The 143175-nt window shown below is 42.4% G+C and overlaps 5 protein-coding genes and 2 non-coding genes across 11 annotated transcripts in view; 4 read left to right on the forward strand and 3 right to left on the reverse strand.

Moving 5' to 3' along the window:
* Nucleotides 1-636: 636 nt before the first annotated feature.
* Nucleotides 637-33711, reverse strand: Pop1 (POP1 homolog, ribonuclease P/MRP subunit). Its single transcript, XM_021660496.2, has 16 exons — nt 33588-33711; nt 30223-30366; nt 27829-27996; nt 26312-26487; nt 24833-25081; nt 22899-22986; nt 22280-22467; nt 21574-21830; nt 21213-21306; nt 18469-18580; nt 17688-17807; nt 13739-13854; nt 11511-11702; nt 5306-5460; nt 2064-2393; nt 637-1404 (listed from the first exon to the last, which is right to left on the reverse strand). Exons 2-16 carry the CDS (start codon nt 30362-30364, stop codon nt 774-776), a joined length of 3018 nt encoding a protein of 1005 aa, XP_021516171.1. The 5' UTR covers nt 30365-30366; nt 33588-33711; the 3' UTR covers nt 637-773.
* Nucleotides 33712-33789: 78 nt separating this feature from the next.
* Rida (reactive intermediate imine deaminase A homolog) lies at nt 33790-47056 on the forward strand. 2 transcript variants are annotated; one of them, XM_021660500.2, is made up of 6 exons: nt 33790-33948; nt 41527-41632; nt 43714-43768; nt 44331-44399; nt 45325-45380; nt 46539-47056. In XM_021660500.2, exons 1-6 carry the CDS (start codon nt 33884-33886, stop codon nt 46593-46595), a joined length of 408 nt encoding a protein of 135 aa, XP_021516175.1. In that variant the 5' UTR covers nt 33790-33883; the 3' UTR covers nt 46596-47056. The 2 variants fall into 2 exon arrangements, with proteins under 2 accessions (XP_021516175.1, XP_021516176.1); XM_021660501.2 differs by lacking the exon at nt 44331-44399.
* Nucleotides 47057-50188: 3132 nt separating this feature from the next.
* On the reverse strand, nt 50189-72784 carry Erich5 (glutamate rich 5). The gene is made up of 3 exons (XM_060392952.1): nt 72372-72784; nt 54735-55799; nt 50189-53484 (listed from the first exon to the last, which is right to left on the reverse strand). Exons 1-3 carry the CDS (start codon nt 72430-72432, stop codon nt 53312-53314), a joined length of 1299 nt encoding a protein of 432 aa, XP_060248935.1. The 5' UTR covers nt 72433-72784; the 3' UTR covers nt 50189-53311.
* Nucleotides 72785-81277: 8493 nt separating this feature from the next.
* Rpl30 (ribosomal protein L30) lies at nt 81278-84408 on the forward strand. Its single transcript, XM_021660495.2, has 5 exons — nt 81278-81391; nt 81489-81541; nt 81784-81929; nt 83455-83585; nt 84349-84408. Exons 2-5 carry the CDS (start codon nt 81521-81523, stop codon nt 84396-84398), a joined length of 348 nt encoding a protein of 115 aa, XP_021516170.1. The 5' UTR covers nt 81278-81391; nt 81489-81520; the 3' UTR covers nt 84399-84408.
* On the forward strand, nt 84022-84154 carry LOC132651445 (small nucleolar RNA SNORA72). Its single transcript, XR_009589102.1, has one exon. It is a non-coding gene; the product is annotated as a small nucleolar RNA SNORA72 (small nucleolar RNA).
* A 1190-nt stretch (nt 84409-85598) lies between the features above and the next one.
* LOC132651492 (small nucleolar RNA SNORA28) lies at nt 85599-85725 on the forward strand. The gene has a single exon (XR_009589129.1). It is a non-coding gene; the product is annotated as a small nucleolar RNA SNORA28 (small nucleolar RNA).
* A 2715-nt stretch (nt 85726-88440) lies between these two features.
* The window catches only part of Matn2 (matrilin 2), a 134805-nt gene continuing 80070 nt past the window's right edge, over nt 88441-143175 (reverse strand). Inside the window, exons 6-19 of one of the 4 annotated variants that reach the window (XM_060392957.1) lie at nt 131389-131511; nt 120290-120412; nt 116444-116566; nt 112586-112708; nt 112257-112379; nt 101827-101949; nt 99795-99917; nt 97839-97961; nt 95310-95723; nt 92837-92989; nt 91916-91987; nt 90718-90795; nt 90288-90386; nt 88441-88907 (exon numbers count right to left, since the gene is read on the reverse strand). In XM_060392957.1, the coding sequence (XP_060248940.1) occupies nt 88852-88907; nt 90288-90386; nt 90718-90795; nt 91916-91987; nt 92837-92989; nt 95310-95723; nt 97839-97961; nt 99795-99917; nt 101827-101949; nt 112257-112379; nt 112586-112708; nt 116444-116566; nt 120290-120412; nt 131389-131511 (1856 nt within the window). In that variant the 3' untranslated portion in view covers nt 88441-88851. Of the gene's footprint in view, nt 88908-90287; nt 90387-90717; nt 90853-91915; nt 91988-92836; nt 92990-95309; nt 95724-97838; nt 97962-99794; nt 99918-101826; nt 101950-112256; nt 112380-112585; nt 112709-116443; nt 116567-120289; nt 120413-131388; nt 131512-143175 lie in introns of all 4 variants that reach the window. The other 3 variants (XM_060392955.1, XM_060392962.1, XM_060392960.1) reach the window with 3 other exon arrangements.

The raw sequence follows: 143175 nt of genomic DNA on the forward strand, positions 1-143175 counted from the left end.
CACCTATGACATCATGAGGGTGGCAGGCATCCACACTACAGCCCACAGACTATCCAGAAAGTTCTGGCTAAAGAATAGTGCCGCATCTGCCAGGCAATGTTGACAATCTCATCAAAACTGGTATTTCCATGAAGTTGCTAAAAAATTAAGTAACAACAAAGCAATACCATAGAGCCTAACACATTTTGTCACATATCCAGGCCACCTGAAAATAGACAGCAACTTGTGATTTCTTTATGGCACAAAATGTTCAGTTCGCAAGGACAGAACTGATGCAGCCCACACAGCCTGGGTCTTGGGTGTAAGAGGCAGGCATCTGCAGCATCCTCTTTAGCTGCCTCTTTAGCTCTCTGATGCTAGGCTCAAATCCAGGGCCTCACACATGCAAGAGCTTGACCACTAAGCTATAGCCCAGTTGTCTAAAGTTTCTTCTTTAATAAACAATGAATAGTTATTATTACATACTATATAACTAAAATTTTTTCAAAGAGACCTTAGAGCTTTTGTTCCTAACAACCAAGGGGAGTGGGAGATATTTTAATACAAAGTGTTCAACCAACACGTTAAACAACCAAGACAGGAAAAGATGGGCAACACTCAGATTATCAGAGTAAAGTTAAGAGAGCTTCAACCGCATAATTATATAATTTTAATTCTTGTTTCCAAGCAGTTTCACACTGTATTTTAAATCAGACAACAGAGACAGCCAGGATCTCTGTGGGATTTGACAAAAACAGTTATAATCTCTGTCCAACCAGGCTGTGAACCCATGTTCACACCTCAATAGCAATTCTTGCAAACCGGTACTGCAGGGAGGTGGGCAGCCGCAGCAGTACCAGCCCCCTTGTGGCTGCTGACTGGCTGGACAACATTTGCAGCAAGCCAGTCACACTGACAAACCCTAGGGCTTCCCCGCAACCAACAGCCATAGAGAAATCTCCCTGTGTGACAAAGCCCAGGAGAACTCTGGAGCAGTGTAAAGTCAGGCCTGGGAGGGGACCTGACCACAGCCCCCGAGTCAGGGTTTCCTGCCCAGCTGATGATGGCCCTGCCACCAGGCCCTTGGCTGCTCGCTTATGCCTCTTCATTTTCTTCCTTTCTTTCTCTTTCAGAATCAGCCTCTTGAACGGGTCACTGTGTCTGGACTCCCTGGGTCCGTGGAAACCTTGATCCTGACTGAGCTGGAGCAGGTCCTCCTCTGATGGGACACAGATCATAGTGCGTGGCTCAGGACTGCCTTTCCTGAGCAAAGTCAGGCTGACCCACACCAGAGCTCTGGGGAAATCACCCAGAATGGACAAGCAGGCCTTTCTGGTCAATTCTTGCTGGCCTCTGCAGGGAGCCCTCCTGGCCTTGGAACTGGGCCCACACCAGGAAGAGAGCTGCTTCAGTAATTTCCTGCTCCTAAGCAAAGTAAGAGGCATAGAAAATTATAATTAAAACTATTAAAAGCATACAATATATTTAGTACTCATAAACTTCTTTTTGTGTGCCTGCCATTCTAAAACTGAAAGAATAAAAATTATAGTATATTAGGGCAGAGAAAAAAATAAGGCATGTAGAAAAATAAGATAGAACTTAGGGTTATAATTAAGCAAAAGGGTGATATAAAAACCCTAAGATAAGCAAGGGGGAAGGGAACACCATTTGAAGGGAGAGCACACTGGAGAGGGTGAGACGCTGAGCCACAGCAGCATGAGGGGCAATGCTCACTGCGGATGGAGGCCACAGCATTACCACCACAGCGCTACAACAATGGCTGCTGGCCCACCCCACAGCCACACGGTTCCCAAGAACCTGAGAGGCTAAGGCAGAACAGAGGCATGTCACCAATCAGGTACACCTGACTTAGGAGAATATTTCCAATCATCTCATCAGTTAGTACTGTGTCTCAAATCAAATATTAAACTGTTTCCCTAGACCTTCTATGACACATCAAAGAAACGGCTCTCCTTTTTAGAGAGTCACCAACTAACATAGAGAAACAATGGTGGCTTTCACATCCTTGGGCATGATCAATACAGAAAACCATCAAACTGTATGAGGCGGCTGCCCAGACTCACCGAACAACACAGAGCCGGCTACCAGTGGCAGCCATGTGATTCTCACTGGCACCCTGCTCCAGAACCACCTCAGTCCGAGCCTGCACTTGACAGCCTGAGACTTGTGGTTTCATGGGTTGGTTTTCAGCTACGCCTGCCTCATCAAATGGCTGCCAGATCTCCTCAGGGACAGCAGGCAGGCCGAGTCCTGGGTCACTGCCCTGAGCATCAGGCACTGAACCCTGGGCCTGAATCCTGGCCTCCCAGTCCTGAGTCAGCTGTTCCCAGGGGCAGCAGAAAGGTGCCAGTGTGCCAAGCTTAACATAGTTGGGCCTCTTGGCAGGAGGGCGTCTAATGAAAAAAGAAATAAATTTTAAACAGTTTAAACAGTGTAATTTTAAAACAGTTTAATTGAAACAGCCATAACCATTATAACACATCTCTAAATAACACACACACACACACACACACCCCTCCCCCGTGCTGGGTTTAAAGGTGACCACCATACCTGGATCTTTGGTTTTTTTAAAAGATAACACAGATGTGCATGGCCTCTGAAAACCAAGTGCAGTACTTCAGTACTGATCCAGAGATCCATGTGCATGGGAGCCCTGGGGCTGAGCAGTGCTGTCCCTCAGGGTTCACAAGGCTCTAATCAAGGTCACAGTGAAGCTTCTCCCTCACTTCTGACCTGACAAAAACAAAATCAGGAGAGAGCAAAAAGAACATCTGTGTGCCTGCAAAATCATGTGTACAGTGTACCTGGAAGGACACACAGGAACAGTGATGTAGTTTACGAGGTGGCCGAGACAGTCCAGGTCAGAGGTGAGACAGAAGCTTCATTATGAACTCAGTACCTTGAGGAGAATCAAACTACTGATGTTCTGCTAAATTCTGTGGTCAAACTGCCTTCTAAATATTTATGCCTATCCTTATAGACCGTGCCTCTGTCAGCCGTGATCCAAGAAGCTTCTTTTTGCAGTGGATGGCAAATAATGTACAGACTTAGAAGTTGCCAAAGTCCCAGGGTGGAGGGAGGCTATGATACACGCTTTTTAAGCCAGGCAGTGGTGGCATACACCTTTAATCCCAGCACTTGGGAGACAGAGGCCAGTCTGATCTGCAAAGTGAGTCCTGGGACAACCAGCACCACAGAAAAACCCTGTGTTGAAAAATGAAACAAGCCAACCAAAACTCCAGCATGGCTATACAGGGGCTCATCAGGCTCTCTGAGTAGTTAGTAGTTGCCCGAGGAGCAGTCATTTTCTTCAGTGGAACAGCCACTGTTAAGTTGTCCAGTAAGTAGCCCATACCCATACTCATACAAGCAACCCACTTTAAATTCACCGAGTCCAAAAAAAGAAAGGAAAACAGAAGGAGGAGGAGTTGGGAAGTAGGAATGAGGAGAGTGTAAGAGAGGACAATGGGGCAGTAAATACAATCACAGTATACTATATAGATGTATGAAATTATCAACAAATAAAGTAAAAAGTAAATTTATTGTTATTTTAAGAAGAAAAGAAAGGAATAGTCTCCATAAAGTCAGGGACAGACTTAGTCTACCCTGTGCTTGTTGGAGCCTTGAAGTAAGTATGCTTTGAATGAATGATTCAGACAAATATATAGAGATGCATATAGAAAGAAGATCCCCAAAGCATAGGATAAGAAAAGAGGTAACCTAAAAGGCCACTGATAAAACAGCACATCCATGCTGCGATCTTACAGAATCACTCAAAGCCCTATGCCAGAGCTGGCCGCTGAGCCAAATGAACCAAATATGACCTGTTATCTGTCTTTATATGACCCATGAGCTAAGAATGATTTTCATATTTCTACTCAATGAAAAAGCCAAATGAGGGCCGGGCAAGGTGGCACATGCCTTTAATCCCAGCACACTGGAAGCAGAGGCAGGCAGATCTCTGTGAGTTCAAGGCCAGCTGGATCAAAGCCAATCCATGGTTGCCAGGGCTCTGTTACACAGAGGAACCCTGTCTTGAAAAGCCAAAAAAAAGAAAAAGAAAAATGATCCTGTTTTATGACACTGAAAGTTCTGTGAATTCCAAATGTGAGTGAGCATAACAAGCTCTGGCTGGACCTCCGCCACACTGGCTTGTTTGTGTCCCCTGCAGCTGCTTCCAGTTAGTGGCAGAGCTAAGACCTCGCTATGGAGACCAAAGGGTCTACAGAGCCAAAACTGCCTATCATTTGGCCCTCTACCAAAAAAAGTTTGCCAACATTTGGTTACAATCATTATTTATTGCTACTGGGAAACCAACACAATATATGATTAAATGAAAAGGTTTCAAAATAGTATAGATAATACCACTATTTTATTTAGGAAAATTTGTACCTATGGAGAATATACATGAAAAAGTCGAAGTAGTGAAAAATAAACATTCTCAGTTATAGGGCTCACTAGCACACATATGAGAAGTACACAGATACACAGCACATGATTGCTTGGACGCTGTCCCCAATCAGGTCACAACTTATCCACTAAGGCACTCACCAGTCCATCACTAAGATGACTAGAAAGCCTGTCAGGCCCACCTGTTAGTGCTTGTGGTAATGAACAGGGTTTCCAACTTAGAGCAAAACCACTGCAACATTCAATAATCCACTCACTCAACTAACAACTGTTAGAGGCCCTAGTATATACCAGCTATGCCTAAACCTACAGACACTATATGCAAGAGACAGTTTCTGTGCTTCTAGGAGCCTAAATTTAATGGTTCACCTGCACTTCTTTATATAACAGAAGTAAAGGCCTTTATCCACTTATTTCCAATAAAGGACAGATAAGAGAAAGTGTTTAGAAAGTAATTGCTAAAATACTAAGAACAGTGCATAATGCTTTGGATGGCAGAATGGCACCAGTTCAAAGTGTTACCTACCTCCATGATTTTGTTAAACTTTAAAAAAAAAAAAAAACACTATTCTACAACCAGTTTTTTTTTTTTTAAGTGCAATTTCTGCAGGAGTGGAGACGCAGGTGGTAATGAGATCTATTAGCAAGTATCTGAAATGCATGTCTGCACTTCAGCTATCCATCACTGAAATCAGAAAATAATTAAGAAAAGGCTTTAGCAGATGGGCCTCTAAAGGGCAAAAAATAACCTCTGTACTAAAAGCCACTTTTTGGTAGCGGAGAACTCAGAAGGAAGTGCGACACTGCACACAGCGTTACTGAAGTGATGCCCAAGCCGTTAGGCAATTCAAGCCGATGCTTCCCGTCCCTGGAGACCAGAAGGAGAGTTCCTTACCTTTTATACTTTTCTAGAAGATCCCTAGCTTGATCCTCAGCAAACAGAACCCCAGCTTGGCAGTCCGGGAAATCGCCTGGGATGGTCGGTGACCGTCTGTACTGAGAATGCACTGTAGCCTCTTTTAACCCCCCAACTCTTGCACCTCGGTAGATCTAAAAGAAATGTCAAGAGGCCCTGTCAATTTACTAACCTGAACCAAAATTGTATAGGGGAAATGAGAAACAACCTAAAAGCCCATAGCAAAAAACAAACAAAAAACTGGTATGTTGGTATAATGTTCTTTTGGAATGTATACAATTTACCCTCGTTCATTCAAATGCTGATTTCTCTCCCCCACTATCTGGTTTCAATCTGGACATTGCATTGTGAAGCTTAAGCATCACCTGTCTCAAGTTTGTGTAAACATGCCACCATTTGTTCTCTGTACTTGTCAATTAAACCACCATTAACTAAAAGATATATCAATAGTAGATATTAATCAACTAACAACAAATGGTGCCCAACTAATCTAAGTATCCACACCCTTTAAATCATACTTTATCATAATTTGGTGAGGGGAATAAGCTTACAGTGATACAACCCAAATTTAAAACCTAAAAACTCCCAGGTCAATTACTGTCTCTTTAAGAGAGACTCTTAAACCAGCCCAGGAGCAAAAGACAAGCTGCAGACTTAACAGAAGGGTATAGGAGCGTGGCTTCTTTATACTATGGCAAGCTAAGCTCAGCTCAGCTCAGCAGCCATCGTGGGAAAGAGGAACTGGAGGCAGACAAACCTCTAGACAGAGTTTGGCCTAAAACTGCATCTAAAATAAAAAATGCCATGGCAGATGGTGTTTTAATCCCTTTTGGCTGTGTTTCGGTTGTCACAGTCATGGATCTGGTTGCAACATGTTTAATGGTGATGTCCCTTCTCCATGCCTTCTCCAAGAAAGTTCAAGGAGAAAATGGGGGAAAAGCCAAGGGTTGGAATACTAAGTTACAGAAAATAGAAAGGGCACTCTTCTTAATAAAAACTGGATTAATAACGGCTAAAATTCAAAGCTCTCTGGCTGCAAGATACTTGTCAGCTCTTTCTGGTAAGGGTCCGCCAATTTCACAGGTAACAACAACTAAATTCCAAAACAATAACCAACTGGGCTTTCCTTGTTACAGTGTAAATTGGCACAACTGACCCCAAACTTAAAATTTTCTTGTCTCTTTGCTTGATTTTCATTTAAAAGCTTTGAGTTATGATATTAATTTGACAAAAAAATATTTGAGCAAGTTGGTGAAGGCATGTGCCTTTATTCCCAACACAAAGTAAAAATAAACAGGCAAATCTCTGAGTTCTGGATCAGCTTTATTTACATGATAAAAGCCAAGATGGCAACTCTTGCTGTTTGGCCACTTGCAGAGATAGTCTAAGATTCAAAAATAACAAAATTTTCCTTAAGGTTACCATGTAAATTCTTTTTTCTTAATAACAGACGTTATGTCCTTACTGATCTAAAGGTTGGATTCACATCAATTTCAGGTTTATGTAAAGAGAGATAACATCATACTGCTCTGGAAGCTGGCTTATCCTTTCGAATGTGAGACATTTTCACGGGAGACAAATTTTGGTCATGCCTGATGCAAAAAAGACACAGGAGGCTTACAGGTGGCAAAGTACATGCCAGCCTAGTTAGGTCCTAAAAACTCAAAAATTATAATTCATGTTTAAAAGGTAGTACTGTCCATCCCATATCATAAAGGGGGCAAGCCAAAGATAGCCAAAACAAATGCCCATAAAAAAGGGGCAAGCCAAAGAATAGCCACAACCAGTGTAAAAATCCAGGTACAAGATGCCAAGGGTATGCTTAAATGCTAAAAGTAAAAGGGAGTTTATATAAAGTTTGGCTATAAAGACATAACTACCCATTCTATATAAAAAAGGGGATGGGACAAACAGCTACAACATATATAAAAACCTAGGCCTAACCCTCTAAACAGGTACAAGATGCCTAGGGTATGCTTAAATTATAAATTAAAAAGTTTATATAAAATTTACTTAAAACACGGCTTTTCTATTGCTCAATTTGTCTCTCTACTTGGGAGGCCTTCTCTCGGGAGATCGACCTAATACAACAGGCGCCCAAGAGCCCAAAAAAGATATTTTGATCTATCCAACCTTGTTTTGATTTCAAAATGATAATGACTGTATGCTCAATAATAATGGTAACTTATATTGCTGAGCACTTTACATGGAAACAACTCTGAAACTGACTGAGACATAAAATATGGCTGCAGCTAGAGAACTTCAACAATACAAATCCTTGGCTACAATATCCTCAAAATTTATTATGCCATTCTTTTAATTGGCATAATTTTAGAACTGTATAATGCTTGTGAGAAATTGTATGTTTGCAGAACAAAAGGACTGGACACCAGAGATGCTGGATCAAACCTGACAGAATTCATCTTTCAGTATGCTGACACATTGACACATCTGTTCCAGCATCTTGCATGTTCCAGCATTCTGCTTGTTCCTGCCTCAACTGCTTCAATTGCTGTTTCTCATCAAAGCCTGCTCCCAAGAGAGCTTTGAAGAAAGCTACTAATCTCAATTGGTCCAATATTTTAGACTGTTCCAAACAGGACTTTTATTAAGCCTGAAATTTCTCAACATTCAAAGACTAGACTACAAATGTTAATGCTTGCTTAATTAACGATTTTTCCCAATTTCCTTTGGGACCCCTATCAGGATTTCTGTGTGTCCAAAATGTCGGCTAGAAGAAATCGAGGAGAACGATGTCCAATTTTCCTTAAGGGGGGTTGGATAGGTTTTTGGTTGTTTTCTGTGGCTACGAATTTTTATTGTCATTGGGAGATGTTTATAAATTATTAATGATCTTAATCAGAGAGAAACGAGGTTAGACTCAGGGATTTCTCTCTTTTCCTTTTTCTTTTCTCTATCTTTCTTTCTTAGGTAAGGAGAAAAGGGGTTGAAAAGAAAGAAAGGGGAATATAAGGATATCTTATAGGAATAATAAGAGAAAAGGTAGATTATTGAATCTACTCAACTTAGGGTTTTATTTGTTCTATAAGTACCGTGCACTAACCGACTGTGCCACTGGAGCATTCGCAGGGTTTTGTTATTCTCAAAGGTTGATTTTCACTCTGGTATGGGATTTTTGCATATTGATGCAAAAATAAGTCTATTTTTGATACATTGGTATAAGCATTAGTTACTTCCAACACTTCCAATACTTTTAAACAGCTATTAAAAACTGGTTAGGGTATTAGGTAATGCAAGTTAATTGCTAGTTAATCAAGTCATTGTCATGTCAGACATTAGTCTAATTTATCACAGGAGTATGCATCCTAGGTTTAACAGACAGATATAATTTTGTAAACAGATCGATTACATAAAAATAGGTAGTCTTCAAAAACATGAAGACCTATAGAATATGGCATTTAAAAATGTCTTTATTATTTTTAAGATTCTTTGACAATGAGACAGGTCATCTCCTGGCAGCACCCCGCCTACCTCAAAGAAGATGATGAGCATCGAAGGAACCTCCATATGGAGATGGCTTCAAATGTGGCAAATGAGCCACTCAGGTAAAGAAAATACCCTCACTTCACAACAGACAAATTCTGCCAAAAATGGGCAAGCTTAAATGCAGTTCAAGTCGACTGCCGAACTCTGCCAAGACAGGGTAAGCAAGTCCTAAATAGTTCCTGCTTCACATTTATGTCTGTCAAATATTCTGAGCCAGAAGGTTGAAGATGATGCTCCAACATTATAGAGAGTTATGGATGACTGTTCAGGCAGCAAACTATCCCTGCCAATTTTTTTTTTTTTTTGGAAGCTGCTAACATGCACTTCCTATTTACTCTAGTAACTAATTTTATTCCTTCTCAAGTCTCTGATGGGGCTGAAGACCAAATGGTTATAGTGCCACAATTAAGCTTAAATTGTTTAGAAGTTAAGAAAATGCTTTCATACAGGTAATACCAATAAGGATAAAGGTTAATTTAGGTATAGAACTTTAAACTTGTCAAGATAGATAGGATGATCAGACACTTTCTCCTAAGTTGCTAAAAACACACTGAGTGGACACTGCACACATAGATTTTACCTAATAGTTTTCACAATTTTATAATTATTATTGTATTGAAAGAAAAGGAGCCTTTTATTGGACTTGATGGGAGAAAAGTTGGTATAATGTTCTTTTGGAATATATACACCTTACCCTTGTCCATTCAAATGCTGATTTCTCTCCCCTACTATCTGGTTTCAATCCGGACATTGCATTAGCATCACCTGTCTCAAGTTTGTATAAACATACCACCATTTGTTCTCTAAATTGTCAATTAAAACAACCAGCCACATTGCTGAGCAATGGAGGGGAGAGGGTGGGACACCCTGGACTGGCATGGGAGGAAGAGGAAGGAAGCGGGGTAAAAGGAGAAGAGGAAAATCCAGAGGAGAGGTCTTGAAACCACATGGAGAGATGGGACTGGACCTAAGCTATGACAAAAGCAAGTATAATGGTTGAATCTGAAATGTCGGAAACTATGCCAGCTTGGAGGTTTAGGATGGAGTAACTATTGCCCAGCATTGTGCTCTAGGCTAATCAAGTAAATCCTGTCTCTGTGTGGTGATTTGGTTATACAGTTGTTTGGGAATAACCGCTGCTTAACTAAAAGATATAAAAATAGTAAATATTTATATAATACAACACTGTTAAATACATGTTAAGAGGATCCTATAACCAAACAACCTGCAGTAGTAAAAATGAATGAATGGAACTTCAAGCAACATGGGATAAAACTCAATACCCAGTAAATACAACAGGTTGAACCAGTAAACAAGAGTAAATACAATAGGTTACAGAAGCACATCTGCAGTAAGGCAGATAGACAAAAGGCACGTACTTTACAGAGATACAGGGCTTGGGAATATGCATGGGGGTAACAAGGTATTACTGGAGGAGAGGTGAGAGGTGTGAGGACACGAAACCTCCAGGGAGTCTGCATGCTTTGTTTCCTAAGTGGATGGCAAGCATGAGTGCTCCGCCCACAGCACGAGGATCTTGTCTTTTCTATGTGAATGAAACAATCTGTAATTGTCTAGGGACATAGCTCGGTGACAGAGTGCTTCATAGTCTACTAAGACCCTCAGTTCAATCCTCAGTACTGAAGAAAAAATAAAACATTTTCTAATAAAAAAAAAATTTTGTGGGACAACGTAAAAAAAAAATCCCTTCTTAAATGACTGACCCTTGCATGAGGTATACTTCCTAAAAACTTAATTTTCTGCATGAACCTAGACGCCTACACTGACATGTCTCTTACCATTGCTATCAAAATCATGCGTAAACTAATCAGAAGATGCTTAACACATTTTAATAAAAAATTTGGCCACAGTTAAAAAAATAGGAGCAGTATATGCTTATAGTTAGCATTTAAAACCACAACAGCCTGCTTTATTTACACTTCTGTAAAAGCTAACACATTTATTCAAGTTGAAAATTCAACATTATTGTTACCAATTTTTAAAAAAATTATTCTACTTCAAATACCGTTTGTTGCTAGGGTGTGGGACGGTGCCTGGGGAGAAAATGGGGGACAAGGGTAGACAGACAGATGATCAACACAGAGGCAGGTACAGAAGTATCACAGGGCAGCTGCGCAGTTACTATGTCAACTGCTGCTGCAGGAAGACAAAAATGTACCCTCTGAGCCAGGCACTGCGTTTTACACCTGTAATCCCAGCCTGGGAGACTGAGCAAAACAACAACAAAGACTGTCTCAGGAAGAACAGGAGCTACACTACTGTCTTTTTTATTATTAAATTTCATTTATTTTGCATATGTGTATGAGCACACATGCCATAGCACATGTGCGAAGGTCAGAGGATAACTTGAGACAGCCAGTTCTTTCCCTCCACCATATGGGTACTAAAAATCAAACTCAGGTTGTCTGGCCTGGTGGCAAGCAGCTTAACCTGCTGAACCATCCTGTTGGCCCTCAACAGGTGTTATGCATATGAACTTGGCTTTGGAAACTACATGTATGAAATATTCTGTATTTCTATACCCACTATTTCACCTCTAAGGACAGAAATACAGCATTCAGTTTTAAAACTGTGCATAACACCCAGAATGTTTAGCATCTACTATCTATTATAATTGTGTTTTAAATAGTGCAACTGAAATCAAAAGGCAACTTACAAATGGAATCCAAAAAGCCATGCCCCAACCCTTGGGAAGGAGGATATCCCAGCCACTTCCCCAGCCCAATCGGTCTTCTCCAGTCACTTTTCCTGGCTGTTGAATCAAAAGTATAGGTATCTTGGATTCACGAGGCCCTAAAACAAGCTGTGACCCAGGCACCAGCAATTCACTTCTCATCCGGTTTAAATCCTAAAGGAGAAGAACACAAGTCAATACAAACAGCCACAGTCTTCTAGGAGATTTTTCTGGGTCTCCCTAGGAGCAAATTTAAAAGGTAAATGTTCGTTTAAAAGGCAATGTTAAAGGCTCTGAATAAACAAATACAAGTCAGTTTAAGTAAAAATGTCCTTTCTATAAAGGTTTTCCTCTACACACAGGCTTTGGTAGGAAAATGCCAAGTTATCTTAATTTTGCTGTCTGGGCTGGGGTATACCAGAAAACTCAAAGTTAACTTACATATGTTCATCTGCTAATCTCAGTAATTCTACACTTTTATACTCTACTCCTTTTAATTTGATTATGCTGTGTTATGATTAAGACAGTACAAAAATTAATGACAACTTCTCAAAGATGAGCCATTAGAGGAAATGCTCCGTTCTTGAGGAAACCTCTCTGCAGGTCTGAATGATTAAAACAGAAGGCAGCACAAACCGAGTGAAGTGGACAGGGATGCTGTATGAAGTGAGCAACGCTCTTTTAGACTTTACTTGGAGCTGTTCAGGGAGGGAAAAGGCATCTGTGCTGAGTTCCGAGATGGCAGCTAGTGCTTTGTTCTGCAGCTGTCTGGTACCAAGACCCTCCTCCATATTTGGTCTAACTGCAACCTGAACAACACTCTTATGTTGGCCTTTTTACTGTTACTAAGTTTCTATGACTACCTGTCCATGCCACAATGTTTTCCCTCTAGCCCCAAGCTTCCCACCTGGCATTTAAGACCTGTCTCTTTAGACACTCTTGAGAAGCACACTGCCTCTCAAATGCTCATCTTTCCCATGATCTTCTTCCAAATCCCCACCTGAACAAATGACACCACAAACCCCAGAGCTCAGTATTCACCCACTCAAGTATTTCCTGAGTTCCTCCTATGTGCTAAGTGTTTTCCTAGAACCTGAGAATACAACAGTGAACAAGTCAACATGACTCTGGCTCCCTTTTAACGAGAATGTCAGGAGCTAATCTACGGATACCTTTTCTCACCTTCCAGAACCACCAAGCCTCATTGATTTTACCCTCTAGAAATGTGTTCCAAACCCTAGCCCCTTTACTCCAGCTACTGCACAATTCAGAGCCTCACCATGACCTGTGTGATGTATTTCTTTACATTCAGCTATCTTATATACATGTGTTTCTTTTACGGCTATCTGACCTGTAGTCCTCTCTCCCCATGCACCTCAGTCTAACATTCCTCCACATACTGCTAGAGTGAAATCCAGTCATGGCATTAACCAGTCTTAACCCCTTCAGTGCCACCCATACTGTTGGTCCTCTACACTCCAGTCTGTGTGTCCCTTCAGCCTCTTCCTTGTCCCACCACTAACTTCCAGCTCCTGCCCAACCTGGGGATTAAGAACAGATTCAGGCCTGGGCTACTGTAAGTGTTGCTCTTACTTTCTGACATCCTCTCCCAACTGCACTGTTGACCTTGCCCCCAAGAAGTCTAGCTCCCATCTGAGAGTAAGTTCAAACACCAGCTCCTTCAAACTGAAAGCCAGCCTTAGTGTTCCCAGGCATTCCTAAGGCCCTCATCATCTATCAGTTTCTCACACAATGCCTGACTCTGGTGGAGGCTCAATCATTGTAAATTTAAAGACAAAATATTTAAGGGGAATAAGATTAAAAACTATATATTTAAACCACGAGATTTTTCACTTCAGAAAAAAGGTCTTTTTCTAGAAATCATTTTTTTTTTAACTCAAAGTAGCAATAGTAAAGAATATTTAAGTAAGCTGGACATGGTGGCTCATTCCTGTGATCCCAGCACTCAGGGAGGCAGAGGCAGGCAGATCTCTGTGAGTTCGCAGCCAGCCTGGTCTATGATGAGGTCTAGGACAGCCAAGGCTACACAGAGAAACCCTGTCTCGAAAAACAAAACAAAGCAACAACAACAAAAGAATATATACATACATAGCACTTGGCAGAACATAAAATCTCTTTATAGGGTTCTCTAATACAATGATTCTGCCTGTCATTAATAAGCTTACCAGTAATCCTGGCACATTAGTTACCTGATCCGAGATTTTATTCTCTGTGACACTCCTACAAATATCCTGGTTCCAGATAAAGCTATGCACACAGTCCACAGGCACGCCCTCCAGAAGCAGCTGCTTAATTTGCTCATTATCTAAGAGGGAAAAGAAACAGCCTTCAAACACACACTCTCATTTCATCAAACTTTAATGCTGGCAGACTGTGATGACAGGAAAGTATTTCATAGGCATTTACTGAGCTAGAAAATGTTTCTTGACAACAAACTAAATTATTTTTATAATTGGTTTCCTAGTCCATGAAATAACAAAGGTTATTGGTTTCCTCTCCATGAAATAACTTTCCTGTGAAATTTACTATTATGCAGATAAGTTGTTCCTTGTATTTAAGATAAACAAAATTCAACAAGACACCTTCTGCTACCCTTTACTTCAGGTCTCGTATATCTAACGTTTACTGAGATATTCACTCCTGTCTGTAATACACGTTTCTCCGTTCTTTAAGGCGAACAGTGTTTGTGAACTGTTCTGTTTCTTGAGCAAAGTGCATTGCACTATAGAATCCAAGAGAGAGGCTGTCAGTGAGGCACATTTACACTGACATAAGACACTTTGTGCAGCTGCTTAACCATGACAGAAAAGTCTTTCAAATCTAATTTTGTTAGACTGCAGAATTAAAAAAAAAAAAAAAAAAAATTTGGGTGGTGGGCATAGGGGGAGCTATTGTCCCAAAATAACAACATAGAAACTCTCTCAAAAGGGTGTGGGTCTGTTGGCTGGGGAAAAAATAACTAGGGTATGGTGTGACTGATTTTAGGGGAGAACAAGGTTGGAGGAAATTTAATTGATTAAACAGACCTGAGAAGAAAGTTACAGAGAAGCAGCACTTTGGTCTATAAACTGCTCTTCCTCATGACACAACAGTGAGGTCTTAGGTGCAGTGCTGAGTGTCAGGGAGGGTCACACTGCCCATGCAGGACCAGCCCCACCTCCCCCAGTCCTCGCTGACCCAGGGTGCTGCCCTGTGAAGCTCCGCACAGATCGGAGGGGCAAAACTGAGGTATTCCGACTGAGCTGCAGACAAGAGAGAATTCTTAGGAAACAAAGGCACAAGAAAGCACCAGCTCATCTTGAAGTGTTTTTTCTAGATGATGGACTAAAAGAAACATGCTACAAAGTCACAAGAAGACAGGACTCGCAGATGCATGTCACTAAAGAAAAGAGCCAGTCTAAAAAGGCTACCCACGGTGTGAGTCCATCCACATGACATCTGGAAACACAGTGAAAACATGAGGGTTAACCAAAAGGAAGCTTCAACACACTGTGTTGGGGACAGGCCAGCTCCTAGTAGAAGCTTCTAGCTTTTTCTTCCCAGAAAAGAAACAGTTGTGTAAAATTACCCTGAACTGAGCTCTTAGAAGTCCTCTGCTGCTGTAAGAGTGCTCATGAACAGCTGGGCATAGTGGTGCATGCCTTAAATTCCAGCACCCAGGAGGTAGAGGCAGCTAGCTGGCTCTCTGTAAGTTCAAGGCCAGTCTGGTCTACAAAGCAAATCCAGGACAGCCAAGGCTACACAGAAAAACTCTGTCTTGAAAAAACAAAAAGAAAAAAAAAAGAGTTCTTATGAGCACTGGAAGTCCAGGGCTGCCCTGTGCTGTCGGAGTGCTCACAAGCACTGGAAGAGGAAAAGATGGCTTTCCATCTGCCATTCTGAAGCAACCAGACACTCCTTCATGGCTCTAGTGGTATGGCAATCACATGCAGCCAGAGTATTTTGAGAGAAAAATTTTAAATGAGCCTATAGAAACAATGTGGCTCAGTACTTTCTTGCTAGAGAGTGATTGCAAGGACGCTGAGTACAGGCTTACACTGCACTCTTACCTTATTCACTGTCACTGAGCTTCCTGCTCTCACAGCCAAGGTCAAAGAAAGCTCTTTTCTAGCAAGGACTGATTCAAATAATCTACCAAGGCAGAGCAGCAGCTGCTAGAGACAGCAAGTAAAGTAGACCAAACAGCACAAATGTTTCTTGCCATTTTCCAGTGCTGAGACTTGAAGCAGGGCCGAGTGGTTAGGCAAGAGTTCTATCACCACACAACACCTCCAGCCTCAGATTGGTATTTTAAAATCTCACCTCAGAGGCTGAAAACTGTTATAAAAACAGATTAATAATTAACTTAGGAGGTGAATGTGTCAAAGCGTGAAAACACAGCACTCAGATTCCTAGGAACCTTTTCCTTTAAAAGCTGCCTAAAATACAATTTATACAAGAAAAAAAAAAGGAGCTTGTAACCCAAAGTAGGCAAAGTCTTCTTTAAGGATGACTACATTTGAACTGATTTTACTATCACTGCCTATCAAAATAGGCAGAGAACGACTTCGGATGCACACAGACTGGACTATGGAAAGAATCAGGTTTAAGTTATCCTGGTGTTGAGATTCTTTTAGGATTGACCTTTCAAATGACCCAGCCCACCAAACCATACCTCTACCCTTCATTTTGACTTATCTTCCTTGGTGAGATATTAAAAGTATTGATCTAATACTAATCCAACTAATTCATGTGGAAAGTATACTCCTTGCCAGGAGTTTTGACTCTTGCCTGCAATGTGAGCACGCAGGATGAGGCAAGAAGACGGACACGGTTCAAGGCCAGCCTGGGTGATTTAACAAGTCATACCTACATAGCAAGTCCTTACTTCAAAACAATTAGGGATTCAACTCAGAACCTCTCACATACCAGGCAAGCATTCCACCACTGAGCTACATCCCCAGACTGAAACTGTACTTCTTTAGGTCGCTCAAATATCAAAGAAAATATATCTTCAAAAAGATTACAGTAGTCTAAACAGGCTTTAGTTACCTCAGCACTTAGAAGCCAGAGGCAGGCTGAGCTCTGTGAGACTTCAAGACCCACCTCTTCTACAGAGTCCCAGGCCAGCCAGGGACACCCAATAACACCGTCTCAAAAAACAAAACAATAACAAAAACACGCTGTGATGAAATACCACAATGATGCCTAACACAATGGTGGATTTTATAGTGGAAACTGAATCATATATTTTACAACAGACCTGAATTTTCCTTGAATCAATTCATATTAGCCTGTTAGAAGAATGTGACAGAACTGGCTATCCAAAAACACATATGAGGTAGTCAGAGAGACAGAGAGCTCAGCCATGGCTTTACCGTATTTACAGCTCTGCATGTAACTCACAGTAGACACTCCAACTTCCATGGTTATGCTAGACCATATACATAAAAGGAGAAAGCAGAAGCAATGAAGACTTGGGCTCCACAACTAACTTACCTGTATGTCTTCAAATCCTCTTAGACACCTATCACATGGAGCTCTCACAGGGCCATTTATTGATCTCTAATAAACTAGCTAACTATAAACAAAATCGTGAACTAGTTATGCCACATGCTTAAATGTTTTCTCTCAACATTCACAGGCTAGTTTAAACTACTCTCCTAACTAATAGAGTTTAAGTCACAGTAAATCCAATGCAACATCATCCCAGATCAGCTTAAAATTCTGGCCAGCACTGTCCCACCTTCCCACCCTCACAGCCAAACAGCTCTTTCACGTCCTGCTCCTCTGTCAAACCACGTGTGTGGTCTCTGATACTTCAGCACCTGGATGGCCTTGCCAGGATTCGAACCTGGATCATCTGTATGGTCAGACAGAGGCTTCCAATGAGCACAAGACCAGCTGCCGGTGCACATCCCTTCCTCACAGTTAGACTTTGAAAGTCCAAGCATTTGGAGAATTAAAAAAGATAGACTTTACTAGATAATGAAAGCAGTGGACTCATGGAAAAATAAACAACAAACGTAAACAGCTAGCTGCTGCGTGATTTACGTTTCCCGTCTAAAAATGCTTCCATACACGACATGACACAAGAGGCAGAGACTGAATTCCTCATGGCACTTCATAGCTCAACAAGGAACGTGGCAAGCATTTTACCTTGGTATCTTTCTGGATCGGGCAAAGCTCTGGACCGCTGTGGGGGCAAATTTATTCTCGGATCCCTAACTGTCAATCCAAGAATAGTACCTGAAGGAATTTCAGCTGGTGATGATATCCCTTCAACAAAACAGAAACAGAACGAATTCATAAAAAGCAAGTTTACAGAAATTCACTCACAGGGCCGGCGACATGGCTCAGTGAGTAAAGACACTTGCTGCTAAGTCTGGCAACCTGAGTTTAATCCCTGGAGTAAAAGGAGAGATCTTTATACACATGCACACATACATAAACAAAGAATAAATAATGAAGGTAATAAAAAGATCACAGTATATATTAACACACTCTTGTTTGTATTTTGAAATCTTTCAGATTTTCTTTTTTCTTGGGATAATTATTGTGAAATACATATCTTTTTCCCATAATGCATTCAAAAAATAAATTAAAACTTTAAAAATCAAGTTTCTTGCAAAATATAACAAGTATTATTTTACAACATCATGTTTCTCTAACAGCTATGAGCATACAAGAGTCAGCAAATACATACAGTCGATCTACTTATTTACTTCAGAATGCTAGTTATTTAGAATATGAACAACTTTGTCAGTTCATAAGCAAACATGAACACAGTGCTTTAATTCTGACTCTGGGTTTCTTTGCTGCTTTTCTTGTTACATCACACAAACAGCAGCAGGATAAAAAGCAAAACCACTTAGTAAAGACCTACCTCTAAACTGCCTTCATGACCCACTTTCCACTCCTCCCCAATACAACCAAATACCTCCTAGCAACTGAAACACTGCTTCTTGTCTTTGATGAAGAAAAACACCATCAGAGCTCTTGCAAGTGTCACTCCACCAGTGATGAGGTGTCTGTTCTGCATCCTCCTCCCCCTGGAAAACAAGAACATCTCAGCAGAAAAATGATGAGCCAGTCCTAGTGATTGCTACAGTTGTGACATGGCTGTAACATGGCCCCATTCCCTATGTTTCTGTGTGAGAACTATTTCACAAGGAGCAGCAATGAAGATGCCAAGATATTTAAGATAGCAGTTACTACCAGACTGAACATTCTAACTAGAGATTTCACATACAGGGAAATAAAGAGCGCTTTTCAAAGATATTACTTAGGTTAGCACTGTCTATTTTTTCTTATGCACAGTTCCCTAGGAGTCACTGCCCTCTCCCACTCTCACCACCTTCATCTCTAATTTAAGCAATAAAATACCCCTTTGTCATCAAACCAATGAAAAATGCCAAGGAAGCCACTGCACTGTTTTCAGAAACACTGGATGAGATGTGTAAACACTCCGCTTACATCTTTCTTAGCAAGACTGGAACTTAGCAAGGTTTCCAAAGCATTTAAAATACTAGAAATGTGACAGACATGACAACCAAGAGCAATTATTCCAGCTGAAAGACTCCTCCAGACCCTCGAGCATTCACTTGTGTGTAGGACAGGTGCCACACACTTCACAGAACATAGGCAGCAGAGGTAAGCAGTTTGGAGGCTCTAGAATCAAACCTTCTCTGTATGCTAAGCACTGGGGACAAAGAGGGCAAGACCAACCCTGCCTGCCATCATGAAATGCAGGTCAGTGAGAAACAGATGTTAACACAGATACTGATTTGCTAATTACTTTTTATCATTAAAGCTTTGATATTGGTAAAAATGGAGTATATAAGCAAGACTTTGGATTATAGAGGAAAAAATTTTACAGGTGGTGAACTATATATTAAATTTGTTGAATATTCCAAACTATTACTATTCATATATGTTTCAGAAAGGAAAATGCTCATTTTTTAAAAAATATTTTATTTTTATTTTTTTAGATTCATTTATTATATATACAATGTTCTGTCTACATGCACACCTGCATACCAGAAGAGGGCACCAGATGTCATTATAGATGTTTGTGAACCACCGTGTGATTGCTGGGAATTGAACTCAGGACCTCTGGAAGAACAACCAGTGCTCTTAACCTCTGAGCTTTCTCTCCAGCCCAGAAATGCTCATTTTTAAAAAAACCTCATTACCAAAAACTACATATTTTTACAATGGAAATTAGGCAACCTGCTGGGTAGAGCCATCACATTATAATCACACTCTAAGGCATTAGAGACGCTTGGCTGTGTCCTAGACCTGCTAATGTGGGATGTGATTATCTGCTGATTACTACTGACGCACTTCATTAAACTTCTTGTAACACAAGAGCAAAACTCTGTTAGGAAACTGAGAAAATCTGCAGATGCTACAGAAACAACAGGAGGGGAAGTTAACTTGAGGGCCCAGGGAAGGTTCCAAAGGGATACGGATTGGATGAGACAGTCTGAAACTTGAAGAATGAGGGTGTTTAGCCCAACCAAGAGCCCCACAATACAATGTTCAACAGGTAGAAAGAGAACAGGTACGAGTCATGAAAAAAATGAGAAGGGACACATTCTAGAGCTAAAAGGCAGCATGGTCAAAGGGCAAAGGGCAAGGAGGGACTGAAGGTCCAAGACGACAGAGGCCACACTAAAGGATCTGAGTTTTACCTTAAATAAAATGAGAAGCTACTTGAGAATTGTTTTTATCTCAACAAGTAGTAAATAGGGCTTGGTATATACTTCAGGGCTAGAGCAACTCCTTGTCCAGCATGTATAAGGCCTGAATTCTATCTACACAAAGCAACACAACAAAAATGAATAAAATGGTAAAAGATCACTGTCCATCCTGAAAAGGGAAAATAGGAAAGAAAAGTCTTAAAGTTACTCGATGAGTCCAGGCAGCAGCAAAACTAACACGAAGGCAAAAGAGACAGAAAGGCTGCTTTCATTGTTTAAAGCATCCTTCTAGAAGCTCAGTCTTGTTCAGCTTGATCACCATGTTTGCCCACATTACATCTGGGAGGATCATGCACTGAATCAACTGACTAGGATAGAAAAGAAACAGGATCTGAACCCAAAAGATGACTCCTAATCGTACCTCATGCTCTTGACCAGCACTATCTATATGAAGGCCACAAGCCACAAACAGCCACCCGAATTTAATCTTTAGTTAGCTAAGATTAAATAAAGGCACAAATCAGTACCTCAGCCATTCAGTCACATTTAAGTGGCCAATAGTGTCACATGACACACAACCTTGAGAGCACAAAGGAGCATCACCCTGCTTCTGACCTGAAGTGCCGACAGGCATGCTTCTCTTAACCTTCCAGAAAACCTGTCATGTAAGCCAAACTAAAAGGAAGTGAGGGAAAACTAGCATGCAATTTCAGAGATTTTAGAGAGATTATATTGCCCATCTACAGAGCAGAGATTATCTCCTACAAGACTCATGAAAGCAAGAGTAGTATATAAATGAAAATTTCAATTGACTTATTACACCTACTGAGATTTGATCTTCTAGAAGTGAAAGATTAAGAAAAAATCTTTGTTAACAAAAACAAGTTAGAAACTGCCATTTAAAAGGTACCCCGCTATGATATCAGATTATATGTTGGGTTTTACAAACCTGCCTAGCTAGCACAGTCACATTACTCACTGTGTGTACAGGAGCAGCCTGCAGTGCTGAAATCAGGATGCAGTGGGAAAGAGGACCAATCAGCCGGAACCTGTTCATCTCCATTGTCAAATCACTGAGAAAAGACCACAAAACACAAACTGCCATCACACAATGTAATGCTCGAAGACAAAGTGGCACATGCCTTTAATCCCAGCAGAGGGAGGCAGATCTGAGTTCAAGGCCAACCTGGTCTATACAGCAAATTTCAAGGACAGCAGAAAAATCCTATCTTGAAAAAAAAAACACACACACACACACAAAACAAAAAAAGGAGGAGGAAGGTGGGTCAGCAGTCTTCACTGAAAACATGCAGAAGTCTCACACTGAACAGAACTCCTACCTGATTACAATCTCTGTAGTAGGAGAGGCCCATGAGCATGGCTGACATGGGTCTCTAGTTCCATCACCAATAGTTTTCTTCATTCGTTTAGCACTTTCTTCATCATTTTTCCTTTTCCTTTTCTTGCCAATTTTGTCATCAGAAAGTTCAGATGGACTTTCTTCCTGGGCTGCTGTCAGGAATGGGTCAGGGACACAGACACTTGATTTGACTGGTTCTGTACACTGGCACGTTGTTTTTATTTCCTCTAGGACGGCCTAAGGAAGTATTTAAACATTTACTTTAAATCTTCAAAATTTAAACAGAGTGCTTGAGAGGTATCTCTCAGTGCTTACAACTACCTCTTCTGGCCCCTGTGGGTACCAGGCATACACATAAAATAAAAATAAGTAAATCCTTAAAAATGTATTTTTTAAGTTAAATGCAGTGCTACAAATTAAACTGATAGAAATGCATGTGTTTGTTGTGCTAATCATTATATGATGTGCATACATTTATCATATCATCGTGATCAAGGTAAGTATCCATTCTTTGTTCAAATTTAGATTCTAAATAAACAAATTAACAATGGCTCAGCAGGTAAATGGGATTGCCACCAAGCTCCCTGGTGCCCATATAGTGGAAGAAAAGAGCAGACTCCTACTCTTGTCCTCTGACCTCCACACACTGTATAATTACATTAACAAAATGCAACAGAAGGATGTACCAGTTTAAGAGTTGGATGAAGCCAGATCCACAACTGCCTATCCTCAGAAGTATCTCCTGGGGTCTTCTTAGACTTCCAAATAAAGGTAACAGGCCCAAGCAGTTCTCTGGGATACTTATTTGCCCGGTAAAGCATGACATTCCCTTGCCGCTTCCCAGACAAGCAGTGAACTGCAGCAAAAGTCAGCCCTGGCACAAACACAAACAAAATACATACTGTGACTGCAAGTGCTCACATGAAGCATTATTTATTTCCTCAGAGCCATAATATGAGCCATTGTCTGTCTCCATGAGGGAAGCTTTGGTTCCGGCCACAGCTTAAAAGAAAACTGGGCACAGAGTAAGTTCTCAATCAATATTTATTAAATGAATGATCTAATGAGTTTTCAGTTGTTTCTTCCTAAGTTTACTCCATAGAGTCGTGGCTCACTTAACACCTAAGAATGTTTAAAGACTTAAATATCAACCCGACCTTTCTTAAGGCAACATGCCCACTGGGAATAAGAATATCTCGCGTATTTCCATGTTGAAACTGCAAAATGTTACTTATAGTAAACATTCATTTACAAATGAAGAGACATACAAAAATTAAAACAGCACCCAGGTTTGGGAGAGATTACCTGCGTCTATACTACACATTTGAGAAAGCGCCTTCAGTATTTCTTCCTCTTTGCCCTTCAACTCCAAACAACAGTAATATGATAAATCCTGAACAAAGGAGAAACATAATTGAATATGCCATGATCTGCTATGGGGTGAAAAATGCTAAGAAGCCAGTGCTCTATCAGAAAACCTATTGAGGAGCACAGGAGAGATGGCTCAGAGCACACATTGCTCTTGCAGAGGACCCAAGCTCAGTTCCCACTCTGGGTCGTTCACACTGGCCTGTAACTCCACCTCCAGAGAGAATCTGCTCTAACACCCATGGCAATCAGAAAACCTCTTCTAAGGCACAAAACAAACTACCCAAAGCCAGCTTTTTAACAACGCAAAATCTAGAGCCTGCCTTTTCCTATTATATATTAGCAGATATTCATAAGTCAATCTGAGTCAAAAACCAAAATGAATCTTCATTTAATTTATAACATACAATGTCCGACATTCTAGCAAGCACATCTGTGTTTTACTCTACTCACACAGGCAAGTTGTAAAGTGGGCTATAAAAACTGCTGCTTCAGGGCCAGGTATGGTGACACAAGTCCCTGAAATTGGGAGGCAGAGGCAGGAGAATCTCTGTGACTTCCAGGTCTGGTCTACAGAATAAGTTCCAGGACAGCCAGGGCTACATACTGAGAAAATCTGTCTCAAAAACCAAACAGCCACAACAACAATAAAAAACATTGCTGCTTCAGCTCACAACTGTCAGTAGCGCTCCCACACAGACATAAAAGCAGGCAGAAAACCAATGCACATAGAATTATAAATCAACTAACAAACTTGCTGCTTCTCAAAAAATGATATTCATTCCTCAGATTTACATAAGGTCAGAAACCATAGTAAAGGAGTAAGACAAAAATAATCCCATAAAATCATGCTAAAACTGCTCACTTTGGCTAGCCAGTGCATACCTCTGAACACAGTGTTAGGTTCAGATAGAAGCAATCTGTCCCATTTCCCTCCCACACTCCACCTTGACTACACAAGTCTGACTAAGCATTGCATAAGAGAGCCAAGAGTAACAGCTTCCTAATGTAGGTAAGATGGAAAGGCTGGCTGAGTACTGAAGAGTTGTGGCAATAGCTAGTCACAGAAGTTAAGTCTTCCTACAACCTCACAGTCAGTCCTACTTTCCTTATGTCCTGGGAGAGGGCATCCAGGCACCAAAACAGTTATCTGTGCAAAATCACACAGCTCAGTGTAAGCAGCACCCAAGCAAGAACCGTGGATACCCAAACCAACCCTCTCCCATAGAACCTTAAAGCAAGTTCAGTCGAAGCAATCAGAACTGAAAGACAAAAATTACAGCTGTGGTTTGAATGAATCCCAATCAACCACTGCCATCACCAACACAGAAATCTTCCTGCCAACAATGGTTCCCTCTTAGTTATCAATGCCAGATGGATCTCACCGAAATGTATACAACTGATTTATAACAAAGAAAAATGGTCTAAAGTCTAATGACCTGAGCTCCAAGCTCAGTAGTTGTACAGGCATAGATATGGAACCCAAATTCTGTAACTTAAGTCTCCACATCTAAAAGACAAAATTGTCCTTCCTCAAACTGTTATAAGGAATGAATGATGAATGAACACATGTACAGCATTGAAAACAATGCTAGATACAGGGGGTTCTAGCCCAGCACTGACTAGTGTAAGAACCTCTCTAATTAAAAAAGAAAGAAAAAAAATGACATTCTGTCCTTACAACCACATATCTGACTAATAATCTGACAGATGTGTATCTCTCCCACTAACGCTACTCATCTCTAGCATCCAGCCATGATGTCTTACAGTCTTCACTTGTAAGATGTGTAACATCACAGAAAAGACTCCATACCATGCACAAGTCTAAAAGTGGGTTTTAGAAAGGTTCTAAATCCAATAGCAAAGTATACCTGCAGGAGGCAGAGATTTGTCATGGCACGATAGCAGGCTCGGTGGCTCTTGGTTGTGGGCCTCTCCCCGAGGCAGTAGCCCCACTTCCTCACCATATGAAACCGTTTGGCATGCCAGATGTGGGTCTCTAGCCATATGTTCCTCTTCTGTCTTCGGTTAAACACCAGTGTCCGCTTTACGTGACATCTTCGGGCTTTATGGCATTTCGTTTTTGACTGTTCTTTTTTCTGATGAGCTGCTTTCTCAGCCTACAGTTTAAAGAAGAAAAGCCAACCCTAGTTTGTACGCATCTCAGAGCACAGTTGAACATTAAGAATTCAAATGACTAACTCTGAATAGATAGGCTGGAGATCTGACAGGCCACTTGGTTTAACTGGGTATTATGGAGTCTTCCCTCACATTGATCAAGGGGAAACAATGGAAAATGTGAAGATTTGAAAGGCAGGATAGCCTAGAAAGGAAGTTCTAACACTTGTTAAAGGGGCAAGCCTCATCCTTTATGAAGATGCAATTCTTGTAAAATGTTCAACACACAGGGCTGGAGAGATGGCTCAGTGGTTTACAGCATATTGTTCTTGGAAAAGCCCTACATTCAATTCCCAGCACCCACATGGTGGCTCAAAATCATCCATAACTTCTGGTGCCCTTTTCTGACTCCTTGTGTACCTACACAGGCAAAATATTCATACACATAAACCAAGTAAACAAATGTAAAAAAAGTTCATCACATAAGCTTCATGTTAGCAGATAACAGATAAATCAAACACCAGCTTCTTGTTTTAACCTTTACTTAAGATCAGAAATACAGAAATGGGAACAGCAATTCATTTGTTTCATTAGGCTATAGATAAACACTCGATTTTGCTAGAAAACAGACCTCACATTCTAGAAAGTACAAAACTTGCCAGGCATGCCAAGTTGTGGAAGGAGAAGGTGGCACATGTCTTTAGTCCCAGCACTTAGGTGTATTTCAGTGAGTTCCAGGACAGCCAGAGCTACAAAGAGAAATCCTATCTTGGAAAAAAATCAAAAAACAAAGAAAGAAAAGAGAGAGAGTATGTGTCAGTCAGTATGATGGTATAACCCCAGCATTAAGGAGGTAAAGACAGGAAGAAAAAGGAGAAAGAGAGGGGAGAAGGGGGGAACAGAGGGGTTCCAAATGTAGCATTTAAATTTTTTTTTGAGGGGGTGGGATAGGGTCTCACCATGTTGTCCTGGCTGGCCTAAAAAAATCACTCTGTAGAACAGGTTTCAAACTCATAGAAATGTCCCTGAAATTAGAGGACAACTATAATATCTAACTACCTGCTAAAGTAGCTAGGAGGATTGACTGGGCTAGATAATGATCAAACTAAAAATACTCAAGGAAAAAAAGAATGCCATGTAGGTATGCTGATTTCCTTCCAGTTCCTCTGGGTGAATACTTGTTAACACTTCTAGAACTACTAACAAACATTTACACAAAGAGAAATGCCTACCTCTTTTTTGGCCATCTCTTGCAACCGTCTAGGAAGGCGTTTGACATTGTGGCTCATGGCTCTTCGTCGCATGTGCCGTGGAAGGGTCTGGAAAACCAGTGAATTAGATGACTTCTGGGTCACAGCTTTTAACATAGCACTGATTTCAGCAGCTCGTGCCTGAGCAAAAGTAGAAGCTGTTGAAAGAAACAGCAAGGTCACTAACAAGTCCTGAATCAGCAGTCTCTCTGCTGGCTCTCAGCAGCAGCCAGATGTGAAAGTATGATCTCATGAGGTAAGTGCCAATGCTGCTCATTTCTGTGTTCTATTCCCTCAAGAAGACTGTTCAATGTTGACATTTTTTCCAAGTTCTCTAAAACAATTCCATTTTCTAATTAGGAAAAATTTCTAGCTTCCTAAATATTCTAGTCAGAAAAAAAGATTAGCCAACTTTCGGATCTACAAGCACTAGATAGTTGTAGAATATAATCCCAACTGCTGTTTGCTATTCTTTTTAACTATACATGCGTGCTGTGTGCATACATGGAAGTATCTAGCTACATGCACCTAGGCTTATACATGCAGAGGCCAGAGGAAGATATCAGTTTCCTTTATCATTCTCTGATTTGTTCCCTTGAGATGTGGTCTCTTCACTAAACAGAAGCTCACTGGTTTGGCTGGACTGGCTAGCCAGCAAGCTCCCAGAGTCAACCTGCCTTTGCCCCACAACATTGGGGTTACAAGCATGTGCAACCATGCCCACCTTTTCATGTAGGGAGTAGAGGTTCATGCTCTCATGTTTGCATAGCAAATGGGTTACAACAGAACCACCACCCCAGCCCCTAATAATAACTGTTCCTAAGTGCAACATTCACAATTGAAAACACAGAGGTGGGGAAAAATATACAAGAGTTTTAACTCCATGGGAATTTTCCTTTACTATTTTCTGCTTTTTCAAAACTTGCAATTATTATTATTGGTTTTCTTCATTAAAAAAAACAGAATCAGTCTCAAGCTTCTCTCTGTGTGTGTATGTCTCTTTCTATAAACAGGGTGCTGGAGGAGAAATAAGCAAACTTACCTAAGAAGGAACAGAGATATTAGAACGCACATCTAAGTTATGTTCAAGGAACAGAGTATAGGTGATAGTGGAGAGAGAGGCGATGCAGCAGTGATGAAGGTGAGGCTGACAAGAACCTGGAAGTCAAGCTTTAAAGCTTGGTGTCTACAAGATTTGCTCTGCATTTGCAGAGTACCATGCAAGAGTGTGTTTAGTGCTGGTTTGTTTGTTTGTTTGTTTTGCTTTTTTGCTTTTTTAACTTTTTTGAAAGTTAGAGGAACAGCTTACAGATAGATATATGAATCAGAGAGCATCTAAAGAGGGGAGAACCACCAGGTTATAATAATGAAAGTCCAGGCTAGAGGTGAGCAGGTGGTTAAAACAGAGGAGAGAAGGGGAAGGCAGCTGGGCTGGGCAGCAAAAGAACAGTGTGTTGGCCCTAGACACAAAGAGCTAACACATCCTTATAAATACCTACCAGTTATATATTTGGGGATCTCCTGAGATGTGCCTTCAGGACCTGCTTTCCAACCTCCCTTTTTCTTAAACATGGTTTTGGAGGAAGATTGCTCATTCATGTCAGGCTTAGGAAGTAAGTGGGGGCTCATCTTGCTTTGCCACTGCTGTGAGGTTCCAGAATGAAACTCTAGTACATTTCAAAAACAAAAATAAATACATCACCCATACCAGAGATAATTACAGCAAGAATTAACTTGTTAACCCTACAACCACCCTGTAATTTATTCCTTGTGAATACATACACATACAAGCATACACACACGAGCACACATGAGCACCCATACATACAGCACAGGTGGTTCTGAGAACTGAGCTCAGGTCTCCAGGCTCATGTAGTGCTTTTACCCTCTAAGCCATCTCACAGGCCCTGCTATCTTTTTTTAAAGAGGGATCTTGGGAGGAAGTTGACTTTTCCAAGGATAAGCTCAAGATCACAAAGTGAGTAGGCAGCAGAACAAGTAATCACATCAGTGTGACACATGAACAGGCACAACAGCAAGCCCGTTAGTGTGACACATGAACACGTACAATAGCCATCCCGTTACTGTGACACATGAACAGATACAACAGTCATCCCATCAGTGTGCCCTATTAACAGGTACAACAGTGTGATATATTAACAGATACAACAGCAATCCCATTAGTGTGACACGTGAACAGGCACAACAGCAATCCCATTAGTGTGACACGTGAACAGGCACAACAGCAATCCCATTAGTGTGACACGTGAACAGGCACAACAGCAATCACATTAGTGTGACACGTGAACAGGAACAACAGCAATCACATTAGTGTGACATATTAACAGGCACAACAGCAATCACATTAGTGTGACATATTAACAGACATAACAGTAATCCCATTAGCATGACTTGTTAACATATACAAGAAAATTTCTCCTTTGTGATTTCCAGTGCAACATGAATTGCTTTTTTTTTTTTTTTTAGAATTTATTTATTTATTATTTATACAGCTTTCTGCCTGTGTCAGCACGTCAGAAGAGGGCACCAGATCTCATTATTACAGGTGGTTGTGAGCCATCATGTGGTTGCTGGGAATTGAACTCAGAACCTCTGGAAGAGCAGAAAGTACTCTTAACCTTTGAGCCATCTTTCCAGCCCTGCAACATGAATTGTTAATCTAAGCCCCCTGCTTTGGTCTGAATGTTTGGAAAGAGAAAGGAGGTCAGCGGAAAATTTTACAGGGTTGTTTATTCCATTGGAATGTAAATTATGAGGCCACTTAAAACACGTTAAAGGGTTTGTCACTATGAGGTTTAAGTGAGATATTGGGGAAAGCTGTACCACATGTTAAAAAGTAGCCCTCTATTTCTAGACCTAAATCTAGAGCACACTGCTCTTCAAACAAATTTTCCTAATCCGCCCTATCATTTTACAAGGGTCTGAGATTACCACAATAGTCAAATAGTGATATGCTGAGTACATTTCTGTTAGGAAACACAGAAGTATAACTTAGATCAAACATATCAGCTCTAAAATGCACATAATCATATTATAGTAGCACGTCTGTCTTACAAAGTCAAGTAAATGCTGAGTGAATAGTAAATCTCTGCTCTGAGAAGTATTTCTCCTCCCTCCTTTTCCTCTCCCTTTGTCTTTTCTTCCCTTCATATGTATTACACACACACACACACACACACACACACACACTGAAATGAATGGAAGAGAGAGTTCACTCTCACACAGACTGTAATGTTATGTATCATTATCACACAGACTCACACATGTGCCCTGGCACACAAGCAAAGGTCAGAGGACAACTCTCAGAAGTCAGTTCTCTCCTTCTTCGGTGGGTTTAGGGAATGGAACTCAAGTGGTCAGGCTTGGGTGGCCTGAGCATCTCCCACCTCCCAGCGGGGACCTCATCCACTGAGCATCTTAGCAGCCTGTGATTTTAAAGTCTAGAAATAACTCATACTGGTGGATTCTATTTCCATTACTTTGCAAAAGAAAGAATGGCTTTTAAAAGTGTTAAACGACTGGTGAGGGGTGAGCCTATGGCTGAGATTCAAACCCCAGGCAGAGCTGGAGCTCCTTGCACCACTGTGTCCTTCTACAGTCTGCACCCCCTGGCAACAGCTGAAGAGACCAGCTGGCAACTGACAATGGGAGAAACTAAAGTTTCTCCTGCTTTCTCCATGCCCAAGGATGAGTGGCACAGCTCCATAAATGTTAATGTGGGGTTATAAGTGTACTTTAACAGGAAGGCAAATCTGCAAGGACAAACTTTGATAAAGAGTTTCCTATATCTCTCTTTTGAGATGATGGTCAGCAAACAAAACTGGCAAAAGCAACTAGTCAGGATGAAGTGGAAAGAACAGTGTGTGTGTTACCTTGTTTCTGAGACTGGGAAGGCTTCCCCCCTCCACAATGGTGCTTTCCACCTCTCTCAGTCACAAAGCCAGAAGACAAAGTCACATTACTGGGCTGGTTTCGCATTTTCTTAGCATGTTTTCTTTCTTTTGCATTAGACATTTCTGGAAAGAAAGCAATACACTTAATAGAGGAAGAGAAAACTCTTACTTCAAAAATAATGAATTACCAGGTATGGTTGCTCACATCAGCATTTGGGAGGCGGAGGCAGGAGGCTCAAGAGTTCAAGGTCACCCTTAGCTACACAACATGAGCCCAGCCTGGGCTCCAAGAGGTCCCATCTCAAAACACATCAACAAAAGAATTTAATTCTGAAATGGGCCAGCAGTATGACTCAGCAGATAAAGGCATGTTGCCACCATACCTGACAGCCTGAATTCAATCCCTGAGACCTACACAGTGCAAGGGGAAAAGTTGTCCTCTGACAACTACATGCCCACTATGGCATGCCCTAACACCCAACACTAATAAATAATAAAGGTAAAAGTAATACATTTAATATTAAATAACTCAAAGTTTGATGATACCAAAATATATATGGCAAAGACTCCAAAAAAATAAATTTTCAGTGAAGACATGAATGGTACCTATACCCAAAGCTCATCTCAACAGAAAAAAGCAAGTTTCTTAGCAAAGTGTGGTACTGCTGCATACTTACACTCAGGAATGGAGGTAGAGGCTGGGCAGAAGGAAATCTTCCAAGTCAAGGCCAACCTGAGCTACAAAGCAAGTGCCAGGCCAACCTGGGCTTCACATAATCTTTTGTCTCAAAAAAACAAATGAAAAGAAGCTTCTTCATAGAACTGTCCCAGCTGGCATATTTTGCCTTGCCAATAATTAAGACTACATACAAATGTAACAATTTATAAAGTGAGGCGAGATTAAGATCACTAAAATCAAATTACTTGTAACATATTATCTTAGTTCTTAGATGAAATAAGAGATAACAGAATAAATTATAATCAAAATATGTGTTTCCAAACTGAAGATAAATTACTGATATTTTCATTTAGACTACAGATAATGATTTTGACTTCATGGAGCAACACTTGACTGATGAAGCAACAGATAATGACTTTGACTTCAAGTGAAACACAAAAAGAATGACAACACAACAGAACCTGATGGATTTACTTAGGAGTTCCCAAATCTAGACCTCAATACCCTTCTTTCTTCACTGAATCAATCTGAAACACTTGTTTTCTTTTTCGAAATAAAATTCATAACATGACTGACCAGAGATTCAACTTTTAACTATATGCCACACTATGTAACATAAAGACCTGAACGGTTATTTTAGTAAAATAGTATGCATGTGTGAAATGGAGATTTTGAACCTAGTGGATATACACATCGACAAAAGGGGCAACATAGGCCCTGACATACTCCCTAAAGCCAGAGACAGACCTTGGAACCCCATGAAACAGCCATTAATTCTTCTGATGGAGAGAAAACTAAAAGATGCCCTACTGGGAAGTTTCCTACTGGGAGGTAGGAAGACTCTGAATCGCAGTTACCAACCATGAACTTCAATTCTTTAATATTGGAAGTTACTTCTACCCACACACCAACTTCATGGAGACAACAGCAAAGACAATTGTGTCATTCTTGTACCTCAAAGAGAAATTAACCAAGCCACTAGTGACATAATTTTCCAAGCTGGTGAACATTCTGAGATTCAATCCAGGCTTGCTAGCTCCATTCACTATTCCTAAACCTCAAAACAACTGGAGACTGAGAGCACATATAAAACATATTACATGAGGAAAGAATGCACCATCCCAAGAAAAGCCAGTTAAGGAAATTTCAAGCTGTAATTTTTTTTCAGGAATCTACAGTGCGAACGTGGGAATCAGAACTTGGGAGGACTAGAAGATGGGCAGAAGAGAATGAAACCAAAGAGGCAGTGGAGTCCAGTCTAATGCAGAACAAAATGACAGGGAATAAACAAGATTTTCTTATACTGATAGAAGGTCACAGATCTGACATTTTCACTGTCACATAGGACTTAACAGACTACAAAGTCGGGGCTCAAAACAAAAGTACTGGATATTCACTTGCACATACAAATGAAGAATGACTATACATGTCAGAAACGTGTAGTCTGGTACTGTTCCTTCCAGCAGAGCATAATCTACCCAGAGTCCAGCTCTGGGGTGGGAAAACTCTACATAGCCTCAGAGCTTTCTCAACCATGCGTTACAACCCCATATGGCGTCATGTAGCTGAATATGGGGTGATGAAAAACCTAGCAATAATTCAAAATCAAATGTGTAATGAATCCAAGGTGTCTCTGTGTTCAACTGTCTTGTTCCATGACATGGCAGCTTCAGTTCAGCACATACTTCTGTGCTGACAGCCCACGCTTCCACACCATGCAACACCAACAAACACTGCTTGAAACATCTCAGCCACGATTCCAAGCAAGTTAAGAATCCAGTGTTTCTACCGGATGTACAGGTTTATGCTCTTAAAAAGCAATGATATAAAACAGGCTTAAATTTTTCCTAAACTCATTCTCAGCATGTGCCCAATTAGTACATCTTTGGGTTGCAATGTGTGATTTCAAAAACTGAGTTGCTTATTTAATTTTTTTTTTTTGTTTTGTTTTTTTAATCATCAATTTTGGTTTGAGATGTGGATAGGCTTTCCCAACTGCCCCCAATCATAGTTCTGCCTATACTACGTATTTAGGCAAAATGTCATCTCAGCGCTATTATAAAATGAAACAATAGATAAGCTCTGGGAAAAAAAGTTTATATGCTTTATGTCCTGTAGGATCAAATACTCAGCCAAGATTTGTCTTTAGGAACAAATAAACAGGCACATCTATCTCAGAGTGCAAATTCGTTTTTATCTTTAATAAATGGTAAAATTACACCAAATAAATAGACTTCTTTACGATATATTGTCAGTAACTGATTTGCACATCTACTTTACATACCCGGGGTCATGGGTGGATAGCTAAAGTCGTGAGCTAAAGATGGCTCTCCCCCTGAAACCAGAGTCACCAGGACTCTGCTCGGGTCGTGAGGCGATCTCGCAGAGAAGGGAAGCCATGGATGAAGAAAGGCAAACAACGCCACACCTCTGCTTGGGTCCCCCGATCTGTTAGGGAACCAGGAAAGGGACACAAGCGCATTCCCAGAGGGGATTTCGCCTGCCAGGGGAACGACAAGCATGAAGCTCGGGCGCAGCAGCCGGAGCCTCTAGACTGGGAGAGGGCCGGCCCGGCAGCACGGACCTCCGCGAGCCCACCCCGCCACCGCGGGCGCGCGACCCCACGGCTGGCTACCCCGCCTGGCACCAGCGCCTCTGCACCAACCTGCAGATGTTCGGAGGGCTCCGCCGGTCGGTGTGACAAGGTTCTGAGAGCCCTAGGAGTTCTCACCTCAGCATGGGAACGCGAGAGCGGAGGGCGCATGAGCAAAACGGCTGCTTCCTCCACGTGTCTGCGAGGCGCGCGGGAACTACAATTCCCATCATGCCTAAGAACTCGCCCGGGGCGTCCACGAGGCTTTAAAACCCGACCACCTAGGGCGGTCTGGTTGGTGTGGAGAAGAGTGAGTAGAGTTCCTGTGTTTTCTTCTTCTGGACGGTCTTCAAGAAGGAAGAATTAACATGTCGTCCATAATCAGAAAGGTGATCAGCACCACAAAAGCCCCGGCGGCCATTGGTGCCTACAGGTAATGCTTCTTACGGTAGCGCTGAGGGAACAGCTGTGTGCGGGGTTGTGAGTTTTGGAGCTGCGGCCGCTGGGTGTCAGAACCAACTCCTTATAACGGGCGGAGAAACTGAGATCAGAAAGGGGACAGTGTTCCCAAATCCCCCAGGGGAGCCCTAGTGTGACCAGAAGCTTGCACTCGTAGGATTTTGTCCGCTCTGGAGCTGCCTGGCCCCGGAGCTAAGCGTGCCACCTGCTTGCTCTGACTAGAAGTGGTATCATCCCGCACCCCAGCGCCCTCGGCTTTCCTCTTGGTGGATTCTGGTTTTGGTTTTCGTACAACTTTGTTGTGACATAATAAGCCATAAATTGTCATTCCTTTAATAGGTACATTTCAGTGGCTTTTACCAAGCTCAAAAGCTGTCTAGCCATCACCAGTTTCTACTCTCAAAACATTTACATCCACCCTGAAATAAGCTTTACGCTGTAAGCCTTCATTCCACATGACCTCTTCCCCCAATCCCTTACGTGTATTTACTTTCCATCACTGTAGGGCTCACCTTTTAGAGACATTTCCTATAAAAAGGATCATACACTGTGCGGTTCCGCTGTGACAGGCTTCTTTTACTGACTTGTAAAAGTTCAATCTAACCCTTTCCTAACTCACAAGAGTAAAGCCCAGCAACAGCTATACTTGTCTCATGTGGACAGCAATACTCAGCATATACTCATATATCTATCCAAGTCCCTGGACTTTACCATATACAGGAATTCACTATGATGTGTTTGATGGTTTGTCCATGCTTCTTTACCACTAATACCAAATGCAAGTAGCTGACAGTGGTGGCACATGCCCTTAATCCCAATATTCAGGAGGCAAAGGCAGGCTGATCTCTGTGAGTTCTAGGCCAGCCTGGTCTACAAAGTGAGTTCCAGAACAGTGAAGACTACACACAGAAACCTTGTCTCAAAAAAAGAAAACAGAGGGAGGGAGGGTGGAGTTGGGAGGGAAAGAGAGAGGGGACTATGGCTGGGATACAAGTGAATGACCTGTGATTTAAATTAAATTTAATTAAAAAAAAACAAAAAAATAAATAAAACAAACAAAAAGCAAGTAACACCAACGCTGATTCTGAGATTGCCCTATATACTAGAGCTAATCATATATGTAATAAACAAAAAAAAAACAAAAACAACTATCTTTTGGCTTTATCTCCACTTAGGAGAAGTGCTTTTAAATAGAAATGGTACTTTCTTTTCACTTCATTTTGTGGGGCTGTGAAGGACAGGGTCTCGCTTTGTAGCTCAGGCTAACCTGGAGCCTGCTGTTCTGTTTTAGCATTCTTAGCACTGAGATTGGACCAGCATACCTAGCTTAAGACCTTATTTCTCAAAATGCCTCAGCTTTGAAATTCACTGCATTGTATCTTATGGGTTCTTATAAACTTTCTTCTCTCTAATTTCTTTCTAAGCCTTCACTTAAAGTATATCTAAAGCTGATTCCTTTTTAAAAAGTAATTTCTGTTGTAGTGTCTCTTTGCTGTCAGTCAGCTGGAGATTTTCAACAGCTGCCAAGTTAGAACTGAGGAAGATGTGTAGAGCACGCCAAGTACTTAGCAGATTCAAACTGTGCAGAAAGTAATCCAGTGTGAAAGGCCTTCATCTATATATGGAAAAGAAAAGGAGTCATTAGTTTACTAAATGTTCTATGACAGGCATCATGACAACTGCCTTTTCTCCTTTAAGTTGTCTCTCCATTTTTTAAAAACACAAGCTCAAGGTCAACCTTTCCAAGGTCATATAGTTTGCAAGTGGCATCTTGATTTGAACTCAAACCCTAGCCCCCAACTCACATGTGGCAGAACAGTGATTATTATAGTAGGGCTAGAAGTGAAATTTAATGGAGTGGGAGACCAAGTGAAAGGTAGGAAAACTGATTCTAATTTGGAGCAGAGAAAGAAAAAAGTTTTGGAAAAGTTCCTTGAAAAAGATAGTCAGGTTAAATGTTAAGGCTTTTTTTTTTTTTTTTTTTTTTCATTTCTGGCAGTGTTATGAAGTTTGACTCTTTAAAGTTAATTTGTTACGGACTGGCACTCCTACCGGAGGAAGTGAGGGCATAGAGGAAAAAGAATACAGAATGGAGAGATTTGAGGGAGAGAGTCTTGCAATTAAACTATTTTTTCCTCCTAAATTGTGTACCTGGTGTTTTATAACTTTGTGCACATTTTGTTTGAAATGGCAAAAGGAGTGTTAGTAAGTTCCAAAATTCTATTTACATATTGTAGTTGGCTCAAAACCTTGGACCTGCTCTTTTTGTTAAAAATGTTTCTGGCTAAGGGGGACAGGAATTGTTTCTGACATGAACTCATGAGCTTCCCCTCCCCCCTGAGGGAGGAGCAGCCTTGCTAGGCCACAGATGAGGACATTGCAACCATCCTGAAGATACCTGATAAGCTAGGGCCAGAAGAAAGGAGAGGAGGACAGCCCCTCTCAGTGGACTGAGAAGGGGGCAGGGAGGAGATGAGGGAGGGAGGGGGGATTGGGAGGGAAAGAGGGAGAGGGCTACAGCTGGGATACAAGTGAATGTATAAAATTATTTAAAAATAAAAAAATATGAAGAAAAAAATGTTTCTGGCTGGGGCTGGAGAGATGGCTCAGCAGTTAAGAGCACTTTCTGCTCTTCCAGAGACCCAGGTTTGGTTCCCAGCACCCACATCAGTCAACTTACTGCCATCAGTAATTCGAGCTCTAGAAGCTCCAACACCCTCTTCTGACTCCGTGGGTATACACACAGGCGTGGGCAAACACACAGCATAGTAATCATGATGTTAGTGTACTTCTGGCTAAGGATGGATGTCGCCCAGCGAAAGAGCATGTGGACATGTGTAAGGCCCTGGGTGTAATCCCACCCTGTCTTTTAAGGGATCACTTTATTAAATTTGTTTTCTGAAAATAATTCTTTCAGTCCTTAATGCAGTAAGAAGAGTCAGAGCCGCAGTGGCTGCTTGGGCTGAAGCTTTCTTAAAGCACTGGATAGTGTTCCCTGAGCACAGTTACTATTACAGACTCCTTTTTGGGGCTGAGAGGTGGGTGTCAAGACAGGGTTTCTCTGTGCAGCCCTGTCTGTCCTGGAACTAGCTCTGTGGACCAGGCTGGCCTGGAGCTCACAGAGATCCACCTGCCTCTGCCTCCTGACTGCTGGGATTACAGGTATGTGCCCCCACTGACAGCACAGCTATAACTCCATTTTTCAGATGTAAGAGCTGACATATGCTAAGTTGAATGATTTGCCAAGGTCACTCCACTAAGTGGCATAATACAATTTGAAAGTTGTGTAATGGACACCAGGGTTCAGTCTGAACAATTTCATTTGTTGTTTCCCAACTTAGAAGAATTTTAAGAAAACTAAAAAGAATTATCTTAGTATGATTCACTGTGTGGCTGACCTTCTGGGAAAACATTCAAAAGTTGGAATTAAGAATTGGACTTTGTCAGGGAGAAGAGGATTGGACTTTGGATATAAATTCTAACTTGGCTTCTTTTTATTGCTGTGACGTTAAAGAATGACTTTGTCTCTCTTAGTTTGCTTCTTTATCATCTAACTGAACATAACAGTAACACTAGTTCCCAAGTGTAAATAAGGAAGCTTTCTCAGCACTGCACTGTGACTAGTCTAAACCAGTCGCTTTAAGAAGAAAGTTCTGAGTGAAAATAGGAGATATTATGGAATTAAAAATTAGTTTCTTCTTCTTCTTCTTCTTCTTCTTCTTCTTCTTCTTCTTCTTCTTCTTCTTCTTCTTCCTCCTCCTCCTCCTCCTCCTCCTCCTCATCCCCCTCCCCCTCCCCCTCCTCCCCCTCCTCCTCCCAATCCTGCTCTTTCACCCATTGGTGATTAGTTACACAAGAATAACTTCTTTCCTTCAGAACAAAGACATCTTTAACAAAGATGTTAGGGAGCTTTGCTTTGTCCTGAAGCCCCCTACCCAAAGTGTAGGCCTCCTTTATCCTGTTTTGACTGCTTTGCATAGGGACCAGAGTCTGATCCCCACCCAGCACCTACATAAACCTGTGTTCAGTGGCCCTCCTGTGAGCACAGTGTATGAGAGGCAGAGACAAATTCCCCAGAGTAAGATGACTAGACAGACTAGTCCAGTCACCGAGTTCTCGATGAGAGAGCCTGACTGAATAGAATATATAAGGTAGAGAGGGATTAAAACACTTGGTGTCCACATCTGGCCTCCATATGCACATATACTTTGGAAACCATTTGGAAAGAAAGTCTTTTCTTTTTCGTGAAGTTTGTGATGAGAATACTTTTTTAAATTCTAGGCCCTCTCTAGAGAGAATTCTAATGTGTTGCAATTTTCAGTCCTCAGCATTGGGATGAATGGAATGTTGTTACTAATTAGCTAGCACAACTGAACACATTTTAGGATACAAAGGACAGAGCGTGGAGGGATTGCAACATCAGTGCTATTGAGTGGCTCCCTGTTTTATTAGCATTGCCATAATGTGGCACAGACATGACTTAAAACTTAATTGAAATGCTTTTTGAAGGTTTACTACCCCTGATTTTGAGCTTGGTTTGGTTTGGCTGAGACTTTTTCTATGTGTGGTTTTTCAAATAATCTCATTCTGTAGTTTCAGCCAGCCTAGAATTCACTATGGCATCCCAGACTGGCATCACACTTATGGCAATCCTAAGTATAAGGATTATAGGTTTGAACCATCATGCCTAATGTATTTCTGGCTAGGAAGTAAAATAAAATGCTTTTCTAGTTCTGGAACTTACACAGGTGGGATGGTTCAAAGGTAAAAGCATCAATGCTGCAAAACCCAGTGACCTGAGTTTGATCCTGGGACTTAAATGATAGGAGAGAACTGACTCCAACAAGTTGTCCTTTGACCTCTACATGTCCACCATGGTGAGCTTGTGTGTGTGTGTGAACACCCACTCCCACCACACATACACACACACACATACATACAAACAAACACACAAAATATTTTTTAAATTAGAACTTGGAGGGATGGCAGCAATTAAGAGTACTTCCTGCCCTTGTCCAGGATCCAAGTGTTGTTCCTGTACTCATATCAAGTATTTCACAACCATCTTGTAACTCCAGTTCTGGGGGATCTGATGTCCTCTTCTGGCCTCTGGGAACCCACACAAAATATGGCATACACTCACACAAACACAGATGCACGTAAATAATTTGTAAAATTTGCTTGGGTGTATGTATGTATCCTGCATATTTGAGGAGGCTGGGGGGAGGGGAGGAAGAGCTTGCCAGATCTCCTAGGACTGGAGTTACAGACAGCCGTAAGCTACCATGTGGATGCCTGGGATTGAACCTAGGTCCTCTGCAAGAGCAGCAAGTGCTCATAACAACTGAGCCAACTTTCCAGCCCTGAAATAATTAAAAAGAAAACATTAATAAAACAATTTCTGGAACCTACAACTATGAATGAGTAGGATTCTTAGGCCCAGAAAATATTCAGTAGTCAACTGTTTTTTCATGACTAAACATCTTTAAGAGTTTAGATTTTAAACTCAAATAGTCTCAGCTCCAATGATTATTCTTGATATTCTGAAAGTAAATGGATGTATTTTTACTATCATAAAGGTTTCTTATTATTGATAGTGCATTTGAGTTTAAACTCTTTCAGATGTTGGGAGAACTGAAGATATTTTGTGATGGGCCTAGTGCAGATGGCCTAATTCTGCAAGTGGCAGTCAGTAGTATTAACTAATGGTTCTGTTCCACCTGAGAAAAACTCACACATTAACAAGCTCAATAGTTATCTGAAAGTTGAGAACCCTCAGCTTTCAGAGTTGTCAGCATAGAGCTCCGGCACTTGAGGTCCTGCAAGGAAGGTGGCTAGTGACAGCCAGTATTGGTGGTACTGAGTGCTTAGAGAGCAGAGCAGCAGCAGCAAACACAGCATGCCTGCTGTGTGTGGAGACTCACCTAGGCCCCTCACAGTTACAGAGATGTGGTATCTCTACCCTCAGAAGTTTATAGTCTAAGATACTCTGGAGGTAGAAAGAATAGGCCTTGCCGAAATATTCCTTAAAACCAGTCATAGTGGCACACACCTTTAATTCTAGCACTCAGGAGGCAGACTGTGAGATCAAGGCCAGCCTGATCTGTGTGGAGAGTTTCAGGATAGCCAGGGCTTATGCCTCAAGAGAACAAACAAAAAGAAAGTTCCTTAAAGTTGCGGGTGGTGGTGTATAATTGTAATGCCAGCATTTGGAAGGTGATGGTAGGAAGATCCAAAGTTCAAAATCAGCTTCATAGTGATGTTATTGAACGGCCTGGACTACATGAGACACTGTTTCCAAAAAAAAAAAAAAAAAAAAAAAAAGGAAGAAGAAGAAAAAAACTGTCTTATTCATTTATATGTGTGGTGGCACATACCTGTAAATCCAGCACTCAGGAGGCAGAAGTAAGGAGCAAGAGGAACACTGTAGGTTCAAAGGTTCAAGCCAGCCTTGACCACACATCATGTTTCAGGATAGCCAGAGCGGCATGATGAAGAAGCCCTGTCACAAAAGCAAAGCAATCCCCCCAAAAGTACTATTTTGAGCCAGGTGCTGGTGGCTCTTGCCTTTTGTTTTGTTTTTTGGTTTGGTTTGGTTTGGTTTGGTTTTTCAAGACAAGGTTTCACTCTGTAGCCCTGGCTATTGTGGAACTCATTCTGTAGATCAGGCTGGCCTCAAACTCAGAGATCCATCTGCCTCTGTCTCCTAAGAGCTGGGATTAAAGGTTTGTGCCACCATCTCCTGGCTTCAAATTTTATAACATTTCCTTCACCCCCAAACAGTCCTCATTTGTGTGGGTGTTCAGTCCCTACCCTGCTTCCAGGCTGCTCTTATTTTGTCCTTGCTGGAACTTGTCAGTGTACAGCCATCCATTGCAGCTAGCAGTGGTTTGTTTTGTTTATTAGAATGTTGTTTCTAAACATTCCTGTAAAGCATTTACACTTTTTAAGTTCTCATTTACATAGTTGCCTAAGGAATGAAATAATACTGAATAACATGTTGAGTATGTGTTGAAATTTAAGAAATGGCCCAGTAGTTTTCTAGAGTGTATTCTATTAACTATGTATGAAGGCTCCAGTCACTACATTTTTCCAGTGTGTTTTATTCTCACTGGTGTGATGTGTTACTGACATTGCTTGATGTCAGCGGCATCTTATAGTTTTGATTTGCATAGCTCTAATGACTAATAATGTTAGAGCAGCTTTCCTGTACTGCTTAGTTGTTTGTATATCTTAATTAAGTATCTACCAGAATCAATTGTCTGTATTTCATTAGGTTGTATATCTTAATATATTTAGTTACAGGTTCTTCATATATTCTGGGTGCAAGTCCTTTGTTAGATATATGTTGGAAACATTCTCTTCCAACCTCTAACTTTTTTTTACATTCTTAAAGATGTCTGTCAATAAACAAAATTTTAATTTATTAAAAGTCAAATTTACCAGGTTTAATTTTACAGCTTTTACTTTTTTGTATCTTATTGAATTGCTATTTTAGCATTGGCTTTTATGTTGTCTATTTTACATATATATTGGCTTTTGTTCATTTCAGCCAAGCTGTGCTAGTGGACAGGACCGTTTACATTTCTGGACAGATAGGCATGGATCCTTCTACTGGACAGCTTGTGCCAGGAGGGGTAGTAGAAGAAGCTAAACAGGTAAGCCATCCTTCACATGGGAGGTTCCCATTTCTACTACTTTATAGTAGTAGTATAACATTGAATAGTATTATATTGATAGTCCATGACCCTGAGTAGTTTGGTAGAAATCAACAGATGAATTTGTTGTCAACTACTCACTATTTTATTTAAGACTTAAAAAACTTTTTTAGATTTATTTATTTTATGTATATAAATATTTTACCTGCATGTATGTGTGTACACCACTTATGTGCCTTTTGGATTTCCTAGAACTGGGATTATAAGTGGTCATAAACCACCATGTGTGTCCTGGGAATCCAACCATGGTTGTAACCATGGGCCATCACTGTAGCCCCTTTAAGATGGTTCAACAACAGAAAAGAGGGAGAGCAACCTCCTTATCACCTCTGTTATCAAAATCAAATACTGATGTGTCCAAATGGATTGCAAAGTTTATTTTCAGAGTCATTGACCTAACCTCCTCTCCCCAAAGTAAGTCACCACTACAGAAGTTAAAAAGGCAAAGGCAACAGTTGTTAGTAAAAGAAAAATATCAGTGATTACATGCAACATCTTAAAAAAAAAAAAAGAGGCCTAGCATAAATGGAAGTCCTGAATCCAATGCCTAGCAACACACACACACACACACACACACACACACAATTCTATTCCAATCCATTAATAGAATTAAATTGCAATTTAATGCATTTACTATGTCATGTGTAAGACCCAAGATAGAACACAACCTAAATGTCTGTCTTTAAGGAATTAGAATACTTATCCTAGATCTATGCAACTAATTTTATGAAAAGTTCTCTAATATAGATTGCTACATAGTAAAATCAAACAAAGATACAGGATGATATGTACCATATGCTACCTACATGTTTGGGTATTTAAGAAAATGTGTGTTTAAGATCCTTTTGTGGTGGTGCACACCTTTAATCCTAGCATTTGGGACATGAAAGCAGGAGGATAGGAAGTTCAAGCTCATCCTCAGCTACATAGTACGTTTGAGGCCAGCCTGAATTCTGTCTAAACAAAACAAACAAACAAATGTGGTTATGCTAGTATAAGCATTTACTGTTTCCAGAAATATATACAAGAAATTTGGGTGGACGTTTTGTCTGTGTGTCTGTCTGTGTACTGTGTGTGTGCCTAGTGCTCACAGAGGCCAAAAGAGAGTCAGAGCCTTTGGAATTGGAATTATAAATAGTTGAAGTTACCATGTGGATTCTGGGAATAGAACATGGTTCCTCTGAGAAAGCAGCCAATGTCCTTAACCATTGAGCCCACTGTGGGAGAGAAGGGACAAAAGAGACCTTTTCACTGTATGTGGGTTGGGGTTTTTTGTTTGTTTTTAGATTTTGAATTGTTTGCTTTATCCATGTATTATGGGGCTGGAGAGATGGCGCAGAGGCTAAGAGCACTGGCTGCTCTTCCGAAGGTCCTGAGTTCAATTCCCAGCAACCACATGGTGGCTCAGCTATACTGCCCAGCTATACATGACCATCTATAATGAGATCTGGTGCCCTCTTCTGGTATGTAGTCAGAACATTGTATACATAATAAATAAATAAATCTTGAAAAAAGAAAAGAAAAAGAATGAATCTTTAAAAAGAAACACAAAAAATAAAATATTGTTACCACCTAAGGTGGGAGGAAGAATTAGTTTAAAAAAGTAAGTTGATGCTAGGATTTTAAAACTAATGTTTTTCCAGAGACCTCCTGTCAAAACATATATTAATTCATTAATAATGTTTTGATTGTTTGAGGTTTTATTTTGGATTTGAGAGGAAGGGCCATTGTTTTAGATTTTGAGACCTTAGGTCTCCTGTAGCCTAGGCTGGCTTTGTACTCAGTATGCATCCATCCATAGGTGACCTTAAACTCCTCATCCTCTTGCCTTAACCTCCCAAGTACAACACCATAACCATCTCCATTCTGGTATTCCTACAATATAATACAGGCTTTCCACTACATTTCAGAACGATTCAGTCCACTAACAGAAAACCAGTACAAAATTGAATTGTGTGGAACATCAAGTAACATAATTACATAACATGTGCATCTTTGACCTTTTTTGGCTTGATTCACAGGCTCTTAAAAACCTGGGTGAGATTTTGAAAGCTGCAGGCTGTGACTTCACTAACGGTGAGCAACTGGATCTTTCTGCACTGTTAACTGATGGGTGTTGTTTTTTATATTGTTTGCAGAGCTCAGGATCCAACTCAGGGCTTCATGCGTGTGAGGCAAGCACTCCACCAGTCAGCCACACCTCCACACTGTTAGTGTGTGTTTGATGTTTTCTTGGTCTTTGTGGAGGACATATAATATCCAATAATATGTCATTCTATGTCTTTGTTGCTAAAGGTTGTGTTCATAGTGGTCTAGGAAACAACACTGTTTCATTTCTTCAATCTTGTTTTCATCAATAGTCATCAAATAAAAAAAAATGGGGGGCAGTTTTGAGACAGTATCTCTGTGTAGCTTTGGCTGTCCTGGACCAGGCTGCTGGCCTTGAACTCAGAGATCCGTCTGTCTCTTCCTCCTGAGTGCTTGGATTAAAGGCGTGCACCACCACTGCCCAGCTGTACATTTTATTTCTAAGTCTTGTTTTGAGTCTGATGAAATTTGGCTAAACCTAATGAAAAAATATATATATGTGTGTGTATATATATATATATATATATATATATATATATATATCTTGTAGTGGTAAAGACAACTGTTCTTCTGGCCGACATAAATGACTTTGGCACTGTCAATGAAATCTACAAAATGTGTAAGTAATTTGTCTTTATTCCTACTTACTTTTAAAGGGAAGTATATCTACTAATATAAATGAGTATCATTGTCAAATGAAAGTGACAGAGATGTTGAAATGAATGGAAACATATCGTAGTATGCCCTCATGAAAAAGATTTACTATATTTCTATCCCAATTCTTAAAACTCTAACATATGTAAACCCTACAAATTCATTTTCCTAAAACTTAATTTTCTAATTTGTTTCTTTGGTGTTTGTAAGCCCTCCCCTAAACTTGCTTAGACATACAGACTGACTGCTATTGCTGTGATATAGTCTAACTACCATCTTTGTTCTGGCTATCTCAGAATCCCTAGGGAGTTACTTAACATTTTTATGCTGCTTTCTTAGTAGTGTGTATAGTAAGGATTGTATTCTGCTACCATAGGAGGTTGTTGAAATGATTACATTATTATCCTAAAAAAACAGAACAGATGCTGTCATGTAAGCTCTGAGCAAATGCTACTGTTGCTGTCATTGTCATGGTGGGGAAAGTGGGTTCCTGTCTTCTGGTGGGATGAAATGAGGGTATAGCCTGGAAAAAAACATCATTATTATTCTCTGCAGAAGAAATGACCAGAGGTTCATGGGAAAGCCCCCGCTGATGATAAGAAGCCATTCCCTGTTTTGATAACTGGTTCACAGGAATCACTGTAAAACCCAAATCTGTTCTCATCATTATAAGACAAAAAGCCAGATTCTGTGTTTCAATGTTTTATAGAATACTTAGAAAGCTCATAAAGTCATGTGGCAGAATATCGTTGTCAGACAATCCAAATGTCAGCTTTTCGGAAGCGTCATTTGTGGGAATAGGCAGCCATGAGGCAGCTCCCAGATTCTTGCTTCTCTTGCTGAGTAAGAGCTCATGTATGGAGACTGTCCTGACACTGTTCTGCATTCAGATTTCCAGGGTAACCTTCCTGCCAGGGCTGCTTACCAAGTCGCCGCTTTACCCAAAGTAAGTACTCAGTAAGATGCCAGTGCACATGGGTACATGAGGCCCATCACTCTGAAAGGAAACTTAAAATTAATTCAGTTCCTGATCTCAGAAATATAGAGTCTAAAAGTAAATACCTTGATAACTGTCATGTACCTGGAAAAAGCTAAGAAATCTTATAAAGCAGCACAATCTGAGGACTTAAATGACAAGAGAAACCTTAAGAGCAGTTGTGTTGTAATGTTACTTAGAGAAGGAAGTTAGTGCTGGGGTGTTAGTTCTGTAGTCAGAGCCTTCACCTGGAGGAGTGGTAAATTGCTGGCCCCTCCTGGGTGTCTTCCTGCAGTCTGATGTCATACCTCTGAAAGGTGGTTTCAGTAAGGCCTTCTGAACATGAAGCACAGTATAGAGTTATGTGGGGGCTTCTAGACACTGCTCTCGCTGAAGGAAGCTCAACATACTAGCAAGGTGGGAGCTTACACCCTTGCAAGTTTCTACTGTATTTTAGAGTATTGGCCAGAGAATTGGGGTATTACTATTTACCTTAATTAAAAAAAAATCACCTGGCTCTCATATAATAAAGAATCTAGTTGGAACGATATTCTCTAAGCCAGTGGCACACAATGCCACCATTCTGGTTTTGGTGTTCCCTCACTGGGGCCTCTTTTCCTAGGCCTCCTGCCCATACTGTACGCCTGCCAGGAAGCAGCAGCTCCTACTCCCTTCTTGTAACTTGCCAGTAAACACACTGTACCACCTAGGAGTGGCATTTGTTGTTGTTTTAGTTAGTTGTCACTGGGAAGGGTCATTGTCAAAGCGAAGGTATTGGGTGTAGTTAAAAGAACTTTAAACTTAGAATCAGAAGACATGGATTTGATCCTCCACTGTTTGTCTTTGTGAAGTGGGAAACTTTCCCAGCCTTTCTGAAGACAGTGCCGTGTTTCCCAATTTCAGTTCCCACTCCTTCGGGAATCCAATGAGCCCATGCATATGAATGTACCTAGCATGGTAGCTTGACATATTGCAGGGTCTTAGTGAATTCTCTCTATTCTTTGTTTTCTATGAGGAGATTAATGGTCAAAATACTATGCTTCCATTAGTAGCGTATGTTCTTAAAAGGTATTATTGAACCTAAATTTGTGTTAAATGATCGAGACTGTGACTCTTTTTTTCCTACAGGGGAGTCGAATTGAAATTGAAGCAATTGCTGTCCAGGGGCCCTTCAGCACAGCATGACTATAAGTAGTTATGCAGATGTTGGCTCTGAAGTTTTTAGAATGTCTTTCACACCTTAATTTTTACAAATGATGCTGGGAAATACAAACATGACCAGAGTGGCTGCAGTCATCATGGAAATGACCATCTCTATGAAGATTTGATATTAACTGGAGATCATTCAGTACAGTGACTGATATTCGGATTACACTTGCAGACACTTGCACTGTTGAGTGTGATCACAGACTCAGCTCAGCCACTCAAATGGGGATTGGGAAGGGAAAGGTGAACAATATAAAGAGCACACCTAATTACGTTAAATTATATTGATTTTCTCATGTGAAATATTTACTTCTCATGTTAGATATCGGAAAGCGAATCAAAATATTGACTTGAATAGTACAAAAGAAGAAAGTGGACCAAAATCTTGTACAGATATTTCTCTAATGAAAATTAAAAAAAAAAATAGATTTGTAACTTTCCCTTGGTGTAATCTGTCCTCTTATTTTTTTAACAGTTTGTACATTATAACTACTACCTAGTAAAGTGAGGATAAGAATTGTGAAGTTAAATCTCTAGCTCTTTCATTGCTTTATTTCTAGCTTTCTACATTTTACAGGTATAATTAGCTCATGTATAATTATCAAATGCTTATGTTTAAAGCCTTATTTTATGTGTATGACTGGTTTGCCTACCTGTTTGTGCATACATGTATGCAATGCCTCCTGAGATCAGAAGAGGTTACCAGATCACCTCTGACCTGAGTTAGAAGGTTGAGCCATTATGTGGGAGATGGGAATTGAACCCAGGTCCTCTGGAAGAGCAGGATGTGCTTTTATCTCCATCTCCACTTTAAAGTCTTTGGTTGGCTTTTGAGATATGCTATTTTGCTCTGTATGTTATCAGGCAGACTTCTTGCCTCAGCCACTAGGATAGCTGGGAGTAATGGTCACCCAGCTGTAGAAGGAATCTCGTGTGTCTGTGTGTGTGTGTGTGTGTGTGTGTGTGTGTGTGTGTAAGCATCACCTATCAATAAAAAGATAATGGCCTATTAGCTAAGGCAGGAAATAGGTGGTGGGAGTTCTGGCAGAGAGATATGAACTCTGGGAAAAAGACAGGGGTGAGTGTGGGGATACCAGGGAGGTGGGGGGGTGATTTGCCTTGGGACTCTGAGAAGGAAGGACACATGAAACTGAGGAAAGGTAATCAGCCATGTGGCACACAGAGAACAGAATAGATGGGTAATTTAAATTAAAAGGAAGTCAGGGAACAAGCAAAAACTTATAGCCTAGGCATTTCTTCATACATGATAAAGTCTCAGTCAGAGTTGTTACTTCTGGGAAACGGAAGGAGCACCTGGCAGTTACACCAGCCCTAAAGCCTTTCCACATTTTTAGACAACTAAGTGAGTAATTTCTCATGGTAGAGTAAATCCTAGCACAGAATAAGATTAAAAATTCCTCCCCCAAAGAGTAACCACTATCAGGTGCTTTCTGTGAAACTGGCAGATAGCCTTTTGCCCATTACATTCTCCTTTATCTGCCTCTTTACATAAATGAACTGTCAGCATATACATTATTCTACAACTTGCTTCCATATACAGGTATAGATTTGTTTTAAAATTTAAAAGTCAATTTTTAAAACTAGATTTTAAAAACTTTCAAAGTTTTAAAACTACCATAGGCTATTCTTTTGTATGGATAGATTTTAGGTGATATAACTACTTGTACAAACCAGTGTTTTCAAAATTAACATTTTACATCATTGCTACAATGGTATTTGTTGGGTGACTTTTTGCAGGAGATGGGGACAAATGTCTCTATACCCCAAAAAGGACACCAACAGCATGCCAATGAAATTATTCCATCCAAGTCTACCTTAGTTACTTCTACAAGCATAAATACCAAAAAGCCTGCCCCATCATGGGCTGTGACCCATAAAAAGCTCCTACACACCTTCAGGCAGCTTAGCTAGTTAGAGACGCTGCCTCAGCAATTGTTACTGCTTATATAACCTTAGGAATATAAACTCAAGAGCTTTTTAAGCATTCTCAAGCATCCAGCAAGGCTCCAAGAACAGATGTGGCTATGGCATTGAGGGAATAAAGAAAGGACATATGGACAGACACACAGAAAGCTGGGATTGAGTAGTTTGGGCTAGGGAAATGTCAGCACTCTGGAAGCTCAGCATGTTTATTATATACGGTTGAGCAGGGAGGTGTCATTATGCAATCAGCTGGAAAAAAAGAAAAAGGAAGGACATGACTGTCCCTATGTACGGTGGAGAACTTTTTAGTTGTAGATATGAGGGAGAGCATAGCCAAAGGGTGAGATCTAGGAGAATGCAGAGTGAACATGACCCTGAGGGGCCATGTGAGGAGAGTGGGAAGAGGAAAGAGAAGACCAGGAGAATAAAGAATAGATGAGAAGGGAGCCCAGTGACCAAAATGGCTGGGTTGTATAGGGAAGGGCAACTGGGGAAAGGGCAGCCCGGCCCTAACCAGTAGAGAATAATGGATGCCAGGAGAACCTGGCAGCCAGGGCCACTTTGATATGTTAAATAGGTATGTCAGCAGTTTGCACTGGGTTTGAGCTCTAACAACTGCTTAAACTTGGTCCTCCTAGGAAGGCTGTGCCATCCCTCTGAGCCTGAGTCTATGGGGCCCTTGACAGGGCAGCCAGGGAGTAAAATGTGGTTTGAATAAGAATGTTCCCTGTAGGGTCGTATGTTTGAATGCTTAGTCATGAGGGAGAAGAGCTACTTGGGAGAGATTGGTAGGTGTGGCTTGTTGAGGAAGTAAGTCACTAGGGATGCTTCAAAAGCTAAGACAGGCCTAGTGACTCTTTTGCTTCTTTTCTCCAGCACCATGTATGCCTGTGTGCCACCATGCTGTTAACAGACCAAACCTCCGAAGCTGTAAGCTCGCCCCAATTAAATGCGTTCCCTTAAAAGAGTTGCCATGGTCATGTGTCTACTCACAGCAATAGATACTGACTAAAACAGTATCTTTAAGGATTTTATAAAGAGTTTTGATGTAATCACGTCTGAGCTGCATTTAGCTTACTTTGTTCCTCAAGGAGATTTATGTCTGCTTTGTTGTGCATGTGGGATTTAGTTAATCATCACCAGAATAACTTTCACCAAATTGTGGTGTGTGTAAATATGCCTAAAATAAATGACTTGGGGTCAGACTCCCTAAGTTTGAACCAACATGGGCTCCTGAGTCATGTTGAGCCGACTGCCTTCTTGCTTCCCATGGCTCATCTCTCTGCCCCCATGAAGGTCACAGAGACACCCTCCCAACTCCCTTCCTACATTGAAGTGATGACTTCCAAACCAAACTCTAGATCAAAGAGCTGGAAGTAAAATGAGATGTGGCAGCCAGGTTAAACTTTGGGACTGGGTTCCTTCCAGACCAATGGAAAAACACTGAATTTTGTTAAATATAAATGAGAATGGCAGTGCTGGCCTTTCAAACACAGTTTTGGTAAACCAGACACATGCCTATACAGGAGGATTAGAAGATCAAGATCATAATTGGCTACATAAGTGAGTTCCAGGACACTGCTGCAGGTTACATGAGACCCTGTCTTAAAACAACACAAACAAACAAACAAAGTTAAACATTTTATTAGTCAAGAGTTCTCTAGACTCACAGAACTTATGGAATGAATATTTATTGGAATGACTTACAGGTTGCAGTCCAACTAACTCAACAATGGTCAGCTGTGAATGGAAAGTCCACCAAGAATTTAGTAATTGCTCAGTGTCATGAGGCCAGGTGTTTCTGCTGCATTTCTGTATAAACTTTAATCCCAAAGAAGTAGGCTCCAATGGATGTGCTGGCAAAGTTAGTGGAAGCATGTGAAGAATGCATGAGCCCTTCCTTCTTCCATTGTCCTTATGTAGGCCTCCAGCAGAAGGCATGGCCTAGATTAAAGGTGTGCCTCAAGATCTAGATTAAAAGCATGCATTGATCTGGATTAAAAGTGTGTGTCTTCCCACCTCAAGGTCTGGTTCAAGAGCTTGTACCTTCCAGCCTCAAGATCCGTATCATAGGTGTGCCCTCCATTTCTGGATTATAGTTTATTCCGGATATGGTCAAGTTGACAACCAAGAATAGCCATCACAAACATCCTACAAGATACCTAAAAACAACTCACCCGTATTTCTTTACTATTGTCATATTCTTTTTACTGTTATTTTTGAAACAGGGTCTTGCTATGGAGCCTTGGCTGGCCTGGAACTCACTTTGTAGACCAGGCTGGCCTCCAACTCACAGAGATCCACCTTCCTCTGCCTCTCTGAGTGTTGGGACTACAGGTGTCTTTACCTCAGAGAATATAGAATCTGTCTTTTTTTTTTTTTCTGAAGGGCAAAATAGATCAAAAGAAATTTCTATCTGTGTATCAACAGTTCAAACAAATACACCAGAGTAGGCTTTCAAATACTTAATTAGTTGTGATAACATATTTGCTTAATCAAAGTTCTAAATGTTGAGTGAATGACACAAAATCTATACAAATTCTGGCCATAAGTTCTCCCACAGCCAGTTACAGTTAGTCATAAGGAAACTGCCATGGTTACACAATGGTAAAGAATATTTGCCATAGATGAGTATTTATAGAATGCCAAATTTGTTTTGGCTCCTGTAGAGAAAAATAAAGATGCGCTGAAAGGGTTAGACTAACTTTGTAACCTGTATGTCTTCTAAAGCCTATAGTTTTGAGTTTTAGGTTCAGGTTAAGCTAAAGCCTCTTAGTACCTTTCCAAAGAATGAAAAAATGTGACCCTATCTACAGGACAGATAGAAAAAAAAAAAGGCAAGCAAGCAATGACCTTCACTCAGCAAAAAGAAAAACTCCTGTCTTTGAGATAGCATTTCTTAGCAATGAACCCAGACTTTTGACCTGCAGCCAAAAGTCCACAGCCCCTAATCTTCAAGGATGAGCTAACTGCCCCCACCTTAAATTGCAGCTGCATCCACACTTGGCAGGACTGGCCAAGCTTGAGCACTTAAGACTAACCAATTATCTTACTTTATAGCTTCCTCATCCAATCCTAAATTGCCAAAACTGCAACTTCAAATTTTTCTTTTAAAACCCTAAAGGCCTTTATCTCCAGGTGCCACTCTTTGCTGACCGGCAGGGGTGACCCCATTGTGCAATGGTTAATAAACCTCTTGCTTTTGCAACAAGTCTTGGTCTGGGGGAGTTTCTGGGAAGAGCTCGATCTTGAACTCCTGAGCTGTGAGACCCCAGGTCTTACAGTGCCAGATCTCAAGAAGACTCACAGTCTCCTATATCGTAATAAATGTTCCATAAGCCTACCTTGATATTCACAAACACAAAGCACTTAACAAAGAACAAAGTCACTACCATACTGTGGTTCACACAATCATCAGCAAAATCCATGGCCGGCGTTGGAAGAATTCTGAAAAAAATTGACTTTCTGTGATCCATAGATTCGTTTAAAATCTTGGTTTCTTAGCTTTTCCACATCTAAATCCTAATGCTAATTTGCAGTCACTTAAAACAGGCTCAGGAAAATTACACATAAACAATAAAGCTAAGCTAGGGTGTTTGGGGGTTTGCTTATTTGTTTGTTGGGGGGTTGGTTTTGGTTTTCACCTTTTTTCCCCATACATGTGTGCTGTGCATGTATGCATGCTCACATATGTATGGAGAAATGTGTGTACACTTGTGTGTAGAAGGACAAGGTTGATATCAGAAACATTCCACAATCACTCCTTCACAGTATTCTTCACAGGCAGAGTCTGTCACTCAAAGCCACAGCTTGCCAGTGAGACTAGTCTCCCTAGCCAGCTTGCTTGGAGGACCCCTATCACTGCCCTCTGGGCTGAATTTATAAGCAGCTTCCATGCCCACCCAGAGCTCTTGCTGAGGATCCAACTCTCATTCTTTGCTTAGAAGCAAACACTTTAACTGCTGAGTTGTCTCCACTGCCCTGAAGCTAAGACTTAATCCTTGCTGGGTATTTGTTACTGCCTCAGAAATGCACTAAAAGTTAGGAATTTAAAATTAGTTTACAGTTAGTAAGTAAAACAGACAAGGAAAAATCAGCAACTGAAAAAACCTCACATAAGTATAAAATCACTAGCCAATTCAAAATGGCACATGGAAAATGTGGACACTTCCATCGTGAGGAACGACAAACCTTGCAATAGCACCCCAGTTTGCATTCCTCTGGAAATGTTTGTTAACGTTTAGAACAGCATAGTACACAGCGATCTGTAGTAGTAGATAGATTTCAGGAGAGAAGGTAATTAGGTTACAGACTCCCTACGGTTCTCATCAGTAATTTCTATTACACGACAAAAATATTAGATGTAGTTCATCCTTCGTTCTGTGGGTATTATTCCATCATTATGATAACTAAATAATTCTCTTATCATGAGTTTCTGAAAATGTGTTAATTCCTCTCTCTAGCCACCTACAAGAAAAGATTTATACTTTCCTTTTAGGGTCTCATCTTATTAATGGTCCCATGGCCACAAGGAAGAAAATCACCTTCATGTCCATGATCTTAAAGTTTTTATTGGCTCTGGTTATTGTCACTTTAAATGCATAATTATCCTAAGTGCCTAAAAAGAAGTGTGTCTAGCTTAGCAGTTTTGTGGCATAACATGATAAAAAATAGTGTCATTCTCTTGGTTCCTACAATCTACAGCTACACTCCTTGCATAAACCACATAGCCAGAGAGATGGTACCCATCCTCACAGCCTCAAATTTTCCTGACCTGCTATAACACTGTGCACACTAGCCCTTTTCTTGCTGTCCCCTGCTGCTCCAAGATCCACAGCTTCTCCTGTTTCCTTTTCTTCGGTTTCAGCTTCTTCACTTTCTTTCTCATTTTTCATCTCTGCTTCCACCTTTTCTCCTGTCTCACCTAGAAAAAGCAATCAAAGGAGATAATAAGAGACACCTGGTTAGCAGTGTATCATAGCTAGTTTATGTCAACTTGACACAAGCTACAATTATTTGAAAGGAGGAAACCTCAATTGAGAAAATTCTTCCATAAGATCCAGCTGCAAGGCATTTTCTTAAGTAGTGATTGATGAGGGAGGACCCAGACTATGGTGGGTGGGGCCATCCCTGAGCTGGTGGTCCTGGTTCTATAGGAAAGAAGGCTGAGCAAACCATGGGGAGCAAGTCAGTAAGCAGCACCCCTCCATGGCCTCTACATCAGCTCCTGCCTCCAGGTTCCTGCCCTGCTTGAGTTCATGCCCTGACTTTTTTCAATAATGGGCTATGGTATGGAAGTGTAAGCCAAATAAACTCTTTTCTCCCCAACTTGCTTTTGGTCATAGTATTTCATCACAGCAATAGTAAGTAACCCTGAATAAGCACACTGAAAATGTATTACCCCACTAGGTCAATTTTTGTCCTCTAGTTCTACACAATAGCTTCCTTCTGTGCTGTCATGCCAGCATTCTCCTCATTCCTTAGAGCCTCTGAAAGGCCGGTGTCATGTCATTTAACATCCCTGAGTCTTGGCCTGCTTGCAAAGTTGGGACGCAAAAATTCCCTAAGAAACAGAAGTTTTTGAAAAGTTGTTTGGAGATGAAGCAATGTCTCAGTGGATTAGAGCAATCACTACACAAAGTGTGAGTACCTTGAGTTTAAATCCCCAGCACCCATGTAAGGAGCCGGATACAACAGAACATGTCTGTGACAAAGCAGAGACAGGCATATCCTAGAGCTCATGAGCTAGACAGAGTCACCATTCAGTTAGTTAGAAGTAACTAAAGTTAGTTATTGAGAGGAATAGTTAGATTGAGAGACTCTATCTCAAACAGAAGGGTGAGGGAGAACAATCTAACATCCACCTTGGACCTGCACGCATGTGCATGCATGTACACACCCACATGGACATCCAGGAAGAGATACTACTAATAAAATAAAGTAAATTTAAAATTCTTTGACACAGCCTATGCTTTAGAAATGATTTGCTCAGAGCTGATGAGCCTTGGGGGAATATGTTTCCCAAGTAAGCGGAAGTCTTTTTTGTTTTGGCCGAGTGAACTTCAGGCACTCAACAGACTTTAACGACTCTGCCAGCCCCGCTGGCCCCATAGCTGGCCTCCATCCCTTTGGAGCCTATCCAAGCGGTCAGACCCTCGGCCAACCTCCTTTTACCCTCAATGTGCTGCTCCTCTTTATCAGTGTGAGTTTCTCTAGCCATTTCCACATTTGCTGCTGTCTCTGCAGTTCCCACCAGCTGCTCCTTGCTTCCACCTGTTGCTCCAGGTTGAGATTTACCGGCATTTCCGATACCGTCAAGAGGTCCACAGGGTGACTTGTTCATTACAGGTGTCTGCACAAGCTGGCTTCTGTCTGGTATTTGTGGCGTTTCATTCTGTTTCAGAACTGTTTCCAGAATTTGGGGCTGCTCAGTTTTGCCTGGTGTTTCCTGAGATTTCTGCTTTCTACTGCTTTCTGCAGTCTGACTCCCTTCCACTATTTCTGCAAAGTTGTTCTCTTTAGGAATTGTTTCTAGAAGCTGGAACTGCTTGTCCTTTCTCAGGGTCTCTTGAAGTTCCTTTTGTTCAGCTTTTTCCACAAACTGATGCCCTTCCGCTGTTTCTGGGGAGTTGTTCTCTTTGGGAATTGCTCCTAGAATCCGGGATTGTGCATCATTTCCCATTGCTTCTTTAGATGGAAGCTCCTTGGCTGTTTCCAGAGGCAGAATGTTCTCAGCTGTTTCTAGCTTTGTCATTCCAGTCTGTGGAATCTCCCTGCCTTCCCCTGCTCCAGAGTCTGTCTCTGCTGATGTCTTCAGAGGCTGTCTCAAGGCTTCTGTTCCTAGAAATTCAGTCTCAGCATTTCCTTTTACAGACTGGGACTCAGTCCTTGCTTCCATATCTTCCTTCATTTCCTCATCTCCTAGGGTAATGTCTTTGCCTTCTGCCTGAAGTAACTCACACTCTTCCCCTTGCACTAGAGGCTCAGTCTTCTTTGTGAGTTCTAACTCATCTATGGCATCCTTTCCAGGGGCCTCGTCATTTGGCAGAGGTTGTTGGTGGTAGGATTTAACACCATTAGCTGTAGGCACCACTGAGGCCTTGGGCCTCTCTGGTGGAGGATGGCTTTCCCTTTGCGCATTGCCATAGAAGGCAGCTTCTCTTCCTGGTGTACATGGTTTGGGTTGGGCCACACAGAACTTGCTTTGCTCTGCAGCGGAAGAATTCTCATTTGAAGGTACTTTTTGGCCATTTGGTTGGAAAAAGAGAGAATAGAATTATTATTTAGCCATTGTGGAAAGGTAGTTGACACATCAAGCAGATGTAATGCTTCAGTCAACCCTGACCCTCACTCCAAATCAAAGCCCTTAATACTGTCAGCCCTCACCAAAAGCCTTGGGTCCTCTGAGCCAGCTTTCTCCTGAGCACCCTTCAAGGGCTCTGTCCCACAAACTAGTTTATCTAGTTTACTTTGTTTCTCCTCTTCTCACCCTTTCTTTTTCTCTTTAGCCTTCCTGTTGTGGTTCTTTGGCTATTAGACTCAAAGTGGCCCTCAGTGAAAAGGAAAGGCTCCACAATAGAGGAGCCCTCAGAGCTAAAGGCTAGGTACCCTGGCGAGGGAAGTACAAGGACAGCTCACCCTGAGTTTCCTATCATGCTAGGGGTCCTGACATGTCACATGGTAGTGAGTCCCTTCCTCCACTTCCGAGTCCTGAGAGGCATCCCAGCATATGAAACAATGGCTGCAAGAGTGCTCAAGACAGTTTAGGACAAACAACTAGGCAACATGTTTGTATTCCTGGGTTCATGACCACATGATCCAGTAGTACTCTTACTATTGGGAAATTATACAAAAACCTTTAGAAGGTGATGCAGGGGGATCATCCAAATGCTCTTCCTAACAGCAGAAGCTGGAAAACAATTTAAAAGTTTAAAAATACATTCCACTGGGTGCAATGCTGCCCCATGAATATGACTGTGAAGACCACGTACTGACCAGTGACAGAAACCTGTGAGTGCAAACAAAGGATCAGCATTCATGTTGGGTTGACCAAACAAGGGGAAGCAAATGGTGTATGTTAGGGTCCGTCTGTGGATCAGACAGCCCACAAAGCCAGATACTGGTGTTACAGGGGACCACAGCTAAGTTAAAAGAAAGGAGAGAGGAAAAACAAATCACAGAGGGAGGGGAGCTGGAGGAAAATAACCCCTGATGTCAAAGTGGGTCTGGAGGTATTATTTTCTTCTCCTTCCCTCTCCTCTTTTGAGAAGGTGTTTCCTCACTTCCTCTTCTCTTTTCCCAGCCAGGTTATACATGCACACAATGTAAAGACTGGTCCTTGAGGGAGGTAAGTAATGCTCAGGCCTCCTCATCTCATTTCCTCATCTCTAGGGGCAAATGTTTTCAATCTTTTTGCTGTTAGGAGAGGATATTCGTTTGTTGGACAGACCGGCCCCCTACACAGGATCTGCTGGCTTCAGCCTCACAGTGCTGGGATTTTGAGTGTGCCCCACCACACCCTGCTGGAAGAATCTTTCTTCTAGGTATCTAAATGAATTGTACTTTAGGATATTTTGGCTTGGGGCATTTCAATCAACTCCTATTACAGAAGAAAAGGATGCTGTAGCTCATTTTTCTAATCTGCTTCCACTGTGACTCCACCCTTTCCCACTACACATTTGTACCTTCTTTCAGTTCAGTAATTATGTTCTGATAACTAGTTAAAACAGTCATGGTGTCATAACTTAGAGAACACAAAATGAGAGCCATGTTTTCAATCTGACCCCAACAGACACTCTAATGAATACAGCTTATAACAAAAAGAAAAGTGCTTTTTCCAATTAAACACATAGATGATATAGAAAGGTAATTTCTGAACAAACAAGAAAAACCAGAGACTCTGCCCTCTGATATTACAGAGTCATGGGAATCACTGTGGTAATCACATGGACCTGGTGGGAAGAGATCTGGCAAGCACTGACAGAAAACAGCTTCTTTGGAGTTCCCAAAGAATACATAAGGAGTTCTAGAGGCTTCAGGGAAGCTGGAGGCCAGGGCTGGCTGGATGAGATCGAAGAGGAGCCTCTAGGTGGAGCTCATGAGCTGAGCTGAAAGTGAATCGTGAAGAAAATGAATTGTGAACAGGGCTTTATGAAAAAGTTGAATATAGAGCCTGGTGAGGTGGCCTATGCCTGTAACCCCAGCACTCTGGGAAGCACAGGCAGGTGGAGCTCTGTGAGTTCGAGGCCAGCTAGGTTTACAAAGTGAGTTCCAGGCCAGCTAGAACTATACACAGAGGAAACCCTATCTTGAAAAACTATTTATTTTTAAAAAGTTGAATATATATGTGTTTATGTATGTATGTATGTATGTATATGTGTGTGTGTGTGTGTGTGTGTGTTTGTGTGTGTGTGTGTGTACATATATATATAAGATGTGGAGCACAACTCAGAAGTACTGCATGGGTTTAGAGTACACAAGATACTGGGTTTAGTTCTCAAGTCAATATACATACAAGCAGTATACACAGCCATTCTGCTCTTATTTGGCCAGGAGAGAAGAGTTGTTTACAGAGAGATGTGTGCGTGCATGTCGAGAAGGCGAACGGAAACACTGAAGTACTGTCATTCAATGGAATGCCATACCAAGCGCGGCAGTACACACCTGGAATCCCAACAATCAGGAGACAGAGGAAAGGTCACAAGTTTGAGGCCAGCCTACTCGACAAAATAAGTTCCAGGACAGCCAGGGCTACATAGTTGGACCTGATTCAGACAAACAAAAATAGCAACTGATAAGTGCAATGGCCTGATAATTCGCCAATTTTCAAAATAATAGTGCTGGGGGAATAAAGAAGATATACTGGAATAAAGAATACACACTGCATGATCACATTTTTTATAAACTAGAAAATTTTACAACTTGCTCAACAATGCTAGAATGGAGACTAATGTGTGAGGCCTGGGACTGAATAGGAGAGTTCCAAGTGGCACGAGGAAATGTTTGGAGAAATGGAAAGTCACTACCTAGATTGCTAACTCCCATGGGGGCATCTGTGGGTATACACAGATGCAAAGCTTGCTGAAACCTTACAACAATGTGCAGGCTATATCATCAGCATATCAACAACAGCCCCCCAATCTGCTAATTCTAACATAATAAAATCATGTGGAGAGAAACTGTGAACGTGGGCCTGGGTAGATCAGATACTAATTTTGAAAAGCCTCCCTCTTAGGCCTAGGGCTTAGTTCAGTGCTCCTGGACAGATATGAGAGATTCAAGCTGGACGGAATGACGGTGAAGGAAAGGTCTCAGGTACCACTGGGTAGTAATGTGGATCCTGGAAACAGAAAATATGGGTAAAGGATTTAGTTTGAGAGAGAGAGACCTGCATGGTTTTGCCTGAGGTGTGTGGTGGCGGCAGATGTAAGTTGTGTATAGAGACGCAAAGTCTGGGAGGCAGCCAGATCTTGACCAGAAATGCATGGTGTCTCTGTCTGGAAAAGGGCAGTTTGGGCATAAAGGCAAAAAGAGGATAAGTAGAGGGGGGAGAGACCAGAGAGAAAGAGAGATCCTATGTCTCTCCACCTTGCTCTACAGACTGAATGTTACTCTTACAAGAAGGTCCAGAGACAGAAAAGCAAAATTCAGTGAACAGTTTTCTGAGCAGCTAGGTACAGGCTCTCAGTGTTAAGGGATCATGACTACACTGAGCAAGGTCTCTCTTCATCTCCCTTCCCTACCTCCTTCATCATAAATGAAACATTCAAAACAACAGCAAGGGGCTAGAGAACTAGCTCAGCGCTTAAGAACACTGGTTGCTCTTCCAAAAGACCAGGGTTCAATTCCCAGCACCCACATGGCAGCTCACAACTGTCTCTAATCCAAGATCTGACATGCTCACACATATAATGCACATAAAATAAAAATAAATAAGTTATTGGAAAAAAAAAACAACAGCATAAGGAAAATGCTTTCTCAGGCCACAGAGAAACCCATGATGAAACAACTCACTTTGCTTCCACACAAGGCTGTCCTGGCAGTTGCCTTCAGGAGTTAATACGGAAGTGCATTACCATATTAATCACAGATGTCTGCCCAGGGACCTTTCCTGATGAAATAGTTACTATAGTGACTAGTACTGTTAGTGAAATGAAGCAAGCCGTATTCACCCAGCCGTGCCAAATGGGTGCCTTCCCAAGGTATCACCCTTCTAAAGCACAAAGCTTTGGAGGGATGGTATTGACACACCCAAAACACAGAAAAAATTTTTTTGTCTTTGAGACAGTTTCTCAGTATTATAGCCCTGGCTGTTCTATACTTGCTGTAAATCAAGCTGGACTCACAAAGTTCTTTGCCTCCAGAGTGCCCGGCACCTTTATACAAATATTTTTCACAGTTAAATGTGTAAGACTAGACAGTTTGCTAAATAGGATTAACAGAAGCATCTGATAATCCATTTTAGAAGATAAGGGTGAAATAATCTAGACACTATCTGAATTAAATCAGCATTCAGCTCTTAAGAACCTAATAAGTGCTGAGAGGTAGTAGCACACGCCTTTGATCCCAGCACTCAGGAGGCAGAGGTCGGTGGGTGGTGGATCTCTGAGTTCAAGGCCAGCCTAGTCTACAAGAATGAGCTCCAGGACAGCCAGGGCTGTTACACGGAGAAACCCTGTCTCAGAAAAACAAAACAAAACAAAAATTTCGTGAGCTTAAAATATGTTATCTTTATTAGTTAAATCCGTTATTTGAAGTTAACAACAGAAAGAATGAAGTGCAGCATGAAAGAGCTCTGGTGCACAGTCCCTTAAACACTATGAGTTGTCAATACTGGCCTACAAAAGTATAGCGTTCTCATGGTGGGCTTGAAAGCAGGATCAGTGATGGACAGTGGTCAGAACAGCAGCAACAATTTTGATCACACTTGACTAACCTCAAAAAGTGCCACTAGTAACTTTTATTTTAAGAAAAGAAAAAGAAAAACAAAACACTTGAGGGCTTCAGAGCTGATTTGACGTTATGAGTGTACCCTCCTTCAGGAGGCCCAGCTTGAGTCCCAGCTCCTACATCAGGTGGTCATATACCACCTGTGACTCCATCTTCAAAGGAACAGACATCTCTGGCCTCTATAGGCACCTGCACTCAGGTGCACATTCACACATTCATATATGTAGTTGAAAATGATAAAAATGATTTTAAAATCATGAATAAGAACTGTTTCATTCCATTTTGGGCTCTGATTTCATTTTCTATCAAGTGTTCATCAATGTCTGTCACAGGCAAGCTTTAGCACCCTAACTTGAAGGCAGTGAGCTGCTTTCATTTTGGTCCCCAAACAGCAGATAGCCTGTGCCTAGTCTATATCATTATGTAATAAGTGCTGAGGACAGATGCATTGGCCCCACACCCAAAACTGTTTAAAGATGTGTCTGTTTTCCAAGTCCTCTGTTTCATCAAATCTTACCCTGCTCTGGGCCTAATCCTTTGATGCTCATTATCTCTGTCTCTGTTATAAACCAGCATGTGCACAAATTTGTTGTGACAGCTGAGCCAACAGAACCCTTGTTGCAAGCTCCATTGTGACAGGCACACAAAGGAACTAAATACCAGGCCACGTTACTGGAAGGATTACAACCAGAGCTAACATACCTGAAATTCACAGTATGGTAGAAGCTTTCCAATCAAGTTCGTTGCCCTGATTGGAAATGAAGTTTCTACCCAGCAAGGACAAATCCTTGAGGTCAATGTTTCCTGTGCTATGCCACACAGGATGTGGAGGGCCTGAGTCGATCTTGATAGTTTTCTGCAGTGCCCCGAGGAAGTTCTCCTGGTGTGCCCTGTGCTGCTACTGTGGAGGCTCTAGGCTCTTAGAACTTGTACTTTAATTCTTCAGCAGTGAAGTCCTCCCTCCAGATCATGGCACCTTTCATCTATCTCATAAGAACAGTCATGAAAATCTACTACTTTTAAGCAACTTTGGAAACTAGACATCACTATTAACCATGAGGCAAAGAAATAGGAGAGACACAAACTGACACAATTAATAAATGGCACTGAGCCAGTATCTAAGCCCAGACAGCCCATCTATAGCTCCACCAGCTTTCTTCTCTTTTCATTTTTGAAAACAGGGACCATTATTCTTCTGTCTAATATTTCTATTATTGAGATTCCAACTATGTGCCCCCACACCTGGCAGACCTACATTCTTGTTTGTATTGTTTTGTTCTAAGACAGGGTCTCTGTATGTAGCCCTGGCTGTCCTGAAACTCACTCTGTATACCACCTAGCCTGGAACACAGAGATCCACCTGCTTCTGCCTCCAGAGTGCTAGGATTAAAATTGGGCACCATTATGCCCACTTCACCCACATTCTTTCTCTATAGATTTTTATTTTCTAAAGATTTATTTTTATTATTTTTGATTATGTATTGTCTGTGTGTATGGGTATGTGCACATGATTGCAATGCCTTTAGAGACCAGAATAAGCCATTGGATCCCTGGAACTGGCTTGCAATTGTGAGCCACTATATGGATACTAGGAATTGAATTTGGGTCCTCTGGAAGAGCAGGTGACGCTGAGGCATCTCTGCAGCTCCTAATTTAAAAATTATATATCTATACTGTGTGTATGAGGGGGTGAGGGTTGTGTACATGAGTGCAGTGCCCGAGGAGCCTAGAAAAGGGTATCAGATGTTACGGGGCTAAAGTTACAGGTGTGAGCCTCCCACAAAGGTTCTGGGACTGGATTCAGACCCTCTGCAAGAGCAGTACATGCTCCTCACCCCTGAGCCTTCTCTCCTGTTTCCTAAACCTACACTCTGAATCATCAATGTATGTTGTCTCTCAGTAATATTTTTTTGCATTTTTATTATTTATTACAATTTATTCACTTTGTATCCCAGCTGTGGCCCCCTCCCTCCCTCTTCTCCCTTTATTTCCCTCCCCCCATCCACTGATAGGGGAGGTCCTCCTCCCCTTCCCTCTGATCCTAGTCTATCAGGTCTAGTCAGGACTGGCTGCATTGTCATCTTCTGTGGCTGGGCAAGGCTGCTCCCCCCTCAGGGGGAGGTGATCGAAGAGCAGGCCACTGAGTTCATCTCAGTAATATTGAAACAAAAACAAGCATGTGTGCTCCCCACACTCACAAAGTACACAGATACCAAAGCTTCCTATAACCACTTAATCTGGGGTAAGAAGAAGAAAAGGAATCAACCAAAAGAAACCATGTCTTTTTATCTGAGTAATGGGAAAATATAAAAGGACAAGAAAATCAGCTGATAGACAAAAAAAAAAAAAAAAGAAAAAAAAACATCATCACTATCAATAACTAGAGAAAGAAATAAGCAAAGAGAAGGAGGAAGCTGCGGCATGGGTCTTTATTGGTTAGGGTGGCTGGCACCAGAGGCTCTTTCAGCCAGAGTATACTGGTAGAAATGGAGGACTGACGGCCTGCACACACCATTGCCACCCTCTTTCACTGGTACACAGAATATGACAAAGGAAGGAAGCTGCTCCCTAAAGACTTGGACTATTGGCACCCTGCCTGGCTGTTTCCTGGGGGCTGAAGAATTACCAGCACACTGTAAGCCATTCATTCCCACAGACTGAGAAACAGATTCACAACATACACAGCACATGGTAAAGCACTCCAGCACTAACTGGCAAGTTTCACTTATCCTTGCAAAGGTTAATTCCTAGGGTCATGTTTAAAACTTTATTATTATTATTTTACAACCTGACTACAGAGTTTCCCCTCTCTCCTGTCCTCCCAGTCACGCCCCACACTTCCTCTCCACCTCCCCTCCCCTACCCCATCCACTCCTGTTGTTTCTCTTCAGAAAATGACAGACCTCCCGTGGATATCAACTAAATATGTCATATCAAGTTGCAGTAAGACTAGCCCTCCTCTTAAATTAAGGCTGGTCCAGGCAATCCAGTGTGAGGGAAAAGGTCCCCAAAGCTGGCAAAAGAGTCTGAGACAGCCCTTGCTCCCACTCTTATAAGTCCCACAAGAAAAGCAAGCTACACAACTGTAACATATATTCAGAGGGCCTAGGTCAGACACATATAGGCTCCCTGTTTGCTGACTCAGTCTCTATGAGCCCCTATGAGCCCAGGTTAGATTCTGCAGGCTTTCTTGTGGTGTCCTTGACCCCTCAGGCTCCTACAGTTCTTTCTCCCCAACCCCCTTCAACTGGGTTCCTAAGGGCATTTTTTTTTCATATGTTCATTCTTAGGAGGGTTGGACATCCTTGGACTTATATGTAAGAATGCAATATTCCTGCAAAATACACTCCAGAACTTTTAAGGAAATTCCCATGGAGACAGTCAAAGAAGGTAATCACCAAAGCTTCTGAAGGTACTTGGGAGACATTTATATTCGTTGGTCAAATACCACACTCTAGTATTTTGCATAATAATCAAGCATGACCCAGTATTACCAGCACACCTCATGCCAGTGGAGTTCAATGCTGTTTAACAGATATTGGCAAGGCTTCAAGTAAACCTCCCTGGGACCGGGCTATCCTTTCAGACTCATTGTGAAACATTAACACAGAAGAGCCCATGAGTTTGGACAAGCCAGCTTTGCAGAAGTTTGGCCTCCTGCTATACAATCATGCTTTGTTTTACTGTTTGCCTTTCCAGCAAGTCTGAGAGATTGTCATCACAGCCTTGTGTGGCCTGTGCTACTTTTTGTTTCTGTTTTTTTTTTGTTTGTTTGTTTGTTTTTTGTTTTTTTAAATAGGTTTCTCTATGTAGCCCTGACTGTCCTGGAACTCAATTTGTAGACCAGGCTGGCCTCGAATTTATTGAGGTCCACCTGCCTCTGTCTTCCTGAGTGCTAGATTAAAGGTGTGTACCACCACTGACTGCCTTGAGCTACTTTTTCTTTTCTGTTGTTTCTTGGATCTTCATTCTTCCTCTGCTTTCCTTCATAAATACCTAGCAGGGCATGGTAGCACACATCTGTAATCCCAGCACTCAGAGGCAGAGGCAGGTGAATCTCTGTGAATTCAAGGCCAGCCTGGTCTACAGATTGAGTCCAGGGCAGTCAAGCCTACACAGAGAAATCCTATCTTGAGAAACAAACAAACAAACAAACAAACAAACAAACATAAATCCCTGTCCATCCACCCATTCACCATTCACTTTCGATAGCTATTGACTCCACTTTTCCTACATATGAGGTTATGATATAGTCAAACACAAGTTTCTGCAGGGCTGGGACTAGACTTCAGGAAACTGGAGGCTTCAAGCTAAGGGGAGCTTTGGGGTCACAGAGAGGCTTAAGCCCCAGCTCCATCATTTCATACCTCCGATGCTCTGGCAAGTTACTCATCTCCACATAGCTTCAGTTTTCCTGCTATATTTGGCACTAATGTTTGCTTTCTAAGTCCTCCAAGGGCACTAAAAGCACAAAATGAAGTTGGAATCAAGCACTTGCCCTCTTTCCTGCACTGTGTATAAATGTCACAAAGATTTCTGTTGTGAAAAGGTTTCGGTGTTGAGGTTGTAAACAAACTACTGTCATAGAGGCATTTAGGCAGTTTTATATCAAAGTTATAAAGTGTACCCCTTTTGACCTAGCAGTGCCACTTCTGAAGAGACTTGTCTGCAGATATGCTGTCCATTCAAAATGATGTATGCACAAAGGAATTTACCACAACCTTGTTTACAACAGAAAAGACTGGAGACAGATCAAATGTCTCACAGTAGGGGACTGGTCAAATAAGTCACATGACAGATTATTTTGCAGATATAGGAGAGATAACAATGCTTCCATATTATTATGCTGGGAAAAGATACAGAACAGTGGGTAGAGTACACTATGCTTTACAAATAAGACTGGGAAAGAATATTTGTAATGCATTAAAAAAAACCTCTCAGCTGAATCCAGGTTGCTGAGGCAACTGGATCGCCAAGCTGGCCTATATAGTGTGATCCCATCTCAAAATATAAAAAGTGGGGCCTGAAGGGCTGAAAGAAGTGGACACGGGCCAGACCTAACCCAGAAGCGGTCTCCAGTTAACAACCACTTACAAATGAAAATCTAGTTTTCTCCAAGGGAGATTCAGGAAAGAAACAGACCACTCCTCAGGGAAGGCTGCATGGCCAGCAGGAGATGGTCAATGGAAAACGAACTCAGTAACATCCTTGGAGGGCTCTTGTCTCATGATGTCCTGTCAGAGCTGTTCCTTTTTAAATTTTATCTTATTTGGTTTTATTTTATTCGTAATTTTCTTGTCTCTTTTTACGCTACAGGTCTTCTGCATAGATACTATGGCTTCCAGTGTTTTTATGGGATTCCTGAGTGTGTGAACAGTAGTTTGCTGCATCTGTATCCGGCTCTTGTGCCTTTTCTTTTCCTTCTGTTTGTCCTATTCTGATATATTAGGTTTTGTTTTATCTTATTTTATTATTATCCCTTACAAGCCTTTTTTTTTTCTATTGAGAGGCAAAAATAGATGGATCTATATTGGAGGGTGGTGGGGAGGAACTGGGAGGAATGGAAAGAGGAAAACCATGATCAGGATATGTTATGTGAGAAAAAAAAATCTATTTTCAATAAAGTGGAAAAATACCAAAAATGAAAAACAGAAACAAAACTCAAGGGAAAATATACAAAAACAAACAATTTAAAAACACTGTGCCTATGTAGGGATGGCATGCCTGTAGTCTCGGCACTCTTGGCTTTCAGACATCCACAGGTCTGAAGGCAGCATGGCCTACATGGTGAATTCAAGGCCAGCCTGAACTACAGAGCAAGAGCTTAAACAAAACAAAACATAGTGCCAACAAAACACCCAAACTAATAAATGGGGATGGTACTGAAGCAGGGAGGGTAATACTTTTCATATAAACTTTTTTCCAAAATCTTCACATTTTGAGACACGCCTCTGCATTCCCTGTATTTTATCTAAAGTAGCCATATGCAACACCTAGATCCATACCAAAAACATTTTGAGCATTCAAAACTCAATCCAGAGACTTCCAGCAAGTGAAAGAAATAACATTCCCATTTATGGAGTACCTTATGGAAGAAGGAACCATATGAATTAATGTTCATTTTAGTGATGCTCTTCAATTACAATGCAACAATAACCCTATTAAGATTGAATTGTCACTGTGTGAAGATATTAGTTGAAGGCTGGACAAAGACCTTTACAACAAAGACCATTCTCTTACCATGTGAAATTCAAACCCTCCTGATTGCCTAGGGAACAGGCTCCAAGCAGCTAGTGGAAGTTCCAGTTAGAACAAGCAGGGGATTATAGCTGCCAGTGGAAATGTACACATTAACCTAGCAATGGATTCATCAATAATTGCCCTGTATTTATTTTGCTCACATAGGTGCTTAAACTGAAACCCTAATGATGAAGAGTTGTAGCAGAAAGGGATGGCTTTAGGAATGAGTGGGGCAGTGTTACTCAGGTATCATCAGGGCCTAGTAGAATGGGGAAGAGGGTGGAAAGACCACTGGAGACATTAAAATAAAGCCTACAATGTGAATACAAGCTTCATGTTTAGATTCCATCAGATCAGAAATGGCTGCAATGCTTAGAATATGCTCAGATAAACAAGAAATTCTAACCTCTACCTATATATCCTTTCTTCCCCAAACAAAAGGCTCTTTCTATACTTTTCAAGGCTCTGGGTAAATACCCAAGTACCACTGTAGAAACTGGGCCCTGTTCTAAGCTTAGAGAAGCCAGAGGCCAGTCTCTTTGTTCCCCAGCACACACTTGATGTACTTTAGAGGTGATGTGAAGACCTAAGGTATGCCAGGAACTCATGTCTGCTGAGTCAGAGCAAATATCCACCCGCCATTATTGGAACACAATATTCCTCTGCAGCCCATTAGCTACACAACCAGTATCAGCTGGATAACTGACATCTGAGCCTAGAAAATAGGAACTTCTGAGTCCAAGAAAATAGCTCAGGTAAGCATGGGAACTGAGTTCAGAACCCACCCAGAAGATGGTGCCTATAATCTCAGCACTGAGGGGCCAGACCCAGAAAGATCTCTGAAGCTCATTGGCCAGCCAGCCTAGCCCAGTGATCTTTAGATTCAGCTACAGAATGACCTCAAGAGAAAAAGATGGGAAGTCAGAGAGACAGCTCAGCAGTGAAGAGCCCAAGTTCAGATTTCTATTCCCAGCACCTCCCTCAGTGGCTCACAACACCTGACCCAATGCCACAGGCACCTATACTCACATGCACATGGAGTTTGTAAAATATCTTCAAAATTAAAAATGTTTAAAAATGTCACCAAATATTCCTATTTCCCTGACTCTTACTTAGGGATTATAATAGATGTTTTATTTGTTGTAACATATTTATATTGTATGCCTGAAAATCACTCTAAATTCCCATTAGGTATGTAGTCACTTGCTATAGAATCCACCAAAGAAATATAATAATAATATATTGTTAACATATAATATTAATATATTATGTAATATACTAGTATACAATATAAATAATATGCCTTTTGTGAAACAGTGTAATACATCTTATTTCTATGTAATATATTACATATTTATAAATAATATATTATATGTTATATAATATTTGTATAACAGGCAGTTATGAAAATAAACGCTTTTTTAGTGTATTTCTTCTAATAGGGGTTCAAAGTGATCCGAAGTGAAAACGTTCAATTATAGTTATCACAAACTAGCTTGAACACCTGTGTCCAAAGCCCCACTCCAATTCTTGGCAGCTCTGACTTGTGGGAAATTATTTACACATCTCTGTAAGTTAGAAATAAGCATAATGTTTAGTCATGGCTTAAGGTTAAATGAAGTGATTCTTTCAACAGCTAATTACCAGCAGCAATTTTAAAGAGTTTTTAAATTATATTCATTTAAGTACACAACATGATGAGGTGTTTTTCTTTCCTTCCTTCCTTTCTTTCTTTTTTTATGTTTTTCGAGACAGGGTTTCTCTGTGTAGCCCTGGCTGTCCTGGAACTCTCTCTGGAGACTGGGCTAGCCTCAGACTCAGAGATCTGCCTGCCTCTGCTGGCATATACCACTGTGCTTGGCTCATGATGGGGGCTTTACTGTGCCATCACACACATACAGAGGTGAAAGGGCAGTTTTGTGGCTCAGCTCTCTCTTCTGCCTTTGCATGGGCTCTGGGGAGGCTTGTGAGGCAGGTGCTTTACACACTGAGCCATCTTACCAGCACCATGATGTTTTAAAATACCTTTCTTGATTCTTCTTTATTATGTGTGAAATCACCTACACCTACTCTCTTGGCAAACGAATATATAAAATTGTTAACTATTGTCCTCATGATGTTTATATCTCTGGGCTTATTCATCTTATACAACTGCAGCCCCTTAACCTACATTTTCTCATTCCTCCCTCTATCCCTGCCACTCATAACTAACATTCTTCTCCTGTGTAAGATAGGAGTTTCTTACTCCTAGGTATTACTCATGGATGAAATGTATCATTTGTGGTGTTCATTGAAAAGTAATAAATCAGAGGTGAGGCCCAATGTGAGTTCACCTGAACTCTTATTGGAGCCTATGAGGAGGCTCTAGGGTCCTTAGAACAGGGCACTGTTTGAAAGTTGAGCACCTAAAAAATCTCAGTCAAATTTGACAGCACTTCCTATATTGTCAAATGTGGCTTCTTTAAAACACCTCCCAGGAAGGCTGGAGACTAGATCAGTGTTTTAGAGCACTGGCTACTCTTATAGAGGACTCATGTTCAGTTCCCATCACCAACATGGTGGCTCATAACTATCTGTAACTCCACTTCTTAGGATCCAATCCTGTCTTCTGACCTTCTTGGGCACTGTGAGTACATGCTACACATACATACATACATGCAGATGAGACACTCAAGCATAACACAGAACAAACCTAAAAAAAAAAAAAAAGTAAACACCTCTCAAATAACCCATTGATAAAACAGTACATTGAATTTTGTTGTTGTTTAACTGCAGTAATGGAAAAATACTACATTAACAGTCTTTTCTTAGCAGTTGTCCTGATTGGTTTTGTTTGTCTTACAACTTGACACAAGCTACAGTCGTTTGGGAAGAAGAAACCTCAACTGAGGAAATGCCCGCAGCTGATTGGCCTGTGAGGAAGCCTACAGGTGACTGCTGCTGTGGGTGGGCTCAGCTCAATGTGAGCAGGGCCGCCCTGGGCCGGTGATACCTAAGAAAGCAGGCTGAGCAAGCCATGGAGAGCAAACCGGTAAGCAGCGTCCCTGGGCTTCGGTTTGAATTCCTGCCTAGAGTTCCACCCTAATTTCACTCATCGATGAAGTGTGATCTGAGAGTTGTAAGCTGAAATAAACCATTTCTTTCCCAAGCTGTTTTTGGTTGTAATGCTTATCACAGCAATAGGAACCTTAAGTAAGTCAGTACTGTCTCACAGTGGAAGTGAAAGGCAGAATATTTATAAGATTTGGAAGGTCTGCAGCTGGGCATAGTGATGACATAGGCAGCTCTCTCTGAATCCCAGGCCAGCCAGGGCTATATAATGAGACCTTGTCTCAAAATAAAAATAAAAATAAAAAGCCACCCTCAAACAGTAAGGTTTTGGGGATCTGATCTATTTGATTGTTTTGTTTTGTTTTTCTCCCCAAGACAAGATTTCTTTGTGTAGCCCTGGCTGTCCTGGAACTCATTCCATAAACCAGGTTGGCCTTGAACTCTGAGAGATCTTGCCTGACTCTGCCTCCCAAGTGCTAGGATTAAAGGCCTTTGGGGATCTGATTTAAGAGTAGTCTCACAATGGAACTTGATTGGGATCTGGCAAAGTTTCTGAAATAACAGTTTAGGAATGGACAGAAAGAGGTGAGAGTTTGGGAGTCTTTCACAGTCTCCTGCCATTTTAGACTAACTGCCATTCTCTTTATAGTCCTACACTTCTGCCAACTGGAACAGTTCCCCAGTCTGAAGCTTCCTCTTCAATTTCACTTTTCAACAAGGGTGTGGTACATATGAACCATGCCCTGACATATTACAGGCATTTAACAATCATGCACTACTATCTTTTTTTCTCAAGACAGGGTTTCTCTGTGTAGCCTTGGTTGTCCTGGACTTGCTTTGTAGACCAGGCTGGCCCCAAATTCACAGCGATCCAACAGCCTCTATCTCCCTGAATGCTGGGATTAAAGGCATGAGCCACCACTCCTGGCTTAATCCTGCACGAGCCTTATCTAAAAGTACAAATACCCAGGCCTGGGTTGTATCAGGATTTAAAGAAACTTTAAGCTGTAGAGAGAGTAGTGAATTATTTATCAGACCTCTACGATCACAAAATGAAAATACCAAACATACAATAGTATTCAATTACCAATGTACTGTCCCATGGAGGCTTGGAGGCAGTACACCTGTTGGTTGATTAAGTATATTTTGAGCAATTTATGCTGCATATCAATCAATTTTCTATACACTCCAATTTGTTGGCAACTGTCTAACATTTCTTTTAGAACAACATTCATGAAAACTTATAACAAAAGAAAGCAAGGGTAAAAAATGAGAGTTCAACTCAAACACCTTCTCAATGAGATTAACTGACGTCCCCATTCTATTGATTGCATACATTTGCCACTTCTAGCGTTACATTTCCTGGTGTGTGTGAGTGCACACACGCATACTGCCCACACGTTCTACCGATGAGCTACACTCTAACAAAGTGCTCTGGCCTTTAAACAGGACCTCACTGAGAGAGGAAGGGAGAAGCTGTGATAATATTACTTCCTGAAAGCTTCACTCCTTCTTGTGTTTTTCATATTGATACCAATAAGGAATTATGGAACAAGTGCAAAAATCCACTTGATTTTATAAAATGAGACATGAAAACAATTCCTGAGTGCACTGGCCTTACTGGAGCTCGTTGAGGTATGAGGGGAAAGCCAGCAGGCACTTTCCATGTCCTAATACTGTCAGTGACAAGAGGTTTGAATCATTTGCACAGATGGCTTTAATTTTTGTCTACTTCCTCACTTTCTGCTTATCCATGGGAAGGGGGAATCTCAGTGGGCACACAGCACAAAAAAAGAACTGCAACATGTTTCTGAGTAGGACTTACTGCCTGAGCTCTGAAGCCTCTTGTGAGATAATCTTGTTTTCTCTGCCACACAACAATCAACATTTTCTGCTACTGCAGGAACATGAGATGCTACCAACGGTGAAAAGGAATTAGGAAGTAAAACCCCTCCAAGTGAGCCTTGGGGAAGGTTATAAACAGCCCGAGGATGCACTTAATCACTCAAGTCCAAAATGCTCGCAATTATAATCTAAGAACGGGCTGACTGTGGAACCCAACCACTCATCTATGTTCTAGTCGTATATGACTTCTATGTTCATCAATGTTCTAATCATATGAGTCCATTCATTTACGCCTATTCTTTCTACGCTATTTATCACTGTCAGAATGATCTTGCGTGTTTATGTTCCACTCTCAGCTTTCGTTCCTTGAGTTATGGAGCAACTCCATCAGAAATTGGACGTTTCTCATCTGCATGGCGAAGATGGCACAGCTAGTTTAGCTAGATGTTAGCGTCACAAACTCCCGGTCCCACAGGCAAGTCAGTTCCCAGCTCTTAGCCCCAGTGTCCTGCAGCGGGCGCACACGGTGGGTACAGCAGGATGGGCACACCCTAGTCCCAAGAGCAGAGCTCCCGACTGTCTGGGACACCTTACGGGGTGCGCTCTCCTCCGCCGGGAAGGAGCTCGCCCCCTGCTGGCGAGGCTGGGCCAAGGCCTTACCCTCCGATCTCAGAGCAGCAGCCCGCACAAAGAATACCCCAGCCGCAGTGTGGGTCCCTTGCTCACCTGCGCTGCCGAACCTGTTGCTCTCGCCCGCCTTGTTGAGGGCGCTGCTGGAGCAGCCCATCGCGCCAACTAGAGTCACCTGTCCCAGCCTCACGCGCGTCTCGGTCGCGGGGCGTGGAAGCGATGCTCACGGCAAAGCTAGCCGCTGAAGTTTTTCCAACTGCGCGATCTTGCCTCCCAAGAGCTCAAGGCGCACGCGCAGCAGAGCTCTAGGGGTGCGCACCTGGAGGGTCGAACAAGAGACGCACAGGTGGATAAAGCTAGGGAAGGCAGAGTGCCAGACAGCTGGAGGACCAGCAGGCAAGAGAGGAGGGACAACTAAAACCAAGGAACCTGATGGACAAGAGGCGGAGGGCGCCGGGAAGGGAAATAAGAGAAAGCTCAGGAGATGAGATGGGAGACAAGGTCGAAGCGCTAGGAGGGATGGTGTGAATAATCGTCGCTAAATAGGCAGGGAGGGGAGGAGGCAGCTGCAGCCAGAGGCAATTGATTGGTAGACTAGATGTGCGATGACAGTCTTATCCTCTTACATAATTCGAATACAGTTACCACAAGGAAGTCAAACACGGATACTAAACTGTTAGGCCTGCCCTTCACAGTCAGCTACAGGCTCCTGATCCATCTGGAACTACACCTATCACTTTGGCGCCCTGCTTCTTTTTGGCTTGCTTCGATGTGAGGCAGTTCCCCAACCTTGCTTAACAGTATTGACTGCTCTTCCAGAGGACCCGGGTAGCTCATAACTGTAATCCAGCTCCCAGTGGTTTACACCCTCACACAGACACAGATGCAGGCAAAACACCAATGCACGTAAAATAAAAATAAAATTTTTAAGCACTATATTTATTTCTTGAGATGGGGTCCATACATAGTCCTGGTTGTCTTGGAAATTTAACCTGAGTTGTTGTCTGGAAGAGCAGCAAGTGTCCTTGCAGGCTGAGCCATCTTTCCAGCCCCTTGCTCGTCTTCAATGGCCTTAATATTAAAAACTGGCTATTTGTCTTACTGCCTTTTTGACTTGGCTTTGTTTAATTTGTTCAAGATTGTTTTCAAGTGATACAGTTTTGGTAGCCGTGCTTCCCATTCATTCCTCAGGAGTCACCCATACCACAGCATCCTGATGTTGGGAAGTTAAAGCAGTGTTTACTGGGTTTCTCCCCTGCAATGTCACTATTTTATTCTTTGCAGAGTCTAAGGGGTCAGACAGGTAGGCTAAGGAATATCCTGTTTCCCATAAAACTATTGTAGCTACTTTTAACCTGTCATCTCTTACTTGGATCAATTGTTACTGTTATCAAATAGAGACCTTATATCATTCCTTCTACATTTGGTAGTTGGCATTCCACTTTAAGGAAGCATTTTCCTTTATCATCTGCTTAGTGATTTACACCAGTATATATTCACAAACTCTTACATTATTCAGTGTGCTTCATTATCTTTTGTATTAATTTGCTGGGGCTGCTATAGCAAAACACCAGACTGAGTACCCTGAACAACAGAAATTTATTTGCTCACAGTTCTAGAGTGTAGATCAGGGTGCTAGCCACAGGCTGGTTTCTTCTAAGGCCCTTTCATTGGCTGATAGAAGGCTCTCCCTTTCACACATCTTCTATATGTCTATGTTGTAATACTCCCTTTCATAAGACTGCAGAACTATAGTTTGGGGACCCATCAGTCTGACTTCATTCAACATTAAATATCTCCTTAAAAACCATGTCTAGTTGGAGAGGTGATGGCTCAGAGGTTAAGAGAACTGGCTGTTCTTCCAAAGGTCCTGAGTTCAACTCCCAGCAACCACATGGTGGCTCACAACCATCTATAGTGAGATCTGGTGCACAGGCACACATGCAAGCAGGATGCTGTATAAATAATAAATAAATAATCTTAAAAAATAAAAGAAAATAAAAAACCATGTCTAGTCACATTGGGAGGTCCATCTTTATCATATCAGTTTGGGTGCAGGGATGCAGTTCATGGCATAGAAGTCTCCATTCTCAAGCTTTTAAAAATAAGCTGACCTCTCTCTAACTCTCATCTTGCTGTAGGAGTGCTGGGACCATATGCACTATGGAATCCAACTTTATGTAGATTCTAGAGGTCTGAATTCAGGTCCTCATGCTTTTAAGGCATGCTTTTACCCATTGAGCCATCTCTGCATCCCTAGGGGAGCAGATAATTTTACTGTAATGGATGCTAAATCAGACTTATCATTCTTTGCCAGTACCATTCATCAGTAATCCTGTCATTAAGATATTAGACATTATTTGCCAGTTGCCAGCAACTGGGGGGGGGGGGGAGATGACAGTGAAGGGTGGGAGTGCTGAGCAAAGAGAATAACTTGGGTCCAGGATGTTGAGATCAGCTTGGGCAGCATAGCGAGATTGCCCATGTCAAAAGGAGAAAATGAAAAACAAGACATCACACTTCTCTGAGACATTCCATTCCAAATAGTATCTCATCCAAGAACTCATTTTGTTATGAGACTAAGACGTTACTAGGCTAATTTCTACATGACTTACTGGTCTTTACACTATCTACCGAGAAGCACACAAACCTATAGAGTGGTAAAGTTGTAAAGGAAGCACCCAGTTATGGCACCACCCAAGACAAGATTGAGGTTTTGTCCTGTGCTCTGCAGTTTGCTTTGAACCAAGACTAAGATATGCTGTTTCTCCAATGACTGGTCTACACAGACCTGGGTCTACACAGACCTCAGTCTTGACCTCTGAACATCTTAGCCATTTGTTGAACTGCAAAATAAACTTTTCTACTAAATTGAGCTTTTTTTTCTGAGCCTAAAACCTACACAATGCATGCCTCTGGCTGGCTGATCTCATCACCTGTCATACACTACCCCTTTAGTCTTATTAGAAGACTAGTTTGATACCATCTGATCAGAAATGCTACTGTAACTTTTCTTACTTTTTTGATTTTTTGAGAGAGGGTTTCTCTGTGTAGCTCTGGCTGTCCAGGAACTCATAGAGTGTTTGTAGACCAGGCAATCCTTAAACTCATCACAAAATTCCATTGTTATTTATTTCTCCGTTGAGTAACATGACATACAGTGTCACAACACTGTGCTGATAGTATTTTGGTTTAAAGGCAACAGCTATTACTATCTTAGTTTTTATAGCCTAAGTTTAAAAATAGAATAGTAGACTTTCAAAATATTAGAAATAATATTTGTCCATACTTTTTGGAAACTTTGAAATACAGGAGTTGGGCTGGAGAGATGGCTAGTGGTTAAGATGGTTAAGATGGCTCAGTTTGCTTTTCCAGAGGTCCTGAGTTCAATTCCCAGCAACTACATGGTGACTCACAACCATCTATAATGAGATCTGGTGCCCTCTTCTGGCATGCAGGTGTACATGCAGATAGAGTACTTGTACATAAAAGTAAATAAATAAACAAACAAAAAAGAAACACAGGAGTCTCAGTTATACAAATATAAAACAAAACAAAAAACCAACAACCAACAAAACAAAAAAACTGACCCTGAGAAATAAAAACTAACCCAAAGACCCAGTTCAAAGACAAAACTTTACTTTTCCAAACTCGTTACCCCTACAGTGAACATGTGAAAAAAAAAATATTCTCACTTGGTCCTTTGTATCAAAGTGTATCTAAAAAACAAAACAAAAAACTTATGCTACCTTGGATACAAAATGGCAAAATAGGATAAAATTAAATGAGAGGAAACATTACTCTGGTTGGCTTTCAATTCGATGAAGGAGTCTCAATATGTTAAAACCAGGAAGCAAAAGAGTGAGGAACACCCCTCAAGTGTGTAAGAAGAGCTTTGGGAGGCCAAAAGGTTGAAGGAGATTGGGTAGCTGTCAGCATTCAGAATGTCTGGATGAGTGCACACTGGTGGGTCGTTCACCAGGTTTTCAGAGACTGCCTGCTTGGGTTCATTGTCCCTCCTCATCCACATATTTATCAGGCTGGTTAATGCACAGGTGTACCGGCAAGAATGTGAAGGCTGAGTCACACAGAACACCAAGGCACGCCTTACAACGAACACTTAGTAACTGCTAATTAATATGATCCTTTTTACTGCTGGACAGCAAGGGCAAATGCACTGGACCAACAACTATCACATAAAATTGTTAGTACTGTTTGTGCTCTAACAAGGAATGCATCCTGTCACTTTTGATTCTCACAGCAAGAAAAAATGGGGGTGAGAGAGGCAGACAGGAAGCACAAATGAATGTAGGTACCTATGTGTGTTTTGTTTCGTTTTGTTGTTGTTGTTTCAGAAGTTTGGAATGGCAAATTTGGTGAAGGAGAACCAATGAAGAGTCCTGTGTTAATTCTTCTCTAGCAATTACCTGTTATTCTTTCAAAAATCACAAGAAATGCTGGATACAAAGATGCATTCAGGAGTAATAACATGTGGATGGCAAAGTCCTCTCAAAGCATATACATTTCATAGCTTTTTAGCTATGAAGATCTTTGTTTTGTTTATGGATATTTTTAGTTTTGTTTTTTTCAAGACAGGATTTTTTTCTGTGTAGCCCTGGCTGTGCTGGAACTCACTCTGTAGACCAGGCTAACCTTGAACTCAAACAGAGATCCACCTGTCTCTGCCTGGGGTTAAAGGCAGGAGCCAGCACTGCCCAGCTAGTATGCAGTTTTACAGTATCAGAATGCTGACTCGAACAATAAACACCCGTCTACACTCCACCTGGATTCAGTAGCTGGTGATACCTTTTTGCATTTGTACCTCTCCATCTGCAATGTTTTACTGAAATTCATCTGAAAATAAAAGGCATGGTAGTAGTAATCTTCCAACACAGGCCAAATCTGGCCAGCTGAGTTCTCTAAAAATACCATACTGTAAGATATCTGAAAAATTTTTTTGTTTTTGTTTTTTGGTGAGGACAAGATATGAGTTATCATATAACAAAAAACACTTTGGGAAAGTTACTTCAAGAACTTTAATATAATGGAGATTGTAGTAATTCTAATTATTTTGAAGGAAAATGAATACATAATACCCAGGGCTGTATGGACAAAAGATATATATATATATATATATATATATATATATATATATGCTTTATTTATATTAGTTTGCTCGTTTGTTTTGCTGTGATAAAACACCATGACCAAAAGTAACTTGGGGAGGAGAGGGTTTGTTTTAACTTACAGTTCCATATCATAGGTCATCACTGATAGAAGTTCAGAATGTGAGGGCAGGAGCTGATACAGAGACCATGGAGGAAAGCTGCTAACTGGTTTGTTTTCCAAGGCTTGCTCAGTCTCATTTCTTTTTCTTTTCCTTTCTTTTTTTAGTTTTTTGAGGCAGGGTTTCTTTGTATAACAAGCCTTGGCTGTCCTGGAACTCTAAATCAGGCTAGCCTCAAACTCACATCATCTGCCTTCCTCTGCCTCCCAACTGCTGGGATTAAAGGGTTCTCACCACCACCACCACCATCACCAGCTTCTTTTTTTTCTAGTTTTATCCTCTATTAAAAAGGTTAATAGTGTCTATATTTTCATGACCATAAATTAAGGTTTGCCAAAAAGTATTGTTAAAGTTTACATATTTGTAAACAGACATTATATTATCTGCCCCCCACTCCTTTTTAAGACAAAGTCTCAGGAGGGCTTTGAACTTGATGACGTAACTGAAGATGACCTAGAACTAGAGCTCCTGATCTAGCTCCCTCCCTCTCCCAAGTGCTGGGGTTACACAGCATGCATCACTATACCTGGGTTTAGGTGGTACTGCAGATTAAATCTAGGATTTTGTTTATGGTAGGCAAGTGCTCCACCTAGATCCATCCCCAGCTATAAAAGGAACTTTTATTCACCTCTTTCAATTGTTGTCTCCAGAGGCTTAGTGCCTCTGGCCTACTCCTGGAAGCTTTTTAGCCTCCGTACAATATAACCTAGCCCTAGAATGTTTTCAGCCTCTGAAACATAATGCTTAATAAGCTCACCCTTTCTTTTTTGCTGAACTCATAGCTGGCTGGTTCAACTCAGCTGTTCTGGCTCAAACTCCTCTGCCAGCTGACTCATTCACTCTGGCTTTTCTCGGCCCAGAGGCCTCAAACAAAGTCAAGCAATCTACTATAATCTCCTGGATCCTTCTGATTCTCTCTCATATTCTATTTCTCTGCATTGCCCCTTAAATTGTTTCCCTTTCCTCTCTCTCCTCATAAGAGCTGGACACATCCTATTTGTCAAATCCTTCTCTGAGTCATTACTTTTTCTGCCACTCAATTAAACATCACTTTCAAACATGGGTGCTTCCTTCTACAAACTAATTTACTTTCATTGTTTAGGATTAAAGGAGTGTATCATCAAGCCTGGACCTAAGCTTTTCTTTCTCTCTTTCTTTCTTTCTTTCTTTCTTTCTTTCTTTCTTTCTTTCTTTCTTTCCTTCTTCCTCCCCCTCCTCTTCCTTTCCTTCTTCTTCTTCTTCTTCTTCTTCTTCTTCTTCTTCTTCTTCCTCTTCCTCTTCCTCTTCTTCTTCTTCTTCTTCTTGAGACAGGATTTCTCTGTGTAGCCTTTGCTGTCCTGGAGTTGCTTTGAAGACCAGGCTGTCCTCTAACTCACAGACATCCACCTGCCTCTGCCTCCCAGAGTGCTGGGATTTCAGGAATGTGCCACCACTCTGGCTCTAAGCTTTTCTTTACCTGAAACTTGCTCTATATCAGGCTGGCCTTGAACTCAGATCTGCTTGCCTCTGTTTCCTGGATTAAAGGTGTGTTTGTATTCCATCTGGATTACACAGACCTAGGTCTTTGGGTGTGATCTCTTTCCAGAGCAGCCATATTCTGGAATTAAAATACCTCTATACCCAGCACTTCTGAAAGCACCTTAAAGGACCAGCAATACACAGGACCTGGTACACGATACCATTTGGAATAAATACATGATGTCCATAACAATTTCTTCACATAGCATTTAGGCTTACACTATGTCTTAGCATGACATTAGTTCCAAGTGTAGTGTGTGGTTCATTGTAATCAAGTATCTACCAAGAATATTTAAGACTGTGAAGAGAAGGCTCTCAACATTCCCAAACTGTACCTGAATAGAACAATAAGGCAAAGTGCACTTAAGCAGACATTCCATTTCATAATTGGATAAAAACCACAAACAAAGCAAGTCAGCAAAGCACAGGATTTTTGTAAAAAAATGGGGTGGGGTGGTATTTTAACCAGCAATGTCACAACTCCAATCTATGCTTATTTAATCAGATGAGCTGTTTGTTACTTTTAAAGTTCATTTAAAGATGTTTACAGGCAGGTGCAGTGGCACACGCCTGTGATCCCAGCACCCAGGAGGCAGAGGCAGGCAGAGCTCTGTGAGTTTCAGTCCAACCTGGTCTACAAGGAGAGTCCAGGACAGCCAAGGCTACACAGAAAAACCCTGTCTCCAAAAAGCTAAAAAACAAACAAAAAAGATCAATGTTTATAGAACTAAAATAATAGAAGGCAAATATCTATATTTGTACCATATTTTTTTGTTTAAGATTTGTTATTTATACAGCATTCTGCCTGTTCACCAGATCGCACTACAGATAGTCAATGTGCCACCATGTGGTTGTTGGGAATTGAACTCAGGACCTTTCTGAGCCATCTCTCCAACCTGGTTTGCACCCTTTTACATAATTTATGCCTAAACATTAAAGCAAATATTATGGTAATCTAACCCTATTGCTTGGTCAAATTCACATCAAAATGGACCAGAACAGTTGAATAAGCTTTAATTGTTTGAAAAGAAAAAAACCCAAAAAGCAAAAAAACAAAACTCTTTTGCTGACCTGGTTCTGTTCCTACTTCTATAACACATTAGCTGTAAAAACTTGAGAATAACAAGGTTACTATCTCACATGAATGTTTTTAAAATTATTTTTTTAAGGGGTTGGGGAGTGTTCACTCTCCCAACCCCCATAACAAAGTAACACAGCATACAGCTTACTTACAAATCTGATTTTCCTTTTTTTTTTTTTTTTTTCTTTTCTATGCTTACACAAGTTTGTTGGTGCAGATGGTTGTGCAGCTGGGCGGAGGTCATGGGCCAATTTCTGGTGTGCTTACTGTCCACCTTTTTTTCACAGGGTTTCTCACTGAGACCTGGAGCTTACACATTAGGCTAGGTTGGCTGGCTAGCTAGCCTCGGGGATCTGAGTATGTTCCAGAAATGCAATTATAATCATGCACAACCACGCCAGACTTCTGGGAAGTGACAAGGGGAGGTTTAGGCATAGAATTCAGGCCCTCACGCTTGCGAGGCGTGGCAACCCTGGGTTTTTTTTGGTGCTTGTAGTAGAGGCTTTCAGTCCTTTTTTCTTAAATATCTCATGTTATAGTTATACGACTGCCCAAGTTTCACAGCAAGAAGATTCTTTAAATATTTGTATTATGCTTATTTTTTACTTTTGTATACGTCTGTGTGCACCGAAGCGCAGGTCAGAGAACAACCTTTCCAACACGAGGGTTTTGAACTCAGTTCCTCCACTTGGCGGCAGGCGAATTTACCCTCGGTCCCTGGGCAAAGTCGGCTAACATGTTCACGGTACAAAACTGCCACAAAAGGTGTCTTGGGGAAGTCTTCTACAGAGCGGTAGCCGGCTAGGTCAAAGGCGGATGGACAGAGGTGCCTACGCTCGCGGAGGGCAGACGCAGGAAACTCGGCGGCCCGCATCCTCCAGTAGCCTGCCCCAGGCAACATTCGCCAGAGACCAGCCCAGCCAGGCCAAAGCCTGGTCGCCGCCGCCTCACGCACCGCGCCCTCAGCCGTAGTCCCAAACTCCCATTCAGCCCCCCGCGGTCAGCCCGCAGAACCCAAGTCGAGAACAGCAAGTCGCGGGGGAGGCCAGGCAGCATCCCTGCCACCAATTTAACCCGGTCCCTATAGCGACCAACGGCCCGGGCCCTTCCGGTATGACCGGCCCCTGCTTCCGCTTCCGGTCTCGGGGTACGGCTGTCCGCCTAGAAGAGCTTTGCATTGTGGGAGCTCTTTCCTTTCTCGTTCCCCGGCCATCTTGGCGGCTGCTCTTGGTGAGTGAGCTCTGCCTGGTGGAGGATTGGGGGGCTCCGCAGGTTTGTGTTTGGCGCTCCGGATCATAATCCTCTCTTCTGTCCTCTGTAATGATAGGTTGGGGATTGTCCCGCACCTAAGGCAGGAAGATGGTGGCCGCAAAGAAGACGGTGAGTGGAGCCGACTGGTCCCGGAAGCCGGTTCACGTGGAGAGCTGGGTCTGGGCCGGGGCGGGTAGATGTGAGCACACTGGGTGGACAGCATGCCGCTGACGTTTCAGGGATTCAAGGGGAATCCGAAGTCTCTCCGAGACTTCGAGGGTGTTAAAGGATTCAGTTCTAGAAATCTGGAACTGGATTTGGTTTTGAGATGGCTACAATTATCGTCCAAGTCTCAAATGTTTGCATTGTAGAAAAAGTCTCTGGAGTCGATCAACTCTAGGCTCCAGCTTGTTATGAAAAGTGGAAAGTATGTTCTGGGATACAAACAGACTCTGAAGATGATCAGACAAGGCAAAGCGAAATTGGTTATTCTCGCCAACAACTGCCCAGCTCTGAGGTAATGGAGGGAACCTGAATGTGTGTAACTGACTGTAAATTTATTGTGGACGAATATCCAGCATTGGGAAGAATAATTAATGACGGTTTTCTGATGCTTGGATCTTGGTTTTGTGTTATTCTGTAAATGTACCTTTGAAGGACAGTGTGACAGGAGAGATAAACTATACTAGACACGCAGGTATAATGTGTAGTTTGTGTTTCCCTATTTTTGAGCATCTTTCTAGGCTTGAAGTATTATACTCCATTGCATGTGCCTGTTTTAGTTTAGAAAAGTTCTGGCTGGATTATGGAAGTGATGGTATAAAATCTATTTAGCAGGGTCTAGTTTTCTGAACATGTTTATCCTTGACTAACTGTTTTTACTTGACCCCAGTGAGTATTGTAACCAAGCTTAAGAAACTTGCAGAATATAATCCCTTGATTTTCTGTGGTACACATCTTCAGACAGTTATGTAGGGTGTCTATACTCAGTGGCAGAATTTGGAGTGTTTTGTCTTATTTTAAACCTTTCAAGTTTGTTTTTAATTTATGGCAACATCTGTTGTTAAAATACAAGCTCAGACTCTCTGGGTCCAGGGTGGGGCATCAGGTTCATTCATAAGCTTGGGGTTCTGTCTGAACAGCCACATACTAAGTGTCAAGGTTCTGTGGAAGTTTCAGCTCTTAATTGTTTCTGTCCATTAACTTGATACTGAAGTGTTTACTGTCTGAGCAGCAGTCTCAGTCACTATGTAGTAGGTGGGTAGGCATCTGAACTTTTAGGTTTCCAGCTCTCCACTTCCTATTCTATGCCTTAGTTTTTCTTTTTTTTTTTTTAATTTCTGAAGTATATAATACCTGTTGACATGAGAAATATATAAAGTTGTAGATGCTAAATTTAACATTGATTTATTTTTAATTGTGTGTGAGTGAATGCATGTGTCCTTGAGAATCCAGAAGAGGGTGTCAGATGAACTCAGCTAGAGTTGTGAGGTGGTTGTGAGATGGTTGATTTGAATCCTGGGAACTGAACTGTAAGAGCAATACAAGATTTCAGTGAGCCTTCTCTCTGGGCCAACATTGACTTTTTAATGCTTATCATACTGTTTACTACCCTAGATAGCATTTTTTTTAGTTTTTAAGTAAACTTATTTAATATTTGAAACATGAGTACAATGTATTTAGAACTGGATGCTACTTAAGTAGATATTCAGTAGATAATTTGCAGGCTACTCTTGTAAAGGATCTGTGATAGTCAGGACAGGCTAGAAAGAATTTCTTATAAGAGTTGTAAGTGATTTGGTTACTATTAAAAAGCCTCACCAACAGCTGGGCACCGTGGCACACACCTGTAATCCCAGTACTCTGGGAGGCAGAGGAAGGTGGATGTCTTGAGTTTGAGGCCAGCTTGGTCTACACAGTGGGTTCGGGACAGCCAAGGCTACACAGAGAAATCCTGTCTCAAAAACAAACAAGCCTCACCAATTTGTGGTCTGTCAATACCTTGGTATGGCATTTTATCTAACTTTTTGTTGTTCCCTAAGGAAATCTGAAATAGAATACTATGCCATGTTGGCTAAAACTGGTGTCCATCACTACAGCGGCAATAATATTGAATTGGGCACAGCGTGTGGAAAGTACTACAGAGTATGCACACTGGCTATCATTGACCCAGGTATGCTTTTTAAATCATAAAACATTTTCATTCTAATTTAAATCAATCCTTCTTAGTAGTTTTGGTTCCTGAGTTCAGACTATTTGAACTTTAATATTGCAAGAGATATGCCATAATTTTATTTTGTAGAGAAATTGATAATGCATGCCAGTACATTGGAATTGGCTGTTCTGTAAGTAAAAATATTTTTAACTTTGAGGTGATATTTAATGAAGTGAGTCACCTGGTCTGCAGAGTAAATTCCAGGACAGCTGGGGCTACACAGTGAAATAGTCTCAAATTCCCTCTCCACAAAAAAGTTTGGTAGGGGTTGGAAATATTAGGCAAAACAAAAAGTAATCTTTGTTGCTTGGGAATAAACAGTTTGTGGTGAATGCCTACAGATACATATTGTCTTGTGTTTTGAGCTGGGAGGTTTTAGTTGCCTTGTAGAACTCTGCGAATATTCTCACTGTTCTGATTCTGTGATAATCAGGACAGGCTAGACATTCGCTATAGTTAAGACCATGCATGTGTCCCCAGACCTAGTTCTTTACCTAGGTCTGGTTTTTTAAATGCTGGTGACAAGCCAGATGTGGTGTATTAGAAGTGTGATCATAGGATGGCTGAGATTATAAGGTATCTTTAATTGGTTTTAAGAGTGACAACTGCAACTGTAATTTGCACATAGTGCTAATCTGCCTTCTTGGCTAAACATGTGGGGGAATTGTGTGATTACCAGGTGCCATTAAATGAATTGTGAAATTTTTATTTTATTTTCTAGGTGATTCTGATATTATTAGAAGCATGCCGGAACAGACTGGTGAAAAGTGAACCAGGAAAGTTTTCCTTTAATAAAAACTTTATCAGAGCTCCTTTTAAAAAAAAAAAACATTGTGTCCATTTGGGTTGTTTTCTTCCTACCTTTTAGTTCTCTTATACTTAAAAGTAGCAATAAGAGTCCTTGAAACCATGGGTCTGGTGGCAAGACCTGGGTGAAAAGTTATACTGCCTAGTTTCCATTTAGCTGGGGTTTTATTTTGTTAAAGATAGCACATTGTATGCAAAATGTTTTGGCACCAGAGGTGTTTCCAACTTTCCAAAGTTGGAATACACATTTCTGTTTATTTAATATGTCTCTAAATCAGAAGGCCATTTGGTATTTTCTTTGGGTGGGTGTATTTAGGCTAGAGGTTGACAGATACTTTCCTTTCTCTCTAGCACTTAAACTAGAGTTTGGCAATTCCAGCTAGTCTAGGTACCCAGCTTCCTTTCGGGAATCGCTCCTGTCTCCTAAGTGCTGGAATTGCAGGCTGGTAAACCTGAACATCCACCATTTATTTTACAGGGTGCTGGAGATTTCAGGTTCAGTCCTCAGACACACAAAAGTGTGTTGCCACTAAGCTATTTGCGGTTTCTAGGGCTTTGTAGGTAGTGGTAATACAGTGTAAGTTTGGTTTTTAATTTATACATGCCTTTTGTGTAGTCGCTGTGTCTGCAAGAAGTGTGTAAATCCAGAGGATTGTTTTTGTTTTTTGAGATAGGGTTTCTCTGTGTAGCTTTGGCTCTCCTGGACTCATTTTGTATACTAAGTTGGCCTTTTTTGTTTGTTTTTTGGTTTTTCAAGATAGGGTTTCTTTATATAACCCTGGCTGTCCTGGCACTCTAGGCCAGGTTGGCCTTAAACTCGGAGATGCCTCTGCCTCCTGAAAGATGTGATTAAAGATTAGAACCACCACTGCCTAGTTGTAGGTTAAAGCTAGGTGATAGGAAACATGCCTTGCTCTTGTGGATTTTTATGGGATAGCTGTGAGGAAGTGCCACGGTGTTGGGGGAAGGTCACAGACCCAAATCAGGGATGGCAAAAGGTGGCATTCTCATAAAAAAGTAAGGTTTTCAGTTGGGTAGCTTCAGTATTCAGGGGATTGTTGGGAATTCTAGCCAGCTGTCTTTTATCTGCATCTCCTTCGCTTCTGCTGGGTATGGAGACAGCTGCCAGACAAGAGGTTTGAATGTTGAAGATCTTAAGATTGCAAGCAACACTCTGTGGCAGATATCCAAAAACTGTCTGACACAATTTAAGCTTGCTATAGCAAAAAAGTCTAACCTATTCCGGTGTTCTCTTCTTCATGAGATAAGCCGTTATAAAGGCTCAAACAATATTTAAGAAAAAAAACTTGTTAGTCATGAATGGAATTGGTTATATAATGTGGAGGTCATTTTTCTTGGAAAGGTTTTCTCTGGTTCATCTTTGGAACTTTGCTTTTGCCCATGGTATCAAAAGGTTTCCTGTCCCAATTCTGGGCTTACCTGTATTTGATCTAGGTGTCACCTAGAGTTCACCTTTTAAAAATTGCATTAGTCCTGTGTGTTTCTCAATAAACCTCAGTCCTAGAGAACTAAGGATTCAGTGTTTTCAACTTTATGGTGCATAAAAATTTTGAGTGAATATTTTCTAGTGCTTACACAGTTCCCAATTAGAATTGTGATACCTAGTCCAGGACTTTTACCTTTTATCTTCTTAATAGTAATTTTTCAGTATTCTGTGCATTTACTATTTAATTTCCTATTCCGTGTCATTCAGAGAGTCAAAGCAAAGAATTCATTTTGTCTTCATCTTCCTCAGTGAGCTCCCTAAGCCCCATCTTGTGAGACTGATGATGAAAAATATATCACAGCTAATATTGAGCACCCTCTTAGAGAATCTGTGGACACTTGTGTACGTAGGATTTGCTTACACACATGCCTAAAACATTTAAGAATTATGTGTATGAGTATTTTGGTTGCAGCTGGTATATCTTGTGTGTCACTTGCAAGCCTCATGCCCATTGAGGGCATTGAATTCCCTGAGAATACTGGAAACGACCTGGAGCGTCTGCAAGAACAACTGCACTTAACTGCTGAGCCCTATCTCCAGCATAAAGATAGATTTGTTCCAGTGTTTTGCCTGTGAGCATTTAAGTGCACCATGTGTCCAAAGAGGCCAGGTGCTGTTGTTCAGTCCCCTGGAACTGCAGTTCCAGATGGCTGACACGTGGATGCTCAGAGCTGAACCTGGGTCCCCTGCAGTAACAGCAAGTGCACTTAGCCCCCAAGCCGTCTTTTGATATTTGGCTATGTATGTACTCAGTCCTGTGACAACTCAACAAGACAGCACTGTGAACTTGATTTTACAGATAACATACAAGCTTAAAGAGGTTAGGATCCCCAATGAAATGCTTAAACTAAGATTTCTGATAACACTTGAGGAAGTTTATTTAGATTTATTTATTGTATGCATTTGTGTTTTGTATGTCTGAGGGTGTCAAGCCTGAAACTGGAGTTGTGGACGGTTGTGAGGTGCCATGTGGATGCTGGGAATTGAACCTAGATCCTCTGGAAGAGCAGTGTGTGCGCTTCACTGCTGAGCCATCCAGCCCCAGGTTAAATTAAAAAAAAAAAAAATTTAAGGACCTAAAACTTAATTTTCCTTATGTGTCGGCAAGTGAGTATGCATGCCAGATGAGGGCATTGGGTCGATTGTAGCCGGAGTTGCTGGTGACTGAGCACAGCTACGTGGTGTGGGAGCCTGGAATGTAGTTCAGCAGCAAACACCCAGCCAGTCCCTAATTTAAATGTGATGGATTAGCTGCAGGTCTTTGTTTCTCATGAAGCTTGTGTACTTTATCATGGCACTAAGGAGAAAGGGGTAGGCAGTTTTGTGCCACTAGAGGGAGCGTGAAGAAAACTGGAAGCCATGTGGCTTGTCCCTTAATCTTTGTCATCCAATCAATACTTTGCAGTGAAAACTTGTATTTTGAGTCACGACACCTAGAAAGATTGTTCAGGTAAGGTTGAAGCCTAGGAAATGTTCTTCCACTCAGCAACTCTTTGGGAGGACATTGTGTTGAAAACACTTGGATATATAAGATTAATACCTTAAAATTCAGGCCTTCCATGGGGAAGATGTTAATTTGTCTTCTATAAAGCTGCAATTTATGAGTAATGCTGTAAGTTCCCCTTACTTATCTCATTTCCTGTGCTTAAAGTGCATAATTAATATATCTTTGAATAGCTAATCTGTGTGTATGCTCATAGAAATTGCTGCAGTGCTAGGCTTTGTCATTGGAGTTTTTGGGAGGTGGGCAGAGTCTCAGTATATAGATCAGGCTGGCTTTGAACTCATGCCTGTTTCAAATTGTCACTGGCTTTTAAAGTTTTTATGAGGTCTGCCATGTGGCTGTTAATGAGTGCCTTCCTCATATACACAAAGTCCTAGGCTCAGTCCTTAGCACTATGTAAACCAGGTGCATAGCTGTAAACCCCCCCTCACTAAGGAGGTGAAGGCAGGAGGCTCAAGAGTTTAAGGTCATCCTTAGTTACATGGTGAGTTTGAGGCCAGCCTGGGATACTGGGTTTTGTGTCTCAACGTGGATATGGGGGTGTGTGTCTATAAATGTGTATCTGTGGGCGGATTATACAGTTCAATGTTTAGGATATTTCTGATTTGTTCCTTATACACTAGTGACTTATACACTAGTTCCTTTTTAGGTCTCCTGTGTGTGATACCAAATGGTATCACATAGTTACGAACTGTGTGTTTCCAGAGCCTGTATGCCACATCAGTAACTATCACTAGTCAGACAGTGTTTGTACTGAGCTGATGAGGTTTGTTTTTTTTTAATGGCATTATCTAAACCTGTTTTTTTTTTTTTCTTGATTATAATGGCTTTTTTCATGTACACATAATTTAAAGTGAGGCTGGACTTGATGCCATATACCGGTGTTCCCAGGCCTATGGAGGTGGGAACAGGAGAACTGAGAGCTCGAGCAGCCCAAGTTAGAACTTACCAAATAGCAAGATTTTTTTCTCATATTTAAACTAGTTACTCAACGCTTTTCTGGAGTGATGGCTTTTAATACTGTATAAAAATTAAACCTATTACAGAACATAGTTCCCCATGACATGTCTTTACATCAAGGTAAATTCCAATACAAAAAAATAGCAATTTGTGGAGTCAGTTTTCTGCCAAATTGAGACTCTTCAATTGGCAGAAGCAAATCATGTGCACAGTATGTTGCAGAACACTGCACAGCTTATTTATTCTTATGGTAAACTCATCTTAGAATTCAAAAGGATTCCTTACCCCCACCTCTAATGAATTTAGACACCTCAGTGTCTCTATTTTCTCTAGCCAGACAATCCAGTGTCTTCTGTACTGGTTGTGTTTTGCTTTCAGGCTCCACTGCCATTGTTGAAATCCTTTTTATGACAGTGTACAAATACACATAGAAGCATTTCTAGCCTTCATCTGTATCGGAGGCGGTTTTCCAAGGCTTCCATTCTTTGTGTCATTTCTTCTAGTAAATCACGTTAAGGAAAAGGAGTCTGGACTATCTTTTAGCTTACAATAAAGCACAACTTGATTTAAGTACTGAAAGTTTAAGGAAAAAAAAACAGCTTTGGGATTAAAACTAAACTGTCCAGTATTTTAAAACCCTTGTACATTTATAGTAGTTCATGTACCATACCTTTAAAACAATATAAAAATAGTTCATGTAAAGTTCATATTAAAAACAAAGCCCGATAGTTCAGGTTGAATTTAACTGTTCCTTAAGTTTTTTGTTTGTTTGTTTGTTTGTTTTTAAGGGCTGAAGAGATGGCCTAGTGGTTAAGAGCACTGGCTGCTCTTCCAGAGGTCCTAAGTTTGATTCCCAGCAACCACGTGGTGGCTCACAACCATCTATACTGAGATCTGGTGCCCTCTTCTGGTGTGTGTGAAGACAAAACACTCATATACATTAAATATATTTAAAGTATTTTTTAAATTTATCCACGCCTTTCTTATAAACTAATTTGTCATGGTATAATAGCTCAGTTTGGGACATGTAAAGTGGGAAGTCAGAATTGTGTAGGAGTGGGGTTTCATCAATGACAGGCCAAAAGAAAGCTATGGAGTAAGTGGCCTCAAGTTTTCTCTTAATGCTCTTTCACATGCAGTAGGTAGAAAGGGACAGGAAGCTCTGTTACCTGTAAGCCCTTTAGTCCTTCCTATTCCCATGGCAGAGTGTTACCTATTGTCAGGAAGGCATTCTAAGTGGGGGGCCAGTTCCTCTTCCACTGACAGACTTGCATTGTGCTGTTCTTAGGTAAGTCTGTTGGCACAGGAGTAGTTGAGAATTAAGCCATTTCCCTATGAACTAGCTGGTGTTGACTGAGGTCTGTATCAGCTAGCTTTAGTAAGCTTACTGTAGTTTGGAGTGACTGGCCGTGTGTTCAATGGCACTGAATGTTATTGCAGTGCATTCCAGTTTGAGTCACTGGATCCTGTTCCCTTGGTGGAATCTTCCTTCTCTTAGAGTGCTGATATAAAGGATCTCTGCTGCCAAAAAGAAAAGGGAAACACCCAGTTCTTCAAATGTATGTGTATCTGCACATATGGCTTTGCGTGGGTTAGGGTTGAGGTTAGACTGAGTTTGAAACTCTTGAATTCTATAATATACTTTGCCTAAGCATGCATCTGAGGCACTTAATGCCTAGTGTATGTGCTTCCCCTCTTACTTTACATACTGCCTGATCGGCCTTAGTGCTCGTCTTCCTATACTAGCGGCTAACAACTAAGTGGTGTCTGTTATAGAAAAAGTCTTTCCTGGTTCAGCGTTGCCTTTGTGGATGAAACGTACTGTTATAAGGTTTTGCCAATATGTGTAATACCTACTGAGCATTCTACCGGAAATGGATATAGCGTTGGGTTAATTTTCTTACTTCTTCGTTTGCAAGGTTCTGGAACATTATAAGGTTTTCACATTTGCATTGTTCCTGGTTTTCTTCCAAAACGCTTCCTGAAAAGCAAATGGAAAGAATTACTACAGTTCCCAGACACATAATAATGGGATTGATCAGTACTCAGGAAACGATAATGAAAAGTGTTCAGACTTTTCCATGCATCCAGATCCAGGGCTGTAAATACTGGGAAAGAGCTGTGTTGGTTTAAAACACTGGAAGAGGCTTTCATTGTACACTGAAGGACAAGATGCCTACTACTGACTGCTGCTTTTAGTTTAGTTTTTAGTTACTGCAGCTAAATTAATTTCCTCCTCTTTCAGCCAAGTCTGTTGGCAGGCTGAAAGATTGCTGCAGCTTATCTTGTAGTGATATTTCACTTGGAATTACCTGAAGATTTTGTTGAGTGGAAAAGTTTTTGTGTAGACCGTGAAAGATTGTCTTCTTCAAACAAATATCTATGTTGCACTGCAAAATTAGAACAGGAAAGTAGGTCTTGGATATTTATGGTGACTGGCTCAGATTCTGTAAAAAGAGAACACTGAATTCAAACCTGCTTCACACTACTGTGGTCTAAAGCAGCCACCAGCTGAGACAAGGCATTTGGTTTGCTATTCCTCACCCTTGGTGTAGAGCTTTGTTTTGAGACATAATGTGACAAAAAGACTCAATAGAGATGGTAACTACCAAACATGGCTTAAGAGACAGTAAATTTTTCCTGTCAGAAGAGAAGGGCCTCTAATGTCATTTTTACTTTTTTACATTACAGTTTATTCATTTTATATCTCAAGTTGTAGCCTCCTACCTCCTTCCCTCCCAATCCCACCCTCCTCTCATTTCCTCCCATGCCCTTCTCCCAAGTCCACTGGTAGGGGAAGTCCTCCTCCCCTTCCATCTGACCCTAGCCTATCAGTTCTCATCCGGACTGGCTGCATTGGATCAAAGACCTCAACATAAAACCAGACACACTAAATTGGTTAGAAGAAAAAGTGGGGAAGAGTCTAGATCTCATTGGCACAGGAGACAACTTCCTGAACAGAACACCGAGAGCACAAGCTCTAAGATAAATGGGACCTCATGAAACTGAAAAGCTTCTGTAAGGACACTGCCATCAGAAAAAAAAATGACAGCCTACCGACTGGGAAAGGATCTTCACCAACCCTATATTTGACAGAGGGTTAATATCCAGACTATATAAAGAACTAAAGAAATTAAAAAATAACAAATCAAGTAATCCAACTAAAAAACCGGGTACAGAGCTAAATAGAATTCTCTTTAGAGGAATATAGAATGGCAGAGAAAACACTAAAAGGGAAATGCAAATCAAAACAACCCTGAGGTTTCATCTTGTACCCATCAGAATGGCCAAGATCAAAAACTCAAGTGACAATACATGTTTGAGAGGATTTGGAGAAAGGAGAACCTTCCTCCGCAGCTGGTGGGAATGTAAACTTGTACAACCACTTTGGAGATTAATCTGGCACTTTCTCAGATGTTTGAGTCTTACTATCACTTTGCAACTTCTATCTGCAGCGAAGCAGAGGCAGAAGCCACCAATGAGACTCACCATACTGCCTTTTAAACTTACCTGTTGGCTGGTGGACCTGCTTTGGCATTTCCCCTGCTGGGGAGTCCTGTCTTCCATCAGAGTCTTCTAGGGCTGAGTAGAAAGAGATGGCCAAGAGGAGTGACAGTTTCACACATGCTTTTTAGGATACTGGTAGAACCTAGGGTCTTTGGTGTTGTTTGTAACACTAAGGATTCAAAAGTGCAGATGGTTATTGTGATGATCTATATAGCATGCTGTTCTCTCCTGAAGGAGCTTCCATTCTAAGGATGCCCCATGTCAAGAAGGTAAGAGTAAAGAAGTTGCTTAAAGCCAGTGCAGCCTCACCCGAGACACTTCAGTAGGAGTGAATGCCACAGGCAAAGCATGTTCCACCCTTGGGAATCTGGATGGCTTTTCCTCTTGAGGACCCCTTCACTAAAGTTCTTTTGTTTGGATCTTAGGGCTGTCTGAACACAAGATGCGAATAAAAGGGGGAAATGGGTATTATTACTATGCATAAGCATGGCTAGATTAATTAGTGAACTGGAGAAAATTATATTAAATCTAAGATCTAAAGGTATTGTCACTATAAATAGAAGCCCCTGCAGGAAAGCATTCTTTAAATGTCCAACAGCCCGCAGGATAGGCATCCCTTTCTACAAATTTCCTGAAGTAGTACTTATCTTCTAGTTACTTTAGTGATGGCTCCTTGCTGAAATTATCAATTCTTTAGGGTTTGGTGAAGATTAAGAATGGCATGCTAAAATATTTAGTATGCTGTTCATCACAGGAAGACATGATAGCTATATTTGTCTTCCATTCTCTTTGGGTGTAGTGTCTCTAGGTATCACTTGGTCAGCAAGGAGGCATTTTTTTTGAACACTGAAGAAATGGTTTGAGGATTTTCTCCTGTGTTCATACTGCCCTATGGTGGGTCTACCTTAGACACGTTTACAATACCTTCACAGATGCCTTGCTTCAGCTTTTCACTTATTTCACCCATTGTACTGAAGTCTTCTGCATAGAAGAGGTGCTTGTCTGTGGGCTCAGAGGCAATCTCCTGTAGTTCTTCCTCAATGGCTTTTCCTACCCCAACAGCATATATAGTGATACCTAAGCAACAGAAATTAGAGTAAGATACAGTTGCATTCCCAGGGTCTAGACATTGTGTTATGTCCAGAGCCAGTTAGATAATAAGTGGTGCCATTTGAAGCATCAGTACCAACACCCCTTCATATTTTCTAGCGTTTTTATTTTGGATGTATAAGCAAAAGAGGATTCTAGAGAGGTATCTACAAGGGGTACACAGCTAAGGCACCAACTTATTGTTTAGCTCTGAAAAAGGTCAAGCAATAAACGTGCAGCTTTCTCCTGAATTGGCCTGCATATTAGGGGAAAGTTGCCTCAGCTTGGTAAATGAGAGTTTTTCTGGGAAAACTTTTCCTGGGTTAACTTAGGACCTTATAGTTAAAACAAACAGGCCATAGTATAAAGCTAAGGTTGGGCTGGACTTAATTCTCTGCCTTGGCCTTTTGAGTGCTTGGATGGTTTATCCTCAAAAGGAAAGTAGAATCTTAACTTTCTCGGGGCCAAGTGAAGCTGCCTTCTGCCCACTTCACTTGGATGGGTAGGTGAGTGGGCACATTGTCTTGAGCAGAAATGGAAAGCTGAAGGGGTGAGTCTCTACACCACTGGAAATCCCAGTCAGGATAAAGAAGAAACTTAAAATATCTACCTTAGATTTCAAAAGGGATATGAGGCTATTATAAAGCCTTTTCTAAATCAAGCTAGTCCTTAGACTCCATTCCCTCATTTGAAAGTAAGCAACTGAGCAGTTTTCAGTACTGGCATCTTCTGGTTAAGCCATTGGACTGGAGGGTAAAGAGCATAACAGAATGGCTTTAAAGCCCCTGGGCAAGGGTGATACCTTGTTCTGAGTCTGTATGAACAGCTGAATTCAGCATACTTGGGAGCCACTGACCTTGCACACATTTTCCTCCAAATAGGAAACTACTAGTTTAAGATCGTATTAGCCATTCCCAGGAAAACTGATTCATTAAGAGAATGTCCCTTTGGGTAAGCCTGGCTGATTCAAGAACTAAATATCTGCTCCTTCTATCTGCATTGGGGTAATCTGCAGTAATCTGAACGCAAAAGTGTACAGTGGGCTAGCTTCAGTGAGTACTAAAAGGCTTATCACTGTTTTGGGAGGCAAAAGATTCTTCTACTCTTTAAGAATGCAGGCTAGCTCGTGTTAGACACGAGCTCCAGGAAGCTAGTTTTGAGTGAACCACCAGGTTTACAAAACACTCAGATGACCCAGGAATGAACACGCTTATGGCTCTCTTTTGGGTAGCTAAGAAAAGTATAAAATGGATTCTTCATAAAGACTGTTCAGGACCCATCAGCCTTTCTGTGAGGGAGGATGGAGTTTGCCACTAGGACCAAGAATATTTTCACTGGTTTTGTTTGTTATTTTAATGGACTGGGAAAGTGCCTGACAATTATCTATGCATCTGGGCCCAGCTAGGCACAAGTTCTGAAGAATCTTGGGTGGGGCTGCGTACATTCTTTTTTTCCTTTTAGGCGACCTGATAGAGCAGTGTTCCTTCAGTACTTGAAGGAGTTTGGCTTGCAAGCGGACTGCTTCATGAACTTGAGCTTGAGCTTTCTCATCTCACCAGAGGACATCCAAACATGAGCTGGTTCTAACATCTGCTCTGGCTTTTGGCCCCCCATGAATTGGGGGCCACACTCCTCTTCCACCTTTCATTTCTATGCTACTCCATGCAATTTACAGAGAGACAGCCAGAACCTCAGAGAAGGGGCTGAGCTCTGTGGAGCAATAAGAACTTAGATGCATCCAACTTTGTTTTTTTCTTTCTTTCTTTCCCCCCCCCCAAAAAAAAATCCAGTTTTCTGCCAACATAGGTCTCTATCCAAAGACTTCATGACTTCAGAGTGTTCCTTAAAGGCTTGACCAAAACTCTATTCACACAGTGGCTCATGAGTGCAGTCCCAGCACTAGAGAGCCTGAGGCTATGATTTTGAAGCCATTTTGTGCTACATAGTGTGTTTCAGGTTAGCCTGAAAGAGAAATAATCCTCCTCCTTTTTAAAGTGTGTTAGGGGGCCTGTAGTGATGGCTCAGTGGTTAGGAACACGGGCTGCTCTTCCAGAGGTCCTGGGTTTAATTCCCAGCACCCATATGGAGATCCAACTTCAGTTTCAGGGGACATGATAAGCATGTGGTATCATGCTTGTGAGGAACATTTTATATAGCATCTCCAGGATGCCATTTATAGCCTATAGGTGGCAGTATTTCCAAGGACTATTTTTAATGGTGGTTGTTCAAACACTGATTCTTAAAGCCAGATGTGAATTTAAGAGACCTGAACTTTGAGCAATATAAACACAACTCCAATCCATTTTACCATTGGCCTTGGCTTTACTGGCCCACTCGGAGACATCATCCTGAGCCCGTCCGTCTGTGAACACAATGGCTACTCGGGGCACCCGTGTGTAGAGGGGCCTGGCCCCTTCTACTTGTGTAAAACTTCTCTCAAACATGTGTTTCAGGGCCAGGCCAGTCATAGAGCCTTTGCCCATGTATTTCATGTGGGCCACGGCTTTCTTCATGTCCTTGACTGAGCTGAAGTCCTTCAGAGTAAATTCTGTGCGGACCTGCGTGGAATACTGCAGCAGGCCTACACGAGCAGCTTTGGGGGAAACTGCCAAGGAATCTATAATCCCAGTTACAAAATGCTTCACAATCTCAAAATTCTCTTCTCCAAGGCTCTTGGACCCATCAATCACAAAGACTAGGTCAACTGGACCTTCAGTGCATCCTGTAGGAAGGAAAGGAAAGGAAAGGTAACATGGTCATAAATCAGAGATCGTGTTTATAGAGTATAAAAAGGCATGCTTCAGCAGGAGGCATAAGTTAATTTGAAGAGCCATCTTTGGTCTTCAGCTAGCACACAGGACAGACAAATGGGGAATATCACAAATAAGGTTTTCCTTTTGTGTTTGAGTTACTTATTATCAACACTAGCAATTTCCCTAAGCGCTACACGCTGATTACTGGCAGCTGGCCTTTACTGTCTATACAGTACTAGGATTAGAGGAGTGGGTCTCAGCCCTCCTAATGCTACAGAGACCCCCAACCATAACATTATTTTTGTTGCTGCTTCATAACTAATTTTGCTACTGTTAGGAATCATGATGTATTATCTGTGTTTTCTGATGGTTTTAACCCTGTGAAGGGCTCAGTCAACCCCCAAAGGGCTTGTGACCCACAGGCTGAGAACCAATGGATCAAACTAGACCAAAGTAGTTCCTTTTGCTTCATTGTAGGAGGCTCATATACACAGAGTTTCTCTGTGTAGCCTTGGCTGTCCTGGACTCACTTTGTAGATCAGGCCTGCCTCTGTGTTGGGATTACAGGTGTGCGCCACCACAAGTGCTAATATTTTGACTCACAGTAGAGGATATGCTTAATTTCTCCTCAGCCATTGTCTCTTCCAAGAAGCTTGTGCGGTAACCTAGCTTGTGTCAGTTACTCCCTGAATACCCCGACATAATCTATTCAACCAAAATCAATTTCCTGAGTACCTGCTCTGTGCAAGGCAGTAGACATAGCAGGATTGGGATACCGACTAACACAGATCTCTACTACCATGTTGCTTAAGTCCAGTGTGCCCTATGCTGTCCCATGTGGGGGGATAATTATTTATCAATGTGTCTTTCTCCCCTAGGCTGAATTCTCCCTCAGCAGATACTATGTGTCGTTTGTTTCTGTGCCCATGATGATTGGCACAAAGTAGGTGTTCAATGCATTATGACTGACAAAATGAAAGAACCCAGTAACATTTATTTGGTAGCATACTTATAAGTACTCTATTGACCTATTAAGACTTTGCAATGTAACTTTCTTCTTCTTGGTTTTAGAGACAGGGTTTCTGTGTAGCCTTGGCTGTTACAGAACTCACTCTGTAGACCAGGCTGGCCTTGAAATGACAAAGATCCACCTGCCTCTGCCTCCTGAGCGCTAGGATTGAAGGCATGCATCACCACTGCCTAGCTAAAAATGTAACTTAAAAAAAGATTTTTGGGGAAATGTAGATGGTTGACAGTAAAAAGAAAAACTATAAAATACATAGGCAATTTAAATGCCAAGAGACTGTGTATATACGGCTGTGTAAGGGAATTATGCCAGTCCCAAATGAGTGAGCTCATTTCAAATAGTCTACAGTATGTTATTATAATAGTCTCTTTTATATACATCAAGTGGCTGTCTAATCTTTCAAAGTGAAGCACAATAATAAAGCAAGTAAAGACATACATGTGCAAAAATACATCTATGCCTGTCCAGCAGAAAATGCTGATGTGGGTGCTGTCACGTGTGTGTGTGGGGGGGAGTTGAGGGTTAGGTTCTCTCTCTTTTAAAAATTTTTATTTTGTTTTATGTGTATGAGTGTTCTGCCTGCATGTATATGTTTCAGATATCCTGGAGCTGGACCCACAGACAGCTGTGAGCTCCCGTATGGATGCTGGGAATTGAATCCAGGTCCTTTGAAAGAACAGCTAGTGCTCTTAACCATTGAGCTACCTCTCCAGTCCCATGGGTTCTTTTTCTTGAGTAAATGTTTGTCCTCCTTACTCAATCTATTGATTCATCATGGAAAGGAAATCAGAGAAGATGCAGGTGCCATGCATGTGGCTCTCCAGCAGGTGTCAGGGTACTGGAATAATGCATCAGCCGCTCCCTCTATACACCAGCCATTGCTGCTTACTATCAATCAACTGGCTGCTGCTGTTGTTGCTGCTGCTGCTGCTGCTGCTGCTGTGTATACATCTATGTTTATGGGAGAAGAAAGGCCAAGGGGTCTACTGCCTGCAAATGCTCCAAAAGGCAATTGCTCCAAAACCAAATGGAAGCAGAGCTGGTTCAGATCACTTACTCTTGCAGCGCCTTCCATCCTCAGCTAGAACAAACCCTTTTGAGCACCTGCACACATAGAAATCTCCATTGTTCACACAGATGTGCTCACAGCCATGGTGGGTTGATTTACAGATATCCTTCCCTGGGGAAAATGTGGGGAGGTAAACAACCCATTATTGTAGAAAAAAGCTAATGTGAACAGGCATGCCAGGAGAGATTAAGGAAGTCATCCATTTTAAAGAACACATCTTTGCTAAAATGGTAATCTTTGCAGTCCATGCTAGAGTAGGCCACGATCAAGGAGCAGTTCCTCTCAGAACTCCCTTGCACCTCCTGACTCAGATGGATTTGCCATTTGATTTTAGAATGGCTAGATAGGCTTTAGTTTCTGATTTTTTTTTAGTAGAGATCCCATATATCCCATGTTGGTTGTCTAATGAGCGTTTCTCATGGGTGAGGTAATTTGAACTTGAAATAGTTAATGACCCTTTAATCCTCACAACACCCTGGGCATAGCTAGAAAATAAATGAAGTAGTGGATGCCATGTGCCTGATTGAGTTGTACATGGCTGTTCAACCAGGCACACTTCCTCCCTAGTCTTCCCTTTCTAGCTGTGTGACAACCTTGCGCTTCTGCATACCCTTTAGAAGGAGAGGCCTTACATGAAATTGGAATCTGTAACTATGGATCCCTCTAGGAGGTGGAAAATTGTGGGATTTAATTCAGAGATTAAACTGCAAAGCAAGAAATAGTGTCTTGTACACAACTGTTGAATGTATCAACCAATAAATATGTTAACTAAATAGAACAAATGGCTCAGGCAGACACGTGGACAGGACTGAAGCATGATCTCCATGAAAGAAGCACTATAGTGTGAAGCTAGAGCCCAGACAGTGCAGAGGCTGGCAGTTTCAGGCCTCAGGCCACAGCAAGCACTCAGTAAAGCAGACTACCCTCTGTAGTGAGTGTGGGCCCCCTCCGGTCAGTTGGCCTTCAGAGGAGGCTGAGATTCCCAGAGGAAGACTCTTTAGCTATGACACCAGCTACTGGGTTTCCAGCCTGCCCTGCTGCCTCCTCACAGGCACCCACTATTCCATGAGCCAATTCCTTGAAGTCAATTTCTCGTTCTTTTTCTCCACACATGTACATATGCCTCCTCCACATAAACACCGTTATCTGTTTTTCTGGAATATCCTGACCTGAGTCTGTCTATGTGCACACATGCGTGTTTGTATATGTTTGTGGAGGTCAGAGGTCAATGTTGAGTGCTTCCTCAGTCACTATCTACTTTATTTTTTGAGACAAGGTCTCTTTCTGAACCTGCAGCTCAACTAAAGTGGCTGGCCAGCCAGTCTCCAGGATCCTCCCCCACTTGCCTGTCGCCCTGGTGGGGTAGGTGTGCTCTAGCACGCTTACTTTTACATGGATACTGGGATTAAACTCAGGCCCTCATGCTCACACAGCAAGTGCTCTACCAACTGAGGTCCCTTCTAACACACTTTCTAATAAAACTGTTCTAAGCAACCTGATCTAAAAAAGCAAATGATCAGTTTTCTTGTTTTGTTTTTGGTTTTCCCCTCTCCAAACCCCACAGAGCCTCCTTCCAGCCTACCCTTCCTTCACCTTACATATATGGTCTGTGAAGAAAAATCACTGAAATGATCTTTTTCAGTCCTGGCAGTCAGTTGCTACCAATGGTTCTTTTTTGCCCACCGACTTGCTAGGCACTACACTAGGCCCTGTGCATTCCCTCAACTGCCATGCCAGAACTAGGGGGAAACAGCCGCAAAGAGCCTGGCAGCTTAGGGCCACCTCTGAGAAATTCCTGAAGAACCCACAGTTAGCTGCCTTGATCCCGTGGAGACACTTTGAGAGCACCCAAGGTTGGAATCTGAGTTTGTGGCATGGTTACAAGTTCTACAGAGGAAGAGTGTGAGGATGAAGTGAAGATCTGTGCCCGCCGAGTCTACTTACTTCTGCAGCGCTTCCCATCTTCAGCCAGCCTGAATCCCTCCCGGCACTTGCAGGTGTACGACTCACCACTGCTTACACAGAGGTGCTCGCAGCCATGGTCCACAGCCTGGCAGACATCTTTCCCTGAGGAGAGTGCCGTGATTACAACCACTGCATGCACATAAAGTCTACATGGACTACCCTCCGGAAGACCCATCCATCTTGGCCTCTGGACTCAAGTGCCACTTGAGTAGGAAGGGAAAGCTGGCGATGAAGTTTGGTGGCTCTAGGTTGACCTACATCTTCAAACATTCTCACTGCCATGGCCATTACCACTCACCAGCACTGGCTTCAGTGCCTCAGGATGCAGTCCAGCCTAATGTCTGAGATGTGGCCTCTGGTACAAAGTGGTTATTGTAAGCTTACCCAGGAGAAAGCTTCAGTTTAAATCAGGTACACTGGAATCTAATCTTGCTTTTGTCCCTGGCATAACCTATGATTTAGGAAAATCATGTGGACTTGTAGCTATCCTGGTTGATAGTAATGGTTCCAGGAACTCATCTTTTCTTCAATGCTCTTTGGGAAGAGCTCTAAGAAGTCTGAGAAGAAGAGGACCCACAGGAGTGAGAACCATCTGCAGATTTTCACACCCCTCCGTGCTTGTTATGAAAGGGTTAGGCTAACTTTGTAACCTATATATCCTCTAAAGCCTATAGTTTTGAGTTTTAGGTCCAGGTTAAGCTAAAGCCTCTTAATACCTTTCCAGAGAGTGAAGGAATGTGACCCTATCTGTGAGGACAGATATAAAAAAAGGGCAAGCAAGCAATGACCTTCACTCAGCAAAAGAACGACCAGACCCTTATCCTTGAGATAGCGTTTCTTAGCAACAAACCTAGACTTCTTCTGAGTAGCTTTTGACCTCCAGCCAAGAGCCCGCAGCCCTAATCTTCAAGGATGAGCTAACCACCCCCACCTTCAATTGCAGCTGCATCCACACTTGGCAGGACTGGAGCACCTAAGCCTAACCAATTATCTTACTTTATAGCTTCCTCATCCAATCCTAAATTGCCAAAACTAAAACTTCAAATCTCCCACAATTTTTCTTTTAAAAACCTAAAGGCCTTTGTCTCCGTGTGCCACTCTTTGCTGACCAGCAAGGGTGACCCCGTTGTACAATGGTTAATAAACCTCTTGCTTTTGCAATGAGTCTTGGTCTGGGGGAGTTTCTGGAAAGGGCGCGATTGAACTCCTGAGCTGTGAGACCCCAGGTCTTACATTTACTGCTGTTACTGGGGCATTAGGGACCGAGCCCAGGGCCTTGGGTGTGCTTGGCAAGAGCTCTACCGCTAAGCTCCAGCCCCAGCCCCAGCCCCAGCCCAATTTTAGTATTTATTTATTTTTAATTTTTATTTATGTGTCTGTATATTGATATGTGCACATGAGTACAGTTGCTTGCAGAGGCCAGGAGAAGGTATCACATCCCCTGGAGCAGGAGTTACAGGAGCTGTAAGCTGCCTGATATAGGTGCTAGGAACTGAATCCATAGCTTCTGGAAGGGCAGCAAGTGGCCTCAATCACTAAGCCAGTCCCCCCGGTTTTATTTTTTTATTTTGAGACAGTGACTCACTAAGTTGTTGGGGATGGCCAACAGCCCAGGAAATCTGTGAATTTGCCATGCTCCTGCCTCAGCTTCTAAGTAGCAAGAAGTATAGGGCCTAGCTTAGTATGGTATTGTGGATGAGAAAGGGTCTCACTATGCAGGGCAGCCTAGAACTTGCCATGTAGACTAGACTAAACTTGAATCCAGAGATCCACCCCCTCTGCTGCCTGAGTAATGGAAGCAAAGCCTGTAACAGCACACCTAGCTTGACAGTTGAAGCTTTTAGTTACACATACTTACTTTGTTGTCACACAGCACCCTTTTCTGTTCCAGGATCCCATACAGGATACCACAGAACATTTGGTTGTGTGATGCTGGCTGTTGTAATTAGCTCACACCGAGGCTGACATGGATCTCAGGCATGTCCAGATGGGCTAGCCTGAGCAAACTTACTTCTGCAGGTCTTCCCATCATCTCGGAGGATGTATCCTTCAAAACACTGACACTTGAATGAGTCTTCACTGCTTACACATGAATGTTCACAACCATGGTCCCCCAAAGCACAAGAGTCCAGTTCTGATTGGAATTACAGAAATAGAAGGAAATTATTCATAGATTAATAACCTACTTGGTTCCTAAAAGACACATCTTAAGTTAAAAGTGTCTTTTCTCACACAGTTCATTTCAGAACAGAAAGTATCTACAAGCAAAAATTCTTAATGTAAACAAAGCACATACATAAAGCAAACATGGAGTGCCGCAGGAGAAGATGAACAGAAAAAGAGATGTAAAAGCTTCCTATGGGCCTCCATGTGCATGTAGAACACTTAGCCTATCCACACATTTGTTTAAAGGGAGCAAAGCTTTTTGTGGTTCTTTTGAGATAGGATATCCCTATGTAGCCCAGGCTGGATAATTAGCAAACTTGTTGTGAGTTCTTATAGTGGGTCAGCCATTGTGCTAGCCACTAAGGATGAAACAACCAGTAAAACAAACAAACAAAAAAACAAACCAAAAACGTTCTTTGCTTCTATGGGACTTTGCATTTGGCAGTGGGTGTCAGGAGTGTATGAAGGTGGGGGTCTGGAAGACTGCACCAGAGACAAGCATGACTTCTTGTTGGGGGGCAGTGTCTTGGAGAAAAAGAGGACAAGAGGGACAGAAGGCAGCTGCTGGGCTGGGGCTTGCGATCTTAATGGGGTCAGATAAGGAGCAGAGTGGAGGTGAGTGCTGGTGTCTGAGGAAGAGTGTCTGGACGAGAAAGATGAGCATCTGCAAGGTCAGATGCAAGTGCATGTTCATCATGTTGCAGGAAAGGCAAAGAGCCCAGCAGGGTGGGGATACACAGGACACGGCACGGGGGAATATAGGCAGGACATGTCTGAGGGAGAAGGCCTCAGGACTTTAGTAGAACCCCCAGTCTTGCTGCATTCTGAAAGCACAGACTGATGTGAGGTTAGGGAACGAACACAGGAAGTGGATCTAGCCTCCTGCAGTGATCCTGCTGGCCCACAACACAGTGGTGACCCTGTGGTCAGACTGGCTGCTTTGAAGGTAGAGCCTGTGAGGTTTGCTGGTGGACTAATGCTAGATCATAGATCCTCTAGCTGTCTTTCTCCCCTTTCAGGCCACACCTCCCTGAAGCCTGCTTGTTCTTTCTTTCCCTCTTTGCAGCTGTGAGCAAACCTACCCCCTACCCCTGATCCCTAGGCCATACATGGTATGGAGGCTGGCCACCTCCACTGACAACTTGTAAGAATCAGAATGTTCTTTGTTGTTTAGAATCCAGGGTTCTCTCCCATCAGCTTCTCCACTCTGGTGTGGCTGTGTCTGCTAATGCTCTCCATGTCATGGCCTGATCACAGCTGTCTGTGGTTATGAGGCTCTCTAATAAAGTCCAGCTAAAGGGTAATTTTGTGTCAACTCCTGTTCTGCCCAACAATTGAAATGAAGAGTCTTCCTTCAGACTGGATAGGACAGAGTCAAGGATGAGTCTTGAGGTCACTGGACTGAACTATTGAAAGACTGCATTGCTATGTACAGGGCTGGGTGGCTTCTGGGGACTAGGAAGTTTGTGTGCTTATGAAAACCAGGCTGACAGTTCAAAGCTTGAAACTGAGGACCAGGGGCAGTCACATTTTATGAGAACCATACACACCTGAAGGCTAAGCCATTTTCTTTAGAAAATGAACAGAATTTCAAAAGAAGGTGAGCATATGTCCCCTATTCAGACCCATCCCTGCCAGCTCCCTTTGTAAACTTTGTAAACCCTCAAGGCAGGAAAGTGTCAAGCCCTCTCCCCTCAGGAGCTCCAGCAGCCAGACCCCACCCCTTAAAAGTTATTTTCTTCGACTATAACTGTCATTTACAGTCCTGAGATGGGAGCTTGCCCAGACCCCACCCTACATGAAAAATTCCACCAATTCCCAAGCTCTCCCAAGCTCAGGACTTGAAATCTCACCAATCCTCACCCTGTAAATCTCACCCTGGAATGCTCTGCCCCCTAAGAAATCCTACTTAAACCCCACCTGTTCATTCTCTGCTGTCCTCTCCTAAGAAAGGCAGCCACCCTGGATTCATCCCTCCAATTCATCTCTTTTTATGAGATGTGTTGCCTGATGTGACTCTCTCTCATTGAAGAAGCCAAGGAGAGAAGAAGTGGAGTGGGGCTGAGGCTCTTAGCTCCTGAGCTCAGCTGGGGACACCCTTCCCTAGGAAGTTGAGCTGGTACACTGTAGCACTCAGGATATCCTCCCTCAGGGTTTCACTACCTCTGCTGAGGAGGCTTCCTCTTTGAGCTGTCTCAGGATATGATACCCTTCCACTGAAACTCTGTCCCACTTCAGAACTGTGTGGTCCCTGGGCTCCTGAGTCCCAGGATAACTTTCCACCTGAGCAGGAACACCAACAGCCTATGTGCAAAGATTATAATCAGAAAGAACTCATCTACTCTTTTTTGTTAAGCATTATTGTAGCATTTCTCAGTGAAGGAATGTCCTCAGAACTACCTTGTAGGCTACTTAAGGGAGCCAGTGTTATTCTCATTTACCAGCAAGAGAGACTAGAGTTGAGGGAAGTTAATTACAGCTCACCAAGATCACTTGCTAATAAGTGGAAGAACCAGATTAAAATCTTCCTTCCTTCCTTCCTTTCTCCCTCCCTCCCTCCCTCTCTCTCTAATGAAGCCCATGACTTCTTCCAACTATACAGCATTACCATCTGCTAAGATTTCAGACATGAAGGGAATTTTGCCTTTCTTTGTGTAGGAACACTGCCAGAATGTTTGAACAATGGGGAAAAGATATGAGATGGAATTTTAACTGCAGGGGAGATCCAAACAGAACTGGGTGCTTTGGATTGCTCTGAGTGTGACTTCCCTGCGCACATTCTGGACTCATTATTAATGCAGAACATTCCTTGTGGCTGGAGTAGTCCCTTGCATAGTTAAAAGTACTAAATGAAACATCGCATGGACAGTTGGCTGGCACGGAGCGGAGCATTTTCCTCCTTCACCATGAATTTATAAGAATACTCCATTTTCCAAGGCAATAAAATATCAAAAGCGTTCTCAGGCCAGTCTTGCCAAGCCCTAACCCAGAGTGAACCTTCCCAGCACACTGTTCTGCTGCTAGCTACAGTTCAAGCTTTCTTCTTGAAGACAGGGTCTTCCTCAATAGAGACACAGGCAACTAAGCCCCAGCTTCCCAAGTCAGAGTGGCCCAACCGCACATTTATCAGACAGCACTGCCTTTCTTTACCAGAGGGCAGGGCAGCCAGAGAGAAGCCCTGTGCCCATTGAGTCATGTCTGTGTCCTTGGCTATATGCCATGCCAGCAGCGCCCAGCCCAGCTCCTCAGTTTTCCGGAACTGTTTTTGTGTGCATCGTTTAAAGTAGGCGAAGACTTTTCAAGATTATCTTTTCCTCCACTACTCCCCACAGGGCATCTGATCCAGAGCAGAGTGGGTAACTGTGCGTCAATCACAGGAGGCTTCTGCAGATGACTGCCAAAGGCAAAATAGACAGCTTCCAAAGTCAAGCGTACTAAAGGGCATGCGTGGCTATGAAGGATGTCTGGCAGGATGTGCCTTTCGCTCCGCAGCTTCACCTTGGGACTCCCTTCCGCACATACTCTTGTATCATGTGCTTTCAAGTTACTGACTACATCACTGTTTGTAAGGGTGAGCAGAGTCAGCCACAGTGTCTAGAAACGGGACTGGCCAAATGCGAGGGAACAGTACACAGCTGTGAACAGAATGAGGACTTCCCTAAGCAACTGTGGCGGTTTGAATAAGAATGGCCCTCTGGAGCTGGGCTGCAGATGGTCAGGTGCTGCCTTGCAGGTGCTGAAAAGTGGTCCCAGCTGCTCTAGATGGGCAGCAAGTACCTTGAGGTTTTGAGCTCTTGCCAGTCCTCTGACAGGGTTTAAGTGCACTTTCTTATGATGGTAAGACAGGAAATCCTTAGTAAGATTGGCACACCTACCCTCCAGCCTCATCCACCCCACTTTTCCTGGCTTCATACAGCCCTTCCTCTCCCCGCTGTCTCCTCCTCTGAGCCCCTCCTTCCTTTTCCTCACTGCTCACTTCTCTACAAAGTGCGTTTCAGAGCCTCACCTTTGGGCAGTATCAACCTGTGTATGTTATTTATTTATTTATTTTTTTGGAGGGGGGAATCCATGTCCACTCCCTGTGTGGCTCCGTGTATATGAGCCTTGATAGCCAAGAGCCCATGGAGCTTACCTACCATTTTCTTCTAGCACCAGTACATTGCTGCCTAGCACATCATTGCCCAGGAAAGGCCTGTTGCGTAAAAGGAAACTTTTTTTTTTCAATTTCCTACTCTAAAACCAGAGGTAATTAAATTCACATCACGGGATCTGCATGGATGTTTCCAAAGAAAACTCTGGGTAGAGTACTAGCAGTCAGCTGGGAACCCCGCTCTTTCCTGCAGAATACACTTTTCATTTGTTCGTCACACTCTCTACTCTCTGCATGCAGGGAGTGTCTGAGTTCCAAGGGCCATATGCCTTAAGAGAAAGAATGCTAACTGTACACTGAGCTCACTTCCTGCCAGCAGCCTCTAGTGCTTCCTACCAACCCACTCTGGAAACCAGGTTGGCCTCAGCTTCTTGCAGGGCCAATGCTGCTCTGCTGCGGAAATGCACTTCAGCACCTCCTCTCAGCCACCATCTCTGGCTTGACAGCCTGGGGAAGTGGTGTGAGCCACGGTCAGGACTGTACTTGCTTAGAAGCTTACTATCTATAGATAGAGGCTAAAAAGGACCTTGGAAGTGTGCTGGCCCAATTCCTGCTTAGAGATGAGGAAACTGACTGTCAGCAAACAGAAGTGACTTTGTCAAAGTTCCTTAACTTGAAGATTTGACTTGTCTTAGCTGTCCTGACCCAGTAGGTGACAGATCTATCCCCTCTGGGTTTCCAGGTCATCCAAGCTCTGTGGAGTTAATCAGTCTGGTAAGGCTCTTGGAAGACAAACTAATAGTTGGGGCAAGGTAGGTTCCAGAGAGTTTCCCATCACTCTCTGTGACAGGTGCCACCTGCTCCTGTGGCTCCCTCTGGCACTGACCTTTCTTTGGCCAGAACAGATCATGGACTTGCACATGCTGCTGCCCACGTCAGGGAGGCTCTGGTGTTGCATCTATGGCTATCCCCCCTGACTGAGTCTCTGCCATCAGATTAGACATCTTTCTAAGACTTGGGACTCCCTGTTCCATGCTCTTGAGGCAGTTCTGTCCACATCCCAATGGCCACTACACAGACTGGTTGACACACCTTAAATATCTCTTCCAGTGAAACTTAACCACTGCTGTGGCAGAAATTGAATATGGCCCATCCCAGGAAACTGCAGCACCTGGCATAGCACAGGCAAACACGAGAGAATGAAGGCAAATGAGATTAGTGCTTAAGCAAATATTAAGACTCTCAGTTGCCCTGGGAAGGGGATGAGTCAGACTCAGTTACCAATCAAGAAATCTCAGGAAGCAGGGCAAAAAAACTCCCACTCAAAGAAATGCCTTTCTCTTTTCCATTCCCATAGGAGGAGGCAGGTCACACCTTTAATTAAAGCCTCATTGTGAATGGGGTCTGCCGCCTGTGGCCAAGATGGCTAGAGGGTTCACAGCATAGCTCAGGTTTGGGGTTTGTACACTGACAGACTATGCTTCCCACATCTAAGTGATATATCTGGTGAGTCATACATGTGGGTGGGAGTTGCAGGAATTGTAGTGTGTCCAGTGTACTTCTGCAACAGTGACAGACAGCAACCCTGCTCTGGTTCTGAATTCCATACATGATATAATTAAAACACATCTGACCCCAGGGTAGATGGCCATAGTGGTGGTGGTCAGCCAAGAAGGTGACATACCCAAGGACAACAGCTAGCATGTTGGTTTACAATGGGGACAGCTGACCCTCTGGTACCTCTGTAGAAGCCTTTTCTGAAACTGAGAAGCATCCAACTGAGATAATGCCCAGACCATCTGCTCATGTGTTGTGTACCGAGGACTGCCATGATGTTTGGAAATGAAGTTAATCACCTCCCTCATTCATGCTGATCACCAGACTGTGTCCCTCAATTCCTAATTCATAGACTAAGGTGATGGTACTTGGAGGTAGGTTTGGTTGTGGTTAAAAGGGTGGGGCCCAGATTCAGTGGAACTACTCTTCTTCTTCTTCTTCTTCTTCTTCTTCTTCTTCTTCTTCTTCTTCTTCTTCTTCTTCTTCTTCTTCCTCTTCTTCCTCTTCTTCCTCCTCCTCCTCTTCTTTCTTCTTTTCTTCTTTCTTTTTCCCTCTCCTTTCCTCCTTATCACCATCACCATCACCATCACCAGAAAGGGTATATGGTGTGATGGGGAGCTCATGTGTCATGGTGAAATCTGGAGGTCAGAGAACAACTTTCTGGAGTCAGCTCTCTCTTTCTGTTTTTATGTGCATTCTAGGGCTCAAACAGCTTACCAAGATTATATGGCAGGCTGAGTCATCTTGGCAGCCCAGGATTAGTGTTTTTATTTAAAAAGATACCAAAGATCTCATTCACTTACTCCCTGTCTCCATCTCTCCCCCGTCATGAGAGAACACAGCCGTTGGTGGAGGAAAGCCCTTACCAGAGTATTGGCATTCTGGCACCCTGCATTCAGACTTCCAGCCTCCAGTACCATAAAACACACATTTCTGTGATTAGGAAACAGTACATGGTCTGTGGTTTGTTTTTTTTTTTTTTTTTGTTTTTGTTTTTGTTTTTGTTTTTTTGTCATGGCTTCCAGAGCAAACTTAGACTCTTAGGGGGCAAGGGAGCTAGGACTTTGGGGCTGAAGATCAGCCTGTGGAGGCTGGGCTGAGAGTGTGGCCAGCTGGATCCCTGAGGCTCCTATACAGACAGTGCCCTCCACACTTGGAAAGAAGGGCTTCTGCTCACAGTGTGTGGGCTCCTGAGCTTGCTAACTTCTGGATAGGGTACTCTGCCCCGGAAGAGGGGGCAACGAAGAGCAGCCTAAAGCCGAGGAGTGGGACCCCAACAGCGGTGTCATGGGGTTTAAGGCCCACTACAATTCTCAAAACACAGAGTATATGTCTCTGTGTCACACAAGGACCCTGAGGGACAGGATAATCATTCCCAGTTTAAAGGTGAGCAGAAACACAGGGAGGACTAGCCTCCTTGCCTGTGTTAGAAAGAACGCTATGTGAATTTGGATCTTTGGATCCCAGATCCATACTCTTAATTTTCTGACCTGTTCCTTCTCACAGCTGTGCACAGGGGACAGGAGGAGGAGCTTAATACCCAGTGGTTAGGGAGAAGGAAGTTTCCATGGGGCTGGTGCAATGATAGGCTGGGTTTCTGTATGCAGGGCAGGAGGGTTAGGGAAAGGAGGCTGTCCTCAGTGGAGAGAGAATGGTATTTGTTCAGGAACTACTTTAGCTGAAGCACAGGAAATTTTGAGGAAGACCCAGGAAAGTCACCAGTGGAAGAGAGGGCTTTCACTGCCAAATCAAGGATTGTCATTGGATTTTTTTTTTCTGGGAGGCAGTAGGGAACCATTAAATGTGGCTGTGCTTGGAGTGCAGCCTGCATCGGGATCACAGAGTCAAAGGATAGCTAGCTGGTCTCTGCTTATTCACTACCCCATTCAGTTTACTTTGATAGGCTGGGCCCTGGGAATCCTAACTCCAGGTGAGATCTGGCTTTGGGCCTCTGAGGCCCGGGAACTTGAAGACAGTGGGCTGTGCACTGCATGCAGATTGTGCCTCTGAGGCCCAGGAACTTGAGGACAGTGGGCTGTGCACTGCGTGCAGATTTGGCCTCTGAGGCCCGGGAACTTGAGGACAGTGGGCTGTGCACTGCGTGCAGATTTGGCCTCTGAGGCCCGGGAACTTGAAGACAGTGGGCTGTGCACTGCGTGCAGATTGGGCCTCTGAGGTCCGGGAACTTGAAGACAGTGGGCTGAGGCCCGGGAACTTGAAGACAGTGTGCTGAGGCCCGGGAACTTGAAGACAGTGGGCTGAGGCCCGGGAACTTGAAGACAGTGGGCTGTGCACTGCGTGCAGACTGGGCCTATGGAGCCATGCTTGGCACATGCTGCATTTAAGGGAAACTTCTAGAGAGGAAAAAAGGCCCCTGAGCTGCAGCTGGACAAAGAGACCTCTTCATTTCCCTCCCCAGACCACTCCCAAACTATACAGCTAGGAGCTGGCATCAGCAGACTGAGAGGAAGAGAGGACGGGCTTCATGCCAATTGGTACCCAGAGTCCCACAAACTTGGACTTTGGCTCCACACTTCAGGCAACTTCCAGAAGGAGTGAAGGGCTCTGCAGATCACCTGTTAAGGCTCTAAAGAAAAGCTGAGGAACCCCTTATCAGTTGAGCAAGGTTAGAGAGACTCCAGCTTACTCCCACTCCCAGTCCACCAGAAGTTACTAAAAAGGTACAGCCATGTTATCTGGCTCTGTGTCATCTGGCATGGGGCAGGGGAACACTCATCCCAACCCCCATTAGCTGTGACCACAGCAAAAACCTCAGTTACGATTGCAGGATGGAGCAGCTGGACTGAATCATTGCATAGCAGACAGAAAGTCTTCAATTAGGGCAACAGCTCTGGGGGAAATGTGTTTGTCCTGCATTGTTCTGAGGTAAATTCTACTGGATTACCTCATATGTTCTTAGACCCACCCCACCAGACATAAAGGTCATTTGCAGTTGCATTGTTGGCGTTCACTCAGATGACAACATCATGCCTTCAGTTACAAGCACACATTAAATAAGAAAACAGGCAATGGTCAAGGGTGGTGAAGACAAAATTGGTTAGGCGAAGGGCAGGAGAATGAAAGAAGGTATGCATGTGTGCCAGACTCTGTGAGGAGATTTTAGAAGTCCTGCAGTCATCTCACACTCACTCTCAATTATCAGAGTAAAGAGAACAAGGAAGGGGCATGAACAATCTAAGATGATGGAGAATTACACCCACAATCCCCTCAAATCAGGCTCTGCCAGGCAGGCAAGTATAGATGATGTTTAACTTCCCCACCATTTTCCACACAGCCAGTGCCCAGGCCATGCTAGAATTGGCTGCAGCATCAGTCTGCAAGGCAGTTGGGCAGGGATCCACAAGCAAGCTGCAGCATGAACAATCTATTTGCCAAGATCCAAGAACCCATCCCAAACAGAAGATATTTTCTCATAAGAGGCCCAGTTATCACTGTGCAGCTAGCTGTGCAGGCGGCTCTCTCTGCCCAGGTGAAGAGATGACACAAAAAGGAGGGTGCGTTAGTGTGTTTTACCTATGGCTGTATCGGTGGCCACAGAACTTGGTCCTATAACCAGAAAGACTAACGGGGAGAGTGGAGTATGCTCTTTGCTTCTATTTTGACCCTTTCTCTCAACCTGTTCTTGGGCCTTATCTTGGTTTACTTGGAAACAGGAACATGGGGCAGAAAGCACAACGTTCTTGAGTGGAAGAGATGAGGGAGCCTGGAATCTTCTTCTTCATCATTTGGTTGCTGTTTGTTTAAATGGAGAAGGGAGTCAAAGCCAGCTGCAAGGAAACATATACCCAGAAAGTATCACTGCCAGCCTGGCCTTGTGCTGAGGTGACAGGGCCCAGGGAAGGCAAAGAATTTCTCAGACATCTCCTTTCCAGAACTAACTGGAATCTCAGAGGGTAAGCCCTACCTAGGAGAGGGCCATCCTGGACTCTGCCCCGAGTCTGAGCTGCAGCTGTTCCATCTGTCCCTGGAGTGTCACAGCATACACTTAGCCTAGTGCTTAGTGGCTGGCATGCAGCCAGTTGGCAGTCAGCAAGTCCCTGTACTGTGGGTCACAGGTGTGACTGGAGTGCGGCTGAGTGTCTCAGTCTGTCTTCTGGTGTTCTGGCACAACACATGGATAGAACAGTGAGGAAGAGTAGAAGCTTAAGAAGTTAGGACTTCTGCATCATCTCATGGTGGGAAAGCACAGAGGTGAGGAATTATGTACAAAAGAGATGGGGACAGAGGGACTGAGCTCACTTTACAATTATCCATTCTCTGTAACTAGCCTGCTCCTCTGAGGAAGGCATTAATTCTTCCAAACAACATAATTACCTTGGAAAACTTCCATGTCCAAAACGTGTCACAATGGCAACCAAATTTGAACATAAGTATTAATAAACCACAACTCAAAACACAGCAGCATGCCAAGAATGAGGGCCTGTTTCCTAATGGTGGTGAGGCAGGGTGTAGAGATAGCAAAGCCATTTCCAGGAGCATGGGAAGGAAGTTTGGGGCAGAGGCCCCAGTGGCTTTGTGATGTAGGCACACACATCACCAGGGCCCTCGGGCACCCACAGGACTCATGCTAAGCCTTCTCCCAGCATCTCAAATGTGAGGAGACTCACTTGCACAGGTCTTCCCGTCACTGCGTAGCATGTGACCCTCAGGACATTGACAGGCAAAGGATCTGTCTGTGTTGATACAGGAGTATTCACAACCATGGTCACTCAGCAAGCAGTAATCCGCCCCTGTAAGACCAAAGCCATGTAAGGTCCCTGGGTCTCTGTCAGCTTCTGGTCTGTGATGGGAATCAAGTAACTTTTCAATTTGCCATCACTAAAAGCATGTGGTCCCCTAAGTCTCCCTGGAGGAGACATGCTCGTCTCTGTACTATCTACACATTTCACTCCCACTTCAAACCCTCCTGGAGTAGAGAGGTGAAAGGGGGGCTCACTGGAGCAGGTCTTCAGGTCGTCATTGATGAGAAAGCCTTCTGAGCACTGGCAGACAAAGGACTCCTCCGTGTTCAGGCACAGTTGCTCACAGCCATGGTCCTGCTGTGCACAGTGGTCCACCCCTGCATTGGTCACAAAATAGAAAAACATAACGGGATGGAGGTGCCAATGCTCCATTGACCAAGGGACTGCTAAGCAAAGCCTTCCTGGCAGCAACTGCAGCCACAGGGGATGTGCCACTCTACCTCGTGCTACAGGGCTTGCTGGGAAATCAGCCTTGCTCCATGTCATAGCCAGGCTCAGTGGACTTGACATAAGCCTAGAGTCACTTGGAAGAGGGGATCTCAACTGAGGAATTGCCTCCATCAAACTGGCCTGCTGGCATGTATGGCATGATCTTGATGTTAACTGATGTGGGAAGGCTCTGTTGCCCCTGGGAAGGTGACTCTGAGTGGGATAAGAAAGAAACTGAATGTGAACTTGGATGCAGGCCAGAAGAGAGCATTGCTCTGGGGCTTCTATCTCAGTCCTAAATGGTTACCTGGAAGTGTAAACTGAAACAAGCCTCCTCCCCAAGCTGCTCTTGGTCATGGAGTTTATCACAGCAGCAGAGAAGCAAACTGCATCAGGGCCAATTCCCATGTCCTTGCTGTGGATGCTGGACAGGCTCAGCCTCTCTGTGCTGTCACCCTTTGACCTGGCCATCCCTTTCTCTCAGTGTGATCACATACGGGGTTACACAGGCACGGGTGTGAGCATGCTTGTGGAGGCCAGAGGACAACGTTGTCATCCTTGGAAGGAGAGTGTAGTCTACTCCCTTCACTGGCTTGCACCCCAACAATTAGGCTGGACTGGCTGGCTGACGGGCTATTCTGTTTCCACCTGCCCTGAGCTAACACGACAAGTCCCTTCCACCACACCTGGCATTTTACCTGGGTTCTGGATGTTGAACTCAGACCCCTAGCTTGCAAAGCAAACATTTTACTGACTGAGTTATGTCCCCCATAACCTGGTGGTCACTTTCTGGTAGTAATGTAATGAAAGTTAGAGGAGACAGTACATCTAGCACCCTCCAAACAGTGGCTGGTATACATTAAGGGGTTAATGAATGGCTCTTATTAAGTAGTGGCTTAGAGAAAATTACTGTATAATTCATTTCTATTTGAAAATTAAAAAGTGAATTTAAAAAAAGTTTCTTAATCAGGACATCCAGAATCAGAAAATAAAACCTCAGCTGCCCATGTGGCCCCTTCTGGCACCCAAACACCACACAACTGGCTCTTGGGCAGGGAGAGCTGAAGGCCAGGGAACACAGCTGTAGTGGACAGCTCCCCCAGAGAGCGCCATGGGCCGTCTCCCAGGTTTACCGAATGGAGAAAGTGCATCCCCCATCGGCTGGACACACAGTGAAGACTTGATGACAGCTCACGGAAGTAAGCCTTTTCACTCTACGTGGCCGAGGACAAGTGCCTTCTGGAACAGTCCACTGATAGCCGAACCTACTGGAAATACTTGCAGGGTCTTGGGAGCCGCATGCCCATGCTCGCTTCTCAATCTTGCCATTTACCAGGCAGAATTGTTGGGAGACACACGAGAGCTAGTGTGCTGAATGTGCTCACAACTGGGCCTGCTCAGAGTGAGTACCATGGAAGAGCTCCCTGTCATCATGCCTGGATTCTCTAAGAACCCCTGGGGACTTCTGGACAGAAACAGCTTGGTTTATACTTTCTAAAAGTTGACAAATCTTACAAACAGAGACCCCTATCTCTCCTGGGCTCAGGCCTGATCTCTTTGAGACTCTACAAGGCATGCTAGGAGAGTCAGGGAGACCAGGATTCCTTGATGACTAAGGTAGAGACTCAGTGAGTCGCAGATTCTTGCCAGGGCCAGCAGCAAGCCAACCCCACACCTGCTGGGAAGGCAGGACTTGGCAGCTTCATCATTCAAGCATCTTGAACAAAAATTTCCTCCTGCTCCTCATCAGCTCAGGACAGAGACGGCCAGAGGGGAAATACACAGCACAGTACTGACTTTTGCATCAACTTTCTCATTCAAAAGCCTTGGCTTCTGGGATCATGATTAGAAAGCCAAGTCAAGGCACTTTGTTACTTCTGAAGATGGAGGAGAATGAGGTTCCACCAGGTTGGCTCTGTATCTCATACATAAGCTGTGAAACTTCCTCTCCTGGAATTCGAGGGTCCAAATGTTCAGCTTGCATAGTTCTCACATCTACTTCTGTGTGCAGAGCTGACAGATGCATAGCATACTGGGTACAAGGCTACAGAAAGGGGCTCTTCTATGTAGGACAGTGCCACTATCCCCAGGTTTTAGCATGTCAGGACCCTATGATCCATCATATTCTCACCCTGCTGGCTTGGGCCTGTAGAGACTGTACCGCAAAAAAAAAAAAAAAAAAAAGCTGGCAAGACCTGAAAATTCTTATGTATTTATGTCACCAAGCATTGTTGTGGCTCTGATACAAGGAAATTAAGGAAAGGATTAACAAAAGTCCCATGTTGCCCCGTTCTACACTCACAGCAGCCTGGATAGTCCAAAGTTTTCTAAGATCCATCCTTCTGGCCTCTGGTCCCAAGCTGGTACCAGACATTAGCCACTCTCACAGGCTCAGTGATCTGGACTTTGATCTTTAATCTTTAGGATTGTGTTTGCCACAAACCAGGCCCCAGGCCAAGAGATTGAAATAGTCTCAATTATTCCCCACAGTCACCTAGGGAATCAACGCTATTAACATCCTTGCTTTCAAAAATAGACAGGCAATCAAAGCTTGGAGAAAAACCTGTCCAAGCCACACAGGTAGAATGTGACAGAGCTTAGATTTGAATTTGGGCCTATCTGACTTAGCGAATGTTTTTTGTTTGTTTATTTTATTTTATTTTATTTTTGAAACAGGGTTTCTCTGTGTAGCCTTGGCTATCCTGGAACTCACTCTGTAGTTCAAGCTGGCCTTGAACTCAGAAATCGGCCTTTAATCCTCTGAAGTGCTGGGATTAAAGGCAGGGGCAACTACCACCTGCCTGTGTAGATGCTTTTAATAGCAAAGAATAACAGCAGCTAACAGTCAGTTCTCTAATCAGTCTATATATATTCCCTTTCTCCCTGCCTCCCTCCCTCCCTGCCTCCCTCTCTGCCTGCCTCCCTCCCTTCCCTCCCTGCTTGCCTCCTTCCCTCCCAGCTTTATTGAGTGCTGGGGATCTAATGCATGACTTTGTGCTTGCAAGGTTAAGCAAGCACTTTACTTAGGACTGAGCTATACCCTCAACCCTACACATTTATTTATTTATTTATCCTCACCCCCCATTTTGTTCTCTTCCAGTTTTTTGAGATGGTGTCTTGCTGTAGAGCCTAAGGAAATTAAGTTGGTCTTGAAGTCACCAGCCTTCTGCCTCGGTTTCCTGAGTTCTGAGATTGTGTGTATCACTGTACTCAGCACATACTACCTCTCCTTAATTTTTTTCGATTTATTTATTTTATGTGTATTAGAATTTTGTCTGTCTGTCTGTCTGTACGTACTTATGTATGTATGTGTAGTACATGTCCTGGTGCTCATGGAGATCAGAAGTGGGTGTTGACTCCCCTGGAACTGGAGTTACAAACAGCTGTGAGCCACTATGTGGTGCTAGGGACAGAATCTGGATCTTCTACAAGAACAGCAAGTGCTCCTAACCACTGAGGCATCTCTCTAGCTCCCATATGGATTATTTTAATCATCACACCCAACCTTTGAGGTGGGTAGTATAACAGTGCCATTTGATGGTTTATAAAATGCAGGAACTTCAGAAGCTCTGGAAAGGCATGGATCCACTCCATCAGCACCCATACCCTTGGGGCACACTCACGGCTGCAGGTCTTGCCATTGGGGTCCAGAGTGTAGCCCCGACGGCAGCGGCAGTAGTGGCCCTCCTCTGTGTTGACACACTCGTGCTCACAGCCTGGTTTGTTCAGTGCACAGTAGTTGATCCCTGAGGAGAAAGTGAAGACCCTCCCTCAGACTCTGTGAGGCTATTAGGCTGGGCTCCAGGGTTCCCAAAGCCACTATGGAGAGAGCTGGTGGGTGGACACTGCTTGCTGAGGCAAGCAGGGAATTCATTCAGTCACTTACCAACCAAGGGCCAGGCCCTAAGTTAGATCTGTAGATACAAATATGAGCACCGCTGAGGTCCTGCCTACAAGCAATGCTGAGGCCCCGCCTATAAGGGGTTTGCGCTCTGGAGACACAGCAGAAAGGAATTAGGAACCTTAGACAGACACCTAAGATGTAACTGAGTGCCAGGAAGTGCGGTGAGGTTTAGGCCTCCTATGCGCTCCACTGCTAGTTAACCATAAACCAAGGAGCAGCAGACAGCAGGCAGGTATGGAGGCAACTTCATCTGGGAGGGTCTGGCATGCCAAAAGTCACATGTCAGAGCTGTCCCATAAAAATGTCCTTTATGCACCCCAGCTCATAAAGAGCTGGAGGCTGACTACGAAGGTCAGGCTGAAGACATCAAGTCAGGATGACAAAGGAATGATCTGAAGAAGAAATTCCAGAAAAACTAGAAAGGGTTGAAACAGAGAGTCCAAACTCTTCATTAAGGAAATCCAGGTCCAGAAAAGTTGAAGTAGCCAGTCCAAAGTAATACAGCTGTGAATGGCAGCGCACAGACTGGACCGAATGACTTTTAGCTCAGGCCAATTGGGGAACTCACAGTGGCTTTTTTTTTTTCTTTTTGTTTTTTGAGGCAGAGTTTCTCTGTGCTACAGCCCTGGCTATTCTGGAACTCCCTTTGTAGACCAGGCTGGCCTCAAATTCACAGTTTGCCTCTGCCTCTGACTCCTGAGTGCTGGGATTAAAGGTGTGTGCCACCATGCCCAGCCACAGTGGCTTTTAAGGATGTTATTTCAGCTCTGATGAGCCCCTACCTGAGTACCAGAATCCACAGTCTCAGAGCCTGGGTCACACTTGTAATTGCTCAGCTTCAGAGCCTGCTGAGGTCCCAGGCTTTGCATCACCACCTTCATGATAATATCTGAAATCACTGATGGCACTCTCCAGAAGGAGACAAGAAAGAAGACTGAGTTCTGGCGAAGAGTCTTTCCTTCAGTATGAAACTGCCTTCAGCTACTTTTCTTAGTTTAATTGGATAATATTGAATTCTTTTGAAACAGATTTTTAAATTAGATTTGAAAATAGCCACCAGCCTCCTGTTACATGTAACTGGCCCAGTGTCTCTAAGGCCCACATCATTTAAGAGATCTTAGACTCCTAGTTTCAAATCTCAGATTTTAAGCCAATTACTTTCCTTCCCTCTGCCAAGCACTCCCTTCCACTCCCAGTTGCCAAAACACAGGACTGAGTGTAATCATTGAGCTAGGGCAGCTCTGACAGCCTGACCTCAGATGTCCAGGCTGGGGCCCACAGCAAAGACAACTGAAAATGTACTGAGGAGGAGGAGGATGAGAGATGGGCCAATAAAGACACAAGCTTCTAGGAAAAAGTCTGCTTTTCTTGGATAAAGAGCAGGGCATCCGGCTGCACAGGAAATGAAGCTGTCACCATCGATATACATGGTTGGGTGTTAGGAACTCTGGCAGGAGCCACAGCCTACCAAGGCAGCCATCTTTGGGCTGATTTGGGGTCCTAAAGTGATTCTCAGCCTCTGTTCACTCCTCTCCCTTTGAAGATATGTGTAATATCTGCCTTAGAGGCTTCTCTAAGAGCCTCTCAAGCAGGGTGTGGAGGGAGCGGCATAGGTCAAGAAAATCTCAGAAAACTGAAAGGAGACGCAGATTCTCAAGCAAAGTCTCCATCACTGTCTACAGGCCTGACTTGTTTCTTTTTTCTGCTCCATTAGTAATACAGGAATCATGATACCATAATGCCTGTCTGTATCAAACCAGATGGAGTTATCTCCCTAAGAACCCTTATCCACTAATGTGAATCCACATGCAGTTGATTTCCCATGATGCAGTCAGCCCCTCAGACATTTGTTCCTAGAAAAAAATGTCAGCCACATAGAGGGAGGAGGCTAGTGATGAAGCTGGCCCTCCAACATCTGTGGTCTAACGGAAATATTCCATCTAATTGTCTTCACATTTTGAATGCCGTTCATTCAGGTTCTCATTTAATGTTGATTCAAGGGCTTGTATCCAAGCTTGGCAGTAAGAATTAGGTTTTGTGTTTTTTTGTTGTTGTTTTTGTTTTTGTTTTGTTTGTTTGTTTGTTTTTGAGACAGGGTTTCTCTGTGTTACCTTTGCTGTCCTGTACTTACTTTGTAGACCAGGCTGGCCTCGAACTCACAGAGATCTTCCTGCCTCTTCTAGCACTTCCTAAGTGCTGGGATTAAAGGACTAATTCTATTGCATCCGGCTGGAATTATCTTTTGTAAGAGAGGCTCAGATTCAAAATATGGGCTCTGTAACCATACAGACTTTAATACTTATTAGAAACAGTGTGGAACTTCATCTATGCCGTAAGCAGGATGGGATTTGTCTAGGTCCACACAGCTCATGGTGCTTTTTAGAAGTGCACATGCCATGCAGCACATGGTGGCTAGGAAGGAGCAGACGCAGCACACAGAATAGCCTGCCAGGCATGGGAGTGCACACCGAGAGCCAGCCCTCAGAGGCTGAGGGAAGAGAGGTGCAGCTTTGAGGCTGCCAGTACCACACAGCCAGTCTGTCTCAAAACAGGCTTAAAGGAAGGAAGGAAGGAAGGAAGTTAGGAAGGAAGGAAGGAAGGAAGGAAGGAAGGAAGGAAGGAAGGAAGGAAGGAAGGAAATACATCTTTAATTAGAAGTTCCAGAGAATTCCACTAATGCCATGGTCAGGAAATCACAAACAAAAGATGGAGGCATTCCAGTTACACTGTAATTTCTCCATGATGATGTATCTCAGAGCGATTCTGTCACTCACTCATTTATACATAATTTATACAGGTCTGCACTCAAACCACGTGAGCCAAGCACTCTGAGCTGTTGAGGATTCAGTGATGTAAAACAGCAAGCATCTCTGTTCTGGTAGGTTTTCTCCTCTCGTGTCCTCTGTCCTGGTAGGCCCTCCCCTCTCGTGTCCTTCAGGAACAGTCTGCTTTGACTATGTATGCATGTGTGTATGCATGTATGTACATACGTATGTATTTGTAGATACTAGGGATCTAGTCTAAAAGTTTGGTTTGGTACAGATGCTGTAGTTGCTGTACCCCTCAGTATTTCAGGTGACGGGCACCTGAGTCACTTGGACTTCCTCACCCCCATCCTAGAGGTGTTCCTTCCCCCTGAGTGCTATTATGACCTAGTGCATTATTCTCCTCCTTCCTTCCTATCAGAGAACAGAACTATAAGCTCACTCCCAGAAATCATCAAGTGCCTTTATCTTGTGGGACTTGAAGAAACCATGTCTATGCTCAGCATTTTTTCCTCCCTCAAGGTTCCATAAACACTCTGTGGGGGCATGAAACAGGGATGTGCACCCTCATTTCAAGAAGCTTCAGCATGGACTAAGCTGCTAAACAAATCTCATGACCAGATCAGGTCTATTCAATCTCTGGAAAAAATATCCCACAACAGGTTCTAGTGACCCAAAAGTTAAGTAAGAGCAGAATAGTGTTAATAAACACAACATCCATCATACATACTATTGCTAAAGGTCTGCCAAGGAGGGAAAACCGAGAGGAACAACTGGAGGACTGGGCCAGTGCCACTTACTTCGGCAGGTTTTTCTGTCTGGATTCAACATGAAGCCTTTCAGGCAGCGGCAGAGGGCAGACTTCTGGGTGTTAACACACTCATGCTGACATCCATGATTAGAGGAGGCACAGTGGTCTATCTCTGGAAAGAAAGCAAGGCCCTGGGCATCATGAATATGTCAATATGAATACTCATGAAAACCAAGGATTCTCAGTCCCCATTTTTCCCAAGTGTGTAAAATACATGTCTCAAAATTTAGCCTCAGAAGAGCCCTCTTCAAAAAGCCATTTTTGTGCCTACAGACTGTGTCCTCCTCATCTCAAAGATCTTTCTGACATTTTATTTTACAAAGTATATAACAGAGGGATTTGAGAACACATGCTTCCCTTCCATTGGTTCTTGTAAAAGCCACTGAAATTAAATCTATATTGGGGCTGGATATGGTGCCACACCTTTATTCCCAGCCCTTGGGAGGCAGAGGCAGGCAGATTTCTGTGAGTTCAAGACCAGCAAAAATGACATAGGGACATTTGGTCTCAAAAACAAAATGAAATATTGTGTTGGTCTATGAAAGTATCACAATAGTGAAGAACTTTCTCAGCATCAAAAAAGAAGGTTGATGGGCTTGGGACTAGGACTTAGTGCACAGAGGGTCTGTTATGAGTATTAGGACCAGAATTCAGACCTCCAATGCCAACATAAATGCCCATCTGCAGTGCCAGCACTCCAGGGGCAAGAAAGGCGATCCCAGAGCAGGCTGGGATTAGCCAAATTGGCAAGTTCTGAGTTCAGATCTTGACTTGATGTGTAAGAATCAAGAAAGGTACTCCATGTGTCAACCTCTGGCCTTAACACGTATGCACACATATGTACATGCACACCATCACCCCCACACAAGTGCTCATATATGTGTGAACACACATACATAAAAATTAAAACAGGATTTTGTTCACTGTGTTACAAACTAGGGAGAGAACTTAGCTGTATTTAATTGAATTTGTGTAATTAAAGAGATTACAACTTTCCCAAATCAACCTCTAAACTACTTAAGCTCTTTACCCTCTGAACTAAATATTCAGATCCTGGAAAACGTATAGTCTAGAAGGAAAAACATATAGTCTAGAAAGGAAAAGATACAACTATTCTGAATTTAAAACAGAGTAGTAGTTGCACACACCTTTAATCTCAGAACTCAGAGATAGAGGATGGGAGATCTCTGAATTTGAGGCTAGCCTGGTCTACAGAATGAGTTCCAGGACAGCCAGAGCTACACAGAGAAACCCTGCCTTGAAAAACCAAAAATCAAAACAAACAAAACAAAACAAAAAACCCCTCCCTTATTATCTTGGTAGACTGAATGGACATAAATAACATCTCCCCACAACATGGACACACAGATACACACATACAAAGACGCACATAGGCACACAGACAGACAGACACAGACAGACAGAAAGACACACACAGACAAACACACACGCACGCACACACACACACACACACACACACACACACACACACACACACCATTAGAGGGCAAAGGTTAAAGTTGGACTGTTCCTTGATTACTTTCCATCTTGTTTTGAGGTAGGATTTTTCAATGAACCTGGAGCTCAGGAATTCAGCTAGACTGGCAGGCCAGAAAGCCCCAAGGAGCCTCCTGTCCCCACCTCTCCAGTGCTGGATTACAGGGATGCACTACTGTTTCTGGCTTTTTACTAGTGGGTGGCGCTGGATGGTGCTGGGGAGAAAACTCCGGTCCTTAGGCTCACAAGGCAAGCACTTTGCCAATGGAGCCATTTCCTTGGCCCCACAAATGTTCCCAAGAAGATGGAAAATGTGATCTCCAGGGGGTTTCAGAAATATTCACAAAGAAAAGTTCGATTGGAGTCTTTATGAGGAACTGTAGTTGCATAAGCACTTTTAAATATGGAAAGAGACTGTTCTATTGACAGGTTTGAATGAAACATTTTGCTGAAGTGGGATTTTGGCACACTTAAAAATTGCCCCAAACAGGAGACCGCTTTTGTGTCTTTGAGGACTTTTATTCTTTGAGGAATGTTTGAATATGTATATAATTTCCCAAATGAAAAATTTGGTGTAAGTGAGGCTTTCTTAGTCTGTAATAAAGGAGACAAAGCAAGAAGAAAGCATGGAATATTCTGGAAAGGAAAAGCAGCAAGAAGTTTTCCAGACGGAAGTGATGGGAAAGTTAACACAGGCACAAAAGTGGAGAGTAATGTAGCAATCTGCACACACACCACAAGTCATCTGTGGCCATGCTTTGCTCTAGACTCCCACTGCTGAGAGCCCATATTACTTTGAAGCAAACCACAGACATGATTTTGTCCATAAATATTTCATAACACATCTTTAAATATCAAGATGTTAAAAATATGTATAACCATATGACAGTCACATAAAATGTGTTTTAAAACCCTCTTATTTGGAAACTCAAGTTTATAAAGGGTCAAACATAAAAAGATTAAAGTAATAATATATAGGGAACCTATATGCTCTTCTCTCAGATTCACCTGATGTTAACATTTCACTCCACTGACTGAGCGTTCTCTAAACATTTGTTGAGTGATAAGTTCTGTACATACTGGTCCTCTTCCTTCGCATGCAATGTTTGCCTTTAAGCACACGATTCCTGTATAACCACAGCGTAGTTACAAACTTCATAAACTTACAATAATTTTATTTAGTCTATCTGTATTCCATTGTGTAGATGCACCACAATTTCTGTATCCATTCCTCCCTCTGTTGAGGGACATCTAGGTTGTTTCCAGATTCTGGCTATTACAAATAAATCTGCTATGAACATAGTTGAGCAAATGTCCTTGTTGAATGGTGGGTTGTCTTTTGGATATATGCCCAGGAGTGGTATAGCTGGATCTTGAGGTAGTGCTATTCCCAATTTTCTGAGAAAGTGCCAGATTGATTTCCAAAGTGATTGTACAAGTATACATTCCCACCAGCAATGGAGGAGGGTTCCCCTTTCTCCACATCCTTTCCAGCATGTGTTGCCTCTTGAGTTTTTGACCTTAGGCATTCTGATGGGTGTAAGATGGAACCTCAGAGTTGTTTTGATTGCATTTGATTGATAATTAAGGATGTTGAGCATTTCTTTAAGTGTTTCTTTGCCATTCTATGTTCCTCTGTTGAGAATTCTCTGCTTAGCTCTGTACCTCATTTTTAATTGGTTTATTTGGTTTGTTGGTGTCTAATTTCTTGAGTTCTTTATATATTCTGGATATTAGTCCTTTATTGGATGTAGGGTTGTTGAAGATCCTTTCCTAGTCTGTAAGCTGTCATTTTGTTCTGCTGACAGTGTCTTTGCTTTACAGAAGTGTTTCAGTTTCACCAGGTCCCATTTATTAATTATAGATCTTAGAGCCTGAGCTGTCGGTGTTCTGTTCAGGAATTGTCTCCTGTGCTAATGAGATCAAGGCTCTTTCTTCCAACAGATTTAGTGTGTCTGGTTTTATGTTGAGATCTCTGATTCACTTGCACTTTTGTGTAGGATGATAGATATGAGTCTATTTGCATTTTTCTACATGTGGACTTCCAGTTAGACCAGCACCATTTGTTGAAGATGCTATATTGTGTGGTTTTGACATTTTCTTATAGATAGTATTTACTGTGTAGCTCAGGATAGTACAAGTTCTTGTCACAGTCTCCTGAATACAGGAATTAATGGCTCAATGACAATCATTTTCATTGTCTAGTGCACAACACTGTCTAGGGCCAGAGACAGTACTCAGCTTTCATACCTGCTTAGACCTCATCTGAGCTGGAATCATGCTGTCTAATGTGGATATTTAAATTTATTATGATTTAAAATTAAATTTAAAAATTCAGTTCCTTGGTTGTCCTGGGTACATCTCAAAGTCTTACTAGTTGCTGCTGGCTGTTTACTATTATGTACAGAGTGATAATAGTGGTCTATCCCCCTTCCACACACTCTCTTTGGGTTTTATGTCATTGACGTTCTTGAATAATGCGATATTCCTACTGAATTTTGCTTAATACATCTGCAACACAACCTTACAGCTAAGGCTCTCTCAGAGAACATCATGGGAGAAGCAAAAGAGAGAGCCAGATGACTAGCGACCCTCCTACGAGACAGTCTCCTCTACACATAACAAGGGAGCTACACTCATGGAATCTCAATGATACAGTCGCCTAAACAAGACCAGCTAAATGACACCAGTTGACATGTGTATTGGCTGGGTTTTTGTGTCAACTTGACACAAGCCAGAGTCATCAGAGAGGAAGGAGCCTCAGCTGGGGAAACACCTCTGTGAGATCCAGCTGTGAGGCAGTTTCTCAATTAGTGATCAGTGGAGGCAGGTGCAGCCCATGGTGGGTGGTGCCATCCCTGGGCTGATGGTCCTGGATTCTATAAGAAATTGGACTGAGTGAGCCATGAGGAGCAAGCCAGTAAGCAGCACCCCTCCACAGCCTCTGCCTCAGCTCCTACATTTAGGTTCCTGCCTTGTTTGCGTTCCTGTCCTGACTTCCTGTGGTGACGAACAGTGATGTGGATTTGTAGCTGGATAAATTCTTTTCTCCTCAATTTGATTTTTGGTCATGATGTTTTGTTGCAGCAAAAGAAACCCAGACTAAGACAACGTGCTAATGTGGAAGAGAAAATCTCACAAGGCCCTACCCCTGGATGAAGAGCTACAGGCAGTTAATTAATAGCTAGTGAGAGAGGGAGAATCAGTGTTCTCCAAGGAAGAGTCCCCTGATAGATTATCCAATCCCACGTGGCCAGTCCTAAACTTATGTACATCCCTGTAATACTAAATAGACTCAGTAGGTTGTGTTTATACATACATATATACATACACACACACACTCTCTTTTTCACGCACTCACATTCTCACGAACACACACTCACACACACTCACACACATACAGACACACGTAACAATAATACTTAAAGAAGAAAACTTGGTCATGAATTTGAAAGGAAGTAGGGGAATGGGGCAGGGTGGAGGGGTAGAAATACAGTACTCATGTATGAAATCTCAAAAAAATTAAAGTAAAAGAGCAATTGGTCCAGTACATATTTTAGATGAATAAGTTAATGCGTTTTGACGTACGCATTACTCCTATGTACCCACAACCACAATCAAGGTAATTTATTTGGGGGCTGCAGAAATGGCGCAGAGCTTAGAAGGGCTTCCTGTATTTCCTGAGGACCTATGTGTGGACCCCAGCACACATGCAGGGTGGCTCACACCCCCATAACTCCAGCTCCAGAGGACCCAGTGCTCTCTACTGGTTCCATAGCTATGTATCCATGTGGCGCGTGCGCGCGCACACACACACACACATTATTAAAAGGATAATAATAAAATTTTAAAGATAATAATATTTGTTGATGCTATTAACCTTTCCCGCTTGACACCTTTATTGAAACAAGTCATTTTACAATATATGTGGCTCAATTTCTGAACTCTATTCTGTCGCATTGTTCTGTATGCCCATATTTGGATGGTCCCATACTGTCTTACTTACTGTTGCTTTGTATTCATTCTTAAAATCAGATAGTTTAAATTCCCCAACTTTGTTCAACTTTTTGAACTTTTTGAGTATTTTGGCACATTTTAGAATCAGCCTGTCATTTAAACACAGAAAATATTGCTTAACTTAAATCTATAGGTCAACTTGAAAAGCCCTGCTATTTAATAACATAGTCTTTCAATTCATGAATATGTCTATCTAATTAAGTCATCTTCAATTTCTCGTAGTAATATTTTGTACTTTTTCATTGTACAGATATTTCATATCTACTACTCTCAAATTTATTCACCAGTATTTCATATTGGAGCTATTGAACATTTTTAGTTTATGTTTTGATTGTATACTGAAGCTTTTTTTGTATTGATCTTGTCTTAGCAAACTTGTTAAGTTCACTTAACCGATCTTAGAATTTTCTTAATTGCATTGGATTTTCTGAAGAGATGATAATGCCTGTTAGTAAGACAGCTTAAATTCTTCCTGTGCAATATATAAGCCATGTATTTTATTATTTTTTTTCTATTCCACTGGCTAGAACTTCCAGAAAACGTTTACTGAAGTTTTTAAAGTAGACATTCTCATTCATTTAGGATTTCTGTCTCTGTGTGTGTGCACATGAGCATGTGCATGCCAGAGCATGCCTGTGGGGGTTAGAGGACAATTTCTGGGAGTCAGTTCTCTCCTTCCATCATGGAGATCAGATGGACTGAACTCAGGTCACAGGTCAGGCAGCAAGCACTCTTACCTGATGAGCCATCTTGCTTGCTCTGTTTCTAATTTTATAAAGAAATAATTCAATCTTTCATCGTTAAATATAACAATTAGCTGATAGTTTTTCATTAATGCACTTTTAGTATTATCTGAGTATGTCCTGTGTGTTTGTGTATGTGTGTGCGGGTGCATGTACACATGTGTGTGGCTGTCATAGGTCAATCTCAGGTACCTTCCTCAGTTATTCCAGACCTTAGTTTTTGAAATAGCTCTCTCACTGAAGCTCACGGATTCTGCTACACTGGCTGGCCAGCAAGACCATGGTTCTTCTTGTCCTTGCTTTCTCGTTTTTAATGTGGGTATCAAGATCGAATCTACTTAATCATTCTTAATCTAAGTAATCAAACTACTTAATAGTTACTTTCACTCCTAGTTTACAGAAGCTTTTTATTAATCACAACTGAGTATCATACCTTATCTGTGATTGAATGGATAAATGATCATTGTCACTACTGCTAGTAGAGTAACACCTACTGGGTATTTTGTGTGCATGCATGTCTGTGTATCACATGCATGCCTGGTTCCCTTGGAGTCCAAAAGAGGGTGTTGGGTCCCCTACAAAAGTGTAGGTGCTGGGAATTAAACTGGGATCTACTGGAAAAATAGCCAGTGCTCCTAACTACAGTGTAGGTGCTGGGAATTAAACTGGGATCTACTGGAAAAATAGCCAGTGCTCCTAACTACTGAGCCATCTCTCCAGCCCCACAGTGGCAAATATATATATATTTACAGCAATAATAATAATTAAAAAATCCTAGCCAATGTGTTTGCAAACTGGTGGTATCTGAGTTTTTTTTCTTCTTCCCACTGGGCGGGCTCTTTTGTTGTTGTTGGTTTTTTTTTTTTTTTTTTTATTATACTTTATCTTAGCCAAAACACAGGAGTGGTTATTTTTCTATTTTTGTTGTTGTTGTTGTTTGTTTGTAGACCAGGTCTTTCTGTAGAGCTTGGATGGCTTGAAATTCATTATGCAGATCAGGTTGGCCTCAGCCTTTGGTCATGCCCCTTCCTCTGCCTCCCCAGTACTGGGGTTACAGGTATGCACTGCCACAGCCTGTGTGGGGATGCTTTTGGATATCACTAATCTCTGTTGAATTCTATTGCTTGCTCAGGAACATGGCACATTCTGGCCAACCACACATTAGTTGTAGTTGGCGTATGACAGTAAGTGCACAATTCCTTTTGTATACTTTAGAGAGATAACTCAGCAGTTAAGAGCCCAGATAGCTCTTGCAGAGGACTCAAGTATGGTTGCCATCACCTTTGCCTGGTGGTTCATAAACCCCTATAATTCCAGCCTCACATGTGCATAGATTAACCCTCCATCCACCCACACAAATATTTTTAAAAGAAAAATAAATATTTTAAAAATTAAAGACTGAATGTAAGAAACTGATTTTTTTAAACAATATTTTTGAAAGTCTGTAAGAACTTTTTTTCCCAGCATGAGAGCAGTAGCCAGGTAGCTGGGACTGTGACACCTCAAAGGCATTAGCAGGGTGGCTGCCTGGCTGCTGTTGCCTCATCGGGCAATCTTTGCCACTGGCTGTTTCTCAGCTCTTTCTCGTCCTGCTGGAGACAGGGTGCCCGGTGTTGTATCTATACACGTGGACTTTCTCTTTACTTCCCTCACCATTTTCTAAGTACACGGAGCATCTCTTTTCTCTTGCTGGGCTTTTCCATCAGGATCCTGTCCACCAAAGATGTTGAGAAGTGGCCTTTCTAGGGGTCAGTTTACCCCAGTGCTGTTGGCCTGGACCTCACAGCTTTCCCAGCATTCTTCTCTGCCCATGCACTGGGCTGGCTAGCTTCAAGGGCTTGCCTCTAACATGGCCTGAAGATAGCTGAGCTGCTGGCTCCAAGCCTAGCTGGTGAGACCTCCCAGCTGGAAGCGTCCCACTCTGACTCCCAGCCAAACTTCTCCCAGGCCCCTACACTGCAGCTTCTACTTTAGGATCTGACAGAAAACAGGTTTGGAATAGGACTTAGTAACAGGGAACATGCTGAGGGCCAGTGTGGGCAGATGGAGACGAGGATGGGAGTGAGAATCAAGATTCCTTCAGGGAGGAAGCTCTGGGATCAGACAGTTGTGTTTTCCTCCATTCCTCTGACCTTGGGGCAGTGCTTCCACCTGCCCTAGTCCAGCTTGTCTACATCACACCATGGGCACTGGGTCACATGTGCCCTGGAGCTGTGACTGGGCTACTCTGTGTGGTAGGACTTGTGTTTCCACCAACTTTCAACAGAAGTCTTGAGTTTTCAATGTACCTTTATGCTTAGGTAAGGCAGATGATACATGCTCATTAATACTAAAATCTTTGAGGCCAGTATTATCTTTGTGTTAGTGTGTATGTGTTCATGTATGCACAGGTGTACATACATGTACACACATGTGGAGGTCACAGGTCAGTGTTGGGAATCTTCTTCAACTGTATCCATCTGATTCTTTTGAGACAAGTGTTTCTCTGAACCTAGAGCTCACCCATTCATCTAGACTGGTGGGCCAGTGAAGCCCCAGGGAGCCTCCTGTTTCTACCTCCATAGTGCATCCTTTTTAACAGGGGTGCCTTGCTGGCACAGCAGTCACCTTACCAAATGAGCCATCTCCCCAGATCACATTATCGTCTTTCATAAAAACTTAAGTAGCACTTGGTGATTTGATAAATCATTCCTAAAAACTCTCTCACTTAATCTTCAAAACAACAGAATGAATTGTCTTCAGGTGTTCTGAGCAACTGAGGAAACTGCAGCATAAGGTTTGCCCAAGATCACCTAGGGAAAAGACGGGGAGGATGAGATATGAACCAGGAGCACAGGGTCCCCCTTTGTTGGGGAATGCTGGCTCATTGGCCCAGCGGCTACAGCTCCCAGCCAGAGTGACAGCCGTCTGTTGTTTTTGTAGTTCAGAATGTGGTTTCTTGAGGACGAGGTGGGAGTAGGTGGACAGCATCTTGCTGAGAACTTCTCAAGTTTATTCAGCAGGGAGGGGAGACTGGGAGCACAACAGCCTACTCAACCAACGATGCCCTTCATGAACAAATAAGTAACTGTACAGTAGCTACACACGAGGCATGGGGGTCTAACTACCCTGCAGGTCTGATCTGAGCACTTCGTTCCTTCTTTTGGCATCCCCAGCTCCCCTGGTAAATGATGGCTCACTTTAAAATCCAGCCAAGGTCTGTCCTCATCCAAGAAGGACTTTGCCTCCTTCGTTTCCGCGGGCTCATGGTTGGGGCTCCAGGAGCGTGTCTTTGATGTACTATGCCCTGACTCCAGCTCTGGGGTTTTAAGCTGTTATAGGTAGGGACGGGAGAAAGTAAAATAGGAAGGATGTTTTTGAGAACATGTACAGCAGTACATATTGGGTATAGCTTTGAAAGGTGGAAGGCACACAAACTTGTTATACATTTAAATCCTATTTCCTCATAGATACATATTGCAGAGATGCCTTATTTTGTCCTTAATTATTATTGAATCTCATTAAAATGTCACTGGGCCCAGATACTTCAGAAGCAGGCATTCCTCAACTGAGCCTTCCACTATATGGCAGCATAATAATCTACCCACAGAAGCCCAGCATGTTCCCCTGCATCTTCATATCTTAAAGAATATTTCTGGCATCTTTTAGAAAACTGGTGATCCCCATTAGTTCTGTTCCAATTTCAGGAGTTTAAACTAATTTCAACATTTACACATACAGTTAAAATCAAACAGAACTAAGCAGTTTACAGAAAATTTGAGCAGTTCTCAGCAAGATGCTGTCCACCTATCCCCACAGTCAAGAAACCACATTCAGTTCCTTTTGGCTCAGCGATTTTCTGGTCCTTGTGTGGAGTCAAAGCTGGAACCCACAAACCACAAAGCTTCAGTGAAAACATTTCTCAGGCCCTATGATAATGATAGTCACAGCCACACTGAGGCAGCACAGGGGATGCTGGTTTGATTGTTAGCTTTTTGTCTTCAAATAAAGACACCATCACCAAAAATTTTGACTGGGGATATTGAGACCAAGTAAGTCATAGTCTTTGGACAATTTAGAAAGGCCTGACAGAGGAGGAATAAGGGCAGAACTCTGCTCTCTTCTTGATGCCTATGGGCCTGGATGTAGAACTCTCAACGTCTTTCAGCTACCATGTTGGCCTGCATGCAGCCATGTCTCCTGCCATCAGTACATCAGACTAAACCTCTGAAACTTCACTTCAAATAATGGAAGTTCAAGGAAAAGGATAGAGGTACTCATGCACTTTCTTGAATATTGTAACCATATCCTTGATATTGATCTGATCTTCTAGCAGGAAATCACTACCTTGCCTCAGTCAACATTATTATATACAGATTGTGGACACTGGGGACTATTACTGCTGCCATCTCTTTTGCCTGTACCCCGAAATCAAACCAGTCCAGGTAGAAGGGTAACAGCAATATGAGAGCAAAATAAACTTTTATCTCCAGGATTCTTTTGGAACATTTCTATTTCTCCATGCCTTCCACATGAGTTAATGTTCTCATCTATTATGGGACATAATATGCCCTAGAATTTTTGTCTAACACCGAGAATTTAGCTTGCCTCAGAGCACTGTCCGTGATACCTGGTCTTCTGTTGTTAGCAGCCATCTTTCTGAAGATATAAGACAACTTCACACTGATTTGCTTTTCTTTGGGATGCTTCAGAACTAAACTCACTTCAGAAAAAAAAAGGGGGGACAGAACCCCATGACGTAGGCTAATTCGTGCTTGGGAGAGTTCTATGTCTACAGTGCCCACAGCAAGAGCTCTGTGTGTATGTGTGTGCATGTGTGTGTATAACTTACTTGTACATGTTTTCTTATCTGGGTTAAGAGCAAATCCCTCATGACACTGGCACTGGTAGGAACTTTCAGCATTTACACACTCATGTTCACATCCATGATTTTCTGAGGCACAGTAGTCCACAGCTGCAGAAAACAACATCCATTTAGATTTTAATTAGAAATGCAGAAAAGGGTACAGTATAATGTCAGAATACTTATAGCAAATATAATTAAATATTGCCCTCCCAGCAAATAGTATGCATAAATAAACATGAATCCAAGATCCCTCTCAAAACCTCCAGAGTCTAGACTGGGCTTTCATTCCAGAAGATAAAGAATATATGGATAGTTATATTTAAAAGTCAGAGAAAGACAAACCAAAACTGTCACAAGGTACATTTATACCTATTGAACTGGGGGAAATGAAGATCACATAAAATCTAACGGCACCTGTGAGTGTAGCTCAATGATAGGGCCCTTGTCTTGCGCGCAAGAGGCACCATAAAAATAAACACCAAATGAATAAAACAATAAATCAGCCCAAACAATGTGTTATTATATAATTCGAGAATAGCATTACAGATTGGTCAGATTCCTTATGGAAGCAATTTGATAATTTCATCTTGCAAATATGATTCAAGGGAATAATTGAAGAATGGGAACATTATTTATGTGCAATAAGATACTTACAGTAGCATCACCTACTGTGACCAAATATGTCTAAAAAAGAAGATGAACTTATTTCAAGGGTAAATTATTTAGTAATTCATGAGAAAACATACTGGTTTATATCTCATTAGTTCCATAAATAGTCACTGAATATTTCCTCTGAGTCAGGCCCTGTTTTAGATGCTAGAGACAGAGTAAATACCAAATGACCCACCCAGCCTCAAGGTGTTAACATTGGTGGTGGTGGTGGACAAAAGTCATTAAGTAAATGATCCATTAGAAGCTGTAGAATGTTTTAGAGGGAAACAGTGAGAAGGACCTGTTAGGGAAGGATGGGGTAGAATGGAGGTGCTCAGGAAAGGATCTCCAGAGAGGCAGTGGGGCGGTACCAAATTAGGTGCCAGTCATAAAAACATCTGGAAGTGAGCATCCTAGGTAAAGAGTGTAAGTGCAAAGGTAAGGAGGTGGGAACATGCTTACTGTGCTACAGAACCTGCAAAAAGGCCAGTGCAGAGCAGGTAGAGATGAAACTGGTATGGTTAGAAGATTCATGTGGGCTTCAAGGACATGATTGCCTATAGATCTGAGAACTTGTGTCCACAGCTTTTACTGAGGCAATAAGGTTAAGTAAGATGAAGACATTCTGGTCAGCCCTAATTCAGCATGACTGATGAAGAGTGACCAGGAATATGGCTTAGCAGGCAAACATAGTAGCCATGCATACGAGTCTGAGTTCAATCCCTGAAGACTGTACAGAAAGGCAGATATGTTGATCCTATCTGTAACCAGCACTCCGGTGGCAGGATGGGAGGCGGAGACAGAATGGCAGGAAGCTGAAAGGCCAGCAAGCGTGGCATACGCAGAGACCTTGCCTCACACAATAGAAGATGAAAATTTACTCCCCAAATTGTCCTCTGATTCCAGATGAATGCTGAAGTGTGCGCACACACACATTATACATACACACTTATACTTTTTTTTTTTTTTAAAGAAGGGCACCATGTGAAGATTAAACATCGAGATTGCAGATTGGTATCACAAACTAAGAAGAGGCCAGGAAGACCCCATGTTATGTATATTCTAGAGGTGTCATAGCCTTGCTGGCACCTTGGTTCAGGTTTCTAGTTTCCTGTAATTTTGACATTGCTGTTGCTTTAAGTCCTCAAATTTAGGGTGCTTTGCTAGATATCCCATAGCACATACCTTCCCCCACCCCAGAATAATAAATGATAAGTATTTTAAAAGCAGATCTCAAGGATGTAGAAGATCTTTTATTGTACAGGATTGTTTCAGCTTTTCTGGTTTTTTGGTTTTTTTGTTTGTTTTTCCATATGAAGCTGAGAATTTTTCTTTCCAGGTCTGTAAAGAATTGTGTTGGTATTTTGATGGGAATTGCATTGAATCTGTAGGTTGCTTTTGGTGATGGTCATTTTTACTATGTTAATCCCACCGATCCATGAGCACGGGAGATCTTTCCATCTTCTCATATCTTCTTCTATTTCTTTCTTCAGAGACTTGACATTTGTTTTTATGTAAGTCTTTCACTTGCTTGGTTAGAGTTACACCAAAATACTTTATGTTTTTTGTGACTTTTATGAAGAGTGTTGTTTCCCTAATTTCTTTCAAAGCCCTTTTCTCTTTCGTATACAGGAGGGCTTCTGATTTTTTTGAGTTAATTTTGTATCCGGCCACTTTGCTGAAGGTGCTTATCAGCTGTAGGAGTTCCCTGGTAGAGTTTTTGGGGTCACTCAGGTATACTATCATATCATCTGCAAATAGTGATACTTTGACTTCTTCTTTTCTAATCTGTTTCCCCTTGATCTCCTTTAATTGTCTTACTGCTCTAGCAAGGACTTCAAGTACTATGTTGAAGAGGTAAGGAGAGAGTGGGCAGCCTTGTCTTGTCTCTGGAATGCTATTTAGCTGTTAAAAAACAAGGACATCATGAAATTTGCAGGCAAATGGATAGATTTGGAAAAGATCATCCTGAGTGAGGTAACCCAGACCCAGAAAGACACACATGGTATGTACTCACTTATAAGTGGATATTAGCCATGCACAGAATAACCATACTACAATCCACAGACCTAAAGAAGCTAAATAATGGACTGGAGAGATGGCTCAGCGGTTAAGAGCTCTGGCTGCTCTTCCAAAGGTCCTGAGTTCAATTCCCAGCAACCACATGGTGGCTCATAACCATCTATAATGAGATCTGGTGCCCTCTTCTGGTGTGGAGGCATACATGCAGATAGAACACTGTATATATAATAAAATAAATAACTAAATCTTAAAAAAGAAGCTAAATAACAAGGAGGACCCTAAGGAGAATGCTTAATTCTCATTCAGAAGGGGAAACAGAATAGACACCAGAAATGGTTGAAGAGAGGGAACAGGACAGAAGCCTACCATAAATGTCTTCTGAAAGACCCCACCCACCAGGGAATTGAAGCAAATGCTGAGACTTATAGCCAAACTTTGGGCAAAGCACAGGGAGTCTTTTTTTTTTAATTATACTTTATTCACTTTGTATCCCCCCATAATCCCCTCCCTCCTCCCCTCCCAGTCCCACCCTCCCTCCCCCTTCTTCACGCATGCCCCTCCCCAAGTCCACTGATAGGGGAGGTCCTCCTCTCCTTCCTTCTGATTTTAGTCTATCAGATCACATCAGGAGTACCTGCATTGTTATCTTCCGTGGCCTTGTAAGGCTGTTCTCCCCTCAGGGGGAGGTGATCAAAGAGCAGGCCAATCAGATTATGTCAGAGGCAGTCCTTCTTCCCATTACTTAGACACTAAACTGCCATGGACTACATCTGTGCAGGGGTTCTAGATTATCTCCATGCCTGGTACTTGGTTGGAGTATGAGTCTCTGGGAAGACCCCTATGTTCAAATATTCTAGTTCTGTTGCTCTCCATGTGGGGCACAGGGAGTCTTATGGAAGAGTTGGGGGATAGAAAGACCCAAAGGGGACAGGAGCTCCACAAGAAGACCAACAGAGCTAACTAACATATTTGGGCCCAGAAGGTCCTGCAGAGACTGATGCACCAACCAAGAACCATGCATAGGGAGGACCTAGGTCTCCTGCTCAGATGTAGCCAATAGGCAACAGTCCATGTGGATCCTCTAGTAAGGAGATCAGGGGCTATCTCTGACTTGAACTCTGTTGCTGTTCTTTGATCACATCCCCCTGATGAGGCGACCTTACCAAGCCACAGAGGAAGAGGATGCAGGCAGTCCTGATGAGATTTGATAGTCTGGGGTCAGTTGGTAAGGAAGGAGGGCTCCCCCTTTCTTAGGACTATGGCACAGGATAGGGGGAAGAAGGGGAGAGGGTAGGACTGGGAGGAGAAAAAGGAGGGGGCTACAATTGGGATGTAAAATGAATAAATTAATTTTTAGAAAGCAGATCTCTAAACTGTATATGTATAGTGATTAGAGCCTTTTTCTAAAGCGGAGTCCCAAAATGAAAAATAAGAATTATTGTTAGATTCAAATGATAGGACTTGATAGATAAATAGATAATAGATAGATAACCTTCTTTCTTAAAAAGAAGTTTCTACTGGGTGTGGTGGTGCACATCTTTAACCCCAGCACTCAGGAGGCAGAGGCAGGGGGATCTCTGTAGCCAGCCAGGGTTACATAGTGAGGCCCTAGTTCAAAACAATAGATGGATAGATAGATATGGATGATAGTTAGATAGAAAATGATAGATTAATAATAAAAAAGTTCCTATCTATAGTATTTTAGGCTATACAAATGTTAAGTTCAAATAAGAACAGGAATCTGAAAATACACCCATACCTTTTTGTTGTGGTTTCTGTACTAGAGATTGAATCTGGAGCCTGTGCATGTTAGGTTAGTGCTGTCACTGAACTGCACACCCAGTCTACATTTGCAATTTCTTACAAGCAAAATCATTCATGGCGGAAACAATAACCCATGAAACACACCGACTAAAGGATGCAAAGGGGAAGCTCAGACCTTCAAAGAGCAACAGCCTGGGGTGTGTGCATTCTTTTGTTTTCAGGGTTCATCAAGTTTCAGTTCAAAGTATTGTTTTTATAACTTCACCACTATAAATAGTTCTAATAATAGCTAATATTTATGACTTTAATATATAGTACCTGATTTTCAAGTCCTATGCAATCTCTGGTACTACAATGACAAGTGCTCAGATCACTATATCACAAAGAACTAAGACACATCACCACTTTTGACTTTCTCTTTCATATCATAATTTATAATCACTCTTTCAGAAACTGTGGAAAAAGGTATCTAAAATAAATAAATAAATAGAAGCAGCTTTTAAAGCTGAACACATGCAACCAATTCTTAATAAATCCATGCTTTCCATTCCTCTCAGGCCTCTGGAATTTTAGATGACTGAGGCAGTTGGAGCCCCTGCATATTAGACTGTCTGTACAGATCCCACCTTTCCTAGGTTCTGTGCTCATAGAGCCACTGTGGCGGGATACCTGTGCTCTTGAATACCACTGTTTTTCCACCGCCCACGCAGCATGTCTAGAAGGCGTATGTTCCAAGCTGTGGCCTGTGACCTGCTCAGAGGAACAATCATTTTTGAAAACTTACCCACAATATCAGTTCTCAGTCTGCCCTAGACAAGTGGAATCAGAAACTCTGGGTACGAGAACCAGGAATCTGAGTTAACAGGGCCCTAGGTATTCTGGTGCTAAACTTTAATAGCCTCTGTTAAAAAGAAAGAACATATTGTGCATGGCATCTGAACATGACATTGTAATTAAACAATGACAACAAGTAAAAGTAAGCACGCAGAATTTTTCTTAAATATAAAAATTAAGTCAACAGCTTTGGAGAGACTTGAGGCTATGTGTTGATTAAAATTACTCTGAGAACAACAATTTTTATGATTTTATAAATATAACAGATCGGAACTTTTCTTCATTAAAAAAACAACAAAGATTCTGACCCTAGATTATTTTTCAGACTTTTTCAAATCCTATGCCAACTTAACTCCAAGATGAAAAAGTCCAGATAACATGTCATGGAAATGATTTATATAACAAAGATTTCAAAATACCATATTTTTCAAATAAGCTTATTATTTAACTTTTGAAAGTATTATTAAATATAACTTTTATTAAATGTAACTTGTTTTTAAAGTAAAACAACTAAGATGTTTGTATATGTAGGTGTTTGGGAGTGAAGCTGTTTGTCTTGGGTTTTATGGCATGGACAGAATCTCAGTATGTAGACCAGGCTGGCTTGGAATTTGTAGCAATGCCTCTTGAGTGCGTGAATTACAAGTGTATGCCACCACACCCACCCATGTGTAGTTTTGAGGATATCCCTTTTTGAATGGCATTTTCTGTTCCTCAGCCAGCCGCAGACCACTGTCATAGGACGAGATTCTCCTGGGCCGTGATCCTCACGATGCTGTGCTCTCTGTGTGCACACCTGTCTGAACTAAGGAGAGGCCGGATTCAGTGACTGTGTCTAAGACTCTTACATGTCAACACTATCATTGCTATCATCTCAAGGCTATCATTGACTCACTGTCAGGCCCCTTAGTGGTAGCAGTCCAGACCACCATTCAGCAGCTGGATGTGAAGAAACCCCTTTCCAGTCATGTGAACCTCAAAGAGTTTTAAGATCCAGAGAGTTCTAGTCCACTCAGCTCTGACATTCTTCACCAAATATGTTGAATTTGTTGCATAACTTTCTAAGTGGTAAAACTGTACTTTTGAAAAGGAAGGCCAAGGTTTGGGGCAGATGTGTGTAGCTGGCCACGCTCCTCACCTACTCCAACAAAATCCCTTCTGTCATCTCTGCCTGGAGCCTCTGTGTGCACCTTCATAGATGGAACAACACTGTAACTCCCTGGCTGTCATTTCTTGTCCAGGCAGATCACAGAGGGTTAAAATCCCAGAGCCACAACCGAGCCTTGCCACATCCAGTCTCTGCCCAGCATCTGATAAACCGCTCAGCTGTCTTCAGAGACAGACAGTACATTAGTGCAAGGCAATAAAGACTGAGATGGCCATTTATCATGATGCTTTACCACAGCAACGAAAAGTAACCAGTGCACACACCTTAGAGACATTGTTAAGTGTGATCACCCATAAGAAGTACTCATAAAGGAAATGCAAACATCTAATCGAGATTAAGCACCTACTCACTAGACATTGTAAGTCGTAAATTATATTACTCTAATATAGTCACACATTACACTGACCTGTAAGCAAGATATTTTTAACCATAATTTACAGTCTGAAGTGACTAAATCATGAAGAAATTTGGAGACTTACAAGAGCAAAAACAATAGTACTTTCCACACAGGATGGTTACAATACCTGTAAAACACTTCAGTGTTACTAGGACTGGTAACACTCAATAAATGTACATTTTTATTATGTTGTCACTCTCATCAAGAAAGGTTGGACTGAGCAACACACAGACACCTATATCAATTGTGTGGTTCAGGAACACTTATTCAGTGATTACTGAATCAGGCAATGTGGTGCACTTTGGATGGAGGTGACAAGACAATACCAGAGGTAAGTTATAGTACCCAAGCTTTTAAAGAAATGATTTCTAAGCAAATTAGTGTGATGATCTGAATTCACATGCCCTTCCAAAATTCCAGCTTTAATTCCTAATGCAACAGTAATAGGAAGTGCGGCCTTTAGGAAGTGATCAGTTCATAAGAGCTCTGCCTTCATTAATGAGCTGGAGAAACGGCTCAGTGCTTGAGGGTGGGCTGCCCTGGGAGAGGGCCCAAGTTCTGTTCCCAGCACCATGTAGAACAGATCGCAACCACCTGTAACTCTAGCTCCAGGGGATCCAACTTCCTCTTCCGGCCTTCATGGGCATATGCACTCACATGAACATACTGCCATACGAATATACATATATAATTAACCATAAACCAGGTGTGGTCTCTTAGAGTGGTCCCTTTTGCCCTTCCACCTCTCCAACAAGATGATTCAGAGTTCCAGGTGCCACTGTGAAAACAGAGAGCAGCCCTCAGCAGATTAAAAATCTGGCAGCACCTTGAACCGTGAAGAATAAATTCGTATTTATGAATTACCCAGTTTCAGGTATTTTGTTGTGGGTGCATGAATGAATGACGACAAAGAACAAAAATCGAATTTGCAATTTAAAAACCAGTTAAGGGACAGTAAACTTAAAACACTAAAGGGCTTGAGATTGCGATCGTGTCATCTTCAGAGAAACGACAATGCAAGTTCACCACAAAGAGTGAAAAGCACAACTTGCTTCTGCCTGGAGGGTTTATACTCTGCTCAAATAGATAAAAGAAAAATAGAAGCAAAGTTACCCCCATATACAAAGCAGCTAGTAAACATGAGGTGAGCAAGTCCAGCAGAAAACTCACACTCAGGACTAGAAGCGTAGTTCATGAGCGATATGCACGTTGGGATGGCATTTAGCACAGCTTCAGTAGCAGCTAATGCATTTCAAACTCAGGAGCTCTGTGAAATCACAAGGGGCATCTTAGTGAGTAATCTGGCCCTGGTCAGCTGTATCTGGAGGTAAATTAAGTACTGTCTATACTGAAATGGTAGTCAGGGAGACGGAACCTTGCTACTCAAATGCAATGTTTCACTAACCCAAATGGCTGGAAATGCTAACTAGAAACTCCTGAGTCAGTGCCTAAGAAACAGATACTCACGCAAGTCACAGTAACAGTTCTGGGTGAGTCAGTGTAAGAAGACCGCTGCCTCGTGCACACTGGGAGCTTCAATAGCTTCCCCCCCACATACTATGCAGTAGGTTGTGTGACTCCTCATTATGAAGTGAGAGACAAAGGGGAGCCTCACTGGGAAATGGGTGTAAGGCTTGAAGTTCCGCTGTCTTCAAAACAAGTAAAGGCACAGACATCTAAAATGAAGCAACCTACAGGACATTAAAGGGAACAAGGGGGAAACATGCTGCTTCCTGCCTGCATTCTCTTCTGCGCTGGGGCTGTTGCCTTCTCCTCCCACCCCCCACCGTCTTTGTCTCGTCTCATCGTCACTCCAACTTTGCTTTGCCTAAAATTTCTGGCTATCTTCCCTTAAATATTTCCCTCTTTCTGCCATCACTGTTGTATCGTTCTCAGAGTCTTAGATGGTCAAGGTCATGGAATTTCAGGTGTGTCCAAGCCAGGATAGCCTTGAAGTTGCCCAATAAAAAATTGTAATCTTATTTAAAACATTACAAGGTGATTTTGTTTTGGGAGATTTTGTAGCCCCTGGCTTCTCTGTCTTTGAGAATGGTGCCTTTGTTAGGCTGCTTGTGTAACTTCTGCTTGTGTAATCTCTCTTTTGAAAGCACTTCCCCGTCCATTCCATTGCTGCCCTTCACTCTACACTGGCTCTTGCTTGCGCATCTGTCCAATGACTACTCTTCCTTCTAAATTCAGGTCTTCCAACCTTGCTCTTCTCTACCTCTGTCCTCCCAGCGCTTTCAACACAGCTCCACGGAACAGTGACTGACTTTTGAGAATTCTGACCCCCTTATCTGAGGCTACTGGCCACAGAAATCTACCTGCTCATCTCACATCTGGCTCCCCTGGAGCTTGGTCAATATCTGTCAAGAACAGTTGTAATGCCTCTGTTACTAAATGATCCTGGTAATGCCAGGACTGTCCGGGAGATGAGACCTGGGTCACATTAGAATACATAGCTTCCCTTGGCTAACCATTCTTCTGCTTGACCACCTAACAGAGGCAAGATATTCTTGGCATTTTGGCTGTGAGCCTATCCTTTAATGGCTGGCTGAACCATCTCTCCAGCCAAGACATTCTTTTTTTTTTTTTTTTTTTTTCAATGCAGTTTATTTAGGAACCTTGAACAATCATCTGACCCTGGGGAAAGCCAGCCCACAGCTTAAATAGCCTCTGGGTAGCCAGCCCCAGCATGCCACATGGGCAATGTAGATAGGTCCACATACATGGAGTGGCATGCATGCAGAGGGAGGAGGGAGGGTGGGATTGGGAGGGGAGGAGGGAGGGGCTTAGGGGAGGATGCAGAATGAATAAAGTGTAATTGATGAAAAATTTTTAAAACAAAAAAAGGGAAAAAATAATTTAAAAACCTTAAATGACTTTCAAAAGTGGAGGAAAACATGGAGTTAGTCAATTTACAGCCAAGACATTCTTATAGGCTCATGAGCGTCAGCAAGAAACACCCGTCTTGGACAAACACAGCACAGCACTGCTCCCTGGCAACCACAGCATGTTCTCGTGTGTTCTTTCTGCTCCTCAGCAAATGTCAAATTCCAAACTTACAGCAGGATCCTGAGAGACACAATGATCTCTACTATGCTAGGACAATTAGACAATTATTGGGTAACAGAGAAGACTGGGTTCCCTAACACTCCAGTTACCCAAGGGCGAAGAGCTAGCCTCCTGCTCATCTATCCTCTGTGACTCCCACAAGCTCTTGGCGCATTCTGTTTTCTCCCCTCAGTCAAGTAGAACTGTTTTCCTAGCTCCTTGACACCTGTCCCTGTCCTTCCTCACAAACACCCCATCCTACATCTTCTTCTTATCTTTTCTTTCTTTTTCAGTTCACAACAGTTACCAACAGTAGTGGGGGGAAACAGTTGATAAAACTAAACAGCATAACTTGTTCAACAGGAACAAATGTTTTGTAGTAGATATTTCTATGGGGAAAAGAATGATCGAAAATACAATGATTTGTATTTGTATTTGTATTTGTATTAACAGATTTTTCTCGTCTCTTAAATTTTGGTTGTATAATAAAAACTAGTGAAACAATAATTGGTGGATACATGTTGGCTACTTTTTTGGTGCTGTGTTAACAGAATGCCCTGCTACTCTATCATGGTCACCACCAGTAAATTAAAATCCTATCCCCAATAAATACCTTTAAGGCTCAGGAGACCAATTCCATTTGCTGATTTCTGATGAGGGTAGTTTTCTTCTTCTTCTTCTTCTTCTTCTTCTTCTTCTTCTTCTTCTTCTTCTTCTTCTTCTTCTTTTTATTAATTACACTTTATTCACTTTGTATCCCCCCCATAAGCTCCTCCCTCCTACCCTCCTGATCCCACCTTCCCTCCCCCTTCTTCACGCATGCCCCTCCCCAAGTCCACTGATAGGGGAGGTCCTCCTCTCCTTCCTTCTGATCTTAGTCTATCAGATCTCATCAGGAGTGGCTGCATTGTCTTCCTCCGTGGCCTGGTAAGGCTGCTCCCCCCTCAGGGGAAGGTGATCAAAGAGCCGGCCAATCAGTTCATGTCAGAGGCAGTGAGGATAGTTTTCAAACACAGCAGTTTATAAAAACAAAGCCACAGTGCTCTCATTGCTTCCATGCAAATAGCAAATGACTGCTTGTTATTGTTACCCTTTTCTCCTCTTTTATACACCTAACTAATTAGTGGGGTATGCTGAAAATTATGCATCTGAAATCCAAAATAATAAATATATACTATGGAAGGAAACAAGGAATGAAGTGATGTAACATGGTCTCTGAAAGCAATGGGATACAGAACAGAAAAGCAAGATTTGGTCAGGAATATAGGTTCATTTCATTTTATCTTCCTAAATACCTGTTATTTGTCTACTATTTCTTGCTTTAATGATGAATGAGATCAAACCTGAATACAGATTAGGGTTGCTGGCCTGCTCTGCAAAACCTAAGGAAAATTACAGCCCATCACTGAAGAAATCAGATGCCACCCCATGGTCTAACTTAACACGGAGTCACCAAGCTGGGATAGTGGTCAACTGTGAATTTGTGCTTGCAGCTCCAAGCACTTCCTAATAAGCTTCCTAGTGACCTAGTGACCCTGCCTTTGTGTCTGAAGCTGTTCATTTGCTGTGACCACGATGGGCCTTTCACTGAACAATGAGGGACAAGACTGCCAGTGTCTTTGAGGTACTGCACAACACTCCTGCCTATCACCAAGTAAATTTTATACATAATGCATGAGCTATAGCTATGCATACTTAGGTCCCCAAGCTCTGCTCCAAATCCACCCTGCCCTTTTAAGCAGTGAAATAACAGGCAATTATATCTACATAGACAATTATAAGTACACTTTATGTAGAGATCTGCAATGAGCAAATGCTGACCTCAAGCAAAAATGAAGTTTTTAAAGTTCAAACTCTACCCAAAAATTAGGCCACAGAACCA

Source organism: Meriones unguiculatus, chromosome 1, assembly GCF_030254825.1.
Source record: "Meriones unguiculatus strain TT.TT164.6M chromosome 1, Bangor_MerUng_6.1, whole genome shotgun sequence".
NCBI lineage: Eukaryota > Metazoa > Chordata > Mammalia > Rodentia > Muridae > Meriones > Meriones unguiculatus.

What these genes read in the sequence shown, in the direction of transcription:
- Rida (XM_021660500.2), top strand. Translation starts at nt 33,884, where the DNA reads ATGTCGTCCATAATCAGAAAGGTGATCAGCACCACAAAAGCCCCGGCG. An exon ending in AGGCTGTGACTTCACTAACG is followed by an intron (nt 43,769 to 44,330) that starts GTGAGCAACTGG and finishes TATATCTTGTAG; the next exon opens with TGGTAAAGACAACTGTTCTT. An exon ending in CAATGAAATCTACAAAATGT is followed by an intron (nt 44,400 to 45,324) that starts GTAAGTAATTTG and finishes TTCTGCATTCAG; the next exon opens with ATTTCCAGGGTAACCTTCCT.
- Pop1 (XM_021660496.2), bottom strand. Translation starts at nt 30,364, where the DNA reads ATGTCTAATGCAAAAGAAAGAAAACATGCTAAGAAAATGCGAAACCAG. An exon ending in TTCATCCAACTCTTAAACTG is followed by an intron (nt 21,831 to 22,279) that starts GTACATCCTTCT and finishes ATACTTCCTTAG; the next exon opens with GCCGTCCTAGAGGAAATAAA. An exon ending in TGGCTTTTTGGATTCCATTT is followed by an intron (nt 5,461 to 11,510) that starts GTAAGTTGCCTT and finishes CATTTCTTTTAG; the next exon opens with ATCTACCGAGGTGCAAGAGT.
- Erich5 (XM_060392952.1), bottom strand. Translation starts at nt 72,432, where the DNA reads ATGGGCTGCTCCAGCAGCGCCCTCAACAAGGCGGGCGAGAGCAACAGG. An exon ending in CAACAGGTTCGGCAGCGCAG is followed by an intron (nt 55,800 to 72,371) that starts GTGAGCAAGGGA and finishes ATGGCCAAAAAG; the next exon opens with TACCTTCAAATGAGAATTCT. An exon ending in AGAGGAGCAGCACATTGAGG is followed by an intron (nt 53,485 to 54,734) that starts GTAAAAGGAGGT and finishes TGCTTTTTCTAG; the next exon opens with GTGAGACAGGAGAAAAGGTG.
- Rpl30 (XM_021660495.2), top strand. Translation starts at nt 81,521, where the DNA reads ATGGTGGCCGCAAAGAAGACG. An exon ending in AACAACTGCCCAGCTCTGAG is followed by an intron (nt 81,930 to 83,454) that starts GTAATGGAGGGA and finishes TTGTTCCCTAAG; the next exon opens with GAAATCTGAAATAGAATACT. An exon ending in ACTGGCTATCATTGACCCAG is followed by an intron (nt 83,586 to 84,348) that starts GTATGCTTTTTA and finishes TTTATTTTCTAG; the next exon opens with GTGATTCTGATATTATTAGA.